The sequence below is a fragment of the Tripterygium wilfordii genome, chromosome 4 (genome assembly GCF_013401445.1).
Source record: "Tripterygium wilfordii isolate XIE 37 chromosome 4, ASM1340144v1, whole genome shotgun sequence".
Classification (NCBI taxonomy): domain Eukaryota; kingdom Viridiplantae; phylum Streptophyta; class Magnoliopsida; order Celastrales; family Celastraceae; genus Tripterygium; species Tripterygium wilfordii.
The window spans coordinates 14,924,047-15,037,717 of record NC_052235.1 but is presented as its reverse complement, the minus strand read 5'-3'; the positions used below and the strand labels follow the sequence as shown (position 1 = coordinate 15,037,717).

Genomic DNA, 113,671 nt, shown 5'->3' with positions numbered 1-113,671 from the left:
TTTGTGTTTGGACTCTGTTTTTCTGAAGAAACAGGACTGAAGGCAATGGCAGGTCTTTGAAATTTTATGGTATGTTCAATTTAGTCGTCCAAATTTAAAGCCTTTTGGGGTTGGGAGAGGATTTAAAGGCTTAAAGCTCTGTCTGTCTTCATGGATTCTTATAATTTCAAATTCAGAAATCTTCAAAACCATGTTACTGTGTGCTATTGGCTGTTGGATTAACCTTGGTTGTATTCTGTAATTGGCTTGTATTAGTTGTATTATCTCTTATTGGCATTGAAATTCAATAGAAGAAAATTCAGTTCCTAATGACTGACGAGTAAGAGTTAGTGCTATTGGGCCTGGGCTTTGTTGTAGATTGATCGAGTCGTTGGGCATTTCATGATCCACCTAAAAATATTTGATAAGGTGGACTCGAATCCAAGGGGTTTTTTTTTTTTTATTATTTTTAAATTTAACGATAACTCACCTTGATACTCTCTTCTATTAGTTAAACTTCAAGCACTTGAGGCGTCTCTTGAAAGATAAGAGTCACGCGAGCCTTAGGCTCATTGGACTCGAGTGGATTTAAACTTCTCTCACTTTTTTCTTCTACTTATCACATTTTCCTTCTAATCCCTCTCAATTTCTTCAACTTATTAACATGTAATATGAGATAAACTTGAGAGTGACAATGCAACTCAACATATACTTACAGTCAGTCAGGAGCTTGAACCGGCTTGATGAAAGTACTATAGATGTGATTTCTTATCCCATTCATTAGGCATATCTAATTGGCAGGCTAAGACAAACTCTTTCTCTGGAAAAATGCAATAAGACAGAGATGGGTTCAGAGATCAAGATTGGTAAACAAAGACTGACAGATCAAGATGAAGTGAGATATGATGATATCTCTGTATTCATAAAATACAGAAAAGTTGACCAGTTGACCTTGATTTTTGTGGTCTAATATAAACAAAGACTCAACAGACCCAACTTGCTTGAAGTTATATAATCTTGAATCTTACTAATTAAAATATTAAATTCTTCTCTAGATGCTGTTCAATATTGGCATGTTAGGTGAGAGATAAATGTTGCAAAACAGGTCCCTCTCAAACACACACAGATAATAAAGCAATCACACAGGAACAATCGAAATAGAGAGAAAATAAAAAGAACGTAAGATTTACGAGGTTTGAAAAATTCCTAACGTCCACAGGATGACTGTTTTCAATATATGAATTCCAATAGAACATTCGGTTAGGGTTTTAGCCCTTTTATACCAGCTATCTAAGTACCTGAATATACAATTATACCCCCATACAAAACATAACAAACCCACATCAATAATATCAATACGCTACGTTCCTCTCTCGGGCCTCGGCTCTTGCACACTTTTCATTTCCTCAGAACTTTTAGGTATTAAGTAATTATTCTAATATGAGCCATTATTTAACAATAAATAGAAAACTCCAATTAGTTTGCTATAATCATCTTGTCGACAAGTGTTTGAGAGAGATCAAGCTCTGTACAAGGGGAAGATGAACATATACATACACGTTTGGTACCCATCTGAAACGCAAATACTTAAATTCGATAATTAATCTATGAACCCTAAATTTTAAACCTTAAAACATAGTTAGTAACCATTTCTTTTCCTGCTTGCTAATAAATATGCATGAGTTGTATCTCATTGAATCCCAAATTTACTTACGTTTTATTTCTATATTCATTTTCTGGACAGGGTATGGTGAATAATGGTGAATGGAACCCCATGTCCTGAACAAAAAAGAAGGTCCTCACAGAGTTTTATATATTTATATATATGGATAAGAAATAAATGTCATGCCCAACGACCATACTACTACTATTAAAGGAATGTTAAAACTTATCCAAGATACGTATACACTCTGAATTGAACATTAAATTCTACATTCACCTTTGAGAAAAGATATTGAGCGTCGGAGTGTCCTTGGGCTGTCAGGGGCCGCCCTCCTTTTGTTCCTATAAGATTGTAGGTTCGTCATCAATGTCACGGCTATGACCTTAGTTGCTGTCGTGCAGAATTTTGCATCAACAATAGATATGTATATATAAAAAAGCAGTGAAGTCCTTTTCTCCTTGAGACCATTGGGCTTGAGGGAATCAACATGTATTATGACACATTAATCATAATGTTAAGGTTAAAGAGAAAAAGGAAATCCCCACTTTGCTAAAAGTAGATAATGATTTGATGGGGGCAACACCAAAAAGCAAAACAGATAGAAATTAATTAATGGACGTCCAATTAAACTCCAATATTTTGGATGGCCTACCTTCATGTTTGCGAATGATTCTGAATTTCTTTTAGTAATTCTGTGTTTGTGTGTTATGATGCTGTAAGTGGTACTTGCCGTATCACAACACCATGTAATGCACTAATGTGTACGTATGTATTATACACTACGTATGACGTAGGAGTACTCAAGTTTATTACAAGAATACTGTTATATAAGATTGGAAATTTACGGGTTTGGAATTGTTCGAAATTTGGCAGGATGACTCAATTCGGCGTGGTGGTCAAGATTAATGGCCATGCTACTAGCCCCGCACTATTTGGCTAAATTCCGTTGTTTAGATTATCAAATTGACATTTTACCATTTTTGAACACTTCCGTAATTTTTATGTTTCTTTTGTTTACTTTTCCTTATTTCCTACGTTTTTCAATTTCCTATTTATTTAGGATTGTAATATCTTGAGAGATTCATTCAACGATTTATAAAAATATTTTGAGATTGTTTTTCGTTATGTTGGAGTTCGATTTCTTGTGTTCTACGCTTAAATGTAGGTTTAGCTTTAGTTTTGCGTTTTCAACTGTATCAACTTTAAGGCCATTGAGAGATTGCGTTGTATTTCCATGGTAGATACTATGCACTAATTGAGTAGATACTATGCAATAATTGAGAGATTGTGTTCTCTCCCTCTCTCTCTCTCTCTCTCTCTATATATATATATATATATATATATACATTTCCCAATGACGAAGTATCCTATCAACAACTTGGTTCAACTGGAATTATTTTATAGAGTAATCATGTTTTCACACCTTTTGTTTATTAACTAGTTTATAAATAAACAATCTTGACCAGATTTGTGCAATCAGACAATTCCCCCAGTTGAAGGAGAAACCATTTGGATCTCTCTATAAAGTCATCTTGAAAGCCATGAATGAATACAATACACAACATTGATACATACACACATAACAGCTGGTTTACTACTCTTCAAGGATGGGAGAGATACTTGATACAGATGAGATGGAGACCATGAGAGTGGAACTAGAAGAGATTGGAAGAAGCATCAGATCCTCATTTCGTCTTCACACGTCGAGCTTCCGTGCACAAGAATCTGCAAGCAATGAAGATTGTGAAAATGAGAATGAATCGTATGCTCAAGAATGGGCTGCAATCGAGAGACTCCCTACTTATAAACGATTGAAATCATCTTTATTCAACGTAGAGAGCGGTGGCAACGACGATGGTCAAGGGAAACGAGTCATCGACGTTACCAAGCTAGGCGCTGGCGAGCGACATTTGTTCGTTGAGAAACTTATCAAGCACATTGAGCATGACAATCTTGAACTGCTGCGCAAGATCCGGAGAAGAATCGATAAGTAAGAATGCTCTATTGATAATATTCTACTCATCATCACTGTCGTTGAAATTCGATATAATCGTCACGTTTTAAGCATATATAAATCTGGTGTTGAGTTTGCAGAGTTGGTGTGAAGCTGCCTACTGTGGAGGTTAGATATAAGAACCTGTGTGTGGAAGCAGTGTGTGAGGTTGTTCATGGAAAGCCACTTCCTACACTATGGAATTCTGCTAAAAGCACACTTTCTGTAAGTATTCAATCGTAGAACTCTTCTTCTTCTTCTTCTTTTTCCCTTAATTTAGTTATGAATGATGTTTAAAGCTGTAAATTTGGGATTGGGATTGCAGGTTCTTGGGAGGTTATGGGGTTCAAGTTCACGTGAAGCCAAGATAAGCATCATCAATGATGTCAGTGGTATCATAAAGCCAGGAAGGTATGTAGTAGTCTCTGTTAAAGCATGAGTTTTTGGTCAACTTTTGCTCGGTTTTATTGTTTTAATGACATATACAACTCATACACATGTATCACACATGCAACGACACTCACAAATATACATAAAATATATGCTGCTGTCGGGCAGTATTCGAACCCTGCACCATGAGCAGAAATACACGGATAATTAGCTAACGGAGCTAAGCATCAACGTTATTTTCACCATTCTCAAGTTCTTTGTACATGTATATACATATACATCCCTTATGGACTCTGGTGGTGTTGGTTGATCTTTCCCAGAAACTGGAGAGGCATGATCCACCCATTAGAGCAGCAAAGCCAAGATAATTTAAAGAATATAATAATAGTTATTTACCCAAAATTTACTCTATTAAACCTAAAAAACACGTCATAACTTGATTAAATTATGAGGCCACTATTTTTGGAAAGATATAAACAAAATATAAATATTCCAGTAATTATTATCTCGAAAATATTTTAATAATATGTGGCGTTCATTTATTGAGTGTGATTTTTAATGGAGTTTTTGTTATGAGGTCATCACACCTAATAAATGAATGAGTACCATACATTATTGATTTACTGAGATGTTTCCAGAATGATAACTACTTAGATGTTTTTGGGATGGTAACTGATGAGAATGCATAGCACTTTCGTAATGGTAACGTTATGTATCTTTAACAAATTCAGTCCTAACATATAATTAGACAAATAACGAAAATCAATGTAATTAGACAACGTAAAAAAAAAATTCAATGTAATTAGATAAGATGATATTTGAAATATATAGTGTTTTCACTTCGGTAAAATAAAATAAAATGTGGGCGAAGAAATCCATTACTGACATGAAGAGAAGTCAAACCTCAACGGTTATTCGATTTGTCTGACACGTGGCAGCGGATGGACCCACATTAATTTTTTGATTGTTTCAGTTTCAAACTTCGATGCTTCGAAGTAACGGTAATGTGTAAACCCTAATGAGTGACGAGTGACGATTATTGGCCTTCGTCGCAAATTCCCTAATTATCGTCTTCAACGATTCTCTCATGTGCCATTCGATCATTTCTCGTAAAATTTTGCCGAGCTGCAAATGCATCAGGATCTTAAAATTCTAGTAAACATGGTATGGACAATCTCTATACATTCGCTAGGTCACAATGTGTTTTTGTGGAGATTTTTGATGTAAATTGAAGATTAATTCCATAGTCATCGAGAGTTTCTGTTGAAAGACAATCTCTATACATTCGCTAGGTCACAATGTGTTTTTGTGGAGATTTTTGACGTAAATTGAAGATTAATTCTATAGTCATCGAGAGTTTCTGTTGAACGACAATCTCTATACATTCGCTAGGTCACAATGTGTTTTTGTGGAGATTTTTGACGTAAATTGAAGATTAATTCTATAGTCATCGAGAGTTTCTGTTGTGGATTTTCATGTATTTGACTGAAATATTTGGGTTTAAGGTGTTAAGATTTTTTTAATCCAGTGTAACTGTGTAAGCAGAGTCTTATACCTCCATTGCAGGATGACTCTGCTGCTTGGCCCCCCTGGATCTGGGAAGACAACCCTTTTAAAGACGCTCTCTGGGAATCTAAACCAGTCTCTCAAGGTATTATCATATTCTATACTTGGGTTTTGTTATGATAATTGCTTAATAAACAATTGGATCTATATGAAATCTATGACTTAAACCTGCGGTTTGACATCCATAAAAATTACTATTAACTTTTGGTTTTATTGGAATGCTGGCTTGGTACGTTATTCTTGTGTTTTTCTTCTTGTTGTATTTAGCTGTTTTGGGTGTTGCCTTCTTTTTTAAAAAAAAAAGGGGAGGAGGGATTCAAACTCTGGTCACCATGATGATACAAACCATCTTTACCACTTCAATTAGTGGCTCGGGTGTGGGTGTTACCTTGTTGGTGCTTCATATGATTGTAGTTTTTTTCTTTTCCCCATCAAATAGAAGTATGTATGCATCAAAAAATGAGAAAAAAAGAAAAAAAGAAAAATTAAAATAAGCTTGGCATATCTATGTCATATAGTCTTAAGCTTTGTGCAATGCAGACGATAATTTTCGGGGTGATCAATTAGATAATGGGATTGAATTATGAGTTCATGAAAAGTGGGAAAGCAACTTCTGCTAAATGTCTTTTAAGAATAGAGGATTCTGGATTACATTTACTTAATCTTGTATGCTCAAGCACCCATCACTTCTCAGAGAGAAGGATCAAATGCGCAACCACAAATGTTTGTCAATGCATGTGTACTGGGAATAATTTTTCATAATATGCAGCTAATAATTTATGATCATGATATGTGGGTTGATGCATAAGAGTTACTTTAGCTTGTAAATACCACATTAGTATGATTTTTTATGCCTACGCTAACAGGTAACAGGAGAAATTGCTTACAATGGATTCAAACTAAAAGAGATTGTCCCCCAGAAAACATCTGCATATATAAGTCAACATGACCTGCACATTCCTGACATGACTGTTAGGGAAACAATTGATTTTTCGGCACGTTGTCAAGGTGTTGGAAGCCGAGCAGGTAGTAGTTTTTCCCTTATATTTATGATTATGAAAGTTTTGCAGTAGCAAAGAGTATAGGTTATAATTTATGCAATATTCTGCCTATGAAGACATAATGTTGGAGGTCAGTAGGAGAGAGAAAGAAGCCGGAATTGTTCCAGATCCGGACACAGATACTTACATGAAGGTATGCTGAACATCTGTTATAATGGATGCATAAAATTAAAGTTGTGCCCTCATTTTCCCTCATATACACATATTTGTGTGTAAATGTATAAGCTAACTTCTGTAACTATCATGCATTTTGAGACTTGGTCAAGAAACGAGCATCTATTATTGAATCTTTATTCAAGATCTGTCCCATTCACTTGAAAGAAAAAAAGCTATGCACACATCAAAAACACCATTCTTTTAGTATTGAATCTTTAATCATAATGTAAGGTTCAGTTGTATTGCCTGAAAAAGTGTCTATGCAAGAACATTCGTCCCATCCTTGTACTTAATTAGAATCCATCCTTTTTTTTCACACAAGGAGGTTAGAGTTTTGATGCTTGGAAATAAAGGATTATGGAGATGAACTTGTTACCACTTAAAATAAACCAGTCTCTTGCACAGTCTTTCATGGCTTACGCCATTATGTTTAATATTCTTCCTTATAGGATGTATCGAATTCGAGATAGGAATCTCAGTGCTGCTTTTTATATTTTGTGATGGACTTCAAGTGCTCTTGCACCGACTCACTAGCCAAGGCAGTGTCAGAATAGATAAATCTAGTGCATAGTTAGTGCTGAAGATGTGTTTATGGTATGCCTCATGTGATTGAATATGATATATGTTCAACAAAGAATTTATGGGGGTGTGAGGAAAAGTAAAGAACTGGTAAAGACACCCGTGTTTACTTAATAATTTTGTTCCATGTCTGCTGTTGAAGATATGTGTGAGGCTGATCGACTATTTTTTTTTAACAGGCAATTTCTGTTGAAGGATTGGAAAGAACCCTTCAAACGGACTACATCTTGAAAGTAATTGTCTTGGGCCAGATCTTAAATATCTTCATTGTATTCCTATCTATAAGACATTTAATTAGGCATATTCTCTTTTTTTTTCCTTCTCAGATCCTTGGGCTTGATATTTGTGCAGACATCATGGTGGGCAGTGCCATCAAACGAGGGATATCTGGTGGTCAGAAGAAAAGATTGACTACAGGTAATGATGCACCGCCACTAATGAAGCTGATAAATTCTGAGAGTGCAATAATGCACCAAGTTCAATGTATCTGCAAGTTTTCCTTATGAATTATAAAATCTCAATCCTATATTAGATTTTGACTTCAAGGAATCATTCTCAAATATGCAGCGGAAATGCTTGTGGGTCCCATAAGTAATTTGTTTATGGATGAAATAACAAATGGCTTAGACAGTTCTACTGCATTTCAAATTGTTTCTTGCCTTCGACAGCTGGTGCATATATCAAATGCTACTGTACTTGTTTCGCTTCTTCAACCAGCACCGGAAACCTTTGATCTATTTGATGATGTTATTTTGATGGCACAAGGGAAGGTTGTGTATCATGGACCGCGTGAACATATTTGCAATTTTTTTGAGGAATGTGGTTTTAAATGTCCTGAGAGGAAAGGAGTAGCTGATTTTCTTCAGGAGGTAAGTGCAAAATATTTGTATCGTTCGCCCCATGCATTCAGTTCTTCATATTGAAATAATTTCCCTGTTTTTCATGCAGGTCATCTCAAAGAAGGACCAAAAACAGTACTGGTTTCATAAACAAGTCCCTTACAGTTATTTTACAGTTGATATGTTTTCTAGAAAGTTCAAGGAATCTCCCACAGCAAAAAATTTAGATGAGGAGCTTTCCGAGCCATATGACAAATCAAGAAGTCATAACACTGCTCTTTCGTTTAATGTGTACTCTCTTTCTAATTGGGAGCTCTTTCAAGCTTGCATGTCGAGGGAATTTCTTCTCATGAGGAGGAACTCTTTTATCTATGTTTTCAAAACAAGTCAGGTTATAATTTGCGCTTTCAGTTTATTATTCATTCTCTAGTCTTGGGTGAAATCATGTTTTGTCATTCTTATCAACCATACTTTGTTAAGCTACTTTGTCTGAGGACCTATAATTTGAAACTCACTGAGATTGATCTGTCTGCAGCTTACAGTTGTTGCATTTGTCATGATGACTGTATTTTTGCGGACTCGACAGGATATTGATATTTTTCGTGCAAACTATTACATGGGTGCCCTGTTTTATGCACTTGTCATTCTTCTCGTTGATGGAGTTCCTGAATTGTCAATGACTGTTACAAGACTTGCAGTGTTCTATAAACAGAGAGAGATGTGTTTTTATCCTGCGTGGATTTATGCGACTGTGTCTAGTATTTTGAAGATTCCTCTATCGTTTGTGGAATCTTTGGTGTGGACATCTCTTACTTATTATGTCATAGGATACAGCCCTGAGATTTCAAGGTGAGATTCACGAGAAAAAACTTATGTTGAACTGTGCACTGGGCCCTATGCAGAATCTTTGTTAGAAAAATAATTGGAATATTTTATTTATGGGTATCTGATTTGAACAAGTAATTCGTTCACCAAGTGATACATTTGTCATCAGAAGAAGTATTCGTTTAATAGCTAATGGCTACCAAGTGGTTTTTATTGATTGTGACACTAATGATGTCGAACTGCAATACATTTGAAGGGGAAAAAAAGGTGTCCTGTGTTAATTGGTTTCTTTGCTATAAACAATTATTATGACTTCATTCATTTACCTCCTTAAGTACAAGTTACACATGAAAGAGTGAAATTGTATCATTTCACTTCCAAAATATTCAGAGAAGCTTGGTTAACAAGTAACTTCCGTTCCCGCTATTGTGCTTTAGATTTTGATTATATGCTGTTTTTCAGGTTCTTTCGCCAGTTTATTCTACTTTTTGCTGTGCACATGGCGTCATTATCCACATTCCGTTTCTTGGCCTCAGCATTCCAAACTGCTGTTGCTTCTTTGATTGCTGGTAGCTATGCAGTGTTTTTGTTCTTATTGTTTAGTGGATTCATTATTACAAAATGTAAGGCTCTCTATACCTCTTCAAGTTTTTCTTAGATTAATCTAGAACTATGAGCTTATGTTTTCGATGGTTTTTTTATTTCAGCCTCCATGCCTGTTTGGTTAAAATGGGGCTTTTGGGTTTCTCCTCTGTCATACGGAGAAATAGGACTTTCTTTAAACGAATTCCTTTCTCCACGATGGCAGAAGGTGAGTCTTTCAAACCCTGACTTAGACATCTAGACAACATTAAGCAGCACCTTTGGCAAGGAATAACAAGTCATATAGCTTTTTATGCTAATATAGAGCAATAATAAAATAGGTGTTAAGCTACTGTCTTGATTAGTATTCCAATAAATAAGTGGTAACTCAATCTGTTTGGAGTTTCTCATTGCCATCTTCTTTTTATACTTCTATGCATCTTTTTGTATATAGCTTTTTGTGTTACCTTCTCACTGTCATCTTCTCAGTATCCCCAAAGCATGTTACATGCAAGTAGCAGTTTGGTATTATTGTGTTTTTTTATCTTTGCAGATGTTTCATAAATTTTGATATCTATTCATTATGTGCTGATTATACTCGAACATTAGAGTTGTAGAATGTTGTTTGCATAATTATTTGTAATATTACTTCCATTGGAAAAGGAGGCTCATATTCAATAGGTTCATAGCATTTGATGTTTTGAAGAAGGTAGCGACTGGAGCATTCCAGAGCCATGTGAATGGCTCAAATGTGTTGTAATTTATGGGAATTTGGTTGATAATACGATCAGGGGTGAGGGGGTTCTTATCCCTATGGTCCCCTGCATGGTTGCTCTTGGTTTTCTATATACTTATGATTTAAGTATGATTAGGAGGAGTCTCTTTTTTTTTTTTTTTTTCCCCTTTTGATAAGTTACATTTTTTTTATAATTATTAGCACGACAGGACACTCGAAACTTGCCTTGGTTCAAGTCCTAAGGAGTAGTAGGCTGCAACTTGGCCTAGAGCTCCTTGTTTGCAATGTTTGTATACTATAATCCTGCCTAAGTTGTTTTTATCTCTTTCAATAGAAGACAGTTTTGCTCTCGACATGCTGTCAAACTACGTGAAATTTATATGTTATTCTTGTATGATTCTGTGTCAAATTTCTTAACAACATTGGCTAAATACATTCAACTAATGGATACTGGATTACAACAGATATCCTGGTATTTTGTTCTTTTAGAGTACACATATGGTTCTTCCATTTTTGTTCTCCACCTTCACTTGAAAAACCAAAGTTAGACAGCTAAACAAGATTTATTAAGGTTTCTTTGTCACTTCTATTTTAGCTTTCAAACACAAATACAAGTATAGGGCAAGAATTACTGAAGAGCCGTGGATTAGATTTCAATGGACATTATTACTGGATATCCCTCGGTGCCTTGTTTGGATTTTCTTTACTCTTCAACATTGGCTATGCCTTGGCCTTAAGTTTCTTGAAGCGTAAGTTCCCATTTCTTTCTTTTTGTCTTTTAATTAACGTTAAGGGAATATGCACATGCATTCACCTCAATTTATATACTCAGCTCCTGGGTCATCTCGTGCTATTATTTCCCATGACAAGCTTTCCCAGACACATGGAGGTGAGCAGTCCCATTACGGGCCACATGTGGAGGAGAAGTCTAGGAGATCTACTTCTGGTTCCAATAAAGCATCTGACGAAGGTTGATCTTTTATCTTGATCTTCTTATTGTTCCAGTAAAGAAGTTCGTTAATTCTCAGTTTTGGTTTCCTCAGCATATTCATCTGTAATCTGTGTTCATCCACAGGCAGGATGGTCCTACCTTTTCAACCTTTAACATTAACATTTCAAGATGTGCATTACCATGTAGACACCCCTTTGGTAATACATCAACTGGTCTTTGACATGAAGTTGAGGTCATTGTGGGATATCAACTAACATAATTTGTTCCATCTCTGTGTCTTTGTTGGGTCTTAGGAAATGAGAGAACGGGGATTCACTTCAAAGAAACTCCAACTTCTTTCTGGTATAACAGGTGCATTACGGCCTGGTGTTCTCACAGCATTAATGGGGGTCAGTGGAGCTGGAAAAACAACCCTTTTAGATGTTCTTGCAGGAAGAAAAACCTATGGCTATATCGAAGGAGAAATTAACATTGGTGGATACCCGAAGGTTCAAGAAACCTTTGCTAGGATTTCAGGATACTGCGAGCAAACTGACGTACACTCTCCACAAATCACTGTAGAAGAATCAGTGTTGTTTTCTGCTTGGCTGCGTCTAGCTCCTCAAATTGCCTTGAAAACTAAAGTTGTAAGACCTGAATTTCCCAAGTTTCATTTACTGTGCAGTTTAACGATCACTGATAATATTACTCAATGCTGTTGACGTATGTTTGGATAGGAATTTGTGAATGAAGTCCTTGAGACCATTGAGCTTGAGGGAATCAAGGATGCCTTAGTTGGCATACCTGGTGTTAATGGCCTGTCAACTGAACAACGCAAGCGCCTTACTATAGCTGTGGAGCTGGTCGCTAATCCTTCCATTATATTCATGGATGAACCCACAACTGGTCTGGATGCAAGAGCAGCAGCAATCGTCATGCGAGCAGTAAAGAATGTAGTTGATACAGGAAGGACAGTTGTTTGCACCATCCACCAACCAAGTATTGACATATTTGAAACATTTAATGAGGTAAAACTATGTTTTCTGAGCTGATCTAAGATAGAATTGACAAATTAGAATTTAGTTAGATAACAAAATGCTGTTTGACTACTCCTAGTAGTGCTTTTTTCTCAATGGTATAAAGGGACCAAAATTTCAAGTTGCTTTTGCTTACTGATAAAGAGAAGCTTCTTCCCCTTTCAGATTCTTTAGTTTCTTTCAAGGTTTCGCCCATTTTATGAGTTGGGGGGCTTCATTCTACCAGCCAAAATTTGGGTGAAGTGGCAGCAATGATGTGAAACTATTTTTTCAATTATGAGATTCATCTTGTGTGTAAGACTTGTAGCATCTGTAAAAATCAGAAGTATCTCACTATGTATGGCAATTTTTTCTACATGTTTCAAAAATAACTCTTATTAGGGGCATGAAGTGAATGAGAAGTTTCTGTATAATTAACTAGAATATGAAAGACTAGTATGCATATTTTGAGTTTTTTTAATCGTCGAGGGGTGCCACATATAGTTATTGATCTTTCCTTCTCTCTCTCTCTCTTTTTGTTTTTCCCTTTAGCTGATTCTTCTTAAACGTGGCGGTCATGTTATCTACTTCGGTCCACTGGGACATCATTCAAGTAGAGTGATAGAATATTTTGAGGTTTGTTACTTCTGAGCTAACTATTTCTTATTAACTTTCTGGCATCCAACAGTCTGAATTTTATTTCAATCGAACAATTTTGACTAATAGGGTATCTCTGGGGTGCCAAAGATTAGTAGCAACTATAATCCAGCGACATGGATGTTAGAGGTCACTTCGGCATCTTCAGAAGCTGAACTCTGCGTAGATTTCACCAAAATATACAGGGACTCTGCTTTATACCAGTAAGTTAATAGTTGAATATTGTGTTACTTCTCAATATTAAGTGTAAGACATAGGGTTCTCTAGCAATAAACTTTTATGTACATTATCTTAAAGTTGATGTTGGCATAAAAAGTCCTCTTGAAGACTCTTATAATTTTCACATAATGTGGCTTTGGATGGACATACCTATTCATATTTGTAAAAGTTCCAGTTTGGCCTTTGTTACCATAGGCAAACTATAACTGCACTTTACAGGCATCTTCCGTAGTTACCATGGGCAAACTATAACTAGACTTTGCCATAACTTGATTTAAGCAAAACTATTTATCATCTAAAGGGATTATCTTTAAGCTAAATGGATTTTTCGCCTTCTGAATGTAATTATTTGGTCTTATTTCAAGCCGAAATTTAAGTACAAATAGAAGAGCACGACTTGTGCTGGCAATGATGTGTAATTGTGTATCATATCAATACTACTCTTGTTCTCTCTCTCTCTTTTTGATAAATGCTCAATACGTCTGTTATCAACAAATTAGACTGCTGCTGTGGATCTGAGTGAAAACGATAATGTTGCTAGATTTCAGAATTTCATGTCGATGTTTAATTTTGACTGAACCATGGAATAGTTTATCCATGGTTGCAAGTATGATATTATGTCATTTTATATATGGTTTTCTGCTGTCTATAATATGCTTATTCACAAACTTGTTAAATGACTTCATTGAATTATTTTTCTGAAGGAACAATATGGAGCTCATACAGGAGTTGAGTAAACCACCTCATGGTTCAAATGATCTGCAATTTCCAACTCAGTTTCCACAAAATGGGTGGGGGCAATTCAAATCCTGCCTATGGAAACAACACTTGTCGTACTGGAGAAGTCCTTCGTACAACTTAGTTCGCATTGTGTACACTCTTGCATCATCATTGCTATTTGGTTTGCTGTACTGGGGAAAGGGGAAGAAGATGTAAGTTGTCTATTAAATTCTGTTATTCCTTTATCTTTTTCCCAATTTTATGCGCTTGAGTAAAAAAGTTCATGCAGATGGCTTTAAAATGCTATTTTCATTGAAGCAGTACAAAATATCATCCGAAAATCTGCAATGTATTCTCTAATGAAGACATTCTCCTTGGTATTTTATTTGGTTGAGCAATGATTATTGGATCAAGCATCGTAATATCATTCATATCTAAATTTCCCTATGAATATATTATACTTGTAATTATATATAAGACATTTAATCAAATATTTGTAATTGCAGCAATTTTTGTCAAAATCCAACTAACTCTTTTTCTTTTTTTCATTTTTCATTTTTTACTTTTACCCTGCAGCTCTAACCAGCAAAACTTGTTTAACATAACGGGTTCAATGTATGCTTCCGTTCTCTTCTTGGGCATAAATAACTGCGCTTCAGTCTTACCATATGTTGCAACAGAGCGAAATGTTATGTATCGGGAAAGATTCGCAGGAATGTACTCTGTGTGGACTTATTCACTTGCACAGGTACAGTTAGTTGCTATGTGGAACTTCTTATAGCACGTTAAGATTAAGTGAAATACGTTCCTTTTACTGTGTTTTGCGTCATTAATCTCGTACTTTTGATGTCTACACCATTGCCTTATCTGTAGTATTCAAGCACATATTAGGACCCTATTTTTTACTGCTGGAATTTTTCCTTCTTAAACTTTTTATACTTATTTCGCAGGTGATGATTGAGATTCCCTATTCATTTGTACAAGCTGTGTCATTTGTCCTTATAACGTATCCAATGATCGGGTATTACGTATCAGCATATAAGATTTTCTGGTACTTCTACGGCATATTCTGCGCCTTGCTGTACTACAACTATCTAGGAATGCTGCTTGTGGCATTCACGCCAAACTACGTGGTAGCAACAACTATATCCTCACTCTTCTACACCTTGCTCAATCTTTTCACAGGGTTTCTTATTCCGCAACCTGTAAGCTACTATTCTCTATCAGAATAAAAAGTCTACATTCGGAATCCTTAGCTGTTCGCTTAAAAACTTATTGACTCGCAGATTGAGAGATTGCATTAATGAGTTCAATTTTTTTCCTGTCAGCGAATCCCCAACTGGTGGATCTGGGTTTATTATCTGTCGCCTACATCGTGGACACTGAATGGTATGCTCAGCTCACAGTATGGAGACATAGACAAAGAAATTACAGTCTATGGGGAAACCAAAATACTGTCTGCCTTCTTAAAAGACTATTATGGGTTTCACCACGATCGCTTAGCTATTACTGGAGTTGTGCTTACTGCATTTCCATTATTGTATGCTGCTCTTTTTTCATTTTTTATTGGAAGGTTGAACTTTCAGAGGAGATAAAATCTCCTTCACTCTCTATATGTATATGTACATGACATGCACATGTATCGTTGCAGTTGAAAGATCCATTACCAACAATTCTTTTGAATTGCACTTTTGAAGATGTGGACCATGTGGTGTGTCCATTAAACTGAGCCACATTCATGAAATTTTGCATGCATGACCATTGCAGCATGAGATTGCCATACTGATGATCTCAAATGCAAGTGTTGCCCGGTCCATGATCAGCCTGAGTCCAGTGTCCGAGTCTGGTTAATTTTTATTTCAAGCCCGGCCCATATTTAATACGTTTTTCACTGGCCCATGGTCAATCACTCGCACTATATAAATATTCGTAAACGTATAACAGTCTGTGGTGTTCGTTTATCCGTTAAGAATGAGTGTATAATCATAGACCAAGCTTTCCCCCGTCTCTCAGTGTGACAGAGCAACAATGCTGACAACTTCAATCTCTCCTCTTCCCTCCTACACCGTCTCTCCTTCTCCCTCGCTTTCCCCTCCGCCTAAACCCTATTCGCTTTCCTCTTTTTCTTCTTCTTCTTCTTCATTCTCGTTTTCTGTTACAGCTTCTTCTCATCTCGACTCCTTCAATTTCCACAGGCAAACCCATTTCAGGATTAAGTCGAAACCCAAGGTTTGCTAATTAACTAATTTATTGCTGCTTTATCTTCTTGTATGTGACTATATTATCCATTGTATCCATTGGTGAGTAATTTGTTGTCTTGGAAAGGGATTGAATACCACCTGTTCGATAAAAGAGCCCTTAAGGGTCATGATATCGGGTGCGCCCGCATCCGGCAAAGGCACTCAGTGCGAACTAATAGTTCAGAAGGTAATTCAGTATTTTCTATGTTATTCAGTATCAGTAATTGTAATAATTGGACCCATTGTACAGTTTCTCTTCAATGTGAGTTTATTGGACTGTGTTGACGATAATGTGAAGTTCATTGTTTAATTCACTTATCATGAAAGATGCACTCTTCATGCATTTCATATTTCAGTTTCTCTTCATGAAAAGTTGAACTTAGGTCTTGGTTTCTGGGTGTAAGTTAGGATTTTGCTTTTTTATTTTTATAATGTTTTTCTGTGGTTGATTCTACAGTTTGGATTGGTGCACATATCAACTGGTGATCTTTTAAGAACTGAAGTTTCTTCTGGAACTGAAATTGGAAATAAAGCCAAGGAGTTCATGAATGCTGGTCGTCTGGTTCCGGATGAGATCGTGACAGCTGTAATCAAGGAATCTACTTATAAATATATAATGTTCTTGGTTTACGTTTCTTCTAAAAATAAATGTGCTTATGTAGATGGTGACAGCAAGGTTATCTCGTGAAGATGCAAAAGAAAGAGGGTGGCTTCTAGATGGGTATCCTCGGAGTTTTGCCCAAGCACAGAGTCTAGAGAAGTTGAAGATCAGACCAGATATTTATATTGTTCTAGATGTATATAAACCACTTCTTTATGCTATCAGTTTTTAGAAGGTTCAAGTTCAATTAAAGCAATTTATTTTTATACTTAATGAAGTCATTTCGGAATTGGTACTTTATGAAATATGTCTTTTACAGAGATTTTATTTCTTAAACTCAGGTTCCTGATGAAATTCTAATCGACAGATGTGTTGGTAGAAGGCTAGACCCAATGACGGGTAAGATTTATCATCTAAAAAATTACCCTCCAGAGACTGAGGAAATTAAAGAAAGGCTTGTGACCCGTCCTGATGATACAGAAGAAAAGGTATGCTGTTATGTCATTCATAATTGGGTGCTTTGTGTGCTTGTTTATGTAGTACAATTGTGTACAGTGTTCCTTTGTAGCATGTATGCATATGCATAAGGCACAGTTTATATTATTCTAGATATATACTGTTGAGAACATTCATGCATAGATTTACAGAATTATCTACTTCTTGTACTCCCCTGGTCTGCTCTGATCGGCTCCTGTGATGTACTTCATTTGCTTCTGTCTAGGTCAAGTCACGTCTTGAATTATACAAGAGAAACGCAGAAGCAATCTCATCCACCTACTCAAACATAATGAATAGGGTTTGTGCAAAGTTTTGACATTTTTTGTTATTTCTTTTCTTGTCCAATCCAATGAACCTTTAGTGATTTTCATCTGTACATGATCGTTTAATAACAGACTGATGGAAACCGAACAAAAGAGGCAGTTTTTAAAGAAATAGAATCTTTGTTGTCTCAAGTACAGAAAGATGAAAAGAAGCCAAGTGAATATGGTAAGCCTTTTGAGCTTTTGAAGTGCACCTTTTTTTTCCTTTTGTTAATATATGGCCTGGAGCTTGCATCGGTTTCCCAGATTCATAGGACTTTTCCAATGGGTTTTTGAATTTCTATTTAGGGTGACATAATGTGTATGATATCAGGGAGAAGCTTCACCATCTGTGATTTATCTAGTTTCATTTCATGTTGTTCTGACAGGAAAGCCAATGCTTGAAAGCAAGAGCAGTTCAAATCAGGCCTTGTCGAGCCAGGTATATGGTTATACCTTTCTATAATTACTGATCAGTGTTCTCTGCATTCATTCTTTTGCTTCTACATGAAGCTGCAAAGGTGGTTATGTTACCTATATGTTTGCTATATTTCTAATATATACAGATTACAGAGGGAGAGAGAGAGTGTGTGGCTGTCAGTGCATAATTGCTGTATTTTTATTTTGCTATCTGCAGGACCAATGGAGGGGAATTCCTACTAGACTGAATAATATTCCACATTCTAAAGAAATCAGGAACTACTTCTATGATGATGTGCTACAAGCCACTCAAAGGGCTGTAAATGATGGAAGAACTCGATTGAAGGTCTAATCCTACTCTCTTTTTTCCTGGTTAAAGCTCGAGAACATCAATTTAAAAACCTTTGCTACTTTTGTGGTTATCAAGTAATTATCCTGTGTGACTGCCAAATCCCTGATTGTGTGACTGCCAAATCCCTGATAATTAATAAAATAGGTTACGTTGTTACTATTTGCTAATATGTACATTTATTCTCATTGTAATGGCAAGAAGATAATGTAAAACTCCTATTCAAATATGAAGGTTTGTTGAATTCCTGTTGGAATCTTTACTTCAATTTGTATAATATAAGATATGGATTTGAATATGGCTTCAGGTTGCTTATGATGGTCAAGGTTATACATAAATTATAAACTGGTACACAAATTTGATTTTTAAACTCTGGCTGGGATTTGACAACTTCTATTAGCGTGTATTGATGCATGGACCTGACCCTACAATGAATAAATTTTTTGAACCTAGATTACGTGTCAGTTCATGATTTTTGTTGAGGTTTTATTTGTTGAGTTTGTAACCGAGGTTTACCTTCTACCATAAGGGAGGTGTTCAATAAATTATTTTCATAAAAATAGATTTATTTGATGACTTTTTCACTGACTTATTTCTCTCAAATTGCATGGGGTAACTGTTTTGTGTTACTTTTTGGATAGGCTACCTAAAGGTGGTTCTTTATGTTCAATGGTATTTCCAATAGTAAGGGACTCCATGTCAGCACAGTAGCATTTAATCATTTATAATTAGCCCTTTATATCCACGAACGCTGCTATTTATCTGGTCCTTTATAGAGTGCAGTGGCCACAATTTTAGTGTGTGACGTTTGTTGAAAGCCACAGAAGAAAGTGGGATGGCTAGTTTCGGTCTCTTGAAACCTACTTTTTACTGTTATTCTTTATACAGAACCTTCTCATTAATATTGCTTCCAGGAATCAAATTATTTCTTTCTAAATAGATATTCCACATCGACAGGTGGAGATCAACATTCCAGAGCTGAACCCAGAAATGGTAAGGGAATTTTCCTTTCTGCTCAATGTAGATTTTGTGTTTTGGATTAATTATATATTATGATGCACAGGATGTTTATCGAATAGGTACCTTGATGGAGCTTGTTAGAGTCATTGCTCTTTCATTTGCTGACGATGGAAAACGAATCAAGGTACTTTCTTTTGGAAGCCAATCATGTAGCACCATCTCTGTTACTTATATTTATCCGGTTACTATCTTAGGTTTGTGTTCAAGGTTCTATGGGGGAAGGTGCACTTGCTGGCATGCCTTTGCAGCTAGCTGGCACTCGAAAGATCTTGGAGTTCATGGATTGGGGTGAATATGGTGCAATGGGGACTTTTATTAATATTGGTTCTATTGGTAAGAGATATATTTTATGCATTGCTCATATGATATTTATGGTAGTTGGCATCTGCGACTCTTGATTTCAAACTTTGCGGTGTTTGCAATTTTTCACTTCTTCAGAGAAAATTGGCTTGAAGCATAGACCTGTGCTGAAAATAGTAAATACCAGAAGGTGCATTCCCAGCTGACTGTTATCATCGGAGTTGTCAACATAACTTATCATCATTTATTGAGACTATGTTTCTTTATTGCAACAAAATTATCCTTTTATTTGTTTAAAGTAGCAGCCAAAGCCGTGAATTACTTTCTTATGTGTCCTTGAACCAAAAAACGCATGTCCATGGTTTCAACTACTCAGGACGGAGTAGTAATAATTTGCAGCTGTGTTTTACAAACTCGTGATGATATATGAATTTTATAGTGTATCAGTACTTCTATGAAATGAAATCTTTGCTGCATAACTTGGTTAGGGTATGATTTATACTAGTATTGTCATAATTATTTTTTTCTGCTTCTATAGGTGCCCAAGATGTTGAAGAACAAGATGACATGTTTATCTTAGTGGCTCCCCAAAATGCTGTAGGAAATTGTATCATAGATGTAAGGAGATTTTAAGAAAATTTTTGATTAGGCTATTATGACTTGTATGGTATTCCTTTTCTTTTTGAATGTCCGGTTTTTAACATATGAAGTTTGATGTACAGGATCTGCGAGCTATGACTGATGCTGCTGGGAACCGTCCTGTTATTCTTATCAATCCAAGGCTCAAGGTTGGGATACTTGTTTAACATAATGCAGCATTATGTAACGGGCTGCAAGCCTGCAACCACTGCTGGTTATTTTTCTTTAAATTCCATGTGTGGCTGTAACTAACATATGTTCTGTATCTCTCCAAATTCAGGATTTACCTGCGTCAAGTGGCATCATGCAAGTAAGAACACTACCAGAATGCTACTGGCATTTACCTCTTCATATTAGCCAATGCCAGTTCCTAACTTTGTAGTGGTTTTTCAGACGATGGGTCGGGACAAGAGATTAGAGTATGCTGCGTCCTTTGAGAATTGCTATTTCTTTCGGCTTCTATATTACTTAGGAACTCAGTATCCAATCATGGGAGCTCTTAGGTAAGTAAGGATCATCAAAATTTCATTGATGTTTGATTATTTATCTGTTTATTGCATAATGGCTTTTGGTTTGGTTTTATATCCTTAGTTATGTATTCAGGTTCTTATATTAGTTGTTTGGGTATAAACATGCTTTACAGTGCAACTGCTGCACTGCTTGCACACTAACAACCTGATGTATTATTCCCATTTTTTCTTTTGGTTGTTTGTTATCAAAAGAAAAAAATTTCACTCCTGATTTTTTTTTTATAACCGGAGATATCTATCTGAACGTTGTTTTTAAGTTCAATAATATCATAATATCATATGATTCCAGGATGTCATACCCGTACCGGTATGAGCTCTATAAAAGGGTGGATGAATCATTTGGGAAGGAGAAGTACAATATTTTGTCTACATTTCCTGAGAAGCCAAACACTGATGAAATTAACGATGCATTTATAGGGAAACCAAGGTACCACCTCTGATCATACTCTCTATCTTTAACTAACTCAAAACCATAAATGCAGTTATTTTTTTTCTGGTAAAGAGGACGGTACCTCCAATGTTCATTTAAAACCTCACTTATGACGGAGAAATACCGTGGTTACCTCCATTGAGAAAACAACAAAGGGTCTATGATTATAAGCCCAACCGGACAAACAAAAACATAAAAACATAAGGATACACTATCATAACAAATGCAGTTAGTTTTATATGTGAATCCATTCCACTTCATTTTATTTCCTTCAGTAATCAATAAACATTTCGAAACTCATTTTCCTCGGCATTTTTTACTTGCAGAAATCAAGCAAAAGCCTCCGGATTTTGGTGAGCAGCATTCATGCATTCCATAGATACTACTAGAAATCACTCAATTTCTCTTGTTGCTGATTAAGGACTTCTCTGTTTGCAGGGGCTTCTTGAGTGGTGTATTCTAAGTGGAAGGAAGGTGGTACACTGCAAATGTGAGTAAACTATACATTTACAAGTTGTACGTATTGGCGAGTATATATATGTATATCAGTGTATATATATACAAGAAGTGTAAATGGTGCCCCACTATGTCACATCATTGCATACTTTTGTTTTTCCTCTTAATATAGCGTAAAATTTGAATAAATCATGAGTGTCAAATGATGGTGATAGAAATTGTATGATAACAGGCACTAAACGCAGTAAATCTTTTATCTTCAGAGCTGATTCACATACAGATAAATTCTTAGAAACAGAATCAAGTAAGAGGACAAATAGAAGCAAAATACAGTATGTGTATCCTTCCCATTTTATTGGATGCCCCCAAGGGATGGATGTTGACTAAAGCAGGTATGGCTGTGGTAGTCTTTTGGGGCACCAATTTTTTTTTTATTTTTCTAAAAAAATTATAAATATATATGTATTTAGCCTAACGAATTCAACAATGTATTTCATATATATGGTTGGATTCGAAAACTATCAAAATGTAAAATATGATTTTGTCAAAAAAATTTAGAAATTTTGTTTGAGACCTATTAAAGCTAAAGCAGGATTTACTATCGTTTTTCTATAGTAGAGCCTAAACACTCCGAACGGATATCATGAAATATCTTTCTATAAATTAATCTCAAAATCACTTTTTTCTCGCTTCTCCACTATTTGGTCTAAGGTTTTTATTTTATACCTGATTATTTATGGGAAAATTTTTTTGTATTATTGAAATTAATTTTTTTATAAAAAAGTTTCAAAATTAAAAGAATTATAAAATTTTCACTATTAACAAGGATTTTTAAGTGAGAGCCAAGACAAGTTATAAATGGTCCCTGAACTCTCTCACTAAAAACTACTAAAGGAGCATATAGTTGCATATATATATATATATGTATAGGAATTCTCACATAAGAGTTTATGTTTAATGGTGTAGATGAGTGTGATCACAAGTGGAGTTCATGGTTTTGAGTCCCACATATTTCAAATCAATAGTATAAACATACAATCTTATTTTACACCCTTACTTTAAGAGAAAATATTCAGTGGTTTAACCTACTCAGCATTTGACAGATAACGAGATTATATTAAAATTTTAATTTTAAAATAATCAAAAGAAAAGTCTATACTCAATAGGATTAAGGTAGGTCTAGTATTGAAAAACATTAAGCCCAATCGATACACTAAATTTTTTAAAAAAATTATAGAAAAATCATAAATATGTAGTATATTGCGTGACAAATTCAATGATATATTTTTTTTGTTCAAAACAAAAATCAAATTCATCACGATCGAAAAACAAATGTTTTGAGTTTATATCCGACAGTTTAGAATTATCATATATTTTTCACGTTAAATTTAATTTTTTATTTCAAAAAAAAAAACACCATTAAATTCATCATTCTATATACTATATATTTATGATTTTTCTAAATTTATTCAAAAAAATTTGGTGCACCAGTTGGTCCACAGTTTTTCAACACAGTACCTACCCCCAATCCTGCTTGATAAGGCAGACGGTTCATAAAATCTCCAAAACTACAAGTTCTACAATTGTCATTTATAAATCAGGTTCTGCCGGTAAAAAAATATCTGAGTCCATTAAGTGGCAAAAATATATACATACAAGGCACATGCTTATGCAAAATCCATGGCAAAAGAGCTGCCTTTCCTCACCCCAAGTAATTCAATCCCTCAAAAACACAACTCTCTTCTTCACCCACAAAAAATTCTGTAGACGAAATATCGTGATTGGTTTCTGGTGTTTTTGTTTTGAGCTCTAGAAAGAGGAAGAGAAGAGGAAGAGCATTGAAATGGCTGGTGGTAATGGTGGGATCGTTATTACTCCGGCGGGTGTGGCCAAGGAAAGAGCAGAGGAGTACCAGGGGAAGGCCACCGTTTATGTGGTGGTTGCATGTTTTATTGCCGCCACGGGCGGCGCTCTCTTCGGCTATGACATTGGAATTTCAGGTACTGCCTGTCATTCTTGGTGGTTTTATCAATCAAATCACGAATTTGTAGGTAAATCTTTGGATTTCGTGGTGCTGATTAGTACAAAGTAGATAAGAGAATAGATAGAGTACTACTGTTCATGGAATGAATGAGATTTAGAGTGGGTGGATTCAGCAGAAAAGGGAGGATTTCAGTAGTCTCATTTTTCACACATTGAATTCTCTACCTTTTAAAAGAAAAACAAAAAAGAAATTCTGGTGTTTGGTTCAATTTGCCTTACCATATGCATGTAAATTCAGCCTGGTTTATGCACTAATCTCCGATAGAGTTCAAACATCATCAAAACCTGAGTCAAATAGATGTAATGCATACAATTTATGAACATAAACTGTAGCATACGTTATAGGAACAGAGTCGGATACACAATTAAACCTTCTGGTCTTTTTGATTGCTCTGTTTATTTACATAGCAGAAGAATCAAGAATTGCTGCTAAAAATGTAGCCACCCAATAAAAAGAGAAAACTAGTTCAGTACATCCTGTTAAGGAACCATTAGAACTTTCAGGAGTTTAAAAAGGAAGTTCTAAACCGTGAAATACACAAGAAAAACAGTGATCAAGGCCACGCAATGACACAAACAAGACCTGAACAAATATCAGCGACCAAAAGCATTTTCTTATCCCCGAGTTCTTCTCAAACAGCACTTTGATATGTGATTCAGATGTATGTGCTAATTCGAATAATTAACAGGGGGTGTGACATCAATGGATGGATTTCTCAAGAAATTCTTCAAGACAGTGTATATTAAAAAGCAGCATGCACATGAAAGCAATTATTGTAAGTATGACAACCAAGGGCTTGCAGCATTTACTTCTTCTCTGTACCTTGCCGGTATGGTGGCTTCTGTTGTTGCATCACCAGTTACTAGAAATTATGGGCGTAAGGCAAGTATAATCTGTGGTGGGATCAGCTTTCTCGTTGGAGCATCTCTAAACGCCGGAGCTGTTAACCTGGCAATGCTCATCTTTGGAAGGATCATGCTTGGCGTCGGCATTGGATTTGGAGATCAGGTACCTTATTCTGCTCAATAATGCACTTGATCTCATTGATAGGTTCCGTGGAGGAAAATGATAACTTAGAAATAAGTTTAGAGCTTGTCTGATTATCTGAAAATGTTTTCTAGTTGAGAATAAGCTTAAGCTTTGGTGCAAAAAACTAACCCGATACTCCATCTTGCCGAAATTTTAATCGTTTGAGCTTGTCTTGAAGGTTGTTCCGCTTTATTTATCAGAGATGGCACCAACCCATCTTCGAGGAGGCTTAAACATGACATTTCAATTGGCGACAACCTTAGGGATCTTTACCGCAAACATGATCAACTATGGAACACAGAAGCTTGAACCATGGGGCTGGAGGCTCTCTTTGGGCCTTGCTGCTGCACCCGCTCTGCTGATGATAGTTGGAGGAATATTTATCCCCGAGACACCAAACAGCTTGATTGAACGAGGAAATACAGATAAAGGAAGGAAAATCCTTGAGAAAATCAGAGGAACTGAGAATGTTAGTGCTGAGTTCCAGGATATGATGGATGCTAGTGAGTTGGCCAATGCAATCAAACATCCCTTCAGAAACATTCTTAAGAGAAGGAACAGGCCACAACTGGTTATGGCAATCTTATTGCCAGCGTTCCAGATCCTCACAGGCATAAACTCCATTCTCTTCTATGCTCCAGTGTTGTTCCAGAGCATGGGATTTGGAGGAAATGCTTCACTTTATGCTTCAGCGTTGACAGGAGCCGTTCTATTTTCATCTACACTTGTCGCTATAGTAACTGTGGACAGACTGGGTCGAAGAACTTTGCTCATTAGCGGCGGGATACTGATGATTACCTGCCAGGTAAGGAATTTATTGTAGTCAGACTGCAATCAAACTACCAGGAAAAGCCAAGCTACAAAATTGTGCCAAAAATCATTCAACAGTTCATGTTTATGTTACCTCACAGAGTCAGAGGATAAACCATATGCCCCATCCTTATGCCAAATGTGCATTTCTGATTTTTTTGCTTCTTCTTGAAACAGGTTATAGTTGCCATCATCTTGGCAGTCAAGTTTGGCAACAACCAAGAGTTAACAAAAGGCTTCTCCATATTGGTGGTGACTTTCATTTGCATCTTTGTGTTTGCTTTTGGGGTGTCATGGGGTGGACTAGGCTGGACAATTCCAAGCGAGATATTCCCGTTAGAGACGCGATCAGCTGGACAGAGCATTACAGTTGCTGTCAACCTTTTATTCACTTTCATCATAGCCCAGTCTTTCCTTGCCCTTCTTTGCGCATTCAAATTTGGAATCTTCCTCTTTTTCGCTAGCTGGATTACTGTCATGACCATCTTTGTTTATGCCTTTCTTCCTGAAACCAAAGGAGTTCCGATTGAAGAGATGATACTTCTATGGAGGAAGCACTGGTTCTGGAAAAAAATAGTTGCTGGGCCTCAAGAATTTCACGCGAGCAATGGCAAGCAAACTAATGAAACAAAGTTGAGTGCAACAATCCCATAGCTCACAGGTTCAGCAATACAGTTGAAGGGAAATTTCAAGGACTTCACCAACCTATTCTCTCACTATAACTTAATGAAGACAATCAGACATCAACAGCCCTTTGCCTTTTCAAAACTGTGTGACAGGGATACCATAAACAAAGACAGTCCCATGAATACATAAAGGAATAATGTTCTTATAAATTCCTAATACGAGGAATGATTGTTGTGCTTGTTAGCCTTGTTTTACTATCTTCTCCATATATATTTGAAAAATTCATCTTTGCTTCAATACTTCGCGCTAGATATTATTCGACTAACAAGAATAAAACAAGCACAACAACAGAGTAGAGAATTAGGAATCCCATAGCCGTTCTTTCAATGACGGCGCCAGCGGCTTTTGGCTACATGACAACCTGATCTGTTTGCTTCATTTGTGCCCTTAAATGCGTGTGTGTGTGTGTGTGTCTCTTCATATTTCTTCAGATGGCACGTACAACAATCCTGTTCGTACCGAAGAAGAAAGAGCAGACAAATAGCACGAACATAAGCATTTGACAAGTTGACATAAGTGGACGAGGATGAGTATAACTGCATACCAGTAACACCCCTGAATTCACCTCCCGCAGATTACTGTCTAATGCTGAAAACTCACCCACAATATTGAAAATAGAAACGAATCCAAGCCTATATCTGACTTAAAAGTTAAAACACCATAATTCATCATTTTTCCAACTGTGGTGAATCTGCACACTACTTCTAAACCAAAATTCAAGCTGCCCACAATGCCAACCAACTCATTTGAAAATTTCGATATAAGCAATGGAATTGCATAGTAATCATATCTGATAAGTTTTTCATCCAGGATAACTGACCACCTAAATGAAGACAAGGCAAAACAAAGATGTAATTGCCTGCTCAACTAATGTGTGGTCTGAACAACTTGACACAATTCATCATCAGTGATCAAATGACCTACTGAATGCCCACCTAATTACACTATTTGCTAAAGAAACTCTCTTCACCCCAAGTCATACAGGTATAATCAAGTATATTCCTATCTCACAATTACCAAATTCAGCATTTAACTCAGCATTCTCAAAGGTGAGTTACCAGCCAGATTAACTTACCAAATGCATAAAGGTTTAAGAGAACCTACAGTTATAACCTTGTGCAGAAGAATGTTATGGTTTTGGAAACCTTCATTGGTTTTGGCAATCTTCATCAGAACATCATATGATTATTTATTCCACATCAAATAAAATTAAGGATAAATTTTAGCACTTTTAAGGAAGGTGGAGACAATGGGTTAAACACACCAATTCCGTAGCGCTGGAATGATGCCGGGAAGAAGATTAACATCACAATTTCACAGATGTGCCATGTGAAGCATCAGACAATTTGAAATTTTATGAGTTAAACTTGAGATGCGTCAAAGAACCATTCTTCCTCAAGAATCGCAAGACATCAGACAGTTTACTTTAAGTCTGTCACAAAGTGACATCACCAACTAAGCAGAAAAGAGAGAAAACACAATCTTCTTCACCAACTCTGGAAATTTATTCTTCAACAATTTTATTGCATCAAGTATACCAGCTACATAAAGCAGACTCAGATTATCAAACTAGTGCCTAGATATAGAGAATTCAAGAACAATAGAAGTTGAAACGGTTACCACAGTAAGCTAATTTTTTTGCAAGGAATGATTTTTCTTTCCCCAGAGCTGCTTCACAACTAAAACTAAGGTCAAGTAGTCTCCTTTACTTCAATAGGTTGCCCTCACAATCGTTCCTCTTGAAAAAATAAAGGAAAATTATGAGGTCATAAAGCAGGTCATAACACCAAAAAAAACCCCACGAACCTCAATCTCCTATATATCGCCAAATCAAACTAAATCGACCCTGATCACAACATCCTAATCAAACCTCAAGCCTCCTTCGTCTATCAATCACCACATTAAACCAAATCGAGCCCCAAGAAACTCCTCAAGCTGCTGGTTGCAACAACATTCTCCTCACCCTTTATGCCCAAAAAACCTGGCACCGGCAGACAACTCGGTGGTGGTGAAGCGACGAAAGCCGATCCAGCGAACATCCCATCCACAACCTTGAACTCCGAAACCGTAATCTGCTTACGCACCGTCTCCGGATCAGGCCCAATCCTGTTAGTAGAGGACAGAACCAGATCCGAATCCTTGTAAGCCTTCGCTTCAAGGGAACTCAACACCTCGCCGCGCTTCAGGATCTTGACCTGGCCCATTACAAGGTCCTTGCCGGGTGACTTCAACACCATGGATCGCGATTGAAATCCACCGCGAAGATCTCGCTCTTGCGGTTGGTACGACTGGAAACCGCCAGGGGTCCGCCTTCGACGAAGAGAGGGAACATAGTTAGGGTTAGGATTCCGGCGAGCCTTGCATGGAGGTATTCCGGTCAGAGCTTCGCGACGGAACCGACCTCGAAGGCGGTCTTGAGAGCGAAGAATCACGGTCGCCATCGTAGAGGAAAAAGAGATTACTTTGCCTGATCAATCCACGTACAAATTCCCGTGATGCGACGATTCTGATTGCCAGTATTACTATTTATAGAATTACCTTCCCCTTTTTTTGTGATTTGTAAACCGTCTCAGCTTGATTCGTCACGCGCGGTTGCAAAATTAGTCAGATGGGCCTCCAATAATCTGTTGAAACCTTAAAACCCAATCAATGCTTTCCAAGCCAAACTTGCGTAAGATTGATAACCACTCCCCTGCTATGCACGGAGATATATATATGTTTGACAACCCAAACCAACTCCTTCCACTAGTAGAATTAGACTAATAAACTATTCCTAACATGCAACCTTCTTTTCGGTTGTTATTGACAAGAAAGGAAACTATATATTTTCTTACTATAATAGAAATATGTAATTCCAGATGAACTATAGGAAACATCATTCTTCCTCAAGGAAGTCTTCTTCAGCCGTGCCTTCCATGTTAACTTCGGATTCCACTCATTGGCCCTCGGGTTCATGAATTGCTTGACTTGTCTGGGCTTGACCCATCTTCAACCTATGTCGACGAGCCCGATTATATGTATTCTTGAGCTTGCGACCTTGGTCTTCATCGTAATCACGAAACACCTCATTACGTCGGGTTTTTTCCGGGTTGAACCCAAACCTTAATATTCGGATTCGGGTTTAAAATGAGAAATCAAAGAGAAATGGTCCGCCATCGTCAAAAGCTAACTAGTCTCTACTCTAGAAGTGTTAGATTGTAAAAAGTTTCACATTGATTAAACTAACGATATAATTTATAAGTATAAGTCCTATCTCAAAAACTTGAGATGACTTTTGAAAGACCAAACCACGCGGACGTAAGAGTCATGGCTAGTATGAACAATGCCTCAAATGAATAACGGATGGTGGTTTGTTGTTTGGTTCTCAAGAAAAACCAAGAAATTTTCTTGGAATTTCCCTTCTCCCTTGCATGATAAACCTGTTGCTCGTTGTTTAGATGGATACATGATGATCTTGATTGTTAAGAGAAATCAAAATCATTGCATCATTTATTTGTTAGTCCTTAGTTCAATATAAGAACCAAGAATTGTTCCTCGTAGCCTTGAAACCATTAATTTATGTAATCAGATGATAGGAGAGCTATATATGCGTAGATTAAGCTAGAGAAAGCGCAAAACAATGAATAAATAAAACTCCATGTATATTAATATATAACACCTGCAAATACATCAAACATACGAGACTGATCTCATCAAACAAAAACATAAATTACAAATACAAATTAATACAAAGATGAGTGATCCATAAAGAAGCAAGAATGAATAGTGTGATGATCAATCAGAGACAACGTTCTCAAGGGCTGGTGGTAGCTGGAGGTGGAGAGAGGAACGGAATAGACAGAATCGTAGTTGGCATTGTTGGAAGAGAAGGCATGCTTGGCAATGGAGGCAATGTGAGCTTCGGGAGAGTGGGCATGTTGGGCATGCTAGGAAGTGGCGGAAGTGTAGTAGGGATCGTAGGCAGTGATGGTTGAGTTGTTGGCAATGTAGGTTGTGGTAAATTTGGTATGGCAGGCAATGGTGGCAGTGTAGGCAAACTCGGCATGGGAGGCAGTTGGGGTATCTGTAAAAGATGACGAGCCGCTAGCCCAACTTCCATGCTTGAAAATGTCATGATAGCCACAAAGAAAGCCAAGAAGAAGTAGTTGCTGGAGGCCATTGCTATAGAAGGTGCAAATTCAGTCAAGATATGTTTGGATGCTTAAACTGGAACTTCTATTGAGGTTTATATAGCAATATAGAAGCATGAGAGAATGGAAGGGTCAAGGTAAGTACATAGTTCCTCTATGGTTGGTTAGTTCACCTTCTTATCAATATTTTGTTGAAAATAGCACCACCCAGTGTTGACACATGGGATGTATGTAATAAAACTCATGGAGATCTCTGTTAGGTTATCTATAATGATGAGTTCTTGCAACTTCTTAGGCCAGTCACCTAATTTAGCACATAATAAAATAATAATGATCAATAAGTTACTTGAGAATAGCCTAACTGATTATCTCTTTGTATTTAGGGTGTAAAGAATCTCGTCTGAGATTGGGAGTTTGATTTTTGATTTGACGCCATTATTTCCGAGTGGTTTGCGTTGGGTCTCGACTCAACTAACCTGTCGAGCAAGTTTACACATGCCTAACCTAGTTTGAGTTTGATCTTAAGTGGACTGTCCAAAGAGCCTGTCTTTTGATGGGCTTAAGTCCTAGAAACCTGAAGGGACTCCGAGCCAATTATGTTGATTAAAAGTGGGCTTATAATTTTAGAAACTAAATAACCAATTAATTTTATCTGGGCTCAAGCCCAAGAAACCTAAGGGTGGCAATACTTCTGATAGAGGCCACCAGGCCCTGCCCTACTGTTCCCCATGTTGCTATTGGTGGGCTTTTAATTGGGCCTATCTTGATCACCTGTGGGCCTTTTCTCCTCCACTGCTAATATACAACTAGGTTTCCCGGACACATTCGACGTCCGTTTACGGCCTTCAACGGTTGAAGAAGAACGAATCACTACTCCTCGCTGCGAGAGTATTCTGCTGCCTTCACGGCTTCATAGTCATCTGTAAGTCGCTTTTCTTTTTTTCCTTTCGGATTCTCAGATAAGCAGAACATCTATTATCGAAACCCTGAAAAGAAAATTTCCCCTTGAATTTCGGAGGTTTGGTTTGCTTCAACTTTTTCTCTTTGCGATTTCAGAGTGAAGAAGACGAATCCGAAGAAATGCCGCTCTATGACTGTATGCTTCTGTTGAAACCCCATGTAACGAAGGAAGCTTTGATGGACTTGGTGGCTCGTGTAGGAAAACATGTCTACAGCAGAAATGGGGTTCTCACCGATATAAAAGCCTTTGGTAATGTGCAGTTGGGTTACGGTATTAAGAAGCTTGATGGGAGATATTATCAGGTGAATATGGTTCTTCAACCTCAAATTTTCTATTACATTAAATCAAGTTTGTTCCTCCTTTCAGCACACTTGTGTACTGAGTTGGAGCTTTTTAAATATTATTACTTGTTTACTCATTTTTGTGGGTTGTTCATATATTGGATTAGCGGCTGAATTTAATTTTGTTGATAGTGGTTGGTGAATTTCATTGCTTATTGAATTCAATTGTCTTGATAGGAGTTAAGAGTCTCACCGAATGGCATTGGTTTTTTAAGGCAAGGATGGATGTTTTCTCTTAGCTTCTGTTGAATGTTCCTTTTCTTCTTTCTTTATCAGTTCTATTTTTCCCTACATCAGTTCTATCTGTTGATGGATTAAGCAAGGGTATTAGGGTCTGTCCTAGTCATCAGTTCTTTTTGTTTGATACATCGTTCTCCTCCCACCTTTTCCCCTCTGTTATTCACTTCTTTTCAGCGCCGCTGTCATGTTGGTTTTACCCACTATCCTGCCGTGTTATTATTTGCAGTAGTGTCTTGTTTTGTATGCCGCTCCATCTTCTTGTTTTCTTTTGTGTTTCTGTTTTTAATTCTCCGTTTTTTAATGCATTATAGATTTGTAGTTCTTTGGTTTGTTCTTTTCTGCTCAAAAATTTTAGGAAAAAAAATTAGATGGGTTTCCTGATCATAGAAACATAGTAACATCCTTTTATGTCTTGTATTTTTAATCTAGGTGTTCCAACGCCACTTGGTTTCTTGTAGGTTTCAAGGTGAATTGTACTGCATGATTGTACTTGACAATGGTTAGACTGAGTTTTAATAATTGATTGGTTTCTTAATATCGTGAAATTACTCTGTTGCTTCATCATCTCTGTATTCTTTTAAACAATAGAAAGAAGGCTTCCGTTTTTTCTTTCTTCTCTCCTTTTTTTTCTCCCCTTTTCTTACTAAGTAATGGGAAAGAAACACTACTGGAGAAGGTAAATTAATTACAAAGCTAGAACCTACAAAGTTTTGCTATTTTGTCGTTACAGGAGAGGTTGTCTAACTTTATGAAAGCAACCCCCCTCAGTTGATGCTGTTGTACAATCCCGGTAATTGCATCCCCTTCTTTGTGGAAATTATAAAGCTGCACGGGCTATCCTCTGTTCGGAAACTACTTGGATGGTGTAGTTTTTTGCTCCTTAATAAGTTCTTTTAATCTGTAACTGCTTTAGTAAAAAGGACAGGCCTATGTTTCATCATCTTGACCCTTGGCTTTTCATCAAATCAGTGAGGTGTTGAATTACCATTCTCAAAACTATTGCAATATATGTGGTTTTGTTGACGGTTGAAAGGGTTGACAACTTCCATGGGTGAGGGTCCAGAGTAGAATTGGGGACGCAGTCGGACAAGAAGTGCACAGCTTTATTCCCGCGCTGCAAAAGGGCTCCTAGTTTACGAGGAAGAAACTTTACCATTAGACCGTAGCTTTGGGAGGTGTGAGGATACAAAGTTAGGAAAAAACTAAAGGCTAATTGAAATTGAGTTGTTTATTATTTATATATTACTCTAACACATCCCCAACAAATTATTTGGGATAAATGTTTTGTTGTTGATGATGATATTACTCTGACAATCGTTATCGTGCGAAATGCATTCTGCATGTAAAGTAACTAAGTAAGGTAATTTTGCATTTGTTCAGTGGATTGTTAAGGTGGTATTTGACTATGTTACTTGATCTTTGTTTGTCAAAGGAAGTTCTTTCAAAATGAAAATGAAATTTTTTTTGAGAGAATTCCTGAATGTTGAACTAAATTCTGGAAGGAATTATAGGATTTCTTAAGTTTCAAGTGTTTTTTTAATCGAATGAACAAATTTTAGTGCAGGAGAGGTGCCAACAGTATACTATGTACGTATCAAATTCCTAATTTTCTAGAAATTATAGCTTGAGTGAACCAATGTGTTGTTGTTGTTGTTAAGATTGTTTAGCCAATTGTGATTTGATTTCTCTTGTACTGGAAATTTTTGTTTCAATTCATCAATAAGATATGGTCATGTTTCTTTTGAGTAGCCTATCAAAAAAAGTTTCTTTTGGATATGGTGTAGGGCCAATTAATGCAGATGACAATGATGGCTACACCAAACCTTAACAAGGAGCTGCACTATCTGAACAAGGAGGATCGCTTACTGCGTTGGCTTCTCGTTAAGCACCGAGACGTAAAATTTGGACTGGAATTTCTGAGTAAAGAAGATGCGAAAAATGAGCTCAACCAATTTCCTCGAAGCAGTATGTTCGATGACGAAGATGTTGACGAGGATGACAGCGATGATGATGATGAATATGATCAGAACCAAGAAGAGAAACAGGATCATTGATTGGTAAACTAATCTGATGATGTTCTTTGATCATCTCTAAATTGCAATGTATTTTGTTTCAATTCTTGTTGTTTAGTCCTTAAGCAGTAGTGGTAGGTGTTGTGGGACAATGTTTTGGTGAATTGGCTGCAGTGCAATGATCTGTAAGGTTTGGCATTTGGTCCAGGTGGGTGACCTCTTACATTTTCTCACTAGTTGAGATGACATTCAGCATGTGAATCTCTATTGGATTTATGGACATTTGTCTGACATGGAAAGAAGAATAAATTTATATATAAAGTTATAAAGTTAATTGAACTGCAATGACCATCTGAAAGAACATGATTTGAGAGCAGTGTACAAGCAAGATAAGGTTCTATACCAATCCATGTTGCGTTTCTTCAACAAAAGATGATTGTGGAATTGATGCCATGGGAATGTGCTTCTTTATGGCATTTTTTTTGCAATGGATTTCTTTTTCTTTCATTGTGTCTTCTTTCATTTCTTTTGATCATCTATATGAATATAAGATTTTCATAAGGATTCTGCTTAATAGTAAATACATGGATGGATTCGGATCGTGATTTACAGATTTATTAAATCTCCTATAGTCCTATTCATTATTCAAATAACTAGCCAGAAGTTTTTTCTCTCTATAATATTTAATTTGTAGATAACGGTCTTATTTGTGTATTGTTATGAGGTTGTGTGGAGAAGGTATGGACTGCCTTAAAAAGTGAACATACAAAAGTAGCGCAGGAACTGTGGGACTGATGTTTTTAGTCAGTTCTGGAAGAAACGTAATATTTACTTCTCTATATAGACCCACCTATCACAACTACTCTTCTTCTTACATAAACATATCATTTTCAAGTTCTAGGACTGACTAATAGCTAAAATACTATTTTAGTAGTGCATTATCTTGAGATGAATATTCTACAAAGAAAACGAAAGCTGAACAAGATGGATCAGACATGCATTAAATGGAGTTGGTCAGAATTCAGAGCTTGTGGTAGGAAGTTGAGTTAAGAAGGTCCATTTGATGTGTGGCATATACAAGTCTAACTAGTCCCTGGAATTTTGGTGTGGAAAAGTTTTTTTTAAATAAGAACAATATTATAAGATTTGTCTCTTGAATATTTGAAATAAGAATTATCTTAAACCGTTATATACTCATGAGAAATATCTTACCTGATGATAAGATAAATTGGGTTAAAATATAACACGAGCGACTAAGATATTTTTCTTGAAGAGTTTCCGAGTACATACTAGGCTATCACCCTACTTCAACATCAAATCAATTCATAAAAATGGGTTTTTTTAGACCATAAGGTAGCACTAAGAGCAACCACATGGATCCTTCATCCTTGTTGGCTCTTTTGAAGAAGTAATCATATTCATATGGGTGACCTGACCTGTCTTTGATTCCAGACCTTGTTTAGTTGTTTACCTGGCCAAACACAGTAAACACCGGCGCCAAATCATACAGATTGCTCCCATGACGTCTCATGATCCTATCGTTGTCTTCTTTTGCAGTGTGAATTCGAAATTTTGGCCAGTTTGCATTTGACTGAATGGACCAAAATATGCGCGCCCCTAGACGTATCTTACCGACAGTTAAAAAGGGGACCGGTTTTGCTGACGTGGATGGCCAGGATGCAAATATTAAGTCGTGCCCCACCAGACATGCCACATTTGGGAGAGAGAGAATGGCGCAGTGAAGAAAAACGCAGGCAAACCAGTCATTCATCTGTCCACCACTCCTTCCTTTGAATTTTCCGTCAACGGGAGAAAAGAAGAAAAAAACTGCAATCTAGCTATATATTTGATTATCGATATTAATCGCGAAATTGAGATTGAAATTGATTGCGAAATTGTTTGGGTGAGAAATGGAGACAACGGCGAATCCTAAGAAGGCGGGGAGCGAGGGGTTGTTGGATCGGGAGGGAGGCTCCGATAGCAGCGGCAGAGGGGGTGGTTCCAGTGGAAGCGGAGATGGAGAAGGAGGAAAAGGAGGAGGAGCAGTAGGAGGTTGGGTGTTCCATGTCGGGGTGAATTCAATAGGACACGAGTATTGCCATGCCCGATTCCTCCTCATAAGGGGAAAATACGTTCTCATGTACAAGAGAGACCCTCACGAGAACCGCGGCATTGTAAATTCCTTTTCTAACGCTCTTCTTTTCGTTACCTTTGGGTGATCAGCACTATAAATTATGTCTGCATTTATATTCATTAATTGAAAATTTTCTATTCTTGATTTATTTCCAGTTTTGATTTATTTTCAGCTTTGGTAGTTTGTTACTGGGTTTTTTTTAAACGATAGTTAACTAGGGCTTTTGATTTCTATTGTGAATCTGAATTGGCATCAATTATTAGTGATTACTGATATGAACTCTCTTTGTTCTCCGAAGAGCGGGAGGGGCATTAGGCATTTGCTGAGTATTATAACTGAGGTAGCTATCTGTAGTCACACAGGACTAGAAACTCAGGATGAATCCTTGATGTTTGAATGAAGAAATAGATGGAAAGAAGTTAGCTTGGAAAGACCGCCAGAAAATTTAATATTTGTGTGGATGGTTGTCAAGTAAAAGCATTCATCACTTGCCACCAAAGCAGGCACCCATTTTTTGGGCTAATTCTCAATTGTTGTGGTGGGATTAATAGTTGTTGCATCTAAGTTTGAATGGAAACAGTTGGCTTAAGGTCAGTTCCATGGACACCAGCTTCATATGCTAGATCCTCGGAGGGTAAGAAAAAGTTGCGACCTGAAGGAATACCTGCAAGCTCACAATAGGTCCTTGGACCACCGGCTTTCTGTCTGAGCCTTCTACTGTTTCTGTTTCCCCAGCAGCTGGCCCAAGGATGCTATGAGCTGGTGAGACCTTGATGACTTGGATTCTGGAATTTCCATTGGTTGCAGGAGGCCAGGAGCTATGTGGAATGAAGTAGTAGTCACCATTTAGTGTGTTTCCTGCTGAATCCAACAACCCCTCGCCCGAGGTGGTTTAGGCATATAATCGAATTGTGTGGTACCCAAGTTCGAGTCCCCACTCCCGCTTAACTTACCAAAAAAGAAGTGTTTCCTGCTGAACAAATCATTGCTTAGGGTTAACGTTTAATTCAAAGAACAATGGAGAGAGACAGCACAGTTATTTAGTCGTGTGATATGTCTAACAACTTGATTCTTGGGCCCATACCCTTTAACTGTGGAAATCTTTTTCAGTTCCTTGTGATTTTTTTTAATACCGAGTATTTCATTTGACCTTGCTGGTTGCTTTATTTACTTAATTCAGAAACCTATTAGGAAGGGCATAATAGGGCCAACAACTATGGTGGAGGAGCTAGGGCGTCGAAAGGTCAATCATGGGGTAAGCTCCTATCAATTGTCAGTTGGTTTGGGCAATGTGTTCTTCTATTAATTTATATTTCTGTTATCTCTTTATATTTTTCAATTGTTATTCATTTTTTGTTTTTATTGGAAGTTTGTTAAGATAATATTGATGAACTTCATTCTCAATGTTGTAGGATTTTTATATTATACAGTTCTTCAATCGGTTGGATGAGACAAAGAAGGGGGAGGTAAGATGCAATCCTCGGAAATTCTTGCAACCTATAGCTAGAATATTGGATATACTTGCCTTACATGCATTAACTGTGACTTTTAAGCATCTAAGAATTCGGTGTCGTTTGTAATATACTCGATTTTAGACCTCTTACAACCATGAATTAACATGTACATGTATATGTATATTTTTCTTCCTAATTTTTTCGAGGTGAGGAGCCAATTAGAAACCAGTTGCTCTGTTCAACTAGACAATTACTTATTATAACTATCATTTAACCAAATTTGTAGCTTTTTTTATCTTAAGAAAACCATAATGTGATCTTTTTGTTCTTTAGGGGCTTTATTATTTCTCTCATTTAATTGTTTTCTTTTTTCCTCTATGCCCAAAGATGCTTACTACTAATTGATTTCTTCTGGCTCTTAGATTGCATGTCCTACTGCTGGAGAAGCTCGTAAATGGATAGAGGCATTTGATCATGCCAAGCAACAGGTACACTAATATCAATGTTAATGTTTAAATTGTCAAATATGCTTTACTCTGTCTTGCAAAGAAATCTGCATGATTTTTTAAAGTAAAATATGTATATTGCTTTCTTAACAATTTTCCAGTTTGGTGGACCTCGAGATTAGTTTGTAATTCTATGCTCAAAGTTTTGAACGATAATGTTTATGAGAAGAAAAATTGCATGTGGTATTCAACAAGCTTTTTTAAATCTCTCTCGTTGTCTGATTTATATTCAACAGGTTGAGAATGAGCTTTCAAGAGGAGCTAGCACCAGAAACAAATTGAACTTGGAGGAAGAGTATGCGCACTATATGTGATTTATCTTTGCATAACTTGCACATGGAAGTCTATTTAACTGTGTTACATTCATTGTATGAGATGTCTTCTGGCTCATAATAATATTATCTTCAACAGTTTGGACCTTTCTATGTTGCACCCAAAAATTAAATAAAGTTTTGGACTTTCTGTGGCTAGTTCTTTTTCCAGGAATAATTGTGTGTGAAGGGTACTTTGGTTGCTAAGTTGCATCTAGAAATTCTTAGCAGTTTCAAGAAATGCATGTATCTTTTTATTTAAGTTTAAATTATTTTGTCAATTCTGGATGTGATAGATTTTCTGGATTGTAGACTCTTGTAATCATGGTGACAGGTGTATTCCCTTTTAATTTCTATTGAACAAAATCAAACAAAGAGTCCACAATATTTTGAGTCTTCTTTATTTAGTTTCCTTTAGCGTTTCATAATCAGGATTAGTCCAAGAAGCTTTATACCTATTTGTTCTTTGATAATCATAATGCTTGAAACTAGAATATTCACTGATTTTCTGTAGTTTTAAGTCATGAATGTCTGATGTATGTGCTTCTTTGTCTCTTTCCATAAGGTATAGGAGGTCTGCTAATTTCATTTGTTTGCTTACTTTGACATATAACAATTTCTTACTTAGTTATTATGTTGTTTTAACTATGGTTTTTTTTTCTTTCTTTTTTTTTTTCTTTTTTGGTTGTGGAAGGATCAATCTGGATGGACACCGACCTAGAGTTAGGCGGTATGCATATGAATTAAGAAAGCTGATTAGGATAGGGCAAGGTAAAGTGGCTAGTCTTGATCTTTTATTTCTCCAGGAAAAATTGTTTGATACTTTGATCTGTTCTCTGTGTATCTTCTTCTTAGGATTTCAAAAATAGATGGTAATGTTGGGTAATTTTTTGTTGATAAATGAATTGGAACTTTTGCAAGGATTGCTGCATAGAACTATGCAATTATTTTTTACTTACACTGCTAAACTAGACCATTAGGTAAAGATTCCTGTGTGATTTACTACTACTCCCTTGAAAAATAATTTCCAATTCATATTTATATCTGGAGTTGATGTACAAGTATATTATTGCTTCAAATGGGGAGTTGAGAAAAATGCAAAAGAGAAGTGGGAGGGCGAAAAATGATATGGATCAAAATAATAAAGAATGACTAGGATATGGTTGTTCCACTGGCCTCTACTGAGTTCGGGAACCACCAGTTGTAGTCAGTACCCATCCTTCTTGCATCAATAGTGGAATCCTTGCCGTCTTTGGTGGTGGTCCGCTATCTCTTACTCTCCCATTGACCATCTTTCTCTGTTGGAAGAACACGTAGTTTTTTATGCTTGCCAAGTTTCCAGTAACAATACTGAAGCAAATTATCTTGTTCAAACTATTTTCTGGTTGGAAACATTCTCAGCAAAAGAAATGGGAGACTTAGAGAGTCTACAATTCTGGCACAGTGCAGTGCAACTATCTCAGGTTGTTTAATCTAGTTGTGGTTTGCTGGTTACTATTAGGCATTGCTTGGGAGTTTAGGGGTATGTGTTTTTGTGGTTTTTTAAAGTATCGGTTTTGATAGGTTCTTAAAGTTATGTATTTGGTGGTTTGAAAAGCATGATTGGGAGATAAAGAATGTAAATGAATGGTTGAGTTTCAAGCAGTACATGAAAAAAGAGTAGTAACATTTTTTTGATAGTTTTTTTTTAAAGCTTAAAAAAGGGAATAAAATAAATAACCAATGAAAATCCACCAATTTGGTTGGTTGTAAACCCACCCATGACCCTATCTCTATGGGTTTTCATGGATTCTTATAAGTTATAACTTATAACCCTTCATGACACTTTGAAAGAATGACCAAGTATGGCTTGGCATATAACTCATGGCAAAAAACCCCATCCAAGGCCTTAGTATCTCTGGGGTTTTCTCCATGGGGTGAGTCTGATGTGGCCCTACCTTGGAGAGGTTCCACGTTCTAAAAGAAGGTACTCTTCAATGCATTATTTTAAATTGTATAGAAAGAAGCATAGTATGCAGCCACAGGATCTAGGATGGGTTACATGTCTGTGTTGCAAAGAGGCCATCCAAGTGGTTTGAACCTGTAATGCCTAAATCAAATATAGAGGAACCATACTGCTGTACTGGGTCCATCTTTTATTTCATCAATTAGCACAATCCTTTCAATTAGATTCATTAATCTGGATACTGAAATGCATAATTGATTTTGAAAAGTAAAAATGCAATACATTTTTCTCTTATCACTCACAGGTCCAGAAACTCTTTTGCGGCAGTCCTCAAAGTTGGGAGAAAATGTTAGGTCAGATGGGTTCATGGAAATGGACACTGGAGATGCAATTGAAGCACATGAGTGGAAGTGCGTTCGTACGCTGAATGGTATTGTATTCTTGTACATTTTATATCCATCAATACCCCCATTGATGGCCATTTGCATTTGCTATAGTTATCGTTCATTGTTTTCCACTTTTCTTGCTTTTAGTTACACTTTCTGATCCCTCCCTCTTTACCCTGCCCCCCTGTTGTCTCTTTCCTTTTTCCATCTTATTCTTATAGACTACCAGGGAGATACATCAGTGCTTTCTGCTATTGAGCTTGTTTTTGTTGGTTGCAATCCTAACTTGTGAAGATGATATCTTACTTTTACTTCTCCCTCTATATTGATAATTATCTTTCCTCAATTTTTATTTTTATCTCGCTAACAGTTAATAGAACTTAATCTCAACTTTCAACTGGTATTATAATTTTAAAATTTTACCCCGTTACAATTCCATTAATCCTCAATAAGTTGCTAACATTCTTTTCCAAACTCCAACCTACCGCAAGGCACTAGTAGGATGAAATTTCAAGTTTTTCCAGCATCATGGCTACTGATTCTGCCATAAAAGAAGCAAATTAATCCTAGGTCCTAGCATATGTAAGCACAAAAGAATTTAATACCTTACTGTAAATATACTTGAAAATGGTCAACCAATGTCTGTTGGGTGTTTCAAATTACAATTTAATTAATACAAAAAAGTTTATCCCAATGGGAATGGGACTCTGGGACCAGCTGTAAACTTGGAGGTCTTGGGTTCAAATCTTTCCTTGCACATCTTGGATTTAAAATGATATTAGTGGTTTGCAGGTGTCTACTACTCTCCAGGTATGGTTTTAATGTGGCCAAACCTTGCAAAAGCTTCCATTTTATTTGGAAGAAAAAAAAAGTGAGCTGAAATAACTTTTTTCCACTTCTTCATTTCTTCGGTTCTTTCAGGTGTTAGAATCTTCGAGGATGTCTCTGATTCGAAGGTAATTAGCAATATATCTCTTGAGATTTTATAAATGCCAATCGTATTCTATTTGTTGTTTTCTCTGGCCATAGAGTATTATTCTCTTTCAGCCAACAGTTATTTCCTTTGTGGTGAAACTATTTTGTGGGGAAATAGTCCATCCATTTACCTTTCGTTTATGAAGAACTGCCCCCTCCCCCGCCCCAGAGATAGAGAAAAAAAACATGAAAAGAAAGAGAGAAGAAGTAGGAGATGACGATGAAGAATATGATTTTCATAGAACGTAGATCTAGAACAGGAAATAGTAGGAAACTTCATTGGCTTTATTTTAGGGTATCGGATACGCTCTTCTTCATGGATGTTAGGGAAGTTCTCAATGCTGTAGTCAGATATGCTCTGTTGCTACATCTTGGATGTGGTGAATTTCCTACATCTTTAGTTATTCTTGACTTAAGTAATTGACGGAAATAATCACATTCAATTGCAACTTCTGATCAAACTCCCTTTGCATGCTGATGTTTAAGCTGGTCCCCTCCTTAGAAACTACTGTGTCAGTGTATCCAGATAAAGAGTTGCAGCTTCTGTATGATAATCTTTTCCCTTTGTAGAGTGGTAAAGGTGTTCTTGTGAAGGCCGTCGGTGTTGTCGATGCAAGTGCTGATAATGTTTTTGAAGTGGTGTTAAGCCTTGATCGCCATAAAAGATATGAGTATGTTTCTTGACCTATCTTTTGAGGTCCTGTTTTATGGATATTGAGATTCATTATCTAATTATTATGTTACAGGTGGGATATGTTGACAGGTGACTTGGAGCTGCTAGATTCATATGATGGACACTATGATGTTGTCTATGGAACATATGATCCGAAGTATCTTACCCGGTAATGTTAAACAGGACTAACTGTTTTTTTCCTTGGACTTCAAATTTGTGGTTCATAATTACGGTGTTTATGTTCTTATCTGCTCTTTTTATTTGAGTTGTCTGAATTTTGCTAAGTGATATGGATTGTTTACTGGGAAGAGGCTGATGCAGACTGACTAGTTTGAGTTTCTTGTATATGTTCAATTCGGATTTTGTAGAGTGCTAGTTATGCTACCAATTATTGTTCTACTGATTTGAATTTGAGCTAGCTCTTCTACTTCCTGCTAGTAAGTGAAAGGAGAACAAGAAAAGAAAGCCAATGCTTTCAGAACTCAAGCCCACAGCTGATATAAATGGAAAGTTTTATGTGCTAGCATACCAGGTCACAATCCACCATTTTAAGGATACCTGTATAAGGGATACAGATTGATGTTGTCTTGAATGACTGTTTATATCTTGAAGCTCTTAATTGAAACCAGGCTTCCATGGGCTAGCAAGCTTTGTCAAATGCCGTATTTTCAAACTGACTGTGTATAACTTGTGAACATGATCATTATAATGTATATACTTTTATCAACTTCCGTCAAGGAAGTAATACTTTTTTTGATAGCAGAATGCCAGAAACTATAGGGCAGCAGTTATAATTCTTGGGTTTGTGATGCAATACAGTTTGTTTGAACTCAGTTTCTTCTCTTGCTTTATCACCACCTGACATTGTTTGCTTATATATTCTGCAGGTGGCAATCCAAGAGAGATTTTGTTTTCTCTAGGCAATGGTTCCGTGGACAAGATGGAACATACAGTGAGCAAATATCGATGTTGGCATACGTTAATACAGAATTTCTTCAGCCTTTAACTGACATTGCACATTAAATTATGCAGCCATTTTACAGTTCCCAGCAGTACATAAGAAGCATCCTCCAAAATCAGGATATCGGCGTACAAAAATCAATCGTAAGCTATTATAGGAAACGACAGCGATAACAGTTGTACTTGATCTATGTGTTGAATTTTGTTTACAATTTAATAAAAATTTTGTTACATGTATGGTGGGCAATAGTTTAAAGTCTTTAAGCCAAAATTTTAATGATCTATAGATTGGATAAGGAAGCAATGAAATACACTCTAGGGAGTCTCTAAGGTTTAATAACCACCAAGATTTGTTTTTTGCTTATAGAAAACAAATAGGGAAGCAAGAAGCATTTTGCTTCTTCTTCTTTTCTTTATGAATAATATTGTTTTTAATTATTAGGTGTTTTGTAGCGTGAAAGAGGATGCAAACCTTCAACATATTCGAAATTATATGGAATGACTACCACTGGGTCAAGAGCTCCTTGTTAAGCCTTTTGCGTTTACAAATTTGATGCTTTTGACTTGCATGTGCATCTTTAATCCAATTGTAACTTTTAAGATGTTTGATTAGTTAAATTGCTTGGTAATTTTTTTTTCTTTTTGGCAATCTGCAATGACAATTGTACCCACTGCATCATGAAACCATTGTCCATACAGTCCCAATTTTTTGGATGAAGTTTTCAGATGCACATTTCAAATTTTTATTTCAATATGTATTTGACAGTACATACTTTCAGCAAGATGAATGGGCCCTCACGAACTTAACACCTATTCTTTCTGTTATGAATTGCAGCATCTACTTGGGAAATAAAATGCTTAAACATGCCAATGGGTTCAAATGGCAAGAAATGTTTTGTGACACAAATGTTAGAGATGCATTCTAGCAGATGGTTTAAATGGAAGAAAAATGGCTCCTCAAAGTTTGAAAAGAGTATTCCTTGTGCATTATTGTCTCAAGTGTCTGGTGAGTTATCTAGTCGTTTCTTTTTCTTATCTAGTAATCATTCTTGTTCAGTATGATGCACTATCTGAACGGTTCATGTTTTATATTTGAGACCATGAAAACCAAACTGTCTGTGATGTGAGTCTTTAAGTTTTGATTCCTACTAGATACTAGTTAGAATTTATGTAGTTATTGGTTAGTAATTCTTTTTTTTTTTTGGTAAATTATTGGTTAGTAACTCTTTAGGGAGCGAGTCCTGAATTAAAATGTTTGAGCACACTGTCTGTGTCTCACTTGACAAAGGTGCAGCTACTAATTCTCAGTTGTCAATCTTGTGCCATAATGATCCTTGTGGAAGCATGAGTATTAAAGAGATGTAGAGAGATGCATGGTATAGTGACATTTCTGATGGTTTTTAATATTTTGTGTAGAATTAAAACCTAGAAGTATGGCTCTGGATGGATATGAATGGGAATGATACATGTAGCTAGCTTGGACTTGTTAAGTTGAGGTTTAAATCGGAGACTTGAGTATAGAGATGATACTTTTAGATTGACTTTCCATTTCACAATCCTTCTGGACTAGTTTTTTAATGGATATTGGGACTGTCTACTTTTATTAGCAATGAGACATGTTCTTTTATTACTAATTATTTTATTAACGTGATGAGAAAATATGAGATGGAAATAAAAAAATGGCTTGTGGAGAAAAGCAACTTCACAACTTTACTTACCATTTTATTCTGCTGGACAGATAGGTGTGAATTCTTAAAAGATGTTGCATGTCCTTTGAAGTTCTGTTAAGGGACTGTTATAAAATGTTAATTGCAGTAAATTATGTTTTTGTCACTTCATTATTGTCAGGGCTGAAGGAATATATTGAAGCAAATCCAGCGCTGAAATTTGAATCTTCCACTACAGTTGTCCATTCAAAATTGTCTGATGTTTCCATTTCCAATGGCGAATACTTTGATACAGACGTGCAAGATGAATTTTATGATGCAATTGCTGCTGAGTCATCATCGTCATCGGAAGATGAAGACAGTGATGATCAGGAAGATGAACTAAACAAAAAGGTTTATTCTCTACTTTTAGCTTTATGTTAAAATGGAGTTGTTTTACTGATCAAATGCACCTTTATTTATCAAATTATAAATGGAAACTATCCATTAAAAATCTCTAGAGCTGAATATGGTCTTTCACTCTGATTAGGATCCGAAAGTGAAACTGAAGAATGTCTCATGGGCTATTACAAGCTTAGCTCTGAAGCGGAAGTCAGGTCCTTTCTTTGATTTTGCTTGTACTTTGAGCTGTTACTCAATATTATTTTTTGTTGTTAATCATTATATAGTTCTTACTTTTATGAGTTACAAAAAAGTAACTTACTTTTAAGACTCTTGAAAGAAAATATAGCGAGCTTGTTAAAAAATTATGGAGATGCCACTTTCATAGCTAATAAAGGAAATTCATCCGTCTATATACATGTTGTATATATCTGTCAATTGCCGATATATTGCAAAGTTTTGATACTATCCACATATCATCCAAGAACTATCACTGTAAAGAAAGTATAACTCTTTGTATTAGCTTTATTTCCAGTGTTATTATTTTGAAATTTGAAATTAGACAGTTTATGAATTAAGTAGAAACTGCTTATAGGATGTGTTGTCAATTATCGCTATACTATTTTTTTTTATAAAAAAAAATTGAATGCTTGATTCAATTGCAATCCTAGAATTAACATGGTAAATAAAGAAAAACTTATGTACTTTTGTCTTATTCCCAGTGTTACTAATATATGGCCTTAAGTAATGATTTATTATTTTTTTCCAACGTGAGGGATATCAACATAGTTATTCTGAATGCAGTTGCAGATGCAAAGGAATTGGATCCTACTGTAGCTCCAATAGCCATTGAGCCAGGCCAGTTCCATTGTTCCTTAAACAAAGGAAAGGATGACAATGACACAAATTGTTGGGCTTCTCCAAGTGGTACAGGATTTATGATAAGAGGAAAGACTTATCTAAAAGATAATTCAAAGGTGATATTTTCTTTCCTTTCAAATCAAATGCCATAGCCTTGTCAGCCCTCGTGTTACTGTTCTGTTTCTCTATGCTGTTAGGTAAAATTATTTTCTGTCATGCTTTTCTGCGTTGAAACACATGTAGCAGTTGCATTAGCATCATTATGATAACCCACACTTCCTCTGTTTTCCTTTATACTTTTTTTTTTGTTTGAGATTTTTCTGCATGCATTCCTCTCATTGATAATTCAGTATTTTAATATTTTGGAGCTTCTACATCTCAAACATGTGGGTTAATGGGTCTTAATATATTCTTTAAATGCCATATTTGCTCACTTTAATGCTAGCAACCTAGGTAATTTCACTCATGATATATTTGCTTTTAAAATTTAGGATTGAAACTATCTGTCCTAGATTTTGTGTTTTCTTTTCTTTCTGAAAGAAATTTTATTGATTGGACATTTATCACCTACAGGATTTCTATTAAATGAATATATAATCATGTCTCAGGTTGTGGGAGGGGATCCTCTTCTGAAGCTCATAGGAGTTGACTGGTTCAAAGTTGATAAAGCCATTGACAGTGTTGCACTGCATCCCCGTTGTCTAGTTCAGGTTGAATTCTGCTTTTTATTTAGTTGCTGACTATGATGTGGCAGGAAAAGTTCTCAAACAAATTCTTTGCTAATTTTTTATACATTGCACGGTTATGTAGATCTGTGACGTAAGACGGGTTTCGCTAACCTTGTTGTAGAGGTTCTTGCGAGGGATTTTAAGCAATTAAGGTTAAATCAAGGGTTTGGATGATTAGGGATTGAAAGAACTTGAAATAGGGCTTTAAAATGACATAGTCAGATTTGAAATCGCAGGAAAATTAGAGAAACGGAGTAAAAAGAGAGAGAACCTAATTATCTAAGCATTACACCTAGAGTTCCTTCATCCTTCTTTGGTGCTTGATCTTTTCTTTTATTTTTCTTAAGCCGACCTTCTTTGCAAAAAGTAATTAAAAAAACCCACGAAAATTAATAATGGTGAGAGGATCTTATTTAATTTTGAGTTTTGATGCTTTGTGAAACTTGTTGGCATTTTAGTGATTCTCATTTTTCCATGGTTTAACTTAAGAAAACAATTTTTGGTTTGTGATGCTTCAATATTCTAGGCAAATTCAGACCATACAAATGGATAATCCATGCTAAGTCGAAAAAAATATCATTTTTTAGTGCCTGAACCTTTTTGTGTGTGCTTAAGTTATATTTAGAGGATGGGCCTTACAAGGCATGAACGAAACTATTATCTAACAAAGTGTGAATAGGAATAAATGAACAAGCAGCTGGCTCAGAAAAGCTTCTCTTGAAAGCTTTACTTGATTCTTGTAGCTTCTGCAGTTTACTTGTCATTCTGCTGTATATTTGCATTTACTTCTTTTGGCTTTACGAGCTTTGAAAAAATCTTGAATACATAGATTGTTTAGTTTCCTTGTATTGCCACTATTTTTAGTATTTCATTCACTATCCTAGATCAGAGTTTCCGAACAGTGATGATATCACAGATTCATTGTGCTTGATGTTGATGATATAATCTAATCCGCAAATATTTAATAATTTGTCATTTTGAATTAATCGTAATTCTTAGGAACTTATAATATAATATTGGCATCTTCTCTTATTATATGCTTGCAATTTTGAAATTTATATGTATATTATGATTATTATAAGTTACAAAAATTAATGATGCCTTGGTGACAAAGAAATTGACCTAATGTATGGCAAATGAGATATGAAAGGTGTTTCTTCAAGACCTGAATGCATTTTTATGGTAATTCGACTTGTAATTGGAAAAGTTCCTGAAACCCTTTTTGCTTTCTCAATTTCAGACAGAAGCCGGGAAAAAACTACCATTTATCCTTATCATCAATCTACAGGTACACAAATCGCTGCATTTTAGTCTCTGGTACAGCAAAAAGTTATTAACTAACTATCTAGAGCAAATGAATACATTCTTCCATTTCCGTTAGTGGTTACCAATTACCGAAGGCACTTTGTTATATGTAAGACTATACCTGCGTGACATTTTCACCTTCTGTAAGAGAAAGTGGAATGGGAAGATAGGGAAGGAGACACCCCGATGTCCTTCTTCATCATTGTCATCTTCATCAAATGTCAATTTCTGTTCATTTGTGGGATCCATCCTTTCGATTTAATTAGGGATCGATTTTTGTATGCTTTTTTAGATTTTTAAAATATTTATTGTATACTATGGCATGCATTTCAGTGTTTGAAGGAAGGTATTGTATTTTTCATTTTTCTATTTCAGGTCCCAGCAAAACCAAACTATTGTCTGGTTCTTTACTATGCCTCTGAAAGGCCAGTGAATGGCAGTTCTTTGTTGGGTAAATTTGTGGATGGGAATGACATGTTTCGCGATTCAAGGTTTAAACTGATTCCAAGTATAGTTGAGGTAAGAATGCTTGAAACAGCACAAAAACCATAAAACACTAGATGATTTTATTTTATTTTTCCTTTGAAAAATTTGAAGACCTTATTGTGTCCTTGTTTTTTATGAGTGCAGGGATATTGGATGGTAAAGCGTGCGGTTGGAACAAAAGCTTGTCTATTAGGGAAAGCTGTGACCTGCAAGTATCTCAGACAAGACAATTTTTTTGAGGTAATGGTTTTCAACCTTGTCTGGTTTTTTCGCCTTTATACTGGCCTCATTGTTCTGATCTCCCTTTTACGGTTGTGAACATGACATTACAGGGACTATCATATCCATTTGTCTATTTCTACAGAACTAAGTCAAATATGTGGAGTTACTTGAGATATAAACAACCACCTTAAACTTCTTCTCCATTGGTCATACTGGCTGTCAGCATCTCTCTTATTTGCTTGAGTTATTTATGCATTCTCCACCAAGCGCTTGAGCTGGGAATTTTAAAGATTCATATAATATAATCTGTATGAATCAATTTTACCTTGAGATTTGAGAAGGCATCATATGTCACTATTATTGTTTACTGTAGATGACTTTTAAGCCTCTAGATAAGTTAGCCTCCCCATGCCTATTTGAGCTTTAACAACTGATACTTGGCTTTGCTATCCGTTTTACCATTTATGTGATGACCTCAAGCGCACAGGCACTGATACTTAGTATGTTTGCCTGATATTAACCCATTGTTGAAGCATTTCTAAATAAAAGAAAAGAAGTTTCAAATATTTGTTTTTCCTGTGAGAAACTAGTTTCTATAATGTGTTATTTATTCTGCTTTCATTCTGAACTTCTGACATGTGCAGTTCATGCAGTCATGGTTACATTATTCACTTTTTGGCCTAAAATTTTAATTTTGTTTTATTACTTGTTCTGTATTGGAAACCATTCTTAGGACTAGTATGAGACCTTTTTTGAATAAAATTGAATGAGCGCTTTTTCATTTTGTATTCTCCAAAGGCAAGCTGTATGTACATTGAATATTCTATTGTTTTTGTTTTTAATCGTTCTTTTGAGCAGCAGGGGATTTGAACCTGTATGGTTGCATGTAACAGGTTGACGGTGAACACCCTTATCACTAGACCACAGTGGACGTGGTTGATAGAACGTATTCTTGTTCATGCAAGTATAACTTAATTTTGTGAAATTCAGACCCCTAACTAGAATACACGTAGTAAACTGGTCCGATGTTAATGCCGGACATTGCAAATTGCTGGTTAACTGATTAGCATTTGGAGTTTTTCTTGTATGTTTGACTACTAAATTAGTAATTTTAGCATTGAACTCAATTTGTTTATAAAACCTAGTTCTCAAGTTTTTGGTATTTGATTGTGGATGGGAGCTTTGGCTGATTTTATCCTTGTCTTGGAACTCTCTGCATTTTTTTTTTTCTATCAACTGAATTACAACTACTTTTTTGGCAGATTGATGTGGATATTGGATCATCATCTGTGGCGAGGAGTGTTATTGGTCTTGTGCTTGGATATGTAACAAGCTTAGTCGTTGACCTTGCAATTTTGATAGAGGTTTGTGCTATTTCTGTGTTGATTTTTGTGGTATTGGTATTATTATTGCACGGACTTGTTATCTTTTTTGGATGTGACTGGTGTTCATGAACTAAAATGTTTTCTAATCGGCGACTATAAATGTGATATTTGACTGAGCATTTTGCAGGCGAAGGAAGAGTCTGAATTACCTGAGTATATTCTTGGAACGGTTCGACTAAACCGTCTGAGACCTGACACTGCTGTTCCGTTGGAGGATTGAGACAATGTGAAAACATTTGTATCCATCTTCTTGCCGACAGTTATTGCCATTAATTGAATTTTAGCTCCATCTTTCCTTCTTGATTGGTCTGTCCTTGTATTGGAGATCATGGACTTTGTGGCATATGAGTAACCTTTTCCACCTTTTGCTTTGCAAGTTCAATAGGGTTGGTGCACTAAATTTGGTTTGTAATCGATGGATGCGGAATATGTGGCCTGCAGAAATGCAACATTCATGACTTGGGCTACTGGCTACAGGTGATTCCAGTGCTGCATCTGAATGTTTAAAGCTCTGGTTTCTTACAGCGAACAGCCTTGAAAAGGCTTTTTGAAAGGAAAAAAAATGAAAGGGTAGAAAGTGTGTGCCTCGCTTCAATCACTATACTAATTTCACTCACTTGAATGCACATTTATGCATGATTGATGTCTCCTTGAAGAATATTAATTCTTTTGTTTGGCGTATTATTTTCTGCGCCACAATTGATAACTCATACAATTTGTACCTGATGTATGAAAATAAAAGACAAGCCTTTTGCATCCATAACGCCAGACTGATAAAGCAACCACAGTTTTTACCTGCTAAGGTTTTGTCTAAGATTAAAGTCATAACCACTTTTGTTTCCAATAGTGAGTGCCCAAAGTATACAGAGAGAGTCTGAAGGCAAACTCAATTTATAAAATTCACCTTTGGCGATAGAACCAGATACATCCATGAGTAGTGTGTGCTCCACCTTTTTGCACTTCTTTAATGCAAAAGAGATGGTGCAAGATGAGTTTATGGAAAAAACAGTATATCACAGAAACTAGGTTTTAGCAGAGCAAAGATAAAAGACCATAAGCAGGGCACAGCCAAACTAAATAGTAACAATGAAGCTAAAAAAAACATTACCACGCCCCAAACTTTGAACTTCAGCATGAACCATGGAGACATCCTTGTTCCCCAGTCTCCGATAGACCAAGCATGTTGAGAAATGGAGGATCCATAGTTGTCGCCACCGCTTTCAACCAAGCGTCAACCGTCTTCAGGGCATGGATTCTCGAATTCAATTCCATCATGCGCACCAGCACTCACACTACACTCCTCGGCCACTGCAAGGTGCGCACTCTTCATTGACGCTGACACCTAGATGCCTTCCCTACCGTCCAGTTCCTTGATTTACTTAAGCAACTAGAGAATTGATTCTGGAATCCTAGCTTCCAAGAGGTGGACCTAAGACTGACTTGTGTGGTATACACAGTGTTCTTGATGAGTTCCTTCGTACAAAAAAAAAAAGGGTGCTGGTGCGGTCAAGTGTATGAGCTGCATTGAGCTTCATTCCTCCATAAGCTCTAGGTATTCACAAATCTCTCAAGAAATCCCAGATTATTGAATCCATTTGGCACAAACAAGAAGGGAACACTCAGCCAAAAAAATAGGCCAAACAAATCACACGTCAAGAATGGGTTGTGCTGCCTTTAATGTCCTTCAAATAACAGTACAACACAAAAAAAAAAGCCAAATAAGCGCTGGTAAATCGAAAAAAGCAAGTTACCTTTTGTCGCAATCCTTGCTCATAGCATATGCCAGTCAACAACATAATATCCATAACAAAAATAATATCTATAACAAAAATGATGTGAGAAACTCAAATAAACTAAATCCTCTAAAACCTAACACTTAAAAAAGGAGGGGAAAAAACACACCATGATCAAACTTGACATGTTTTCGCAACTACGGGATTGAATTAGCGTCCTTCCACTTTAAGATAGATCTGAGTAGAACACCATCTCGAGGCTCCTTAAAAAGATCCAAACACACTCATTCTCTGTTTTGAATAGATCCAAAATTCAACCCTTGCATGCTTTGTTGATTGATATAATAACCAGGATGAGTTTGCCCCATTATACTTAATGGCACCTAAAATTAACAACAATTAAAGGAAAATATTTAAAAGTTATACCATGGCATGTATATAAAAGAAAAAAAATACAAATGAATATTACCAATCCTTGAACATTCTGTTGGGGATTATGACCATAACATGCTACACCATTGGGGCTTGGAGTATCCTACAATAGCAAAAACTAAAATCTAATTTCACTACAATCAATAACTGAGTTGGGATAACAAGAAACAATACAGAATCACGAGGGACAAAATATCACTCCTCGAACATGTTGATTAAATAGCAGTCCTTGCACATTTTGTTCAGGATCATGAGCATCAAAAGGCATAGTGGGGTTAAAATTTTCCCACAATAAAAGAACAACTTCATCTTATCAGTAATTAGGATATAATTTCAGCAAATAAATATAAATGAATAAGGCAAGTTGTACCAATCCTTGAACGTTATGCTGAGGAGTACAACTAGAACGAGTCATTGGATTTGGGCTTCGAGTTTCCTACAAGCACAAAAACCAAGTTTAATTTTATGGTAATTACCACAGTACTTCAAAAATAAAGGTATGCATTACCATTTCTCGAACATTCTGTTCAGAAGAACATTGCAAAATAGGTGCATTTGGACTTTGAGTTTCCTACAGATAGAAAAAAATAAAGTTTCAGTTCCAAAATAATAATGACAAAACATCAAGAAATATTAAGTATAAAATTCAAGAGATAACCTGAGGAGATTGATGTGTAGAAGATTCTTCTGTTGATTTCATAGCTTTCTGCCTTGTGTTCAACTCCATAAAACTTCTTGGTTGGTTACCACCATTACGAACTATCCGCCTTTTAAGTCCTTTAACTTTTTCCGTTGACCCACCTTTTTGAGATAAATTCAAAGTCTCAGCTGGTTTATCCGGATGATCAGGAGCTGATTTTGACACTAAAATATTGTCGACTTGTTTTTCCAAGTCCTCTAGCAACCGCTCCACCAATGCAAAGGTTTCTTTGTCTTCACTAGCTCGAGAAGCTAGTCTAACCATTCTTGGACAAATCCTCTTGTACCTCTGTGTAATTTCCAAGCTATGATTACCTTCCACAATCTCCTCATTATCCGCAGTGTATCCAAGTTTTGCTTCTCTAGTCCATCTCTTCAAAATGTAAGATTTTGGAATTGACTTGATATCAAGATGATCAAGGACTTTCAATGTATGACAACACAAAATGCCAAAAGTTTCAAACAGTCGACAACTACAAGTGATTGTTACGCTTGAGGGAGTGTATAACACAATATACTCTCCAACTTCATCAAGAAGCTCAATCAAGTACTTCTTCGTTGGATTACTGTCATCGCGATCTTTTATTTTTGCTGCTGATAAACAATCAATCTCATTTTGAAAAAACTGAAATATTATAGGCGTGTACACCCGGGCTGCTTGTTGCAATATAGGGGACCTCTTTAAAGATAATGTAGGCATTTTTTCCCTTGAGTTAAATTCTGCTAACAGCTCCTTCTCTCTTTTCTGTTGTACCACCCTCTCAAATTGTTCAAAAAACTCAACTATGTTGACATCTGACCTTAAATAATTTTTTACATCGGCATTCAACCTTTCACTTAATTCAGTACTCCGCATCCCTAGAGTAAATGCTTTCTTCAAATGACATCTTGCCCACCTTTCTTTCAATTTGTACATATCATCTAGCCAACTCGAATCTGGAAAACTATACGTTTCAATTAATTTTTTCCAAGCTTCTTCAAATTCAGTCTCACTTTCATATTCAAACATACACTGTTTAAAATCCCTAAGCAGAGAAGAATCACCATCCTTCATACGATTACCTAAATGCTTTATAGCATTTTGCATTATATGCCAATCACATAGCCCATGAAAAGTGTTAGGCATCTCATCTTTCAATGCTCTAGCCATTGCAGCATCTTGATCTGTGAGAATTGTTTGAGGCCATTTGCATTTATGTGCATCTAAGAAGCTTTTAAAAAGCCACTTGAATGAATCTACTGTCTCATCATAAAGAAGAGCAGCGCCAAATATTACTACACCTCTATGGTGATTAAATCCAGTGAATACGGCTAAAGGTCTTAAATCTTTGTTAGTACCATATGTAGTATCAAAAGTGACAACATCCCCAAAATAACTGTAATCAACAATCATTTTTGCATCAACCCAAAAAATATTAGTAATTTTCTCTTCATTATCCAATTGAAACACATAATGAAAGGATGGATTTTTAATTTGTTCATCCTGAAAGTACCTTAAGATGGAGCCAGCTTCCCCATATTTCATAGCTTTCTCTCGTCTTGTTCTAAGATAAGTATTCTGATCACTTGCAATGTATTCAAGGCTATCCCTCCAACCAGCCTCCCTACTCATCAATTCATCCGCGTTCGTAGGCTTGATTCCAACACTATGTACTAAATCAATGGTGCGAGCCTGTACTGCAGATATTCTTCTTTGCGATCTCATCATGTACGTGGTTTGTGGAAGATGAAGTTGATGATTATGTTCATCAACAAAATCATATACTATATACTTTCCACTTTTTTGTATCAATCGAACAAATAACCTTGCATGACAATTCGTTCTTGTCTCATCTCTATGGTTGCTATGAACTCTACGTTTGTCTTCTTGACGGACACCCTCTTTAGAACATACAAATCCCCTTGATGTTACTTTTCCATTCAGCTTGCTTCTATTTACAAAACTCTTTCTTGTCGAGAACCCAACTTGTTTTCCATAATGGCACCAATGCTCCCAAGCCTCATCAAGCGTATTAAATTCCATGTCTATATAAGGGGTCCAATCTTTATCATTATCGACCGACATGTTCACAACCTGTAATATCAATAAGAAATTAATTAACACACTATTAGATGACATAGGAGCCATTATCCTACAAGGGAAATTATTTACCCACTATGGCATACGTGCACCATATGTAAAGGAAAATGCATGTTCATATTCCTTTCAAAAAAAAAGAAAGTGCATGTTCATATTATATTTTGAACATGTGAGATTCTTCTGGTGGGTTAGAACCTTAAAACAATGAGTGCATTTTGATACCCACTTGATCAAAGCAGTGCATATCTGTCCCACAGCGACTCGACAGTGGCAAAGAAAACATGATGTTATAGTCTTGGCAGTGTTTAGAAAATGGTTCACTGGATATGCTATGCTCTGCTTCTGATAGAAAAACAAACTTGACCCTGGTCAACAAAAGCTAGAGAAGCAGAAAGACTAGAAATCAATGGACAACACAGAGTTTTTGCTTCTATGGGATGAACTCCACAACACCAAGTAGTAAGCAATATGATGTGTGACCTGAACCAATTGGACCCTTTTGATGAAACTTAATTCAAATAGCACAACAAAGAAGCTCATGGACTTCTAAATTGTACTTAAACCCATGACTGAAAACAAAAAATTCCAAAGAATCCTACATCACTGCAATTCAAAGCAAGTATGATAAAAAATTGAGCACATGTACAAGAGGAAACTAAGAGCCAAACAAGCCCCAAATAACAAGAACACAACGAACTCCTCTAAAATAATGCAATCACAAAATCAAAGTATAATAAAAGAAGGCTTAGATTAGAAGAATGGCTCACGTTCGAATAATATAGCCTCTGCAAGTGGGGATCGAGCCGAGCTTGAAGAATCCGGAAGTAGTCGGCGAACGTAATTAGCGAGTGTCGCGCTGGAGCTCCGATGGAAGAACTTTGCGGAGGAAAGTTCCGGTCTTTCTCCCTAGACCTAAGATGGTTGTTGTAATCCAATCTCAGCCATCAGATGAAATTGATGGCTGAGATTTAAAAAGAAATTTTGAACCCATCCCTATAAAAAAGCCAAAAGAAAAAAAAAAAGAGAGATAAACTGCACCATTGTCTCTTTGGGTCTCCAAAAATTTGTCCTTCCTTCCCCACTGCGAGTTCCAATGGAGATTTTCCATTGCTTGTACCCCATCATTGTCGTAGTTTTGGTATTCAATGGAGAGGGTTTGGCCGCTGATCCTTACTCAGAGGCGCTTTTAAGCTTAAAATCTGAGCTTGTTGATGACTTCAACAGTTTGGATGACTGGCCTGTCCCTAATGGGGATAACCCATCTGGAAAAGTTTAATCATGTTCTTGATCTGGTGTCAAATGTGACAAGAACTCAACTATTTTCATTGGCTTGGACCTGTCTGTGAAGAATCTTGGTGGGTTTTTGTCTGGTAAGCAGTTTAGTGTCTTCGCAGAGCTGGTTGATCTCAACCTCAGCAAAAATTCAATTTCTGGGCGGCTTCCATCAGGATTGTTCAATCTTACCAATCTGAGAAACTTGGATATCAACAGAAACAATTTTTCTGGCGATTTTCCAAGTGGGATCTCCAGTAACCCATCTGGCTCAGTACCAAAGCAACTGCCCAATCTCACTAAGCTTTAGTCACTGTTTCTCTTTAGGAACCAGCTCACTGGATTGATACCATGGGAGTTTAGTACTATCTTGCCTCCCATAGATTTGGACCTCTCTGATAACCAGATTTCTGGACCAATCCCTGAAAGCTCTGCTGAGTTGAAGAGTCTAAGACTGCTCAGTCTCATGTACAATGGAGTGATTTCTTCTCTGGGTCACTTCCAGAAACCCTGGGCAGGAACTCAAAAGCTGAAATTGGTGGGTGTTTCTACAAACAATTTTCTTGGCAACATTCCACCAGACGTCTGCATCATCAGAAACTTGGTCTTTGCCAATTCTTCAGAACTTCTCTACATCATCTAATCTTCTAACATCTCAGGCAATATTCCTCCTTTCCAATTTTGCTATGAAGAAAGACTAGAACATTTTAAAACAATTCAATACAACTTACTGAAAGTTGGAATCTCCTTATATCTAAATGAGCAGGAAGAGAATTTACAGACCATCAAAGTAAGTCTGGGGGGGGGCATCAAAATGTAAAACAAGAGACTCAAAACCTGGAATCAAGTGCTTCAAGTTAATTCAAAAACACCATCAAAGCTGTCAAACGTTGAACTCACATTGTGAAACACGTGATTGTGCATATATACGTGATGCTCAGAGCGGCCATTGTTGTTGCCAAATCATTTGCGTCACTTGTTTGTTATATGTCCACAGAGGAACGGCGGGTAACTTCTCCTGTTCAGCTACTGCTGTTGGGCCTATCCGTTCTTTCTTTCTTTCTTTCAGCCCTAATATTTTGCCAGGAGGCGTTCTACTGAGAATGCTATTCCTGCGTGTATTTGTTTTGGAAATCTTTTTAATGAAGATTCTCAGGGTACTGAATTACTGATACCCTTTCAAAAAAAAAAGAAAACTTAATGTAACAAGTGTAGTAGAGGGGAGAGTTCTTTCTTCATTATACCCTATGAAATACCTCAAAGCTAACAAGAGTTTATAGAAGTGAGTCACAAAAATACCTCAAAGTTCAAAAAAATTAATGGACAATTTTTTTAAAAAAAGAAAAGTAATAATTCTATCACCTAAACTAACTCACCAAATCGAGGGTTATAATATGTTAAGTTCAAGAGTTAAGCGAGCGGGAACTCCCCCTCCTTCACTTGACTTAACTCTCTATTCTATAAACCAAGCAATAAATGTCTCCTTAACCCAATAAAAGATTATATAATATGGGTCTAGGATATTACATTAATACAAAACATTAATAAAATGGAGACTCGATTGAATAAGTAAACCTAAAAGATGATCCAACTAATGATGGTGATACATGTCTACATTAGTCCAATAAAAGATTAATCATAAAGAGAGTCATTTGATAAGGTAGAAAAAATTTTAAAAATTAGCGATGCATTTATAGGGTTTCATGAGATTGTAGTCTTGCAGAGAAAATGATAGTTGCGACAAGGTATAACTTGGTGTATCTGGTGTTTAGACTAATAACACTAGCATTGATTTTTATCTTAATGTTAATAAATGATATATATATAACAAAAAAAAAATGGGGGGTGCTACCCCCGCACCGAGTTTCGCCCCCCTAATATCTGATGTTGATTCTGCCCTGATCAAGAGCAATCAACAACCAATAATGATATGCGTTTGTTTTATTCTTCTCAAAATAGATTAGAGATATATTCTTTATAATTGTTAGTTCATGTTCATGTAATTGCACACAATAGTGTACAAATACTTGCGGTGACTCATGAGAGACAATGAGAGAATGTAACGGTTTTTTAAATTGTGACGTACTGTATAATGTCTTTTAAATTCTTAACGTGTGATGCAACTGATTTGACTTTCGGTTATGTTCTTATTTTCCTACTCTTTTCGCGACACTCGTGTGGTGAAACTTAAGGGAGCTCCAACGACTCTTTTTAAGAAAGTATGTGATGTTGCCATATTTGCATTTATTTCATATCTTTTCACTTTTTATCTTGTTTGTCTGGTCCATAATTGTTCTTAAAAATGACAAGTGCCCTACCCCACTTGCCAACATTTCCTTTTGTTCGATTTGGATGACAGAATTTATCCGATCCGGAGTAAATCAAGTATGGACATACATTATATGTTCGAAATCAAGGTTCAAACATAATTTTTTGTCCAGTTTAAAATCGGATCCTCGTCTAAACACATAAATCTTGTTCAATTTGTTTATTCGGACCTAACCCAGATTAGGTTATTATTCGATTTACTTGTCCGGACTAAAATCAATTAAAGTTTGGTAAATTAAGTACGTCTGAAAACAAATTCATGTTAGAATCTGAACATGTAAATATTTCGTAAACACGTATTGTTATTCAACGCGGAACCAATTTAAAATAGATTTTTTTACCACCCTACATTTCCCATTACTTAAACGTCGTGCACGTGAATACCCCATGTAACTCTAAAGTACAAAATATAAACATAGTTACTACAAACCCAAAAATCTACAATCAATTTGTATGTCGATCGAGACCTTCGACAACCCTGCAAAGAACACACTAGGTTGACCGTGAAGCTTGACACCGATGTGGGGTCGGCCGAGAAAACTTTGATGGTCAAGTCAGTAGACAGTATGTAGTGAGAGAAATGAGATACTTTTAGACGGAGAGGGAGAGCAATAGATGCCCAAGTGGTTGAGGGTGCCTAATGAGGCTAAGACCTCATGTATTTATAGGGTTGAGTCATGTGAAAGGCACGTGTCTGCCGGACTGATGGGCCTTGGGCTTTGATTGGGGCCCAAGGGATGTTGAGGGAGCTTACTAGCTATTGTGGGCTTTGAGCCTTGTAGTATGGATGTGCCCTTTTTATAGGCTCATATGACTGGAGTCTCGTGGGTCAATATGTCAACCGAGCTTCAGTGAGCCTCCTTGTGGACCGAAGCTCTCATGGGCATCGTTGTAAAATGCCTAGGCTCTTGTGGGCCTTTTGGGCATGGCTCAAGACTCCCATTGGTCTTTTCAGAGCTCGGCTTTAGACTCTCGTGGGTCTAATTGTCAGTTTGCTTGGGCATTAGGCATACTGGCTCAACTTAGACTCTCATGGGTCTAGTAATGTCGGCTGAATGTTGGGCCATGGAAACTTAGACTCTCATGAGTCTAGTATTTGTCGATCAAGACTCTCGTGGGCCTTGTTGTGTAGATTTGCATGTGGAGGATTTTTCATCCATACAGTTACCTACCACGTGATTAAGAGGACCGATAGTCTCCAAATGAACAATTTAGGGTGTGTTTGGTAGAGCGGTTGTGTTGATTTTCAACTCTAGCTGTCAAGCTGTGAAAAAAAACTGAGCTTAAAGCTCTGAAATAAACTGTGAGGTGTTTGGTGAAGCGGTTAACTGTTGTTAGCGGTTAAGTTGTGTAAAATATATTTATTTATATTATTATTAATTTATAAGTATAATTTATTAGGTAAAAATTATAATTACTTTAATTAAAAATTTAAATTGTAATATAATATATATTATATAAATGAATAAATATAATTTAATACAGATAATTATAATAATTATAAATGGATAAATATAAAATATTATATGAATTAATAATTTATTATTGTTATTGATTTATTTTAATATTTATTAATAATTAAATACAATAGTACATTTTGTAGTTTATTAAGAATTTAATTTATTTCATATAAATATTATTTAAATATAATGCAGGTGGGTCCCACATTTAAAAAAAAAAAGACAACCCAACCGGCCTTTTTCTCGAGCTTTTTCAAAGGAGCGTTGCCGCCCCGTTTTCTGGGGCAACGGTATGGGCTTGTTTGGTGAAGTGGGCCCATTTCACCAAATAGAGCCAAACCTCCTACCGACCACCTTTCCATAATTCCATCTCTTTAAATAATAATAGCAAACGTGTCATTTGTATCTTGAATTTGAATTAGCGTGTAGCAATAGTGTTCTAGTATTGCCAAAAAAGTATATTTTTGATTCCTTTATGGATAGATTTCGGTGGTTTGGATTAATTTCATTCCTTATATGTTTATTCTTGTTGGTGTATTTTAGGAATAGAAAATAAAATATGGTGTATTTGTTAATGCAATTGATTTATTATCATAATTAGATTGTTAAATGTAATATCTCAAATTAAATGAGTAACTTAAAATCCCACAAATAACTATAACTTAATAAGAAGGAAAATGGGTTGTTGTGATAGGTTTGAATATGGATAATGTTGGAGACCTCAAAAAGTGACACCAAAAGACCTCATTTAATCTGACATGTTGGATGTGAAGTGGACCCCTACATGTTTGTTTTTAATCAATGACTATTTTAATGCCAGATAGATTTGATGAATTTTGGGGGTCTCTAGCATTATCCGTTTGAATATAGATTCAAACCATGTCATTGGGTCTCTAATTGAATTGTTCTTAGAAGTGGTTGGGTGACTTATTTTTCTAGTATTAAATTATATATAAATTAGATGAGGTGGGCCACTCAATAGATGTCACCCCTTAACCCAATAGACTTAACAAATAGGCTGACCCATTTATGCAATTGATTGGGCCACACTAGTCTAGCAGATGATTTGGGGCAAATGTTTACTAGTTCTCGTGACGTTATTTTATTTCGCCATCTCTTCGTCTTCGATCACTTCATTCTTATCCTCCTATAAGACATCTCTATACCGCCCGCCCTACCAAATCTTCATCATCGTTGTCTCCTTGGTCCAGATTACCTTATTCGAGAGTAGACGGACTCTGTATGACCATATCTACACCTACCGTGCCTTTCTTGACGCTCTCAATTTCTACCTCCAGATGCGTGATATCTCCCAACCATTCCACTTTTTTATTTATTATTTTTGTTCTAAACCCCAACATCAATTTGAGTCTAACTAACATCTTTTTTCCCCATAAAATAACCACGCATTAAGGAAAGTCGGGCAATATAATAGGAACTGATCGTGCCTGTTAATTCGTATTCACGATGAATGCAACAATCTCTTAATAGTCATCCAACTCTCATTTTAGATTCGTATTTTTTTTAACAAGCGACATATAAATAACTTTAAAAAAAATTACTGGCGCTACCTCGAGTCCCACCACTCATTCACCCCACAAATTCTAGTTATGGGTCCACCCCTAATTGTATTGTATGCGAGGACTTTCATTGTGTGAGATGGACAGCACAAATGTATGCGAGGGACTTCCATTGTGTGTTAATGGATAGGAGAAATGTAGGCATATAGTAGGTATGTATGTATGTATGTTAGGGGAAGTATCTGAAGAAATCCGAACCCTAAATCACGTATTTTTGTTATGAGAACAGAGAATTACTCAAATTCTTTAGGAATTAAAACTTTTTTTTTAATTTTTTTTTTATCTTCTAAACAATACGATGCAATTTCAAGTGAAAAATAACATTGTAATGGGCTTGACATCACGACAACTATAATAAAATAACCTTATAAAAAAATCTATATAAAATAACAATTTCAGCTATATTAGAGGCTAAAAGGATGGGAGGTATGGTGCAGTACCACCTTGATTATGGCGAAAATAAGGGAAATATGGTCAAAAATTGGAAGGATATAATATTTTCCAGTTATTAGAAATTAAAAAACAACCAAACAAGCCATAAATAGTTAAAACTTACAACAAACGGCGTTGATTAACAGCCGACCGTTGTGGAAATATATTTAAAGGGAACTTGTTAAAAAGAATAAAATTTTAAAAGCTGTATTTTTATTAATTATACTTGGATCCTGGGACCCACTGTTACTCCACCGCCTACGCAAGTCCTTGTAAAGGAAGGGCGAATTTTCTCCAGTTTCTACTATTTCAGTTGTGAAAAGCGAACGGCGGAGAATCCGGTGACGCTAACGGTAATTTTCTAATTGCTTCCGCCGGTGAACTTAGCCATGCCGGATGAAGATGGTCTCAACACTAGTTGTAGTGATAGTCGTACCTTGCAAACCAACGGCGGTGCTACCCTGGCGACCGTTCAAGAATCAGGGTTGGATCTCTCTGGTGGCGCTGAATTAGAAGTGGGATTGAAGCCCAAAGGTCAAGTAACGGAGAGAGACCCTAGGAAAAAGGCTAGAAAGTAACTCTCCTCCTCTCCTTCTTGATATGTATTCATGCATCTAAAGATATTTTGGTATTGTGCATTTTATTTCTTTTTATTTGGGTATTGTGGATTTGTTTCTTTCTTTTTTTCCTTAATAAAGTTTTTTTTTTGAAGATGATCTTTGATTGATCATTAGTACGGTCTCTAAGAAAATGGAAAATAAATCCGAAGCAAGTTTTGGTTCATTGAGTCCTGTTTATTGGTTGTAGCTTTGTATGCAAGAAGCTATTAAGCTCTTTGGACGATAAGCCTCAGCGTGGTTGGTTTGGGAGAACACGAGTTATATTTATTGTCGCCCTTGTTGTTTTGGGTCTTTCTCTAATTTATTTAGGTCTTAGCAAGGCCAACGTGTCATGGCTAGAAATCTTCATTTAATGACGGATACAAATGTGGCTTGTTTGTTTTCCCCTTTTTTGAGTTTAATTTTGGGTTTGCTGTAGGTATCAGTTGGAGCTCTGCCAAAAGGCAGTGGAGGAGAACATAATTGTGTATCTGGGTACAGGATGTGGGAAGACCCACATTGCTGTCCTGCTTATATCCGAGTTCGCTCATTTGATAAGGAAACCCCAGAAGCAAGTGTGCGTCTTCCTTGCTCCTACCGTCGCTCTGGTTCAGCAGGTGAGCTTGTTTTCATCTTGTTCTTCTTTTGACTTCCTAATTTGCTTTTGAACAATGCTTATGCCTAAGGTTGCAATGACAGAAAGAAAATTATTTTTTATCTAGTGGGTATACTGCTCTGCATTATGTCAGACTTATGCTTCTGTGGCTTGCTTTAGACGGTAATGTTTTTGGTGGGAGGTAGGGGGCGAGAGATAATTTTTATTAGCTTCCATCCCTTGAATTATATTGGCAAGTCAATATGCATCTTTTTTTAATATCACTAAGGAATGCCTCTATGTTCACAGCAAATCCGCATAATTTTATCAATCCAGTGCCTCGATTTCCATGAAACATATATACTTCGTGGGCTGCATGTTCAATTGTGGCTTCTATAATTTTGTGTTCTGGGTTCAGTGTGTATCATATTCAGTGTAATGGTAAATAGTACCATTGATTGTTGTGCCCAAAGTTGTACTTTTTAGTTGTTGTCGACCAAATCATAGGAGTGATATTTCTTCGTGGGTGTGCGAAAATGCTTCCATATTTGATCCTTCAAAAGTTCGTGTCGAGAAAACAACCATTTTCATTCAGTATAATTGCTGGACTTACCAAAAAGATTGTTATAGTAGCTGGGTTTGGAGTCCTAATTTGTTTGGTTTTCATTGTGTTTGGCGCTAAATCAAATCCTTGTCATTTTGTAGCAAGCCAGGGTCATAGAAGATTCTATTGATAGTAAGGTTGGAGTCTTTTGTGGGAGCTCCAAGAAGATGAAAAGCCATAATGATTGGGAAGAAGAGATTCAGGAATATGAGGTAGTCATGTTACTTGCACTTGGAATTTTTCAGTCTCTAAAAGATAAGAAAATTTACCTGGATGCATCTGATAAGTGATTAGATATCTCGTCTATGCCATGTGTCTATTGTTGTGAGATCAAAATTTGAATTATAGCAAAGGCTAATATGATGGACATTTTACATTATTACTTTCTCCAATTGAATTTACTCTTGTTTACTATCAGTTTCTGTTCTTAATGTTTGCTTATAAGAATATACCTTTCGAGACCAAAACCTAAGGCAGTTATAATGCTCCTTTTCAACTGTCATGGGTTCAAATTAAGAAAACAGCCTTTTTGATAAGTGAGAGTGATAAGTAGGTCCTCTTACCCTATCAGAGAGTAAGGGTGGTATATGTGCTGTTGCACCCTTCACAATCGCAGTTACATTGTGCACTGAATCTCCACTTTGAATCAAATTAGGCGGTGGCGCTTACACCTTCTATTTTTATAGACACTCATAATACAAACGTACATTTCAACTTGCATTTGAAAAAAAAACAGACTTACATTTCAGTCAAATTTTCTGCTTTATTGACTGTGCCACTAGCCCCAGATAATATTTTTACTTTGTCTTGACCGTTCTGTGCAGGTCCTTGTCATGACCCCCCAGATACTATTGCACAATTTAAGTCACAGCTTTATTAGGATGGAGTTAATTGCACTATTAATATTTGATGAATGCCATCATGCTCAAGTCAAAAGTGGTCATCCGTATGCACAGATCATGAAGGTAAAAGCGAACATGCTATGTTCCAATGCAAGCACAACTCATGTTTTAATTATTTTTTGTCTTTCCAGTTTGTATGTTCTACTGTTTTCACATAGGATCTTTTCTCTGACAATTGTGTAGCTCTTCTACAAAACTGAGGGTGGAAAACTTCCTCGTATATTTGGCATGACTGCATCTCCTGTTGTAGGGAAAGGTAATACTATCCTAGACTCTTATTAAAAGAGAGAGAGGGGGGGAGAGTTTTGATTTATTCCATATGTAAAATCATTCTCTTCCCATGTTTTGTGCAGAAAATTTTCAGATTTGAATTTTTTTATCAATATTGTTTTTTCCACACCTGATCCAATGCAACATGTGACAAAGTTTGACCAGCTAACTGCAACATTTCTTCTTTACGTGGACTTTGGGATATGCTATGTTTTTTTTCCTGATAAAGCTGTGGCTTAAATTGTGCAATAGTATCTGGGGGGTCATGACAAGGACCTGTGCAGAACGGTCAAGACAAAGTAAAAATATTATCTGGGGCTAGTTGCACAGCCAATAAAGCAGAAAATTTGATATGAATTTGTATAGAAGAGAGTAGGAGGTGACGAGGAAGACCTAAAAATATATGGCTGAAAGTAATAAGGAATGATATGAAGTTAATAGGAGTGGATGAATATATGATCCATGATAGAAATGATTGGAGAGAACGAATAGACGTGGTGGATTCCCATTGATGTTCTCATATACTCATGGATCCCAAACTTTTGGGATAAAAAAGCTTTGATGATGATGATGATGATTATTTTATTAGAGAGAGAGGTGACTCGAACCTAAGACCTTGTTTTAGTTCAAGTCCCAAGGAGTAGGCTATATCACTAGGCTAAGAGGTCTTTTTCATGACATGTTGTGTTAATGCGTATAGTTATGTCAGCTGAAGGTGAAGTCTAGCACAGTTGAAAGCTTTATAGAAGTTGTCCAGATAGCTGTAAGGTAGTCATACTTTCTTTTTAATGGAGGAGAATCTGACCTCCTACAAGGTGGCCTATAATTTGTTGAGAAAAGAATCGCGACTGATTTAATCTGTTTATTGCTACAGTTTTTTTTCCCCATTTCTCTCTCTCTCTCTCTCTATGCACAAAAGTATTTTTCTTGTTATATAGGCTCGAATTCTAATCCCGATTTCCCAGCTGATGCTATTTAATTATTTTTGCTTTTGTTCTATTACATTCTGTCTTGGTCTGCTTGATGTTAAACTTTCATATTTGTTTTTGGATCATTATTTTTTAAGCTTTACATATGCTTCTTATTTTGTCAGGTTCTTCTAATCAAGGAAATCTTCCAAAAAGCATCAATAGCCTTGAAACTTTACTTGATGCTAAGGTATCCGGTTCTCATGGGTTTCTAACTCCCCATTTTCGTTCTTGGGGAAAAGGATAGTTAATATGAATAATTTGATTGGTTGTATTCTTGCACAATTGGATCTTTAGACAACATCAAGAACGGCCCATGTTTGTTGCCATGTTGTTTGCATGTCGTTCCATTCTCATTTTGCCGTTATGGATGGGATTGCTGTGGCTCTGCCCGTGATAAGGCATGGCGAATTAAGTAGAAGCTTTGTTTATTTTATCTCTTGTTTGTGGTATCAGCAGCTAGGTTATTTCCTTTGGAAAGGGAGAAGAAAAAAGAAAGACAGAAGTTGAGGGAAATATTTAGTATTTAGCTGCTTATACTAACTTGATTTCTTTTACTGAATCCAAAGCGAAGAGAGAGAAAGGAAGAAAAGAGAGGCTTTCCCTTTGAAAAAGGGATGCACCCCATTGGACTCATACTGATATAATTCACTTATTTGTTGCTTATACTTTTACGCATGAAATCTTAACGTTTTTTCTCAACTCCCTGTTCAATAAAGTTTCTCAACTCCCTCCCTGTTCAATAAATATTATACGTGAAAACCATTCTACTGGGACCAAATATGTATCTGGGGCAGACTTTGAGGACCTGAATGGAATTGCCATTTTTATTTTTCAAAATTTTGGATTCTTATTCTGCCAAATTCATATGCGTTCTTATTTGGCCTTATCAATATGCTGTTGTGACTCCATCATTTACCTTGTTTGTTCTGCTGACAATGAAATTAAATTTTCTTCTTAGATAAGTTGCGGAAATTTGTACTTGTAAACTAATGCTTGATGATCAATCTCTAAGATCTTTCTTATCACGTCCATCACTTGCACCTCTTTCATATGGTGCAATTGGGACTGAAACATGAATATTTGGATTCAAGTACTTTTGTTTGCTAATTGCCCAGGGTATAGTACAGTAGGATTTCTGTGATTGTTGGAGTAGGTTGTACTGTTCATTGACTTCAGATTCTGGGTCTTACTCTTTGGGGTGGGTCCAATATAGCCCACCCTTGTAGAGGTTCCACACTCGCAGAAAGATTTGACTTCAAATCAAACAATTTGCAGGTGTATACAGTTGAAGTTATGGAAGAGCTGGAAAGTTTTGTAGCATCCCCAAAATTGACAATATGTCAATATGGTCCTGTTGCAAATTGCACTTCCAGCTCCCTTATGATTTATATTCATGCACTTGCTGATGTAAAGCGTCAGGTACGTTGTTGCCACCGCCACATATGATTTGGAAAACTTTGTAATCATTCAAACTGTGTCTTACTTGGTTTTTTTTTTTTGGTGACAAAAACAGTGCACATTGGCACTCAGCAGAACGGCAGAAGATCATCAAAGACTACGTGGCACCAAAAAACTGCTAAGCAAATTGGATAATAACGTGGTATTTTGTTTGGAAAACCTTGGCCTTTGGGGAGCATTGCGAGTAAGCTCTAATAGAATCCGATCAAGATTTTATCTTTCTATTCCTATTTCCTTTTGTTTTCTGCCTTTATACTTTGAAACTTGAAAGAAGTAATGCATTATTTTAATGAACATCTGCTATGGTTGTTTTTTCAACCAGTTCATTTCATTTAAGTTTACCATTTTTTGCCAAACAGAGTAGAGATTGACCTGATTTTAAAAAACTTTCAAAAATCGTAGATATCTGTCATTGAGTGCGGATATTTGATACTAAAGAAGTAGGGTTATTGATTTATGATTGAGGGAGGTTGTGGAGGTAGTGGAGGTAGTGGTGAAATGCTGGGAAGTTTGTTGCTCTTCATGTTGCATGTTCATTAGATAAATAAAGGTTCATCTATATATAAAATCTTAGAAACTTATGTTTCTAGAAGATGATTTAGTAGGAAGGCTGCAGGACAGCCAAACATGAAGGAGATTTTGTATAGTTGATGCTTTTTCCCTTTCATTTGAGACCTGTGTTGGTGGTTGTAATATTTGATCCTTTCCCGTTAGGAAAACCATGATGTGAGTTTTAATTAAACTATTTATTTGTAAGTACTTTTAAATTTGTTTCTTCTAGAGCTAGTAGAGAAAATTTAAGTGGCTCTGGGTGCAACTACATTATTTGAGAACTGTTATTGAATTCGAGAACATCATCTAACTGCACTCAGCTTCAACCATAATTGATATTGTGGCCATATGATTTCAATTTATGGGCCAAAATAAGATGCGAAAGAAAAAAGGATAATCCGTTTGCTGGTTATGAAGCGAACGGAAGCAGGCCGCTTCAATCTTTGTTCATAGGAAAGACCTTTCTTGTGATCTTTCTCCTTCAATCCTTTCTTTTTTTTGGTATATGTGCATGAGCGTGCATCTTCTAGCTTCTAATTCTTGTTGGTGTCCTTTGATGGAAAGTTTCTTTCATTGTTAATTAACCTCTTTCATTTGTCATTTTCTCGCAGGCATGCCATATACTTGGTGATCATTCTGAGTGGGGTGCACTTGTTGAAGCAGAGGACCATTTTAGTGGTGACGTTTGTGATAGATATCTAGCTCAGGCTGCCAGGATTCTTACTTCTGGTTTGTTGCGAGGTGATAACAAGATGCACTTAGAAATTCCAGATGGTTGCTTGCATTATATTGGGTTATATTTGCACTCCTTGGTGCCCATCAGAATATCTTTTTGAACCTTCTTTTTTTTATTCGAAATCAAAGAAAAAAACATATCCTTTGGTCATAATCTCTATTTTTATGGTGATAACATGTTCTTGTAACAATTTCTTTGCCATTTGAAATAAAAAAAAGAAAAGTTGTCACTGTAGATTTACATATGTGGGTGAAGCAAGGTTCAGTTTAATAATGAGGCATTATTTATGCTCCAATCAGTTTAATAATCAAGAATTTTCTTGTTATCCCTGTAGATGGTGTTGCCTCTGATCTATCTTCTGTGGAGGTTCTAAAAGAGCCATTTTTCTCAAAAAAGCTTCTGCGTTTGATTGGAATTCTTTCGGACTACAGGTTGGTACTTAATTGTTTAATGTTGTCATCAATTATGTGTAATCGTGCAGGCTTTGTCTACGTTAATTGATTGTTTGTATAATTACCATGTCATTTATACTATGATGAATGTGTGCTTCTAGCTTATGTGTTGCGTAAGTTCTAGTTCATATGCACATTCTATGCCTAGGCGTACATGCTTCATTTATCTACATATATGAACATATGTATGAAGTGGAGAAAATGCATTTGATAATATGTGTGGAAGTAGTTTATGATATTTACTGTTAACCAATTGGTTGCTCTTTTAACCCTGGGAATGAAAAAAAGAAAGAGAGAATAGAAAATCATGTTCTTTATATTTGAGTCTCTCCAGTGAAATGAAGTTTATGTATTTGTTGCTCTAATCTTGGACTCGGTACAACAAATACATGACATGTTCTTTGAAAATTCCATTGGACAAATTGGCATGAACACCACTTGAGAGTCGTGAAACCTGTTAACTGGTCACTTCACTCCAAGAAAACTTTATCAATTAAGGATTTGGATGATTAAACTAATTGAGGGTGGGATAAAAATGATGCCCAAGGTTCTTCTTTGTGCACATTCACATTGAAAGTTCAGAAGGAAACAAGTAGATCATACAAGAAATAGGTGCAGTGTTCTTGCTACTTTTTTGTTTCACCTCTACAAAATTCAGAAGCTCTCTTCTATGTCTACTCCAAATGCTTAGTTTTGTTGAGGAAAACCTTGCAAATGTATAATAAGGTATCAATGGTAAAATTACCCTGAATCTGAAAATGGAAATTAAAAGCCTACATCAAAAGGGTTTCCTTTGTCAGAATATGGTAAGGGCACACTGGTTGAGTGAAGTTAATCACATTCACGCGTTTCGAGAATGTCCAGATAGTGTCAAAGCTTCCTAGGATAATCTGTTCAAATTTCTTTTTGAATGGAAATTTTTTTATTCAAGCATCAAGAGGGTGCAACCCAAACAAGCTACAAGGGGGGGTTGAGGAAAGCTCCTTTGCTGTTTGTCCCTGCCAGTAGCCTTCCATGCTAATAATTCCTTGTTCACTGAAATGTAAAAACCCAAGAAATTCCCAGCATCAACAGAACATTTGCCCAGATTTTAGAGGACCATGGACAGTGCAAGAAAAGATAGCTAATAGATTCCAAATCTGCTTTGCATAGACGACATCTACTCACCAGAGAGATGCCTCTCCTTTGCAAATCATCCAATGTTAGGATTCTAGCCCAAACAACTTCCCAATAGAAGAAAACACATTTAGGAGGAGCCTTGGACTTCCAAAGCCACTGCCAAGCGAATTAAGAGTTCCCAAGGTGCAACTTATCTTTCATAAGCTCCTTATAATAAGAACTCATAGGGAACAAGTTATTTACTGATGCCTTCCGACAGATTTTGTCATCAAAAGTAGGGCTGTTTTTGGCACTATAGATAAGGCTCTAGAATCTGGTGAAAGTCTTCACTTCCCAATCTTGCGCCTCACGAACAAAGTTGATGTTCCAAGAAGGGCCTCCAAAAGAGGAATGAAGTAATTGACTGATGGGGGCCTCCTTCAGGGATGCTAAATTGTATAAGTTAGGAAAGGAATCTCTAAGAGATGAGTCTCCTGTCCAATGGTCACTCTGGAAGTTAATAGAGTTGCCTCTACCAGCTTGGAAGTGGGTTAAGGCAAACCAAGCATCCCAGCCTCTCCTTATAGTTCTCCACATACTGCAACCATATGGCTCCCTGTTCTGCTTGGTGATCCAACCATTAATGTTCTTGCCATACTTGCAAGCAATTATTTTCCTCCATAAGTGTTCTTTGTTCATGGCAAATCTACATAGCCATTTACCAAGTAAATCCTTGTTAAACGTGATCAAACATTTGATCCCGAGGCCTCCAACTTGTCTAGGAAGCTTGACGCAATTCCAATTCACCAAAATAATTTTTCTGCTATCCAGTCACCCCATAGAAATCTGCTTCTAATTGACTCGAGTTTGTCTACCTGCAACGGGATGGGAAGAGTAGACATCATCATATACACATGAGGTTAGAAAGTGTATTTTTAATAAGAGTTAACCTCCCATCTTTAGAGAGGTAATTCCTTCTCCACCCAGAAAGCTTTTTATCAAAGTTCGCTAGCAAGGGAATCCATATGTTTTTGTCTTTATATTTGGCATCAAATGGAAGCCCAAGATAATTTGTAGGCCGACTACTAACACCACACCCGAGAACATCAGCAAGGACATCAACATTCGCAGTGTTTCCCAAAGGGATAATCTTGCTTTTGCTCAAGTTAACTCTCAAACCCGAGATAGCTTCAAAGCCAACAAGATGACATGGAGATTGGCCACTTGCTCCGTACTTCCTCCACAAAAACTAAGCGTGCCATCAGTGGACAGAAGGTTTGAAATTGTGACTGAAGCAAATCTACCATCAATCTTGGCCCCATCAAGCAAGCCATGTGCAACTGTTCTATCTGGCATACAACTCAAGATATCCATGCCAAGAATGAATAAGAATGGCGGGTCTTGATCCAGCAGACATTTCTTGATAATATGTCTTGATCCAGCATACATTTCTTGCTCCAGGAGTTGCAAAGACAAAAGATATGTCTTTAAATCTGGTCAAATTTCAAAGATACATAGTTTTAATATACTGAACTACCTACTCGACATTCTGACGCTTAATGAATGCTAATGCCAAGGCATGCAAATAATCCTGATTCATTCATTCGTAGCTCGTTGACTTAGTTCTATGACTTTCTTAATTTTTTGGTATGCTCTTGTTTATCTCTCTCTCTCTCTCTCTCTCTCTCTCTCTCTCTCTCTTCACTCTCCTTATGCATCTGCATTGTTGTTATCTAGCTCGGAAATTTTCCATTTCTTGTTTTTTCACTTCTTACGATTGGTCAATTGTGGAATGTTCTATTATTTTTCTGAACTTGTTTCTCTATTTTCAGGTTACTACCGAATATGAAATGTATAGTTTTTGTGAAAAGGATTGTTACTGCTAGATCGCTGTCATACATACTGCAAAATCTTAAACTTCTGTCATCTTGGAAGTCTGATTTTCTTGTTGGAGTCCACTCTGGACTGAAAAGTATGTCTCGGAAGGCCATGAACACGATTCTTGAGAAGTTCCGGATTGGACAGGTAAACTCATATTTTGGTGAAGTGTCTGGATTTGTTTCTTTATCATGACATTTTAGAAGTTGACATATTGTAGTTCACATGCTTTTGTCTTAGTCACTAGACAACAGGTACTGAATATCCAACATATTGATTCCGTTTTTAGGACATTTTAGTGAGAGGAACTTAGGCGTGTTGCTAGCTAATAGTGTTTGATAAAGCTCTCTGTATGAAAATTCGGCCTTTTAAATAGAGATTTTAAAATTTTCTGTTTAATGTAGACTAACCATGTACTACCTGGTGTTTAATGAGAAAAGTTTTGCATTTTAGATTTCTAGAATCTGCACAAAAACAAAACCTTTTTAAATTATGATATCTTGATTTCCCACCCCAGGAAAAGGGTACCTCCAGATCCACTTGATTGATCGGGACAATTCTGAGATGATGCAACTGAAACAATTTTTTCTCATCTTCTTATCATCAGTATTTAAATAAAGTTTAACACTTAAAGTTCTTTATTTCTCATTTAAATGACTAATGCAGTATGATAGAAATGAATGGCGAAAACAAATGCATGTGGTGGATTTCCAATGATGTTCTCATAGACTTGTGTAGCTGACCCCAAACTTTTGGGATAAAGGCTCGGATGATGATGATGATGATGATGAAATGACTAATGCGATTGGATAACATAATATTAAATTAAACTCACCATAGAGGCATGAAGGGATGGGATTTGAGAAGACAAATAAGATGAACGTATCCTTGGGTGAAGGAGGAACTGATACCTAAATGTGTTCATATTCTAATGTTCTCTTGTCACATTGATGCTGGTAATTGAGTGCGGTTATTTATTGATTTGGCAGTTGAATTTATTGGTTGCAACCAAAGTGGGCGAAGAAGGACTTGATATTCAGACATGCTGCCTTGTGATACGTTTTGATCTTCCAGAAACTGTTGCTAGCTTTATACAATCAAGAGGTCGAGCACGAATGAATGAATCACAATATGTATTTTTGGTCGACAGGTGGTTTTTTAAGGCAGAAGCTGCTAGTTGATCCCTTAATTCCTTTTCCTTTCATGTACCTAGAAAATAGCTCTCATAGTACATAATATTTGCAGTGGCAACCAGAAGGAGCTTGAGTTGATTGAAAGTTTTAGGAAAGGTGAAGACAGAATGAATATGGAGATTGCTTTCAGAACTTCTTGTGAGACCTTTACTGAGATTGAGGAAAAAACATATAAAGTTAACCTATCTGGTGCTTGCATCAGTTCTGGATATAGCGTTTCATTGCTTCACCATTACTGTTCAAAACTTCTGCATGATGAGTATGTCCTCTTGCTAACTTTGGTAAATAATGAATTCATCAGGTTACAAAACCATGTTAAATTTCTTTGGCTATTCCGATAGACTGAATAATGGTTGAGATTTTTTAATATTTATTTTGCAGGTTTGTTGACCCCAGTCCAAAATTCTCCTATTTTGACGATTTGGGTGGGACTATCTGCCATGTAACGTTACCCTCCAATGCTCCTGTACGTCAAATTGTCAGTGCGCCAGAATCTTCGGCTGAAGCTGCTAAGAAGGATGCTTGTTTGAAAGCCATTGCGCAGTTGCATAAACTGGGTGCGTTTAATAATTCTCTGTTGCCAGCGCAAGATGATAAAAGTGAAAAGTTGGTGGTCTCCACTGATTTTGACAACAGTGAAGGTCTGAAATTCTGAATAAAAGAACTCACTATATGTGTCCTCTTGTCTCCCTATTTGATAAAACTAATTATTTCTGATTTGTTTTGATAGCTCATGGATGTTTACGAGGAGATTTACATGAGATGCTAATTCCCACGGCACTGAAAGAATCATGGACTAACTCTGAGGACCCTGTAGTCCTAAACTGTTATTATATTGACATTAATCCTACTCCTAGAGATAGGACCTATAAGAAGTTTGCCCTTTTCATCAAGGCAGCTCTTCCAAGAGAGGCTGAGAGAATGGAAGTTGATCTTCACTTAGCTCGTGGTAGATCTGCGATGACAAAGCTTGTTCCATCAGGATCGGTAGAATTTAGTAAAGATGAGGTAGGCATAAATGTGTGCTAGGTATCATGATAGTTAACTTGGTTCAAAAATTTCATTGATTGAATTTATACAGATTATGGAGGCTGAGAAGTTTCAAGAAATGTGTCTCAAAATCATCCTTGACCGAGAATTACTACTTGAATCTGTTCCGCTTGGAAAGGATCGTTCGTGTAAATCAAGCTCATCAACCTTCTACCTTTTGCTCCCCGTCATTTTTGATGCTCATGAAAGAACTGCGTATGTTGATTGGGAGGTTGTCAGAAGATGCTTATCATCTCCCGTTTTTGGGACTCCATGTGATACTTTGGACACAGAAGTTAGCCACTTGCAACTTGCTGATGGGTTCAGAAGTATAAGTGACATTGAGAGTAGTTTAATATATGCTGAACACAAGAAAAAATTTTACTTCATTACTAATATTCGTCACGACATGAATGCGTACAGCCCACACAGAAGTTCGGGCGCTTCAAATTATATGGATCACTTCTACAAAACGTTAGTAACTGACTTGCACTTGGATAGTGTCGTAGTAATTACATATTCCTATTGTTTCATCTAGATGTGGTCCTTCATATTAATTTTACATTGACCTCAAGTTTCAGATGGTCAAAACCTTGATTTAGTTTTACATGGACTAACTAAAATTTATATTTTTTACCATTAATTGGACTTTAGGTTTGGCATTACTCTTAAATCTCCAGAGCAGCCACTTCTTTGCGCAAAACCACTATTTTCTTTGCGCAACTTGCTGCATAATCGGAAGCAAGAGGAGGATTCAGGTAAATCATTTGTTTTTTCTTTGCTTTTCTGATGCGAGTTGTCCTTATGTTCTGATTTTTGTGGGCCACATGTAGGTGCGTATTTGAAAGGTTAATTTCATTATTTTGTATTTTTGCACATTTTTCACTCATTTTCTGAGTGCCTAGTTCGTTTTGGTGGATGAATAATTCATTCATACAGTATGATAATATGGTCTTGCAGTATAGTTCAATGCTTTTATATTAGATAGAGAAGTGATGCTTTTTGAAATGATTTTCCAGTCCAAATGAGATGCGATAAATCGACTTATTATATGGAAAATTGACGGAGGTCTATTTATAGAGGGAATAATAAGCAGAATTGGCACTGAACCAAATTACGTTAAAAAATGATGGTGAACCAAAATTAAAGTTGTGTGTTGATCCTCGGCACATATTGCTGGAGCTTGATTTTTAAGTTGGAACTATTTAATTATGAAGTCTTATTGATCTGACTATATGACTTTCTATTTGATGTTATTATTAGATCGGTATTTTTGTTATGTTCTGGGTACGTTTAAAGTTTTCTTGGTTTCCCTTGCAGAAATTTTTTACATATATTTTTGTGACCCATTAAGTTCATTCAGAAAGTTCTAGTTCAGATTTTATCCTCATCTCTGTCTCTCTCTCTCTCTCTCTCTCCTGAATCATAATTTTTTTTTCTTATGAACTTCCAAATATCAAAAACAGATGTTCTTGAACTAGGGGAGTTTTTTGTTAACCTCCCTCCCGAGCTATGTCAATTGAAGATAATAGGATTCTCGAAGGATATTGGGAGTTCTCTATCTTTATTACCGTCAATTATGCATCGTCTGAAGAACTTGCTCGTAGCTGTTGAACTGAAAGAGATGCTCTGTGATTCGTTCCCAGAGGGGGCTGAAGTTACTGCCCTTGGAGTAAGCCGTTAACTTTTGATATCCTTAATCCTACATGGTCCTATGTTGTTATTAATATTTGTAAGTTATGCTAGGTTCTGGAAGCTCTTACAACAGAGAAATGTCAAGAGCGCAAATCTCTTGAAAGGCTGGAAGTTCTTGGTGATGCTTTTCTCAAATTTGCAGTTGGCCGCCACCTTTTTCTTATGTATGGTTTACATGATGAAGGAGAGCTCACGAGGAAACGTTCTAATGTAGTCAAGAATTCAAATTTGTTCAAGCTAGCTACTAAAAACAACTTGCAGGTATGCCTTGGTCTTCGGAATCGATATATATTTTCTTCGTCTATATAGGATTTCCATTTTCTTCTTAAACTGAAAACTTCCAAGTTTTTTCGTTCTTCTACTTCATGTAGGATTGCTATTTTTCTTCTATCCATGAAAAATAAACTCAAATCCATTTTCCAATGCGAGTGTCCTTTTAGCATACAAATTAGGAGGTGGAAGACGTGGCCCTGCAAAGAGCCTGAAAAGGATGAAAATGTTGGCTATAGAGGGGGTATATACTGGAAGTTGCTTGACATGAAAAAATGGCATGTTTCCTTATGCATTTTCATATTTTCCTAGAGATTTAGCCAACGGCACTTTTGATACTCGATAAGTTTGCAGTTCACTTTTATGTTTCAGTAGTGCATATGTTTTTTTACCTATGAAAATAGTTACTTGTTAAGTTGTTTCTACTTAAAGACTTTTAAATGCATCGGATTTGCTTGGACTTTTTTTTTTCCAGGTGTATACATTAGAAGGTGCTTGACATGGAAGAATGACCTGTTTCCTTTTGCATTTTCATATTTTCCTAGTGATTTAGCCAATGGCACTTTTGATACTCAATAAGTTTGCAGTTTGCTTTATTTTTCAGTAGTGCATATGCTTTTAGCTATGAAAATAATTACTTGACTATGTAAGTTGTTTCTACTTAAAGATTTAAATGCATAGGGTTTGCTTGGTCTTTTTTTTTCAGGTGTATATATGTGATCAGCCATTTGATCCGCCCCAATTCTTTGCTCTGGGCCGCCCTTGTCCAAATATTTGTACAAAGGAAAAACAAGCAGCTATTCATGATCAACTTGAAACTCCTGTAGCTGGTCATTCCCAGTCCTGTGAAGTTCAATGCAGTAAAAATCACCACTGGCTGTACAGGAAAACAATTGCTGATGTGGTTGAAGCTCTTGTTGGAGCATTCATAGTGGACAGTGGCTTCATGGCGGCAACTGCATTTCTTAAATGGCTTGGCATCCAAGTGAGCTTTGAAGTATCACAAGTTAGTAATATTTGCATAGAAAGTGGGAGATACCTATCCCTTGCTTCTTCCATTGACGTCACTGAACTTGAAAACGTGCTGGGGTATCATTTTATCCACCAAGGTCTGCTTCTACAAGCATTTGTTCATCCATCTTACAGTAAGCATGGTGGAGGCTGCTATCAGGTAGGTACTTTGTCTTTCCGCAATTCAGTCATTGGTCAATTTAATGGATCGTGAAATTCATAAATTTTGGGAGACTAGCAATTTCTTGTGATACTGCAATGTGTAATATTTTTGATGTTTTCCTACCAGAGATTGGAGTTCCTTGGAGATGCTGTCTTGGATTACTTAATGACATCATATCTATTTTCAGTTTATCCAAATTTGAAGCCTGGTCAATTGACTGATTTGAGATCGGTATCTGTGAATAACAAGGCCTTTGCCAGTGTTGCAGTTGATCTGTGTTTCCAAAAATTTCTTATTAGTGATTCGCCTGCCCTTAGTGATGCCATTAAAAAATACGAGGAGTTTGCAAAAAGAACTGTTGCATCAGAAAGGGCTGTGGTTGATGGGCCAAAATGTCCAAAGGTAAGAACGAAGGCACATTGCTAATCCTTTGCAATCATGTAGCTCGTTCATATACTAAACATTCCACCTTTCTGTTTTCCTTGGAGACTGATTTTAGTTCATGTACAAATAATTGCAATAAGCTTTGAACTTCAAAATTCGGTACAGTTGTGCTTGGGTGCCAACAATATTTCGGTGCCAGGGTTGATTAATGGAAATGACTTATTTTTTAGGTTAGGAGGTATAACGGGTTGAGTACTGGTGCTGTAATCGGTTGTGATTAATTAATAGGTACAATATGTACTGTATGGTTAGAAAAGGTACTGAATATGATATGACATTTTATTGGTACAGGTGCTTGGCGACTTGTTAGAATCTTGTCTGGGTGCGATTCTTCTTGATTCTGGGTTTAATTTGAAGTGTGTCTGGAAGATTATGCTGTCCTTTTTGGATCCAATTGTGAGCTTTTCAAGCTTGCAGCTTAATCCTGTCAGAGAACTACGGGAACTTTGTCAATCTCATAATTTGAGTTTGCAGTTTCCAACATCAAAGAAAGGCAGAAATTTTTTAGTTGATGCACACGCTAAGGGGAAAGATGTTGATGTAGGTGCTTCTATTACCAGAGTGAACAAAAAAGATGCTATTGCAAGTGCTTCACAGCACATATATGCAGAGCTGAAGGTAATATTTGGATGTTTGTTTTTTCTCTATTGCTTGTTTTCTCTAGCCTGGACGCTATCTAAATTTTGATATTGGTCAATGATTTTTCATATAAAATCCATCCAGTCCTCATTAGAATAAATTCAGGGAGATTGAGAAAATAATGTAGATCGTAGGTCGACGTTATTGTATTAGACTCCATTGTTTTTTGGAATGCAAAACTTTCTTTATTCAGGGAATGCCAAAGAGATGAAAGTCATGAAACCCAAAGGAGAAAGAAACAATTAGATTTACAAAGCCTGGCAAAAGATAATACACCAAATGTCTACTAGACTAATATTTTGGATGGTAAGAGAAGGAAAGGAGTTGCCGATTTGCATATTGTCCACTTTAGTAATCATAGGGTTTTTTACTTGTCGACTCACTCTTCAGGGAAGCAGTTAAGAGAAGGAAAGGAGTTCCCGATTTGCATATTGTCCACTTTAGTAATCATAGGGTTTTTTGTACTTGTCCACTCACTCTTCAGGGAAGCAGCTCCATTAAGTTCATCTAATACTTTGTGTGCCGGGTTACCACTGTTATTCATTCCCCTCATTCCGTGTCTATTGTGCTTACTATATTAGTACTTTTGATTTGATTCTCTCTGAATGAGGAAATTAATTGCTTGCAAGCCAATAGCGTTAAATTTTTCCAAATAATGGTCCTCAGGCTTGAATATGCGATATATCTCATGTGGCATGCTGCCCTTTATGCTTGCACATCTGGGCTCAGTCAATATGTCAATTGCCTACTGATCTGGCGAACATAGAACATACATAAATGATAAATAAAATTTTCTACTACAGCAGTTTCCTTCATACAGAAGCCACAGGAAATCCCGGTGACCTCTTCTGTGTAACCATAACCATTAATTCTGATGTGCGAATATTGATGATATATTTGCATCATAAAGTCTAATAGTTTCATATGGCATATGGCGATTACCTTGTAGGTCATATGAATAGCTTTCTTATTCCCTCTTCTTACCACATGGTGTATGTGGGAGTGCTCGTGCTTTAAGGATTTTTTTAGTTGTCAATTATCTGGTTGTGAGATCAAAGTCTGTTGTTCTAGGTCGTCTTCTTGTGTGCTAGTACTTGTGGAATTTACTGACAATGCCTTTGGTCATCAACTAATTATCTTAGTGATGTTTACCTCTTTGATGCAAGTTATTCGCACATTTACGCTTATAAGTCTTTCCTCAGTTGAATTACTAAGAGAGAAATGACTCAAATGAGTGATAGTCAACAGTTTCTATTGTATGATGTTGTCTTGTAGAACTGATTAGAATCAAAGTGATCTTTATAAGTTTCCATTGCTTGTATGCAGGACAAGGGCTACGTACCGAAGTTCAAAACTTTGGAGGAAGTTCTAAGGTCTAGCCAAAAAATGGAACCAAAATTGATTGGATATGATGAAACTCCTATTGATGTTATTGCTCCTTCCGCCATTGTATTTGAAAGCTCTGAGCTTCAGGAACACTCTGGCGGCAACTGCAAACCCAAACTTTGTTCCTCCAATAAAGGCAACAAGATTTACTCATACTACATCAGTCCTGGCAATAGGCAGCTTTCATCTTCGGCAGACCGTGTTGAACATTTCAATAAGATGGTTTTGGATCCTAATTGTGACGGTGAATCACGGCCAACAGGTTTTCTATTTTTGTTATGTTCTTGCAGGGTGTAAGTTTCCATGTTAAATAATTGCCCGTCCTCTTACTCATGAACAATCTTTCAGGTGGATCTGTCTCACAAAAAGGCTCAGCAAGATCTTGTTTATATGAAATATGTGCTGCTAACCACTGGAAACCCCCTTATTTTGAGTGTTGCAATGAGGAAGGCCTAAGTCACTTGAAATCGTAAGTTTCCTGCTAGAAAACTTATGTCATTAAAAGCATGATGTTTGATGACAAACCAAAATGAGGTTACTTACATTTGAATGCCATGTAAAATTGGTAAAAGAGTTTCCTTGATGATACAAAGTCGCAAAGGTTGTTTGTTCTTTTCGTATTAGTGACGTACATAATTGAATAACTTGTATCTGAGATGTATGGGGGCTGGTTTCTCCATCTTACGTGTTGAAAGTGGTTGCAAAAATTGAAGTCACATCAACTTTATATATGGAATTAACCAAAGTTAAGCTGTATTCTCCCTCTCGAGCTAGGCCCACTTGTTTCCACTAGATGGATGTGTCCATTTAGCTTATTAATGTTGCCCGTGTAGCCCAGTGGTAGAGTTGTCGGTGTATAACAGTCTCCACATATTATGTGGGGTAAGGTCAGTTTTGTATGTTTTTTGTCCCCGATCCCTCCCCACTGTAGGAGCCTTGTGCACGGGGTAAGAATAATGTTGGCCACAAAAAAGCTGGATGATCTTGATTTTTGTGACGGTGGCTACAATTTCCTTTTTTTAAAAATTTGTTTTGGAGGTTGGTGGGAGGTTGATGTGTTCTCATTGGAGATTATTCTATATTACTGAATTCATACCTTTTCTTGCAGTTTCACCTACAAGGTTATCATGGAAATAGAAGAAACCCCAGTTATGATTTTGGAGTGCTTTGGGGCACCACATATGAAAAAGAAGGCTGCGGCAGAACATGCTGCAAAAGCTGCACTTTCGTACTTGGAGAGTGAAGGATACTTACATTCCAAGTGATTGGCATAAGAGACAAAAGGGTGAAGGAATATTTCAACACGACTAAGGCGGCAGCTCCTGGTCATCAAAAAAAGAAACGGAAGCATTACATGTCCATAATTTTGATGTTCATAATTGTCCATAACCTTTAGGTGGCATGAGGAGAAGTGTGGGGATCATTTAAAATGGTTCCCACACTTCTCCTCATGTCATCTAGATTATAGACAATTATGGACACCAAAATTATGGACACATCATTTTGGAAAAAGAAAAGAAAAGAAAAGGTGACAGCTCCTAGATGAAATGTAAATTGTACTTGAAACTGTGCATAAAAAGAAAAGAAAAGAAAAGGCGACAGCTCCTAGATGAAGTGTAAATTGTATCTGAAACTGTGCATATAGTAGTTGTAGAGGATTGTTATTATGTTGAATTGTCTTTACAATCACTATAGTGACAATCTTCTGCAATTGATATATGCACGTTTAGGTACAATTTACTCTTCATATTTGGGTTGTGCTTTCAGTTCTCTCAATTCAATGTAAAAGATAAAAGATAAATGACACTACGGTTGTGCATCAGAAAAATTATGAATAAATGATGATTGCCTTCATGTTTAAGCTCTGAATAGTATTCATGCTTGGTTACCTAGGACCAATGACCGTTCCCAGCTGTCATGGGCTTATAGTGAGTGATTGTTATCATTGAGCCCATGATACAGGTTTACAACCTTGCAGGGAAAAAAAGAAAAAAGATCTCCATGGGAGCGCAATTATAAAGATTAATGGTTTGTTGATAAGTTGATTTAGGGGGGTCTATGAACAAGCTCATCAGTTTGATGAACAAGTAGCTCGAATTTGAAGCTCCACAAGCGAATAAACGAATGAGCTCGAGAAACTTTATCTTGTAACGCTGAGTTTGAGTAAGTCACATAACGATGCTTGGTAGAGTTGGTTCACCTGCGTTAATTTACATTTTGCTGGTTTGTCGGAATTTAGTGTTTTTTTTTTCCAGTGAGTCGAACTTGGGTCTAGAAGGATTGATCACCAGTTGCATCTTGTTGGTTCGTCGAAATTTAGCGTTGATTTCTAAACTAGAAAGATTGATTGCCAGTTGCATCTTGTTGTTTCGTCAAAATTTAGTGTTGATTTCTAAAACAGAAAGGTTGATCACTAGTCTATTCAATTACAAGTTCAATTAGCTGTCTCTTCCTTCTTATTTTCTTTGATTTCTCTCTAGAATTCACCAGAAAATTCCTTTCATCTTCCTCCCTCCCCTTGCTTATATCTATCTACTTGATTTATATTTCTCAAGTTTTTCTATCAAATGGCAGCTTTGCCAGTAAGTTTATTTCGAGGTGGCCTTCTTCTCTTCTACAAAGGCGGATTCATGGTGGTTGGGTTTAAATCTGGCCTGGATGTAGAGTCCTTTCAAGCATATAAATGAGAGAAGGTCATGTGTATTTCTCATTCACATTACAATCCTAGCCTTTATATAGGCAAAGAAAGTTAGAAACAATACATACCACAAAATTTACTTGATGTTACAAAGTCATCAATGTTTGGAGGTCCTGAGTTTGAGCAATCAGTTGAGAGCAATATCTTTGAATAGATAAAAAAGAAAGGAAATAAAATTAGTTTAATTCATTAAATTATTCTTATTTTTTGAGTTAATGTATTATATACAAAGATAAAATAAAATTTTAACTTATAAATAACTTAATTAATTATATTATATTCCTTCCAAATGACCCGTATTTTGGGAGGACGTATGAAATCTTTGCCTAATTCTCGGTAAGTCGCTAATTTTATATAAATGAATTGGAAAGAAGCTTAATTTTACTATCTCTTCTCCAAACCCATTAATCCAAACATACTTTTAAAAGTGTCGGGTCGGTTAATTTAGGGTTCCAAGTTTACCACCAAAGCCATTTAAAAGGAGGGTGCGAAATACTTGAGGTGGGCCAGGTCGGGTTATCTCTGGCATTTTATATGGTCTCGAGTCACGACTCCAGAGAAAAACTACATACCCTACAGTGAAGGAACTACACTTAGTTGCACAGGAGATCAGCAACGGATGGAACCCCACGGGCTCACTCATGGCACTATCTTCAACTCGAACGTTTGCTCGAAAATGCTTCTTCCGGCTGCGGCGTCTCCGATGGGCCACGCTCGCAACTGTGGTCTATACTTCAGGAAAACCCCTTCCCTTCTTTGTTCAATTCGGTCTTCGTCTTCTCTGCCTCGACGCCCTCTCAGGTATTCTTCTTTCGTTCATTACTTTTGAGAAAAAATGTCATGCGGACATCGAAGGTAATGTAAGGTAGCGAAAAATGGCTGGTGCAGATACGCTGTGCTTGGTGCCGGATTTGCTGGACTATCTGTTGTTTGGCACTTGTTGCAGGTATTTAGCTTACTTTGTCTGGAGAATTAATTATTTTTTTTCAAAGCTGTAACTAGTATAGCGTGTTGTCTATTAAATTAGGGCACAAATTTTTCATGCGCTGAATTCCAAAGTCATTGCATTTGAAGAATCTCAAAATCTGTGAGTGTTTGGATTTCGAGAAAGTGCGAGAAAGTAAAAGAAAATTTGTCGAAAAAATAGTGTAAATTCATGACATTATTGCCAAAAGTGATCTGTATAAGAGAAGCTATCAGTGTATATATACAAGTCAGACAAGTTAGTTGCTAAAACTTTGCTCCCTAAAATTTGTAGTTTCAATCAAAAAGTTGTACCGAGAGCTAAACCTTGTTCTGATACTACTTCGTTGTGAGAAACTACAATTGGAATGGATTAATCACGTATTGGTAGAGTAGACTGTATTCATACTTTATGTGGTTTCGCTCAAGTAGCCATATCCATGAATGAAGACAAATAGGAGAATTAAACAAGAACCATTTGGGCACTGTTTAATAAGCATTATGATTCTTTTAAAGCAGCCTTGTCGGGAAAGCATTGGACGAAACTGGTTTCTTGCACTTTCTTGTAACTATTTTTGTTGGTTACAGACACTTGTGACCGTGCTTGATTTTCATTAGTTGAAATAATAACTGTAGCACAGCCCCAAGGAGTTGCATCTGCGAATTGACATATATGACGAAGTAGGCATTGGAGGAGGTGCATCTGGTGTTTCTGGGGGACTACTTCATCCTTACTCGCCAAAAGGTTTCCATCTCCTTACAATGTTGATTTTATTTACGTAATGAGCTTACAAATCCGTTTGCTCCTTCTCTATCCCATGAAGTTTAAAAAAATGTCCAGATGAATGTAATTTGCCAGACTTTGGATTTTATTTTCAATGGGCTGTAAGTGTAAAATTGTGGCAGTGAAGCTTCTTTGGAGGGGAGCTGACTGCTGGAAAGAGTGTATGAAGCTTTTACACGTTGCTGAAACAGAAGTTTGTCCCAATGAGTCAAACACAGAAGTTGGGAAATCAAGCCAACAATGTGACAGGTTTATAGTTCGGAGAAGGTATAGTATCCCTTTCTAGGTTTTCTGTTCTCTTTGCATTTCCTGCAATTATCATTAGATATATTGTGGGTGGCATTGTATAGCCTGTTTGAGATGTAATGGCTCTGTGTCTGCAATGCATCGCATGTTTAATTGTTCCAAAACACGCTACCCTTTCCCAGGTGTTGATGGCTAATCATAGAAGCCAGGTGGGCAGCACAGTGCATCTTATGCTGCAATGAATGTGTATATTTGTTTTCATATTCTTGAATTTTAAGGATATTCTTCTTTCTTTGAAGTTTCAAAAGGCCTTACCTTCATAATTTGAGCTAGCAAACTGAACCTACTTGAACCAACAAATTTTATCATGGTTAAATATATGCTTCATGCATCCGTGATTACTTTTGTGATTTAACAAAAAACTAAAGCCACTTAAGTCAAAAATACTTTCGTATGATTTAGTTTATGCACTGGTTACATAGAGAACTGTTGGCCTCGATTTCTCATTGCACATCTCCACTAGTATTCCCCTTATCATTTAGCTAATATGTAATTGGCTCATTCCTCTGTTGAAACTGATTCGCTGCAGGGGCATCATGAGACCAGCGATGAGCATGAAGAATTTGAATGTGTTGAATGATGTAATTCTTCGAAAACTTTTTTAATTGAGCCTGAATATCTGTCTTGGCAACTGAGAGGTGGATTAAAAATAATATTTGTACCCCGTGAATTTTGTCAATAGAATGCTCAAAACTCGCTTGCCAGTTGCAGAATAGAGACCATGGATGAAGATGCTGCCCAAAAACTTGTACCAAATTTGTGTGTGCCTTTCAACTCTGCCTTTTATATGCCTGATGCCGTAAATGTTCATCCTCAACGTTATCTCCAGGTTTGAAGCTTTCAATCCTTTGTATGCTTGAAAGTGAATATGTTTTGGGGTAAACTACATATATCACCCCACAGGTTTTCCATAAAGGCATCTAAATTCTAATCACCTTGAGGTTCATAAAGATTCTTTTTTAAACCGTAACTTCCTTGGTTCTTCTGTTATTTCTTTAGGCACTCTTTTTATCATGTAAAAATTTGGTGAAAGAATTGTCCGCTTCTGGCCTTGGGGTAAAAGAGCTGTTTTTGCACAAGAAATCAATATGTGGCCTCCGGGAATTTGAAGGTAATTGCCCTAATGATCCCAGTTATTCTTGGTTTTCCTTTGATGTGTTATCTACCAGTGGCGATTCAAACCTTCCAAATTAGAGGATAACGTTTTAGGCTTCCTTGTACAATTTGTTAGCGTATATAATATGCTTAAATTTCTCGTACTTAGCATACATTATATCTCATGTGGAAGAAGTTAATCATCAGTGGAAATAAACTTATTTGAATTCCTAGATCCATAGCTGTAAAATGGCATGGTGTTTTTAACGGAATGATTACTAGAATTGCATCAGAGAAACTGTCAATGTCAAACTTAATATCCATCTCAAATGCTAACAAATGTTGTTCAAACCCTGGATTTTTCCGGAGTTTGAAGAATATAAGCAAATAGCTTGGTAAGCTTTTGTCTCAAATCTTGTGTAACTTGCTTGTCTAAGCTCTAATCACTCTGTTTTTTTCTGCTAACTAGGTTAATCAGTGCATGCCTTTGATTTATGTAGGGGAATACGATGCAGTTATAATTTGCCTAGGTGCCAAAGCAGATATGCTGCCCGAGCTCTCAGGCCGCCTTCCTTTAAGGACTTGCAGAGGGGTAATTGCTCACCTCCAGCTGCCTGATAATTTAGGGTAGGGGCTATCTTGTGAATAAAGTTATGTTGGAAACAGAAATATTATGACATTTTGGCCGTAACTCATCCAAAAACATTGTCTTCCAGGGAGGATTATCCTGAACTAGGTCCTTCAATACTATCAGATGGATGGCTAGCAATCCAGGGTACTCGCAGTTTGTACATGGGCTCGACGTGGGATTGGAAATCACGAAATTCTTCTCCAATTGTTCATGAAGACGAAGCTTCGAAAGCATTTCAAGAGCTTCTTCCCAAGGCGTCTACTTTTTACCCAAGTATTAAGAATTGGACATTAACTGGGGCAAGGGCCGGCTTGAGGGCAATGCCCCCATTGACTCCCCTTGGGTCACTCCCACTTTTGGGCTCTGTCAACGATTTTGTAGCCAAAAATTGTACTACTAGATACTGGTTATTTGGAGGACTGGGCTCAAGGGGCTTGTTATACCATGGTTGGCTGGGGAAATTGATAGCACAGGCAGTTGTTTCTTGTAACGAACAGTTAATACCTTCTGAACTTACTTCCTGGAAGAAAGCAAGTCTATAATTGATTGAATACCAATTCTTCATTTCCTAGAAACTCGATTCTTATGCTTCATCTTAATTTGCAGAATGGATAGAAGTATAGAACATAATTGCAGTTTATCCATAACAACAGTAAAACCTAGAAAATCTAACAGCAGGATACTAAGATCGTACATAGCGCTACCTATATAAAAGTTGAACAAAGCTTTGCCCTGGTGCTTTTTCTATCCATTTTCACACTAAACGCTGGTCTTGGCACTTGCTCATTGCTACAACATATATTACAGAGGTTGATAATAAACAAGCTCAATAACGAGTGGATGCACAAAATAGCAAATTAGCAATTGAACCTTGCTTGCTATACAGAGGTCCACAGGTAAACCTGGCCCCCTGCGGTGGCTCCTGCTAGGGTCCCAACCTGGTATGGGTGTGCATCAAATCTACATGGTATAGCAGTCATGTGGGGGCTCTGCAAAGTTTTAACGACTCTTCTTTCAACCGGAGAAATAACATCAATGCCTCGTTTCATATTGCCGATGAATATATAAGAGTCATCCCAACCCCAAATGCCCCTGGTGCACAAAACAAAGACAACCTGTTAAAGAAGCACCATCTTATCTGGAGAAAAAAGGCAACAATGATAAAGCCCCATTCTCTTCGACTAAATAAAAATAAAGAATCAATAGGTTCGGAATATTCCACCTAAACTAAATCTTATTTACATTTCTTTCCTGGTCTTCCAGAATTTGAATAAGCAAGATAGTTATGCTAGCTTACAAAAAAAATAGAAAACACACAAAGGATACTATACTAACCACTGTCAATAGAAGTCAAATCTGAGTTTAGGATGAGCGCATGCAAAAGTCGCACTAAGCAACCCCATTTGTGGAAATCTTAATACAATCCAGATACTATAATCCAGTCATATGCAGACGGTCAATTCTCATGATAGGACAAAGCTAAAGAAATTGCAAGATTGAGAGTTGGAAATCCACATGAAAGTAAGGAGAGGAAGAAAGAAAAGAACCACATCATATCAATAAACTAGGACACTATTCAACAATTTGGTCAAAACCATACCTGAAAGTAGATATCCATCTGCCTGTTTGATTATTATGGTAAATCCTAGAAGTGTCCTCAAAATTAGGTCCTCCAAGTATACTGACTGTGTCATCAATACTGTACAAAAAAATAGGAATATGTATCAGCTACAATCGGATAGAGGCAATTCAACAAACTGATGTGGTCACTGATTCCTAACAAAATATTATACTGCAAGACAAAAATAGGCAACATAGGGATGCATTTTTTAATTAAGAATATATTAGAGAACTTTACACTCGTAGAAAACTGAAACTGAAGTCAGCAACTGCCTATCTTTAACTCTTACAACTAAAACTACAGATTGAAGGGTTCATGGGATGAGAGGTTAAGCGTTCGGATTGAACAAAACAAAAATCCACAAAGAGACATCAATACCATCAGCAAAATATCTTATGCAGCATCTCTATCCAATAATTAGGTCACCTTATCAGCATTTAAATATTGCTGAGGATATATTAACTTGTTGAATCCAAAACTTTCCTAAAATTTGAACTGACAAACTTGAAATATAGGCATTCCAGATTATGAACTTAATGGTTGGCTTCTTGGCTGAGTACTAAGACAACACGACCAAATCCACTTTTTATCATTGTCAGTATAATGATGCTGATAATAAAGAGATTTCAAAACGAAAGTTCTTACCTTGTTGTTGCAAGTGAGCTTCCAGAGGGTGAGAAGTAAGCAGAATGCACTGACCTTTTATGGCTCTCCATTTTCACAGCTCTGGGATTATGTGCATTAAGACTTCTCAAATCCCAGATACAAGCCATCCCATCAGTAGAACCAGTGGCCACGATGTTGGGGTTCTGTGAGTTAAAATCAATAGTGTTTATCCTATTTTCATGCAAAATCCATTCAGATGAGGGCTTTCCTATCCTCTCATCCCAGACACTCAATCCTCCACGACCCTTACCGAGATATAAGCTAGTTAGATCATTTGGCCGTTGAGAGAGAGAAAAAATACCATCATCACTGGAATATATTAAATCAAACACTTCCTTCTCAGCATCCATCAACCGGACAAAGCCATCATAGCAGCTGGTAACGATCTGCAGATAATTTAAACAAGTATAAATCAGCAGAAAATAAAAAAGCCCAACATCTGAGCTACAATCATTATATATATTGCAAATAAACAAGCTGCAGACTTGCAGGAATAGTTGGAGATAAAATACATGAACTGCTGTCAGAGTACAAATAGCTTGTTGCATATTTTCAAGCTCTTTCAAGTACAAAAGGAATTCTCAATTGCACAAACTCTAATCAAGCTGTCGAGGCTACCAAATACTTCAAAAAATTGCCAAGAACACATAAATAAATTGCAGATTCAGAATATGTTATCCTCGTCCAATCACATAATCAACCATTAAAACACGCTTTACAAAGAAAAATACAACTTAAATAATATGTAAGAAACTCCATGCAGTATGCCTTTTTTAAACCCATACTTATATACAGTTACTACATTGCTATAGTATCTTCGTCATCTAAATACAGTCGGTTGCCAAATAAAAAAATTGTGTGGAAGGCTTCCGCATAATTGCACAAAATAGTGCTTCAAAGAGTCCACTCCCAAAATATATTGAAAGAAAAACACTTTGGACTTTGATTTTCTGTTTCTATATTTGATACTATTAGATATCGATTTAGACCATCTGCTGAAGCCAATTATGATCGGGAGGAATTGGACAAAATAAGCAAGCAATGAAAAGTCAAACATATGTATTGTCTTATCGTTCCCTGAAACACCCAGTAACACTATGCACAAATTTAACAAGCATCCTGAAACATTAATATAGAACATAGCATAAATATTATTACAGATTATTATGACATAACTATTTAAGAAATACCATGCTAGCCATACAGCGATGCAAACTAAACAGAACTAACACCGAGAGACTAATTATTTATTTATCAAGCTTCATATAGAACGTCAATGCTTAATCCAATTTGTGTCTAAGTTTTAGGCCATCTATCTATGGCAAATTACATTCTGGATAGTCACTTAGAAAAGAAAATAACACCCTCAAGTACATCAAACAGAAAAAAATAACTACGAAATGAGATCAAACTCGCCTTTGATAAGCAAGACTGTCGGAAAGCAATCCCTGAAATGGGACCTGTGTGCGGATGGTATAAGTATATTGCATTCTTACGCTGAGAATCCACATTCCAAAATCCAACATTGCCGAATTTATTCCCAGTTACTATCATCCTCGCGTCATTACAAGGAAAAAACCGCACCAGCATTATCCTCCCTGGTACTACTCTGGCTACATTCTCTGGTTTTAAGACCAGTGATCCTAGATCAAGCCCACTCTCAATTTCACACTTCTCTACCTTCACCGGCCAATCCAATGGTTCACTCTTACACCCACCCTTAACTAAATATTTCTCATGCATCAGACTGTTATCTATATCAAATTCCTCTTTAATTGAAGCACTCTCCAACATGTCTTTCTCATCTTCCATAACCTTATCTCTATCAACCTCTCCTTTTACGGAAGCAAACTTCAACAAGTCTTTCTCGTCTTCCACAGCCTCACCCTTACCAAGGACATGATCTTCTGCCTTATGTTGAACACTCAATTGTTGCCTCTTCGCAACATCTAAAACCAAATCAATCAGTACCCTATCAGTCCCCTTTCCCCGAAACGCATCACTCATACTAATAGGACCAAGAACACACGGTGATGGCCTATAAAGACGTTTGGGCTTCGGAGTTCCATTTGAAGGCTCAACAAAACCATCACCAAGACCCTTCGCATCAGGTGGGATTCCCCCATTTGGAGGCTCAACAAAACCTTCACCAAGACCCTTCGCATCAGGTGGGATTCCTCGGGTACGTAAGGATCGTCTGATTATGACAGGGCTCCCGGTTTTAGGTTTCTTCTCCGGACTCACTTTGTAAGATTTGGATCCCATTCTGCCATCAAAATCGAACACCCAAACACAATTAGGCATGATCAGTACACGCCAATAAACTAGAATATCAGTTTTGATTATACATAAACTAAAATTTAAAAAATTACAATTCGGAAAGACATACACCTTTGACGTTTGGTTGCGGCAGAGAGTTCTGCAGCTTTGGAGTTAATCTTGAAGGCATTCATCATTTCTTCGTTCCGACGAATGTTCTCAAGCCTCTTTCGCTCATACTCCGTCAGTTCTAAGGACGCCATGATACAGAGAGAGAGAGAGACCGAGCGCGAGAGAGAGATTTCTAGGGTTCCAGGAATACAAAGCGATTTGTTACAATGGTGGTGGTTATGCTTTTGAGGTGTGATCGGCGCGAAATGAAATTAGCGGGATGGATTTCTGTGGATCCACGTGGCTTGATCGTGATTCATAGAGTTTCGGGCCCACTAGAAACTTGTTGATAATTGCCAAGCCCATTAATGTGTTCGTGGCTGGGTTTCCAGCCCACACAAACTAACATGTAGTTCTTTCTTCTTCACAAATCAAATGATCATCTGAATTTTTTTTACAGAAAACTTTTTTATAACCGATAGTGATATCATACAAGTTTTCTCTTCGGAGATTCAATATAGGCCTAAACTCGATTCAATATAAAATAAAAATAATATAATATATATTTATCTTCTCCTGTCATTCATTCAAATTCAATGATTGTTCTTTGAATCTCAAAATGAACAACAAATCTCATTCATTTGATTATTTATTCCTCAACTAAAAATGAAAAAAAAAAAAGTTCTAAAAAAAAAAAAAAACCTGATCCGAAATTAATTAGATCATTCATATTTTTGTTCTTTTTCTTTTTTCTACTTTTGTATATATATATTTTGTAATCTCCATTTCCATCTTGGCTGCCTATGGTGATTTTTGCTTGATCAACTCTTTGTTTCATCGCTGGGAATGTCCTTTCAGAATTTAGACTGTGTAATGTTGTTGTATGGTCTCAATGTCCAATCCCTTTAGCTTCACCACTGACTCAACATGCCCCTTCAATGTGTGAAGCTCCCTGAGCCTGCAAAATTGGAACAAAAACTCAGGCTGCCAGAATATTTCGCACCACGTTAGTGACATTTAAGACTGACCCAAAATTAATGTGGATAAAGGCCCGAAAGTGGGACAAGCTTAGGAAACCACGATTTGGTTGGTTCGAACCCCCAACCTCAGACACTGTAGACCAACTAGGTTATCCGCAAGTGATTGACTACAAACAATGTCATTGACACTGAATACCAATATTGAAGTTCTGGCTTGCTCAAGCATTAGTTATAGTATTCTACCTGGCTACTTCTGCACGTCTCTTGGCCTGGTCAGCAAGCTCAGACAACTCCCCATAACTGGTCTTGTCATTAAACAAGGTTTCCGGTGGCTGGAGGCCGTGAAGCGTGCGCTGAGCCAAGGCCCATTGAGCCTCCCTCTCTCCCTTTCCATAGTCTTTCTTGGTTGTGAAAGCAGTCTACATTGTGAAAGCAGAAAGTCAATTGCAGTGAGGACATACTAAATCAGCAAACAAAGCTATAAAAATTAATTTGTTTACAGACCTTGCTCTGGAGCAGGTTATCCCATGCCCTGCCATTCAGCGCGTAGCGAATGATGAACTTGAGAACATCAAGTGGCATGTATGTGATAATGCTGAAAACCCAGATGATCGCTGCCCATCCCCAGCCGATGCCTTGGATCCTAGCGAATCCCCAGCTTGCATACACAGCAATTACAGTAGCCACCTTTTGTTTAACAAGTACTCAAGTTAGAATGATAGAATGTCAACTGAAAGGGAAAAAAATGAGACCAATAATCAAACGTTTCTTATAAAGAAAGCGGAACTAACCAGCTGTGCTGCGATGAAGGCACCGAGGAGCAAGAAACCTGGGCGTTCGACAAAAGACCAGCTCCTTGACCTGGTAACAAAGATGAGTGCTTGACTGATGATGCTCACTTGAAGGTAGAGAGCAGCTGTAAGCTCATCTGCGTTATCCTTGATTGGCCTTACACCGAATTTATCCTGTGAATATAGCCTTTAGCGTATGTTCGTAGTTTGATACCTCAATTTTATGGACATTTACAGTGACATGCTTACAGTGAAGAAGTCGGTGTCATGAACAAGATAGAAGAAAAGCACGGTGATGAGAGCCATGTAGGTTCCAAGGACAATGCCAGTGGCAAAGATTTCCTTGAGCTTCCATGAATCAGGAATTGGAGATGGCTTCACTCTGTCCTTTGAGATGGTCATGATGGTACCATCATTGAGGATGGCAATGATGAGGACCATGAATGGTGAGAAGTCAAACTTCCAGAGAAGAGCGACGAGCATGAATCCCAACACAATACGGATTGTGATGGAAACAGCATAGATTGTGTAATTCTTCATCCTCTGGAAGATGGCTCTGCTTGTCAACACAGCGCTAACGATCACACTCAATCCCGGCTCTGTCAAGACAATGTCTGAAGCACCCCTAGCTGCATCAGTTGCATCTGCCACTGCAATACCAATGTCTGCCTTTTTCAGTGCTGGTGCATCATTCACACCATCTCCGGTCATACCACAAATATGCTTCCTCTCTTGAAGCCTCTTCACAATCTCATATTTGTGCTCTACACAATACCAAAAATGAAGAAGCATACTAAGAAAATTTTCCGAACACTACCCCAAGGCAATATCAAAGTAGATAACCCTATTACCTGGGAATACTCCAGCAAATCCATCGGCCTTCTCAATGAGCTCATCGATTGGGATGGAGGCAATGGACTCATCCTTACCGAGAAGCGAAGAAGAGGGATACATGTTGGTGCCCATGCCAAGCCTACGGCCAGTCTCTTTACCAATGGCAAGCTGATCACCAGTGATCATCTTCACATTGACGCCAAGGTCAAGCGCTCGGCGGATAGTCTCCGCACTGTCATGCCTTGGAGGGTCAAAGAGAGGCAAGAGACCCACAAACTCCCATGGTCCTCCGGCACTGTCCTTGTTTTTCTCAGGGATTGTCTGTAATGAAGAGAGAAGATATATCCAAATCCGTTCAGTAGGAATTTGACCATAACAGATAAATACACTGAAAGCATAATAAACAAGTACTTACCTGACGGGAAACTCCCAAAGATCGAAGGCCACGGTTGGCAAAGTTATCAATGATTTCATGAGCCTTCTTCCTTGACTCTCCCTTGAGGTCGCAAAGATCGATAATCTAGCACATGATTGGCGTAGTCAGTAATCAAGATTACATAATAATGTATATAATCAAAGAAACCACAAACTGGTATGAATGGGAGAAAGCATTACCTGCTCAGGAGCACCCTTGCTGACTCTGTGCCAGTTTCCATTGCTGTCATAATAAGTGATTGCAGTGCGCTTGTCAACAGGGTTGAAGGGAAAGAAATGAACCTCAGTGATTCCTGCTCTGGCCTATAACACTCAAAATAAAGCAAAGTTTAAACACCCACATCCATTAATACCTGATATTTAGAATCAAAGAGGACTACTTGATTCTTCTCATTTGAAAGAGGCTATTCAAATGTATACCTCCTTGGGATCTCCCAACATCCCAACAATCGAAGCATCAATGGCATCTTGGTTTTCAACCCTGGATGCCCTGGCTGCAAGCAATAGAACGGTATCCTTGTCCATATCCTTGGCAAAAACCTGCAGGAAATATAGGATATTAAGTCATATCACATAGCCTGTCCGTCTTTGTTGTTTCGTTGTTTTTTATTTGGTCGAAGTATTATCACGCAAGTCACCAACCTCAATGAGGGTGTTGTCAACAGTGAGCTTGTTGAGGGTGAGAGTTCCGGTCTTGTCACTGCAGAGGACATCCATACCTGCCATTTCTTCAATGGCTGTCATCCTCTTGGTGATGGCACCTTGCTCTGAAAGGCGGTGAGACCCAATAGCCATAGTCACAGACAAAACTGTGGGCATGGCAATTGGAATACCACCAATGAGAAGCACCAAAAGGTTGTCAATACCATCTCTGTATCTCCTTTGCTGAATTGGGTACATAACAATAATCTCGATAAGCATTCCCACACCAATTGAGCAGATGCAGAAGTTTCCAATCGCTGTCAACACCTGACCAAAAAATTATACATAAACCCATGATTTATTACAATCATACATTCATTAATTTCACGTATGGTGCCAAAAAAAATGAGTCGTGCAAAACCTTTTGGAAGTGGCCAACATTGTTAGTGCTGTCAACGAGGTGAGCTGCCTTACCGAAGAAGGTATGAACACCAGTAGCGATAACAACAGCCTCAATCTCACCTTGCTTGCAGGTGGAGCCGGAGAAAATCCCATCTCCTGGGTTCTTTGTGACAGGAAGAGACTCACCAGTGAGCGCAGATTGATCGATCTTGAGAGGATCTCCTTCCAATAGACGAGCATCAGCAGGGATGATATCTCCCAACTTGATGCTAATAACATCTCCTGGGACCAAAATTGCTGCTTCTTGCTCTCTCCATTTTCCATCCCTCAATACCTGAAGCATCATTCACCATTGACAAACAAAATGAGACACATTCTGGATTGAATGAAAAGCAAAGTATCTAGATTACAGATATGGGACCAAATCATCACCTTGGTTTTGGGGGCAAGACCAGCCATCAAAGCAGCTGCAGCATTGCCTGCATTGTTTTCTTCAATGAAGCTGATGGTGGAGTTAATGATAAGCAACACGACAATACCAACAAAGTCCTGCCAGTCCGGGGGTTTCCCTCCTCCATTGGCCAAAACAATGGCCATGATAGCAGCACACTCCATGACCCATGACAGAGGATTCCACATAAAACCCAAAAACTTGAGAAATTTACTCTCCTTTTTCTCCTCAAGCTTGTTGGGTCCAAAGATTTGGATCCTCTTGCTCCCTTCATCTTCTGTCAATCCCTCCCTTGTACATTTCAACTGCTCAAATACCTCCTCAACAGGGATTCTCTCCTGCAAAAACAAAAACTCCCCATTTTAGAAAATGCCAATGCCAGAACAATTAAAGAAAACAAATTTCACCATTTCAATCAATTTAAGCATTTGGATTTTTAGTAATTAGAGTGCTTACAAGATCAACAGTCTCATTTTTTATCTGCTCCAAGATTTCAGCCATGGCTGAAAATGAAAACAGAAAGGCAAAAATCCCACCAAAGAAGAAAGAAAGAAAGAGAGCTCTCTTTCTCCTCTCTTCTTAGTTAGCAACAAGGAAGCCTATTCCTTCAGGCTTCCTGTTAGTCCATAGGACAACCCAACGAGAAGAGAAGAGGTAGAATGAGATTTGCTGTTCCTTGATGAAGACAGAACCTGTGTATTGAAAGATTGTTTAGTTTTATAACAAAAAACTGGGGGAAAAGAGTGAAGGGTGGGTCAAACAATTAGGGTAGGTTTGTTGAGGCTTTGTGGCTTCCCACCCTTCCCGGTTTACAAATGGTTTCTGTTTTGTACAATGTTTCATTCTGCACTGTCTTCTTGAAATTGAGAGGACTCAGAGTCAGAGGAGTTTCGTCCCAATTTATTGGCCTCTTTAGTAAATACAGAATGTAATATAGAAATAATCTATTTTTCTTTTTCTTTTTCTTTTTTAAAAAAGGTCTTGCATTGATAAATTATATAGATAAATTATGCTTCACTGGAAAAATACAAATATAAGATCAGAAAAAGTGACTCAATTGAAAATTGAATGGGTTAAATATGTACACTTAAGATTCGATTCGATGGAAAACATATTTCTCAATGGAGATGCGGCCCGAAATTTGAAATTGACCTAGGAGTCACAAATTGACTTCCATTTAAATTTTTTTGTTCAATGGGACCTGCAGCAACTATCAACCCACAAACTAAGCAGCAAGTCAGACAAGCCGGAAACGCAGCAAGTCAGACAAGCAGGAAACCAACATGTGAACTCATACCTCCAGAGAGAATTGAACGATGAGAGAGTATATAATTATCATACATTTTATTACCAAGCCAACACCATCATTAGCGTATCTTAGATTTGAATTGAATGGCACAGAAATTCCATTAAAACATGGGGAAAGTATATAAATTGAAAATAACCTGTTAAGGGAAAATTAGGCATCTCCGAGAGGATGTGAAACCACATGAAGCATCTTTAATGGCAAATACAAACATCGCGTGCAAGAGTGAACACCAGCTAGCTCGAGGTGCAGCTCATGCTATACCCCAAGTAGTTGAAAATCACTCAAATGACTATTTTTATGAAATATGAACATGCATTATGAGTAGGAAATAAACAACACATTAGCCAGACCATCAACCTGTGAACATACATATAAAAAATCCCTGTACGTTCCGATCTAATTCTCAATGTTTGAAATATAAAGCTGGCATTTACTCTACAAGTACGGATGACCAAGTGCACTCCTGCCAAAACACTGCCAAATCACAAGATGACTGCTCAAGTTCCGTAGAACACTCGAATGCCAAGGCAGCAGAGACATTGGAAATTATGCTCATCAGTCACAAGAAATGAAACAGACGAGTGCAGTCAACACTCCTCTTGCATCATATTCATAACTCACCCTTGTCTCCCATCAGTAGGCATTACTCCAATGAGCTAGGCAACTAACAATATAGCTTCCTTTAAACACAATACTTAATTATTTTGAGCACATTACATCATCCTCTACGTGCACATATTAGCACCAGAACAAGTATGACTTATATTAACTACTTCTCTAGTAACCAAAAAATAGTCGGAATATCAACCCACCATCTACGCGCCTACTGCACCAGACCAGAGAACACCTAGTATTATCTTTTGCTCTATAGTCTATACCTTGAAAGTATGTACTACAAATATGCCATCCCCAACAACCTAATCAGGCATTTAGCCCCAAAAGACTTATTCATACAATCTTCATTTCAAGATTTGATAAGTTCCATCCTATTGCTTATCTATAGTAACAAAACCTATTCGAATGATTGTCAGAGCTAGCAAATACTTCCCAAATCATCCACAGCATGCCCATATCAAAATCAGAAACAAACATGCAACTGAAAAAAATGAAGAAATCAAACAGCAAAAAACAGGACACGAAACATAAAGAAAGCATACAATACTTTAACATGAAAGACGAATCAAATTAAGCTAAAACAAGTCAAAGACATTTGTTGACACAAAAAGATGGGCTACAATCCAAAAACCAAGTCACCAAAAACACTTCTAAATAAACTCCAAAGGAGTCCCCAAAATCAAATAAACATCTCAATTCTTGCATAATAAACTGAAATAACATTCTAAAATTTGAACTCAAATGGGCTCATCTCCACCTTAGAACCCTAGCTTGGTGCGGCGCCAGTGCCTGCGCTTGGCATTGTACCTGCATATAATAAAAAAAAAATCCAGTATCAGCACACAGAGTCACCAAAATATCTTTCACTTAACCAAAAACTTAAATATAGCGCGATCGAAGTACCTGATGGTGTTGTCAGTCCTCATACGGATCCAGTGAGGGATGGGCCTGTTCTGCCTCATCTTCTTCGCGAGCTTCTTCTTGATCCTGAAGGTCTTGTGCGACGGCTACAAAACAAGTGAATCTCAATCAGAATTGCGCGAATGCACAAGTAAAGAACAAAACGTACAAACACAGATTGTAATACAGATGAGAGGGGAATAAGTGGAACGTCACCATTTTCGCTGTTCGAGACTCCGAAGAGGCGAGGCTGCAGCTGCCGATGTGAGACCCCAACAATGGAAACCCTAAAATAGCAGAGAACTGGCTCTTAGACTAACAAGTCAACTCAATCGACTTCGGCCCAGCCCACTTATGAATTAACATTTGGGCTGTATTATGTAATTTGGGCCAAGTCAATTTTTACTAATTTTTTAAAAAAATTTGAATTTGGGCCAAGGCCCATATTCTCGTGGCGTGTCCCTTGAAGTTGTCAAGCGCGCGCATTTGTTGAAAGAGACAAAACACAATCACAACGCACCGTTTAAGCGACGAACCTTTCTCCGTCTTCGTTATAAGACACTCTAAAACCTCCCTCCCTCCCTCCCTCCCTCCCTCCCTCCCTCCTCTGTCGTTCACATTTTTCCATACTCGTTGCAGAAAAACTACATACTGGAAGATTCAAAATTCTAACTAGTGAGTTTCTTTTTTCTAGTTGAATCACTTCTTGTTGAATATTTGGATTTAGGTCATTGAAATTTTTGGGTTTATTGTGACAGCGACAGTTACTACAATGAGGAGGAAATCGGTCCCCAGAAGGTCTCATCTGGGAGATATGTTGCCTGACAGTCCTCCTGGTACTGTTTCATTCCTTTTCGTTTTCTATCTTGCCTTTTTTGGATGTGGGTTTCTGTTTGGTACTCAAGAAACCGCAAGAAAAAAAAATTCAAGCGATTAGATGTTTCAGTAAAGAAGCATGCTAAATGCTTATTTTAAAGACTAATCTACTTCTTGGCTGAGTTAATTTGGTTGAATTGTTGTTTTCTTTCTGCATTATTTCATTTTCTTTTTGGATTTGCTAATGGAGAAATCGCCAGAAAAAAAAAAAAATAGGAGAGAAGAAAAGTTATGGGGTTTTGATATCTCCGCTAATGATCAAACTTTTTTTTTCTTGGTGGTGACACTAAGGATAAAATATACCATGTTTGGTTGCCAAGAAATGGGTCGGAAAACAAAATCCAAAAAGAGAGAAAAATTGAAGTCTTTGACAGATAAGCATGATTATATGATATACTGGAATTGATGGGGGAAAAGATTATTTTCGAGAAACTGAATTATGACATTTTAAAACTCGTATTATCCTGATCAAAGACTTGAATCATGCTCTTTTGCTTATTGTCACTGTCAACATCACTTATGTTCATAATTTTTGATACCATCAATACGATTCATAGAGAGACCCTGTTGCCCCAATAAATTAATTTAAATGCACTGATCTGCAATGTGTGCCATACACGGGTCAATCTTGTTTGGGCAGGTTTTTGGAATTCGGGTTTTACTTCTTAATTATAAGGCTGTATAGGGAAATAACAAACTGAAACATTGTCCATTCTGTTAATTATTTCGGCGATTAGAATTCACATGCCATGTGTTCTGGTCCACCTTGTGGCATGCTGTCTCTGCCTGACTTTTTATATTCATTTGGGGAAGAAAAGGGTAGTGAGATTTCACGAGATCATGGTTGAGAGATTTCTTGGAAATCTGTCAGTTTCTCATAGCTTTGTGGTTTGTACAGATGAAGCATTGACTTAAAGGGACTCAACTTCATGGTTTGTTCTCTGTTTTTTTTGGTGATTATTGTAGCTAGTGTAAACCTTGGCGGGAAGAATAATTTTGCTTGTCCTCAGCGCTTCATTCAAATTATAAGAAGAAATTCTTTTTGCTATTCTACCGAATGGCCAAAGCAAGGGTGATGTTTGTTGCAAGTTTCACATCAATGTTATGAATTTATTTCCCTCAAGGTTGCCCTTTCATTATCTAATACATGAAATCTCTACTGATGATATTTTATATCAGAAAATTGTGTTGTAGTAAGTCATTTTGATGAGGTAAGGGTTACTCGAAGTCGACTCTGCTAAGGATGTGTTCATGGTTGTTGTGTCCAAAAGACTTGTCTGGAATCACTATGATTGACACAGAATTGCTTCAAGACAGTAAGAGAGCAGGGAAAGGCATTGTCCATATGTTGGACACTGCCAATCTTCCAAGCACCGCTTGTTAGGTACAGAAGAATTATTTAATGTTAAGGCTCAATAAAATAATATATATTGTGTACAAAATCACTTAGATTCACAGTTTAGCTGTTTCTGATTTCGCCAAGATCTTGTTTGGGTTTAAGATGAATTGTAATGAAAAGCTCTCAGCAGAAGTTCAAAATGTACTGTAATAAACCACTTATTGTGAAAAATGGGCTCAAAATGTTGAAGTTTTAAATGGCCATACATGAACGGAGGAAACAAAGGGATAAGGTTGCTAAAAGATGTGTTTCTGATATGTGAAGCTGACCTTTCACTGAAGAACTCATTATTTTAAATATGTTTGCCATTCCTTCAATGATAATAATGTCTGGTATATGTGCATAAGTGTGTGGTCTAACAATATGTGTTCTTTACGACCAGCTAAAACAAGAAGAAGAACGGTGGAAGGAATAGATAACCTATTTGATTCATATGCAAATAGTACTTCAGGCTTGATCGAGTAAGTTTATGCAGTCTCCTTTTATGACTTTATACTGTTGGCAAGATCCGTTTTCCTGATACTTCTAAATTTGGTTTATTGTGGTTCTGTTTGTTTATAAGTGACTTGTGTTTAAGTCGTCATAACCATCATTATGTGATTTGTTGTTAATCAATTAAATTCTTAGGACATTTTGACCCTTTATTGCAGCTTCCAAGTTTTACTTCAGTTAACTACTATTACAAGTCACTTATATCAACAATATTATTAGTAGTATTATCATTCGTCATCGCATTTTGTTTTAAAAAAATCAAAACAAATACTTGAGCTGATTTTTGGCTGGCTTCTGATAGAAATATTAACAAAGTTAGACGTGATTCACGAATGGCCAAAGCCAACATTTTTTATCTACTGTCCAGTTTTTGCATCTGGCTTGAGCTTTATTCTGTTATTCTGATTGTATCGAATGTAAAATTCTCCATTTCTGACATAGTTTCTGCAACAACTCACTTTGGCTTATTGGTAATAGTATTCTTTCAGCATGTTTTTACTCTGAGAGCACTTTTTCGTGCTACTAATATTCCAATGCCGGCACATTATTTCCACAGTGACCCTGGTCTATTAATTCCGTTTACAAATGAAAGTTCCTGTCCATTTAATTGTTCTCTACTCAAGTTTTAGTGAGATTGTTCTCATTGTATTCTTGTTGCCTCATCATGGTTAATTTGTCTCGCTTGTCTTTTCAGTATTTTTTCATTTAGATCCTGTTTTAACTTAAATTAAATCTGTCTAATTAGCATGCGGCTGTGAAATCAATAAGCAAGTCTGCTAACTAACTTACGAGGTTAACATAAACAGAACCTGCCAACAAATTGCGACTGGGTGGGAAAGTAAAACATATGGTTTATTAAAATGTCGGCATTGTCGAGGTGAGGCTAACAGTACATCAGCCTGTTCCAAACCCTGCAAGTGTGATGTAGCATTGTAGACTCTCTTTTTTTCTATACTAGTCGCCTTGAAGTTGATGTATAACATGTCAATGTGAACTAATGATGATAAATGGGAGTGTTAAGAGTTCCTCATGGCCTTATCTTTTCTCAAACAGCCCAGAAGGAATTGAGGCCTTATGTTTGGATATAGGAGTGGACCTCACTGATGTTAGGATGCTAGTGCTTGCATGGTAAGTTATATTCGGCATAAAACTAAACATACAGCTGGGTTCTTTCTTTCATTATGATTTACGTATAGCACTGATCGTTTCCGTATTTCAGGATAATGAACGCTGAAAAACAGGGTTATTTCTCCCGGGTGAGCTGACACATGGCCATTTTTGTTCTTTAATCTTTATTACTGGTATTTCTTCATCTACCACACCATAGAAAATTTGTACTCAGCTGTTATCTGTTTTATCCAGTTGGTTTAGTTTGCGGTGTTTTAGAATGTACTGCATCATTCATACCTAAGGGCTAAGGTATGTAGGGGAGTTGGGCGCATATAGAATCAGAAAGAACAAAGCAGTTGCGTCTACTAAATTAATGAGAAAGATTACTATAGCCATAACGAGCAACTGCTCTGGATGGCAGAAGAGCCTATTAAGATAATATACTATTTATATCTTAGCCTGCTGCAAACGATAAAATCAAATTAGAGCAGATATTGAGTTATGGTTATAGTTTTAAAAATAATATTGTTTGGATGCCCTCTTCAAACCTCTGGAACTAGTCGTTAAAGTATTGAGTTAGTGTCAAGTTTTGAGATGCTTCGAGGGATGACACCAGTTGTTTTCATTGGCTCTAGTGCAGAGTTCCTAGAGTATTACAACTGTGTAAGGATCCTTGCCTGCATTTTTTCTAGAATTTTTTTTATAAACAATGGTATGTTTTCAGAGAGGCTTAGTGAGGATTAGAGTGAGGATAACCCTGTGACATGGAAACTTCTTTCAAAACCTCGAGAAAGACTTTTAACTCCACTATTTTTATGATATAACTATCTTCTTTGAACTAATTAACAAGTTGTTTTGTAGTTCTCTATGTTTCCACATTATCAAAGCCCATGTCTCCACTCTCCACTATTTTCTTATCATCCTGTAAAATTACATAGTTTGATTAAGCTCATTCTTGTTTGGAGTAACCTTTTGGTTTTGAATGTCATAAATCCAAAGAGTCATGATCAATGATACCATGATTATCTTCAGGATGAGTGGCGAAGGGGTTTGAGAACTCTTCGAGTTGACACTCTTGAAAAATTACAGGAGGCAGTTTCACAATTGGGCGTAGAGGTATTGAAATTTTTGTTGAACAGTAATTGAGGTTTTATTCTGCATAAAACTGTGCACTATAAGATGCTACTGATTTTTTGTGTTTTGCGTATTGAAAAGTGAAGTTTGCAGCAGGTTTTGAGGATTTCTATTCTTATGCCTTTAATTTCAACCTAACAGGTGAGCTCAGTGTTGATAGGATGTCCATTCTTATTTCTCCAAGCAAACTCAAGCTCTCCCTCACTGACTCTCACCCTCTTTGTGTTTAATTGTCATGTTTTTTCATGAATTTTCAGAGGAGTGGCAAAGAACCGTTGATATTGATAGCATTTGTAAATTGCTGGCTCTTGTTCTTCAGCCTCGATTCCCTGACCCTGTTGATCTTTTAATCCAGTATCTAAAGGTGAGTCCCAATCACGACACCATATCTTGTTTTTAGATGTTATTGACATTGACTAGATCCGATCTGTTATATTTATCTATGGCAAGTGATTTACGTTCAGTTTTCTGGCAGATCCAGAGTGAATACAAGGCTATAACCCGCGATCAATGGATCAATTTTCTTCAATTTTTCAACGAGGTTAGTGATAGGATCATCGGGCCAGCCCCTCTCACGCATAACCAAGGCCCAACCGACACCCAACATATGGGCCGGCTGTACCAAGGCCCCAGTGGGCTAAGCCCCCTGAAAACCTTGGATACTAGTGAGAGGAGAGCCCTCACTTATCTATTGCACTTCCCCACTCACCCTAACCGATGTGGGATACTTATCAAAGCCCACCCCTTCAAGACCAACGCCCACGTTGGTCAAGCACCCTGGCTGGCCCCTCCGAAGCCAGTCGGGCCGAAGCCACACTTCGAATGGGCAGGGGTTCGGCCTCTAGCCTACTGAGCCCCCATCGAATATCTGAACTCCGTGGGTCAAGCACCAAGGCTGGCCACTCCGCAGGTGCGGCCCCAAGTTGAGGGCCAGCAGCGTCCCCCCACATGGCAGGAACGAAGGCTCCGATACCTTTGATAGGATCATCGGGCCAGCCCCTCTCACGCATAACCAAGGCCCAACCGACACCCAACATATGGGCCGGCTGTACCAAGGCCCCAGTGGGCTAAGCCCCCTGAAAACCTTGGATACTAGTGAGAGGAGAGCCCTCACTTATCTATTGCACTTCCCCACTCACCCTAACCGATGTGGGATACTTATCAAATTTGATAAGTATCCCACATCGGTTAGGGTGAGTGGGGAAGTGCAATAGATAAGTGAGGGCTCTCCTCTCACTAGTATCCAAGGTTTTCAGGGGGCTTAGCCCACTGGGGCCTTGGTACAGCCGGCCCATATGTTGGGTGTCGGTTGGGCCTTGGTTATGCGTGAGAGGGGCTGGCCCGATGATCCTATCAAAGGTATCGGAGCCTTCGTTCCTGCCATGTGGGGGGACGCTGCTGGCCCTCAACTTGGGGCCGCACCTGCGGAGTGGCCAGCCTTGGTGCTTGACCCACGGAGTTCAGATATTCGATGGGGGCTCAGTAGGCTAGAGGCCGAACCCCTGCCCATTCGAAGTGTGGCTTCGGCCCGACTGGCTTCGGAGGGGCCAGCCAGGGTGCTTGACCAACGTGGGCGTTGGTCTTGAAGGGGTGGGCTTTGATAAGTATCCCACATCGGTTAGGGTGAGTGGGGAAGTGCAATAGATAAGTGAGGGCTCTCCTCTCACTAGTATCCAAGGTTTTCAGGGGGCTTAGCCCACTGGGGCCTTGGTACAGCCGGCCCATATGTTGGGTGTCGGTTGGGCCTTGGTTATGCGTGAGAGGGGCTGGCCCGATGATCCTATCAGTTAGATAATTTGTTTGATGGCTATTCCCTTTATCCATCCTGTCGTCCACGTCTTTTGCCCTTCAAAAGATGATAGCGGCAGTTGGTTTTGCACTTGTAGATAGTGGCAATGTCTGGTGTTATTTGGCCAAAAGTTAAATGCAATGGATGGTTATTGAACTTTGTATTAAAATATGGCTAGAAATTAAGGATAACTTGTATTTGGCTTTCAGTTGTGCATCAATGAGTATCCCTTCTAGGCTTTCTTGTTCGCAGGTTGATTTTCCTGGTCTTGATAACTATGTTACAAACGCCGCATGGCCTGTGATCCTCGACAAGTTTGCTGAATGGATGTCAAAAGGGAAGAAGTTGTAGCTCTTCGGAACTCTTGCTTTCGGATCAAAGTATTGATAATGATAAAGAACTCGTACTACCTTTTGTTTCGGGTAAACATCTGGTTCCTTATTTTACTTTCGAATTGGACTACCAGACTTCCAGATTGGAAAGGGTTCCAACATCTGAAATTTAGTAACATTTGGGTTGATTTATTTGAGTGCAGGATTTTGCAATGCACAGTGGAGCTTCTGACAAATGAGTATACTGACACTTTCTCGAACCTTCAAGTCAAATGAACAGTTGTAAAGGTAGAGAAATATACACCTCTTACAATCAAATTTTAAAAAAGAAACAGTTTTGTATATTTCTCTGTTGCATTGTTTTTCTGTTCTGGAAATGACTTATAATTCGATAATGATCAATCAAAGCCATGAATTTCTAACATGTTTGCGGTTGGACTTACTTTTCACCATCATCACCATCTGTTCATTTTGGGGGGCATGAATCACTCCTTGTTTTTTTCTTTTTCTTTTTTCATTTCAAGTGGTCATTAGATAGTTTGTGTTATCTCCATTCTCCAGCTTATCTGCTTCTTTTGTGCCTAAATGTTCATGTAAGGGAAAAATAATATAGGGTTGTGTGTCTTCATGTAAGGGAAAATAATATTTAGGGTTGTTTGTGTCTTCATTGTTTGTTGTTGTTTTTTAATATATGTAATCAAGTATTGGTGTTTAATATATGTGGCTTGATTTCCATTAAATCGCCTATGGAGGCTTTAGTTGTATTGCCCTAACTTGTCGTCTTTACTCTTTAAATTTGGATGTTAATGGGGCGTTCTGGAGCTGTTCAAAATTAATTGTTTTTAGGTTGCCCAGGGGTCTCACTTCTTATGGGCTTCTCGATTGTAGCTATCGTTCAGGCCCTTCAGGCTGCTTTGAGTTGGCAGTTCTTTTGTTCTGTCATTGGGTTATCTGTTTGGGGCTGGTCATGTTCTTCTATCTCCAGCTGCTTCCTTTTTGGGTTGGAATTAGATTGTTTGTTGTCGGGTTCGGGTTTGGATTGGTGGATATTATCTTCTTTTAGATATTATCTTTGGTTGGTGGGTTGTATCATATTCTCTTGCTTAGTCAATAACATGTATTTTGAAAATTAAAACATTTTAAAATTTCGTTTAAGAGACTTGAATTCTCATGAACTACCTAGCACTATTGTTGTCAAAATATAGATTATACTAACCTGAGCCCCAAGTAGGATTGGAAATCAGGAATCACCTCAACAATTAAATGAGCTAGCTTATATCAGGAATGTGTATATTATTATTAGATACTTTTCTTTCTTTCTTTGTTTTTTTTTTTTTTTCTGGGATCGTTCTCACTAAGTTCACCAACTGAGAACAATCACAAAGAAAGCAAAGAATGATGGATGTGACGAGAGATGTAGAATATTGAATATTATAAAGCAGTTGAAACTCGACCGAGAGTCCAAATGAACCACCTAACCCAAATTACTCCAAGTAAAGCAGAGTGATGGTCAAGGTAGGTTTGGGAGGTTGGATAGCTCTATTAAATGTTTGCATCGCCATCTTGGCTACCTCTACCTTACTTGGAAAAAAAACCTTACAAAAAATGCATGCAACTGTCTCAGTCGCCATCATCGGTTCACGCGTTTTTAACAAATTTCTTTCAAGTCTACAAATGATACTAAGGTCATTGCAAGCAAATCATAAATCAGAATTGGAATAGTTTTCTTTTTCTATTTTCATTTTCATTTTATTACCAACCTTTTCTCGTAGAGGATTTGACTTTTCCGTGGTCTGTGGAGTGCTCTTTGTTTTTATAAGTCTGGTGTGCCTTTTCTTTTAGGATAATGTTTGATATCTATAAAAAGTGATCGCAAAAAACCTAAATTAATGTGAAGTATTGGATGTGAAATATACTTATATGTGTATTTTAAATCTATGGTTATTTTAATATCACGTAAATTTTGGGGTTTTTTGGAGGTCACAAAATGAGGGATGTATAATTGTCCTTTTTTTTTTACAAGTCTGGTGAGCTATTTATTCCCGACCCTCCAACTCTTAATTCCTCGCTTAGAAGGCTAAGTAAACATTGGTGTACAAACAGATGATAGATTTAAAATGCACATTATTGGTTTACAAATGATTTATAATATGTAAGATACAAAGCAGTGGGCCTCATCTGTCATATACAGACTAACATCTGCTTTTTTATTATAGAAGTGGCCCCGAACCAATGGGCCCAACAGGAAATTCACTTCTGTTTTGTGGTAGGTGAACATATATATATATACACACACTGAGATTTTTGTGTGTGTGTATATATATATACAAAATGAGAAATGTTGCCAAAAAGGAACAAACAGAATCGTCACCAACGACAAAATGGGGAACAATGTTGCAATAGGTCCAAGTTATTAAAAATATTTATTTGTTCCAACTTTGTCGGGCTATCATATTTTAGTTGTTTTGCTCCAACTTTTTTGGGTATTATATTTTAGTTTCTCTGCTCCAACTATTTTGGGTATTATATTTTAGTTCGTTTGCTCCAACTATTTTGGGTATATATTTTACTTACTTTGTTCCAACCTTTTCGATATCATATGATATTTGTATATACCCAAATATCAACAATCAATATTTGTTGAGCAAGACTTTCGATAATCCTACAAAAAGATCACATTGAAGATAGATCATAAAACTTGACACCGGTGTGACGCAAGCCAGACAAACTCCGACGATCAAATTAGTTCACAGTGGTTGTAATCTTTTGATTTCTAATGTCGTAAATCTAAAGATTAATGATCAATTATACCATGACTAACTTCAGGATGAGTGGGGAAGGGGGATGTTAAGAGCTCTTCAAGTTGACACTCTTGAAAAATTACATGAGGCAGTTTCACAATTGGACGTAGAGGTATTTGAAATTTTGCTGAACACTAGTTGAGATTTTCCTCGACAAATAACAGCTAGCAGTTTCGGAATGGAGAGATGTGTTTTTTCAGTTTATAATTGATGGGTCTCCATGTCTCTTGCGATGTGGGCTTGAATAATACCCATTGAGCCCAACTGGGATTAGAAATCAAGAATCACCTCACCAATTAAATGGGCTTATATCTGGAATGTTCTGATGATTTTAGAGATGTGAAAGGACTTCTTTTAGGGATAATTTTATCCATTAATGCTTCAAAAACTATTTTAAATATAGTTAAGGTTGTTTTCGTTACATATGTTCTTAAAATTCCAACTAGATTTGGAAACCTAAAAAAGGGATTAGTGCTTGAGCATCCTTCAAGCAACGATTGGAAGAAAAACACGTTTATGCCGCTATTAAAGTGCTTGAGCACTCTTCGAGCACCAGACATAATGACAATTCGAGCATCAACACGAGTCCGAAACTCATGTATAACAATACCAAGACTCATCAACGAGAGATGACTTGGTTGATAATCAGTTGAGTTAGATACATTTGTATCTAAAGTTCGATTCCTACTTCAAACATATTTTTCTACAATATTTAAAATACATATATATATATATATATACACCAAGCATAATTGACCCACAAGCATAATGAACTCTTTCCGTTAAGATTTGCTTCAGAAGTCTGCTTGTGGGCTGCTCTGAAGACGCTATCTTTCCGTTGGTTTTTAGAAAATGTTTATCTTTTTCTTACCTGTATGGGTTGTGGCTGGGTTTAAGTTTTTTGGGTCTCGGCAATAGAATTGTAACCTCCATGATATGTTGTTAGGTTTGTAGTTCTCTTTATTCCATTCTCAATAAAATTATCTCGGATTTATCAAAAAAAAAATTGAGATGACTAGAAGAGTGTACTAGAATATTTGAAAAGAATTATAAAGAAAGATTCTTAAAGTCAGATGGATCGCAACATCTTTTATAAAGTGCATGTGATTGAGTACATTGTCAATACAACTGATTCCTAAAAATTGTTTTTTGGATGTTTATGTATCCGGAAGGATATGCAAAAATATTATCGGCAGACAATAATTTTAACATTTAAACCCAGGTATCAATGTTATGTTATTTCTTCTAATCTATGTGCTTAGCAAAATTTTGCCTTAGATTAGTTTCAGCATCCTTTCACCTTTTTTTTTTTACTGAAAAAAGAATTTTATAATGCCACCCAGGAGGGGCCAACAAGAAATTACAGATAGGCAATGTCAATAGCATCTTGCAGATTGCTGTAAGAGCCATTAATGCAGTTTACAAGGAATCCCTCTAAGGAGCATTATATATCCTTTGAAGGTTAAGTATTTATTATATACTCCACTGAGAAATTCATTTGCTGAATTGATCGATGCTTATTTCTCTCTTTCTATATATTCCTGTCCCTCTTATTCAAATTAAATGTGTGGCTTGAGGATGCATTTGATGGTGCAGGACAATTATAGTTGTCATCTACTCAATGGGTCATTGGCAGGTGAACATCTTTTTGCTTAAGCTTGAGCCTACAGTGTGCCTACTACAGAGTTTTGAGCCATTAATTGGTTCATGCATCTCCTGGGACCGTTGTCTCATTTTAGTGACAAAAATTAATTTATCAAGCTGTTAATTTATCAAGTTGATTGACTTTTTTCTTCATTTTACAGAGTTTTGAGCAATTAATTGGTTCTGCACCTCCTACCCTCTCACACTTGCATCCAACGGTTTTAGATTGTGGAGGATTTTATCTTCTATCTATAAAAAAATTTCAACAAAGAAGTATATATTAATGTAAGAAAAGCTGTAAAAATTTATTTTAAATTGTAGATTATAAACAACCAAAAACAATGATAGATCTTAAAACTTGCAAAATACGTTTTCTGCTTGATTTAATAAATAATATAATATATTTTAATATTTGTTGAGTGGGCATGGCCGATAAATTATTATTAAAGTTAACAATTAATCAATGTCTTAATTATTCAACTACTAATCCGAGATTAGGGATTATCAATCTGTCTATGGTCGTTAACTACAAGGAAACCCATAAAGTAGGTTGTCGCTGGTGCATATGGGAACTCTGCAACTCATTTAAAATTGTAGAGTCAATAATTTGAATACACACCACATTTTTGTTTTTCTATTCTTAAAAAATATGTATGTTTTTTTTATCACCATTAGATATGAATTGTAAATTTTAGAAAATTACGGAGCTCTCAAATCCGTTGTTGGAGATATGGCCTTATGGGTGTAGAGAAATTTATGTCCTGGGTGGTCAATTAAGTTAGGGTATCGATAACATGTATCCTAAGTTCACTTGTTAATGATTCACTACAATATATCACAGTATGTTATGTGTGATTAACACTCTCTTTCCTAATTCTTAAAACTTAAAATATACAATTTTTCTCATATTTTAATGCACATTTTTCATCCCTATCTAGTGACCTAATATGTGTGAATTAGGGTAGGCTATTGGTGTATGAAATCAAGTTAGTCAAAAAATAATGTGTCAATTAATGTACATATCACATCTATATCTATATCTATACAAAATGTTCGGAATGATGATTACATGCATGTTTGCCTAAATAGCTAATAACCAGATCAATTACATCCTCGAAGAATGATAATTAATGTTGACTTATTAATGTGAACGTGCCACAACAAACAAAAAGGTACTAAATGATTCTCTGACTCGATGGAAAAGCAAGAAAGAAAGAACATTAATTAGCACCCATAATAAACAAAAAGGAAGAGTCGGAATGAGAATCTCCTTGACGAAGTTGGGTGTAGGGGTGGTAAAAAAATTGGTTGCGGGTTGATAATAGTACATGTTTATGAAATGTTATATGTCCGGATCCTATGCCAGATTACGAATGTATTTAATTGATCAAATCTGTATTGATTTGAATCCGAACATAAGTGTGTTCAGCAATTTCTCTGGTGATTTTTGTGGGCCTTTTTGATCTGTTTATGATATATTCAAATATGAGATTTACTGATATATATGTTATATTCGAGTATGAGATCTGATGATATATATGTTATCTGTTTCGATCTGATGATATGCTATCTGTTCTATTGTTGATGTGGTTTTCGGTGGCGCTTGAGCGCTAATCGCCACCAACAGTGGAGGAAGCTTTCGTGATCTACACTCCACCCTACGTAGGTGGGTGATGAGAATCGAACCCTTGACCTCATGGGAGTGGGAGAGAGCCACTATCATTATACCATTATGTTGATGCGGAGGACGCTGGCGTCAGGCTCGCATCATCAACATCTATTATATCCATTTGACAACTGTAATAACAGAAAATTTCATTTAGAAATGTCAGTCACACACAGAAAGTTGAAACACAATAATTTCATTTAATAAGTGCCGCCATTGAACATTGATAAATTGAATACAAATATAAAATATTAAACACATATAATATACAAAGCAGATGACATCAAATATCTTAATTAGATAATGATGATGATTTGACAACGGTATACATCAGTTGTCCAGTCAATGGTAAAAATCCCATTATTTTTTTGATAAAGTTTTTATTATGACAAATTAGCGATCTACACGTGTACAAACATGCGACATGACATCATTTTTGGATGGGTAGATTTGATCTAGAATTCTTGTGTTTTTTTTTTTTGATCTAGAATTCAAACAATTATTAGATTGGACTAATTGATTATTCATTTATGAGTATCATTTGTGGGCGAGGAAACTACAAAGAAGTCCGACAAATGTCATTTAATAAAGAATTTGGACCTTTCTTATTTTTATTTTATTGAAGGGCAAGAGGTTTGCATGTCCGGTGGATTAATCATTAAATACATTGTCAAGTCTTGAAATATCTAAACACTCGAGTCATTAATTGAAGTGATAAGAATAGTGTAAATTATCCTGATAATCAGGGATCAAATCTTCCTCCCTCGTTTCAAAAAATCTCGAAGCACCCATGCACAAAATATCATGTATACGTCGTCAAGTGCAAGGGGTTTCGTTGGTACCAGAAATGGATGACAATCAGAAATAGTTGTCTTTTGAAGGAGATCGATGTGGGAATGTGGGTTGTTTCCGATTATGCTTTTATGCAAGAATTCTAGAATTGACTAATTGAAAATTAATTTATTTCTTGCTTTCACTTTCTTTAACTAAGCAATTCTTTAATTAACGGGTGGGCGTGACATCAGATAGTTAGAAGAATTTGGATCTTTCGACTTTTTGTTTTATTGCAGTGCAAGGACTGGATTATTTGACCATCCATCTTGAAACATTGAAGACATTCACAAATGACAAAACATTATATATGTGTGTGTGTGAGTTGATTACTTGACAATTCATACCCATCTTGAAACATTGAAGAAACCCACAAAACATTATATATATGTGTGTATGTGAGCAGTGCTCTTGCCTAAAAGGCTTAGAACACCACAACATTATCTTTCTATTTTAATTGAACTAGGAAGATCCTAGTTGTCAACGTAGCCAGTGCAGGACAGATTCTATACCGCTATAAACTATTTGCCAACATAATAACGCAGAATGAAAACTGAAAGAAAGTATGATTTTCATTGAAACTTTGGGGAACAAGCAAACTAAGAGAATTGGAAAGCAAATCTCTTTGGAACTGTTATTAATAAGACTCAATGTCTCCAATTACAACTTAAAGGAATATTTATACTAGAAAAAAAACCTTAAAACTCTGAGAAAAACAAATAAAGGAAACCAAATTAAGTAAGGAAACATTGAAAAATATGCACAATAATAAAAAAGTATCGCGTAGACCTCTAAAACGTGCAAATTTGGAAC

At 36.9% G+C, this 113,671-nt stretch overlaps 14 protein-coding genes across 20 annotated transcripts; 8 read left to right on the top strand and 6 right to left on the bottom strand.

The window, feature by feature from the left end:
- Positions 1–3,102: 3,102 nt before the first annotated feature.
- LOC119996291 (pleiotropic drug resistance protein 3-like) lies at positions 3,103–15,548 on the top strand. 2 transcript variants are annotated; one of them, XM_038842874.1, is made up of 24 exons: positions 3,103–3,632; positions 3,737–3,860; positions 3,961–4,046; positions 5,592–5,676; positions 6,458–6,617; positions 6,709–6,785; positions 7,567–7,620; positions 7,714–7,804; positions 7,955–8,256; positions 8,336–8,617; positions 8,762–9,075; positions 9,514–9,674; positions 9,759–9,862; positions 10,965–11,118; positions 11,202–11,339; positions 11,445–11,518; positions 11,615–11,947; positions 12,038–12,328; positions 12,869–12,952; positions 13,043–13,176; positions 13,897–14,124; positions 14,489–14,660; positions 14,863–15,117; positions 15,241–15,548. In XM_038842874.1, exons 1-24 carry the CDS (start codon positions 3,250–3,252, stop codon positions 15,505–15,507), a joined length of 4,353 nt encoding a protein of 1,450 aa, XP_038698802.1. In that variant the 5' UTR covers positions 3,103–3,249; the 3' UTR covers positions 15,508–15,548. The 2 variants fall into 2 exon arrangements, with proteins under 2 accessions (XP_038698802.1, XP_038698803.1); XM_038842875.1 differs by lacking the exons at positions 3,103–3,632; positions 3,737–3,860; positions 3,961–4,046 and adding an exon at positions 5,059–5,189.
- A 316-nt stretch (positions 15,549–15,864) lies between these two features.
- On the top strand, positions 15,865–22,082 carry LOC119996457 (adenylate kinase 5, chloroplastic). Its single transcript, XM_038843099.1, has 19 exons — positions 15,865–16,141; positions 16,238–16,339; positions 16,610–16,738; positions 16,815–16,949; positions 17,095–17,241; positions 17,475–17,549; positions 17,647–17,740; positions 17,943–17,995; positions 18,191–18,319; positions 19,280–19,315; positions 19,386–19,466; positions 19,537–19,675; positions 20,181–20,260; positions 20,365–20,430; positions 20,562–20,591; positions 20,675–20,784; positions 21,101–21,238; positions 21,568–21,594; positions 21,680–22,082. The coding sequence occupies exons 1-19, from the start codon at positions 15,941–15,943 to the stop codon at positions 21,702–21,704; spliced, it is 1,797 nt and encodes a 598-aa protein (XP_038699027.1). The 5' UTR covers positions 15,865–15,940; the 3' UTR covers positions 21,705–22,082.
- Positions 22,083–23,311: 1,229 nt separating this feature from the next.
- LOC119996431 (sugar transport protein 7-like) lies at positions 23,312–26,504 on the top strand. The gene is made up of 4 exons (XM_038843063.1): positions 23,312–23,697; positions 24,430–24,749; positions 24,949–25,575; positions 25,758–26,504. The coding sequence occupies exons 1-4, from the start codon at positions 23,541–23,543 to the stop codon at positions 26,232–26,234; spliced, it is 1,581 nt and encodes a 526-aa protein (XP_038698991.1). The 5' UTR covers positions 23,312–23,540; the 3' UTR covers positions 26,235–26,504.
- A 1,246-nt stretch (positions 26,505–27,750) lies between these two features.
- LOC119996312 lies at positions 27,751–28,949 on the bottom strand. The gene has a single exon (XM_038842900.1). It carries the CDS (start codon positions 28,706–28,708, stop codon positions 28,169–28,171), a length of 540 nt encoding a protein of 179 aa, XP_038698828.1. The 5' UTR covers positions 28,709–28,949; the 3' UTR covers positions 27,751–28,168.
- A 938-nt stretch (positions 28,950–29,887) lies between these two features.
- On the bottom strand, positions 29,888–30,460 carry LOC119997905 (proline-rich receptor-like protein kinase PERK2). Its single transcript, XM_038845135.1, has one exon. It carries the CDS (start codon positions 30,424–30,426, stop codon positions 30,061–30,063), a length of 366 nt encoding a protein of 121 aa, XP_038701063.1. The 5' UTR covers positions 30,427–30,460; the 3' UTR covers positions 29,888–30,060.
- A 707-nt stretch (positions 30,461–31,167) lies between these two features.
- On the top strand, positions 31,168–34,290 carry LOC119996194. Its single transcript, XM_038842738.1, has 3 exons — positions 31,168–31,319; positions 31,454–31,660; positions 33,724–34,290. The coding sequence occupies exons 2-3, from the start codon at positions 31,478–31,480 to the stop codon at positions 33,991–33,993; spliced, it is 453 nt and encodes a 150-aa protein (XP_038698666.1). The 5' UTR covers positions 31,168–31,319; positions 31,454–31,477; the 3' UTR covers positions 33,994–34,290.
- Positions 34,291–35,670: 1,380 nt separating this feature from the next.
- Positions 35,671–51,088, top strand: LOC119997599 (protein ENHANCED DISEASE RESISTANCE 2-like). Of its 3 annotated transcripts, none has more exons than XM_038844733.1 (22): positions 35,671–36,125; positions 37,266–37,340; positions 37,498–37,551; positions 37,962–38,027; positions 38,282–38,340; positions 39,051–39,127; positions 40,606–40,731; positions 41,609–41,643; positions 42,233–42,333; positions 42,409–42,504; positions 43,223–43,287; positions 43,368–43,439; positions 44,131–44,301; positions 45,258–45,355; positions 45,492–45,558; positions 46,148–46,320; positions 46,813–46,914; positions 48,173–48,220; positions 48,613–48,756; positions 48,868–48,963; positions 50,208–50,309; positions 50,458–51,088. In XM_038844733.1, the coding sequence occupies exons 1-22, from the start codon at positions 35,862–35,864 to the stop codon at positions 50,548–50,550; spliced, it is 2,184 nt and encodes a 727-aa protein (XP_038700661.1). In that variant the 5' UTR covers positions 35,671–35,861; the 3' UTR covers positions 50,551–51,088. The 3 variants fall into 3 exon arrangements, with proteins under 3 accessions (XP_038700661.1, XP_038700660.1, XP_038700659.1); XM_038844732.1 differs by having other exon boundaries at positions 45,144–45,355; positions 46,154–46,320; XM_038844731.1 differs by having other exon boundaries at positions 35,672–36,125; positions 45,144–45,355.
- A 990-nt stretch (positions 51,089–52,078) lies between these two features.
- LOC119997598 (protein FAR-RED IMPAIRED RESPONSE 1-like) lies at positions 52,079–56,196 on the bottom strand. Its single transcript, XM_038844729.1, has 6 exons — positions 56,042–56,196; positions 53,154–55,268; positions 53,004–53,066; positions 52,866–52,931; positions 52,533–52,598; positions 52,079–52,446 (listed from the first exon to the last, which is right to left on the bottom strand). The coding sequence occupies exons 2-6, from the start codon at positions 55,257–55,259 to the stop codon at positions 52,348–52,350; spliced, it is 2,400 nt and encodes a 799-aa protein (XP_038700657.1). The 5' UTR covers positions 55,260–55,268; positions 56,042–56,196; the 3' UTR covers positions 52,079–52,347.
- Positions 56,197–62,596: 6,400 nt separating this feature from the next.
- LOC119997597 (dicer-like protein 4) lies at positions 62,597–82,173 on the top strand. 2 transcript variants are annotated; one of them, XR_005468047.1, is made up of 26 exons: positions 62,597–62,920; positions 63,385–63,562; positions 64,246–64,356; positions 64,969–65,109; positions 65,230–65,302; positions 66,410–66,474; positions 67,563–67,706; positions 67,801–67,929; positions 68,909–69,038; positions 69,368–69,464; positions 72,416–72,608; positions 73,451–73,611; positions 73,707–73,913; positions 74,036–74,295; positions 74,385–74,662; positions 74,736–75,157; positions 75,338–75,441; positions 76,150–76,355; positions 76,430–76,639; positions 77,355–77,819; positions 77,949–78,224; positions 78,558–78,884; positions 80,232–80,553; positions 80,640–80,760; positions 81,400–81,819; positions 81,887–82,173. XR_005468047.1 is itself a non-coding variant. In XM_038844728.1 (25 exons), exons 1-25 carry the CDS (start codon positions 62,736–62,738, stop codon positions 81,554–81,556), a joined length of 4,962 nt encoding a protein of 1,653 aa, XP_038700656.1. In that variant the 5' UTR covers positions 62,597–62,735; the 3' UTR covers positions 81,557–81,944. The 2 variants fall into 2 exon arrangements, 1 of the variants encoding a protein (XP_038700656.1); XM_038844728.1 differs by having other exon boundaries at positions 81,400–81,944.
- A 1,295-nt stretch (positions 82,174–83,468) lies between these two features.
- LOC119997601 (putative thiamine biosynthesis oxidoreductase ThiO) lies at positions 83,469–87,343 on the top strand. 2 transcript variants are annotated; one of them, XM_038844737.1, is made up of 9 exons: positions 83,469–83,790; positions 83,878–83,935; positions 84,589–84,697; positions 84,859–85,003; positions 85,572–85,623; positions 85,725–85,871; positions 86,042–86,153; positions 86,638–86,764; positions 86,854–87,343. In XM_038844737.1, exons 1-9 carry the CDS (start codon positions 83,609–83,611, stop codon positions 87,308–87,310), a joined length of 1,389 nt encoding a protein of 462 aa, XP_038700665.1. In that variant the 5' UTR covers positions 83,469–83,608; the 3' UTR covers positions 87,311–87,343. The 2 variants fall into 2 exon arrangements, with proteins under 2 accessions (XP_038700665.1, XP_038700666.1); XM_038844738.1 differs by having other exon boundaries at positions 83,500–83,790; positions 84,594–84,697.
- A 176-nt stretch (positions 87,344–87,519) lies between these two features.
- On the bottom strand, positions 87,520–91,667 carry LOC119997600 (WD repeat-containing protein 76). 2 transcript variants are annotated; one of them, XM_038844736.1, is made up of 5 exons: positions 91,447–91,667; positions 90,472–91,321; positions 89,089–89,441; positions 88,369–88,467; positions 87,520–87,860 (listed from the first exon to the last, which is right to left on the bottom strand). In XM_038844736.1, exons 1-5 carry the CDS (start codon positions 91,575–91,577, stop codon positions 87,647–87,649), a joined length of 1,647 nt encoding a protein of 548 aa, XP_038700664.1. In that variant the 5' UTR covers positions 91,578–91,667; the 3' UTR covers positions 87,520–87,646. The 2 variants fall into 2 exon arrangements, with proteins under 2 accessions (XP_038700664.1, XP_038700662.1); XM_038844734.1 differs by having other exon boundaries at positions 89,035–89,441; positions 91,447–91,666.
- A 467-nt stretch (positions 91,668–92,134) lies between these two features.
- Positions 92,135–96,790, bottom strand: LOC119997605 (ATPase 8, plasma membrane-type-like). The gene is made up of 13 exons (XM_038844741.1): positions 96,417–96,790; positions 95,942–96,298; positions 95,529–95,843; positions 95,108–95,434; positions 94,886–95,005; positions 94,646–94,768; positions 94,446–94,550; positions 94,048–94,351; positions 93,446–93,960; positions 93,197–93,370; positions 92,910–93,092; positions 92,649–92,824; positions 92,135–92,383 (listed from the first exon to the last, which is right to left on the bottom strand). Exons 1-13 carry the CDS (start codon positions 96,459–96,461, stop codon positions 92,287–92,289), a joined length of 2,841 nt encoding a protein of 946 aa, XP_038700669.1. The 5' UTR covers positions 96,462–96,790; the 3' UTR covers positions 92,135–92,286.
- Positions 96,791–98,431: 1,641 nt separating this feature from the next.
- LOC119997604 (60S ribosomal protein L39) lies at positions 98,432–99,127 on the bottom strand. The gene is made up of 3 exons (XM_038844740.1): positions 99,001–99,127; positions 98,788–98,891; positions 98,432–98,691 (listed from the first exon to the last, which is right to left on the bottom strand). The coding sequence occupies exons 1-3, from the start codon at positions 99,001–99,003 to the stop codon at positions 98,643–98,645; spliced, it is 156 nt and encodes a 51-aa protein (XP_038700668.1). The 5' UTR covers positions 99,004–99,127; the 3' UTR covers positions 98,432–98,642.
- A 270-nt stretch (positions 99,128–99,397) lies between these two features.
- LOC119997602 (DCN1-like protein 5) lies at positions 99,398–106,340 on the top strand. The gene is made up of 11 exons (XM_038844739.1): positions 99,398–99,459; positions 99,543–99,620; positions 101,442–101,520; positions 102,605–102,679; positions 102,771–102,807; positions 103,694–103,777; positions 103,882–103,936; positions 104,053–104,159; positions 104,271–104,336; positions 105,837–106,006; positions 106,120–106,340. The coding sequence occupies exons 2-10, from the start codon at positions 99,557–99,559 to the stop codon at positions 105,933–105,935; spliced, it is 666 nt and encodes a 221-aa protein (XP_038700667.1). The 5' UTR covers positions 99,398–99,459; positions 99,543–99,556; the 3' UTR covers positions 105,936–106,006; positions 106,120–106,340.
- Positions 106,341–113,671: the final 7,331 nt, after the last annotated feature.

What these genes read in the sequence shown, in the direction of transcription:
- LOC119996291 (XM_038842874.1), top strand. Translation starts at nt 3,250, where the DNA reads ATGGGAGAGATACTTGATACAGATGAGATGGAGACCATGAGAGTGGAA. An exon ending in CTGCTAAAAGCACACTTTCT is followed by an intron (nt 3,861 to 3,960) that starts GTAAGTATTCAA and finishes TTGGGATTGCAG; the next exon opens with GTTCTTGGGAGGTTATGGGG. An exon ending in TTGCCTTGAAAACTAAAGTT is followed by an intron (nt 11,948 to 12,037) that starts GTAAGACCTGAA and finishes ATGTTTGGATAG; the next exon opens with GAATTTGTGAATGAAGTCCT.
- LOC119996457 (XM_038843099.1), top strand. Translation starts at nt 15,941, where the DNA reads ATGCTGACAACTTCAATCTCTCCTCTTCCCTCCTACACCGTCTCTCCT. An exon ending in AAAGAAGCCAAGTGAATATG is followed by an intron (nt 17,741 to 17,942) that starts GTAAGCCTTTTG and finishes TTGTTCTGACAG; the next exon opens with GAAAGCCAATGCTTGAAAGC. An exon ending in TATTAATATTGGTTCTATTG is followed by an intron (nt 19,676 to 20,180) that starts GTAAGAGATATA and finishes CTGCTTCTATAG; the next exon opens with GTGCCCAAGATGTTGAAGAA.
- LOC119996431 (XM_038843063.1), top strand. Translation starts at nt 23,541, where the DNA reads ATGGCTGGTGGTAATGGTGGGATCGTTATTACTCCGGCGGGTGTGGCC. An exon ending in GCATTGGATTTGGAGATCAG is followed by an intron (nt 24,750 to 24,948) that starts GTACCTTATTCT and finishes CTTGTCTTGAAG; the next exon opens with GTTGTTCCGCTTTATTTATC. An exon ending in TACTGATGATTACCTGCCAG is followed by an intron (nt 25,576 to 25,757) that starts GTAAGGAATTTA and finishes TTCTTGAAACAG; the next exon opens with GTTATAGTTGCCATCATCTT.
- LOC119996312 (XM_038842900.1), bottom strand. Translation starts at nt 28,708, where the DNA reads ATGGCGACCGTGATTCTTCGCTCTCAAGACCGCCTTCGAGGTCGGTTC.
- LOC119997905 (XM_038845135.1), bottom strand. Translation starts at nt 30,426, where the DNA reads ATGGCCTCCAGCAACTACTTCTTCTTGGCTTTCTTTGTGGCTATCATG.
- LOC119996194 (XM_038842738.1), top strand. Translation starts at nt 31,478, where the DNA reads ATGCCGCTCTATGACTGTATGCTTCTGTTGAAACCCCATGTAACGAAG. An exon ending in TTGATGGGAGATATTATCAG is followed by an intron (nt 31,661 to 33,723) that starts GTGAATATGGTT and finishes GATATGGTGTAG; the next exon opens with GGCCAATTAATGCAGATGAC.
- LOC119997599 (XM_038844731.1), top strand. Translation starts at nt 35,862, where the DNA reads ATGGAGACAACGGCGAATCCTAAGAAGGCGGGGAGCGAGGGGTTGTTG. An exon ending in GTGCGTTCGTACGCTGAATG is followed by an intron (nt 40,732 to 41,608) that starts GTATTGTATTCT and finishes CGGTTCTTTCAG; the next exon opens with GTGTTAGAATCTTCGAGGAT. An exon ending in ATTATTGTCTCAAGTGTCTG is followed by an intron (nt 44,302 to 45,143) that starts GTGAGTTATCTA and finishes CATTATTGTCAG; the next exon opens with GGCTGAAGGAATATATTGAA.
- LOC119997598 (XM_038844729.1), bottom strand. Translation starts at nt 55,259, where the DNA reads ATGTCGGTCGATAATGATAAAGATTGGACCCCTTATATAGACATGGAA. An exon ending in AACAGAATGTTCGAGAAATG is followed by an intron (nt 52,932 to 53,003) that starts GTAATGCATACC and finishes TTGTGCTTGTAG; the next exon opens with GAAACTCGAAGCCCAAATCC. An exon ending in AACAGAATGTTCAAGGATTG is followed by an intron (nt 52,447 to 52,532) that starts GTAATATTCATT and finishes TGTTAATTTTAG; the next exon opens with GTGCCATTAAGTATAATGGG.
- LOC119997597 (XM_038844728.1), top strand. Translation starts at nt 62,736, where the DNA reads ATGCCGGATGAAGATGGTCTCAACACTAGTTGTAGTGATAGTCGTACC. An exon ending in CGTATGCACAGATCATGAAG is followed by an intron (nt 65,110 to 65,229) that starts GTAAAAGCGAAC and finishes ACAATTGTGTAG; the next exon opens with CTCTTCTACAAAACTGAGGG. An exon ending in TTGCTGATGTAAAGCGTCAG is followed by an intron (nt 67,707 to 67,800) that starts GTACGTTGTTGC and finishes TGACAAAAACAG; the next exon opens with TGCACATTGGCACTCAGCAG.
- LOC119997601 (XM_038844737.1), top strand. Translation starts at nt 83,609, where the DNA reads ATGGAACCCCACGGGCTCACTCATGGCACTATCTTCAACTCGAACGTT. An exon ending in CTGCCTCGACGCCCTCTCAG is followed by an intron (nt 83,791 to 83,877) that starts GTATTCTTCTTT and finishes TGGCTGGTGCAG; the next exon opens with ATACGCTGTGCTTGGTGCCG. An exon ending in TTGTTTGGCACTTGTTGCAG is followed by an intron (nt 83,936 to 84,588) that starts GTATTTAGCTTA and finishes TAATAACTGTAG; the next exon opens with CACAGCCCCAAGGAGTTGCA.
- LOC119997600 (XM_038844734.1), bottom strand. Translation starts at nt 91,577, where the DNA reads ATGGCGTCCTTAGAACTGACGGAGTATGAGCGAAAGAGGCTTGAGAAC. An exon ending in GACAGTCTTGCTTATCAAAG is followed by an intron (nt 89,442 to 90,471) that starts GCGAGTTTGATC and finishes AATTATCTGCAG; the next exon opens with ATCGTTACCAGCTGCTATGA. An exon ending in AGCTCACTTGCAACAACAAG is followed by an intron (nt 88,468 to 89,034) that starts GTAAGAACTTTC and finishes TTTTTTGTACAG; the next exon opens with TATTGATGACACAGTCAGTA.
- LOC119997605 (XM_038844741.1), bottom strand. Translation starts at nt 96,461, where the DNA reads ATGGCTGAAATCTTGGAGCAGATAAAAAATGAGACTGTTGATCTT. An exon ending in GTCTTGCCCCCAAAACCAAG is followed by an intron (nt 95,844 to 95,941) that starts GTGATGATTTGG and finishes ATGATGCTTCAG; the next exon opens with GTATTGAGGGATGGAAAATG. An exon ending in ATGTTGGCCACTTCCAAAAG is followed by an intron (nt 95,435 to 95,528) that starts GTTTTGCACGAC and finishes TTTTTTGGTCAG; the next exon opens with GTGTTGACAGCGATTGGAAA.
- LOC119997604 (XM_038844740.1), bottom strand. An exon ending in AGGACTGACAACACCATCAG is followed by an intron (nt 98,692 to 98,787) that starts GTACTTCGATCG and finishes TATTATATGCAG; the next exon opens with GTACAATGCCAAGCGCAGGC.
- LOC119997602 (XM_038844739.1), top strand. Translation starts at nt 99,557, where the DNA reads ATGAGGAGGAAATCGGTCCCCAGAAGGTCTCATCTGGGAGATATGTTG. An exon ending in AGGATGCTAGTGCTTGCATG is followed by an intron (nt 102,680 to 102,770) that starts GTAAGTTATATT and finishes TCCGTATTTCAG; the next exon opens with GATAATGAACGCTGAAAAAC. An exon ending in TTTTAATCCAGTATCTAAAG is followed by an intron (nt 104,160 to 104,270) that starts GTGAGTCCCAAT and finishes GTTTTCTGGCAG; the next exon opens with ATCCAGAGTGAATACAAGGC.